Source organism: Chironomus tepperi, unplaced genomic scaffold (genome assembly GCF_022539635.2).
Source record: "Chironomus tepperi strain 1889 unplaced genomic scaffold, CSIRO-AGI_Ctep_v1 contig_129, whole genome shotgun sequence".
Classification (NCBI taxonomy): Eukaryota; Metazoa; Arthropoda; class Insecta; order Diptera; family Chironomidae; genus Chironomus; species Chironomus tepperi.
Genome location: NW_027226251.1, coordinates 89,379 through 233,557, shown reverse-complemented (window position 1 = coordinate 233,557; position 144,179 = coordinate 89,379). Strand labels below are relative to the sequence as shown.

Here is a 144,179-nt window from a genome sequence, read left to right as displayed (position 1 = left end):
CATTATGTAAACTCTAAAACGTCGTTTCATTGCCATGTTGAATGTAAGACATGAAGGTGTCTTGCAATCAATGAAATTGATACTTTCGACCCATTTTACTGATGTAAATTGAATTCTTTTTTCCAACGCACTGTTCAAGTAGCCTTTTACAGTAGGTTGTAATATCCACTATCTAAAGGAGTAAGTATAATGTGGGAGCTATTTCTGAATCAGTTGAGAAGAAAGAAATCACTCGAATCCTTAAAAGCATAAAATGAATGAAATTTTGGAAGAATTGAGTCAACTTTATTTATTTCTTAAACGCTGCCATGGACACTACAACCAAAGAAATAAAGTAATTAATTAAAATAAGGCGTAGGTTCAAACATTAGAATTTCTTAGTCATATTAGGCGTACAACTTCAAGACAATAGATTGAAAGTTCAAATGTTAAGCAGCACTAAGATGAAAAGTCTTTGTCACCAAATTAAAGCAAATTAATAAAATTCTTTAAAAACTCCCACAAAATCTCAAAGAACTTAAAGCTGACTTCCTCAAACAAAATAAAAAAAAAGCGCATATTGAATATATCTATATATAGCAGTGCTTACAGCTCACATTAACGTTCAATGACAAAAATATTCAATATAATTAATTAATACGTATAATTATTTTCATGAATGAATGGAAATCTTAATTGATTACGCATTTAAGGGAGTATAAGAAAAAGTAGCTTTGATGCTGTCAGTGACAACTCAATTATATTTGGATGCTAATACGGAGAATTTCTTTCATTAATTAATTAATTTTTAATTACTTTTTTCGCACGTTAAATTTATTATTAATCGAATACTTTATGCGAATAATTATGAATTTATAATGTGATAAATAGCTTAATTACTTAATTTTTTTAAAAATTTCGTAGATTTAATATGCAAAATATGGATCATAAAAAAATATATACTTTTAATTATTATTCGACCACGATATTATATTCATTCATCATATTATATTTGCTAGTGTAAATAATTAAAATTAAGCTTAATTGCAAAACTCTCAACCGCACAATCATTTTTTATGATGAATTATTTCTCTCTCTCTGGTTCTGATTTTTTTTTTTTGAAATGACCACATCATTATGATATTTACAATTTAGGCTGTTTTCTATTTTTGAGGCTTTCAAATATAATAATTTCTAATTCAACTGTTTGTGACTGAAACTAATGTTTAATTATATTATTTTTTCCTGTAATTATTTGATTATAAAACAAAAATTATGTTGCAATTTGGTGTTGTATTTAATTTTCAATCAACATAATATTATACTTGCTAATTTATACATGCAATTATTGAAAGTGTGCAAGGGATTAGAATTTTGGATGATGGATTTTAAAGTCAATTCAAAGAAAATATTTGAATTTACCTAGCCCATTCGAAACAAATTAATCATGAAAGCCAATTGGTTGCTTTATTGTATCCTAGAGACAAATATCATGTTAATTGCCATAAAAATTGCCATTTGGATGCCATGAAGCCTTTAACTAACATTGTTCGTCATCAGCCATTCGACGATGGAAAGTGTTTTTGACCACTAGCTAATTGTTTTTTCCAATTGTCAGTGATCATTGGTGACTATCGAGGTTAAAATCTTAACCATTTTCAAATAAATTTGTGTTTAAGAAAACTAAAAAATAATCCAATTTTCATGATTTTTTCGGAATTAATGATGATTTTTGATAACTTTATTAGATCCATATCCTTATAGTGGTTTTGTGAGAAACGCTTTACTGTACTTTTTGATCGAAATAGTGGTTTTTGCACCCTTTTTCCATCTTCAATTATAATAATTACACGGTATATATAACTACATGATATTGAGACGAAATATCTCAGTGAAGGGCCCGTGCTAGCTCCTTACTTGATCATGTAATTTTGAACAAACCGAAGTTCTAAATAAAATTGAAAATTTTGACATTTTCTATTCAATTTTTAATCATAAAAATCTAATTGTAAAAATTAATAAATTTGTATGAAAATTACTAAATCCACAAAACCGCAAACCACAGTATAATTTTAGAAAACAAGCCCTAACAAGCAAAGAGCTTGCTCTCAAAAGCACTCAAAAGAGTAAGCTGACAGCAACTCTCACGAGTACACTTATCTAGTAAATTTGAAGTTATCAAACTTTTGAAAGCTTAATTTTAGACAGTTAGGGCGCAAAACTGCGGTTTTAGGAAAAAAACAATAACTATATTTCCAGAGCAACTAAAGCAACATCTTGAAACGACCAAAAACAGGCTTATATATTCCTTAATACTACATTTGGCCTACATATTCCTCTTTATGTCTTTGAAAGACAAGCTCACATCAAAACTTTAAAGACTTTAACTCCACTTTCAAAACCAGAAACTCATTTTTATCCAACAAATGAACAATTTTTCTTAAAACACTGCAATAAAGAGTAATTAAAAATACGCCACAGTCAAGTGATGTTCATGAAACATTGAAACATATATCTGGGAATGAAAGATTCTTATGTGTATTGTGACACAGACAAGAACTAAGTTTGCCACATAGCAAATACTTTTTTATCACATTCTGCAGCATATTTATGCTCGTGAAAATATGTTTATGCTTGCCACGCGCTTGCTAAACTTGTCTATATGATTATAACAATCTCGACGCTTCCATCCACACACAAAAATGCCCGCCCACTGCAAACAACGGTTTTCTGTTGTTCTAATAAATAAAATATCACATATGAATATTTTGGTGGTTACCATAATTATTATAATAATCATGTCATTATTTTTAGCTCTATTATTATCCTAAATTAATTGCATATTTTTGAATTTAAAATGGGTTTTTTATCTTGTAGTTTAGATTGGCTGATGATGTTGTCTCTAAATATTTAACATATTTAATTGCTGTCTGTTTTTAATTGTTTTGAGATGCATTTGAGTTTAATTTGAAATTTCGAGTCTGTTTTTGAGTAATGACTTTAAAAATTATTACCATGAAATCGGTTGAGCGATCAAAAATCCAACTCTAAGCTTGGGTAACTCTGTCTTGGTACAGAATTCGGTTGAAAGCCAGATTAATGTCGACCTTATGCCGGATTTGGCTGAAAACCAGATTTATGCCAATTTTGGGCCAAATTCGGCTGTAAGCCAGATTTATGCCAATTTTGTGCCGAATTTGGCTGAAAGCCAGATTTATGTCGACCTGGTGTCAGATTTAGATCAATCGATCAACTTGTGCTATTCGGACACTCAAGTTGTAGCTTGAGCTTATTTATTAAGGAGATTTTGAGATCAAATCCCTTTATGGTATAGTGGCCATCTGCTGCTGCTGTATTCTTTTCTACTTTGCGCACTTTATGCGCTTTTCTGCAAGTTATTATGAATAATTATACTAAAAATTATCCAAAAGAACTCCAATAGTGCCAAACTAAGAAGTGTCCCGATATTTTCGCGAAAAACCTCTGGCCATCCTACTTTATGGAGACAAAATTTTTCAATTTGCTGTAATTTTTTGATACAAAAAACTCAAAACTTACTTGAAAATTCGGAATGGTCTTCAAACAATTTCAAAATACATTGTCGATTCCAGGCGTTGAACGATAAATTCCATTCAACAGAATCAATTAAAATCTAGTCAATGGTTAGAGTTCAAGGTAAATATACCTGAAATTCATGGTTATTAATTATCACATATTCTCAAACTTAAAATTCATCTTTCCAAAGCTTCCTAGCTCGATTGGCACATCATGACAAAGATGTTCATCGGTACCTTATTTTGATACTGTCCTGACAATTTTTCGTCATAATATGCCCATTTTACTTCCTCAAACTATCACAATGAATGCAATTACAACGTCATTGCCATTGATACGCCAATAATCTAAGGGCCTGTCTATGGAAATCTAATCTTAACAATTCCAATTATCAAATGCTTTAGCAATTATACTCACATCAATCATTTATGTCTAATCACTATCAAAATGAAGATTTAATCAAGATTTAATTCAAACAATTAATTAACCAAGGTTATAAATCTTATTTTATTTTATATAAATTATCGGTATATAGGAAGGTTGTCGAAGGGGTATTTAAGCTGGTGCTCCCCATCGAAAATTCATCACAATCACCAAAATTATCTCAATTATAGCTCTTTGCTGTCGAAAATGTCCATAAAATCTTCGTCCATAAATTAATTCTTAAATGTCTATTAACACAATCATAACCAGCTTATAATCCCCATGTAAAGTAGTTGATAACAACAAATGACGTAATGATAAGATAAAATGACACAAATAAACCATTAGCTGTCAATGTAGTCACTTCATCTAATCTAAAAAAGTCCCTAATATCACCCAAATGTTTCTCTTGCCATTTTAAATTGACATCAATTGCATCTTTAATCTCATCAACTTGCGCTTGTGTCATGATTTTATCATTAAGTGCTTCACTGAGTAATAATTTAAGCTCATCGAATTTCTCTTGTGTATTAATTGCCGCAATAATTTGTGATTTAAATAGAATTATTTTCTCGACATTCCTTTTAATATAATCAAATGCAACATTAAAACTAATTGGGCTTGATGTCAGCATACGATTTGTGATATTGCCACGTTCGTATTCGGTTAAAATATTTTTATCATCCTCAATGGCTGTGATGATTACGCCAAGATAATCTTTATTCAATGTGCAATGAATTGCTTGTGCAATTAAATTTCGATTTTTAAGACTCGAGTTTGTGATTAATTCATTAAGATAGTGATCGTAAATATCCTGTTCGGCAAGACGAAATGCTGTACAGAAATCTGGTGCTGGATTCACATTCTCATTTTCATGATATTTAATTAATTTTGCTAGTTCATGCTGCATGCAATTATCGTCAAATGCATAACAATTTATTGTCCTAACACGCAATCGAAGCTGTGTAATTTCAATTGGATCAGAATCTGTTGCCTCATATCCAATCTCATCGATTATTGGCTTTGTAATTTCACGCAGTAGTTCCATATAATTTTCATACACAACTGTATTCATTAATGTACGATTTAGAAATTGAATATTAACATTTGCGTCATTCCATACTAAATTGCTGCGCTCGTTTTCGAGTGTACTTAATATTTCTAACATTGTTGATGCTGATATGGACTTGCTGACTGTCATACCAATATTTAATTCTTCTTGCAATATTCGACGATTAATCAAATCAATTGTTTTGACATTATGACGTAATCCATCTGCGATTGCATGCCATAAATCATCACTGTAATCAATTCGATAATATCCGACTTGTTGGTTGTTGAAAATTATCCAATCTGTTCCATTAATACCAAAAACATTGACGTCGACTTCCTCTTCCTTCGTTTTAATCCAATAACCTGCTGTTTTTACATCAAATTTTGCATTTGATTTTGTCGCAAATGTAAGTGGAATTGCATAAATTTCTCCATTTCCTGCTGGATATCGCTGTTGGCTAAATTTCAATTTATTTCCACTACGTTCAACATGCAAAATTGGATAACCTGCTTGTGTCGTCCAACTGCTCAATGCTGTGGTTAAATTAAATTGATTTTCGTCACCCAAAGATGATTGAAGAGCAGTAAACAATTTTGTTGGATTTCCGACTCCATAATAATTATCGATTAAATACTTTGTGAGTCCATGATGAAAAATGTCTATCCCGAAGGCTTCTAAGAACATCATAAGCACAGTGCCTGCTTTTTGATATGATACAAAATTAAATCGTCCACGTATAGCCGTTGGCTCCTCAACATAATGAGACATTGGAACGGATGCTGGATTTGTCATCAAGTCATTTCTTAATGATGCTTGAAGACATGCTGTACGAAAATCTTCTCTAAAGTTAAGCTCTGGGTAAAGAATATGTGGTATGAGATATTCATAGAGCGTTGCAAAGCCTTCATTCAGCCATAAATATGTCCACCTGTAATTTGATAACGGTCATGAATTGGACTGTATCTTTAGTAATATTTGATAGAATATATTATTACCATTGCGGGGATACCGTGTTACCAAACCACTGATGAGCAACCTTTATAAATTGGAAAATGCTTAATTAATTTTGCGGCCAGGATCATTTAATGATGTATAAATATTTAAATTATATGAGACAATTTCGCAGATTGTAATGATAGTGATCTATGGTCTATATTCGTGATATTTTAATGAGATTTTTGATGTTTCTGTGAATTAGGGCAAACATTAAGTTTTAATACAATTGTGTTCAATACACAGATGCTTCTTTTATGGACAGATAAAGTGGATTTTGGGCAATGTACCAAATTTTACAATTCTGTGATTCGGTGCAGTTATAAGTTGACCTGATTTAAGGTTGAAATAGAGCATTTAAATGTGAAAATGAATTGCGATCCGAGTAGCTCAATATGACAAGGTTCTGGGATATAGCCAAGGAAGAAGGGGGAAGGATACAGACACTTAATCCGAGAATTCGAGTAAAATTCAAGATTTTCAATGAAAGACGCCCGGGGGTAGAACTGACCCCTCTACAAAAGTTGCTACCTACCAGACTACCTACACCCCTGCCAAGTTCAATGCACGCCATTTGAATTCCGAAAATTGTTTTCCTTTACACAGATTAAACACCCACAGCCATCAAGTAAATATTTATCATGTTTTGTAATACTTACTTCATGAGCAATAAGCCTCGCAATGTACTTCGTATAAGTCAAATTTTGTGCAGGCGTATAGCTTTTCCTAAGCAGCAATGCCGACTCTTGATAGCTTATAAAACCAAAATTTTCCATTGCACCACTTGGAAATTGCGTAATAGCAGCATGATCAAGTTTCGGTAATGGATATTTCACATCAAGCAATTGTTCAAACTTTTTCAATATACCATCCGAAATGCTTGCGGCATAGTCACCCTCACCGTCATCAATTGACTGTGGTTTGGCAAAAATTCGTTGTTCAACGTCTGAGGCATTATTCGAAACATATTTGAAGGCAGATACGAGAAATGCAAGTAAATATGTTTGCATTGGTGGTGTATCCACAAATTCAGATATGACATAATCACTTCCATCAACCACAGTACGATTTTTGAGTGGCATGTTTGCATATGTGTTATAACTCTTATCATGTTGAACTTGTAATCCAATTGGTGCACGAATTGCTGGTTCATCATAACATGGCATTAAGTGACGTGCATGATGTGGTTCAAATTTTGTTGTTGCATACCATATTGTCTCGTTATTAGCTGTGATGTAATATGCTTTATAAAATCCATTATTGCTTGGCTCATGCAATTCACCATGATAAATTATGTCAAGTGTGAATCGTGCATCTGTGTCGACTGGATTAACGAGATGAATTTTCAAAAATTCATGACTCAATGGCTCGAGATATTCAAATGTTAAATTCTCGTCTATTGTCAATCCATTCTCATTCAATAAATCAATTCGGTCTATCACAATGTCTCGATATTGTAATGTTACATAATCTGTCGGTTCCATTGCACGAACTTGAATTTTTACATGTCCTTGAAAATTGAAAATTTGCTTCTCGACATCCGTCTTTACCCAAAGGTCGTAACGTACAGGGAGCGTATTGTTCGGCAGACGATATGTAATGTCATCGTCAGATTTCAATGGAATTTTTCCATCTCCAGTTATGACTCTACCGTCAATAAATTTAAATTCAACTTGGTCTAGCAATTCGTCTGGCAGTTCAGAACTTTCAAACTTTGTGGGCGGAGGAACTGGGCTGGATATTGCTGTGGATATTGTTAGAAGAAAAATTGCAGCTATATGATTACCCTTCATTGTTGAACGGGTTGCTGAATTGAACTAATTTTAAATTGAATTAAATGTTTTAAGATTTTTTGTGAGTTTAATCTTATCAATTGCTTACTAGACTGTGATAATACATAATACCAGAATGTTAATCTCAAGAGCTAAGCTGGCGATTATTTTAAATTTATTGAAGATAATTGGAGTGGTTGTTATTACGATAAGCTGTATTGTTATGATTTTGTTCTTGATTTATGAGGTTTGGACACTTAAGATTCTGAAGCCCTATCAAAAATTGGTTGCAAAATTTTATGTTAAAATAAAGTTAAAAAGCTTTAAACTTCATAACTAAGAGCTCTTTGCATTCCATGGTACAAAAAGATTAGTGATACCTAAAAGCGGTCTCTTTGTCTGTTAGAGATATAGCAATGAATGAGAGAGTTCCAATGCGGATCCTTAAAATCTCCATCTTGAATAGATCTCGAGTAGACAAAAATACGTTATTACTAGTTGATGGCATGATTATGTCCAAGTTAATGAGGCATTCACCGGAAGTCAAACCGCTTGGTATTAATAAATGTATCCATGATAAAGACTTAAAGGATTTAAAGGATCCATGACGGAGTCTTCTCCATTTGTGTTACTATATTAAATAGACGTAAGATCTGTAAATATCAATTAAGCTAAACCCAGTAGTCGTTAAATCTTAGCTAAAAATCATTGAAAACTAACGTAGTTAGCTTTTTAGCATGTAAATAAAAAGTCATGGTTACTGATGTAGCTGTTTAGGGAAACAGAGCTGTTGACTCTTTTGATGTCATCTAGAAATGACTTATCACAGTAGCAATGACAGCAATGGTTTATTACATGAGTAGAATGTTTTGGATGTTCTAAATTAAGCCAATCAACTCGAATAATTGAGTCAACTCGATTTGAGACAAATTCTCCATACAGAATCCAAGTGAACTTAAAGCTCTGGCCAAAACTGACAAACTTATGTGTATCTTCAAAAAACCAATCAAAATCCAGTTCTTGTTAAAGAATTCCTATAAGATTGAGGACATTAAATATTCATTGACCAAAAAACGTTTCTCAATTTTTCATCACAATACTGGTAAGCATGAAAATCTCTTCGGTATTTCAAGCCGATCTTTTCTGAATGATTGAAAAGATTTTCTGTCCAAATGAACTTACCTTTGTTGCTTACCTTTAATACCTCTCAGATAAAAAAAGAGTCTTTTCTTGTTCTTTGAAGCAGGTAAATTTAATACCATTTTGGCTCAATCTAGTTAGGTTGATTTCTGTAAAGATAATTTCTTTTGAGTATCTATAAGATCAAGAACGGTATTTGAATTCAAGAATGAAATAAAGTTGAACCTTTTGTTGAAGGAAAGGACTGCAAAAATACTCAAATGTCCTGAAAACAATCAAAAAGGCAGCAGTCACATCTCAAACAACAAGAATCAATTTATTTTCTATTTACTGAACTGTACAATCACAAACTTTCTTTTAATATGAAAAATTCAATTCATTTGTTCTCAATTTAAAAAAGTTTTTCCTTCATTTTCACTCACATTATTTCTAATTTATAATTCTCTTATCAACAAATAACGATATTGCTTGCTTGTTTCATCAGAATAGAAAGCAAAACGATGATAAATGCAACAATTTTCATGCTCCAATTGACTGTGCCGTTTGCCCGGGAAATAGAAAATAGAGAGAAAAATGAAATCTCAGAAAAATCTCGGAATGAGTCGTTCGGCAATGACGTTCATTATTTATTGGCAAGGGCTTAGTCAATTACATTTTAAGATCGATAAAATGAAGATAAATTGGCTGGGAATTTGCCAAATGGAATTTTATTTGAAAAACCACAAATGAATCCGTGGAAAGCTGAAAAGTGAAAAGCAAGGGATCGTAAGGAATCAGCGGTGGAAGATGGCAAACTGCCGCAGGGTCTATCTTTGGAAGTTGTCGACCTACGAAGAGACCATCCAGTAATTTTTAGAGGTTGACAAGCTGCGAAGGGTCCATCTAGCCATTTGCAGAATTTGTGAATTGCAAAATAGGTCATAAGCGAAAGATGAAGACTTGCGGAAGGGGTCAGTGGAAGTTGACAACTTACAGAGAGGACACTATCTACCTATTTGATGAAGGTGGCAAATTACCAAATGGGTCATCTGGTCATCTAAAAAATGTGACAACTTGGGAAAGAAGTCATCAGAAAAAGGTATCAATCTAAGGTAAAGGTCATGGGTAGAAAATGGTAACTTACGGAAGGGATCATTAGTGGAAGATATTGACCAGTAGAAGCTCTGATTTGGACTCTTTTGGCGATTATTTCTATCTGCATGCCAATTATGAGCTAAATACAATGATGTGGACTAAAATTCATTAGAACTTGGCTCATAATTAGAATTCACTAGATAAATCCACTCGGGGAGCCGACTACTTACTTACTTCGTTGGTCGTACAGATCAATTGTGATCCATGACCTCCCAGGTTGCGATAAGTCGAATTTAACTAGTTAAATCTACTCTGGAAGTAGAACATACTTCGATTGGTCGATTTAATATCCAGCTTTGAACTTGACATTCTATAGAAAGCTCCACAAATGTCAATTTTACTCTTATACATTAGGCCGACTAATCGTAGCCTGTCCCATTCGAGATCATATTTTTATCAACTCTGCCCACGCTGCCCATACCCCACAAATCCATCCTTTCATCCACATCCTCACATTATTTACAAATGACACCAATAAAAACAACTCAAAGTCTTCCTTTCACTTGACTGAGAATTGGAAGAAGAAGAAGCATTTTAAAGCTACTGCTTTGATGGCAAACATTTTTAACAGGAAATTCCATTCTTTATTCCTTTTCGTGTTTGTGCTTTTGTTAAAAAAAATTGACTTTCAGTGCTTCTTCCAAAAAAAAAAAGCTGCTTATGCTTCCTTTTCGATGTACATCTGAGGAAATTCTAGGAAAATAACTTTTTTTTTGTCAAGCACACACAAAAAAGAGCTTTTTGTGCAGAAAAAAAAAGAATCATTGAAAAGACGAAAATTCCATAGCAACAATGACTTTGTGCTTCAAAAGGGAGAATAACATTTTTGTGGGGGTCATTCACTTAGAGTGTAACAGAGGAAATGAGATTTTTGAACTCAATGTCCGTCCATTGAGTAATGCTTGAATTGCAAATAAGCCTTAGAGCTCTTCAAACTTAAATGTAATTGCGATGAATGCGATGAAGATTGCATTGCACTTAGGAATGTTAATTGACAAGTGATTGCCACAGATACAGATGGCTTTGGGTGATGACTAAAGGAGGTCATGACCCTAATAGGCAAAGTGCATCCTTTTATGACACAGAAATATCACTATGGTATCTAAAAGCTTATTGTTTGTTTGTTGAGTAGCAATTGATCTGAACTTACTCACTTCTTTCGCTTTCCGGTGATCCATGACTTCCCTCAGACGTCTCCTAAAGCTGGCTCTTTTGCTGCCAATTACCGATTGCTTCTCTCCATGAAGTATGTGTATAATGCTCTAATTAATGGACGAGCTTTCAGGAAATAGTCACGGTTTTCCTTCATGAAACTGACCGTTTTTTGGCTGTTTTTTGGTCAAATTCTGTCGTTATGCATGCTTGCTCCAATGAACGATGACTACAAAATTCCCGATCGACACAAGCTTTTCATACCAGCCAAGTAGCGGCCACATGACATCTAACTGTCAGTTTTTATGACAGTTAGCATCAAAATTGCCACTTCGACATCATATGGTAGCCACTTAACTGCCATACACAATTTGTGCCGATCGGGATTGAATTTTTGCTTTTTCTTCATATCCTTTTTACTCTATATTAACAGCAAATTGCTCAACACTTCCAAAAAAAATCCTAATTTAATCCTAAATCCTGTATGTCATACACGAACCATCCCAAAGAACATTCAATCTTATTAAATGGTAGCAGCAGCATCAGCATAATTCAAAAAATGCAGCTAAAAATATTTTTTTCCTTTTGCATAACATTGTGCCTTATTCCTGCTTATCTCATATGAATAAAAATTTTCTCGTTCGATATTCGACATCCTTTATAAGTTTATGTACACACAAAAAAAAATGGAAGAGAGAATTGAATGCTTTTTATTATTCATGGAGATGCGAGGCAAGAGCATCAACATGGTAAATAATAAAAAAATAAATTTTAAACTCTCCATAATGTATGCTCGATCGATGCTATTGCCAATGACTAAGCTAAAAAGGATGCGGCATCGATTTTTATGGCTTTCGACTCCATAAATTTATTCTACTATCATACAAACCTTTTTTTTCCTACTCGTTCCTCCCATAGAGCATAATATGTATTAAATACTGCTATCGTTGGACATAAAAAATCATTTTTTTTTCTTTTGCTCTAAACGAGGCACATGCATGTTTACACATGTTGGAATATGTCCATTTCAACATGTGTTGGCACTAAAAAAATATATTTTATAATTTTTTTTTTAAATCTCATCGTGCTCGTCTCATATATGAGTGTGTGATGTCAATTTGCTGCTACCAAACATAATAAAATAAGATACAATCTATCATCCATCGACATGCCAAAAGCTGAATTAGTTTTTTTTTTGCAATGTTCTTGTCTGTATTCTTTTTGTCGAGCAATTTTTTTGAGGTAAATTGGATGTTAGATTTGATAAGATTGGATATTTTGAGTTGTCATTTATGGGTTTTGATGTTGTGGCATAGTCTGACCAATTTTGAATAGGTTGTCAGCTTCAGACATTTGAATATCTCAAAATTATTACAATAACGTCCAATATCTCTGTAGATTGACATATGCGGTGAGACAAAGGAATTAATTGACTTTGATTCTAATTTAAATTTGAATTTTAATCATTCAATTATTTTGCGTTGTAGACTGGAATGACGCATGATTTTGAAGACCTTGTCATCGTATCCAAGTGGACAACTTGATGTAATCCAAATATTAACTACATCTACAGACAATTTATGACATTATCTTCGTAAAGTTCCATAAAACATCTCATAAGTCGACTTTAGGTTTAGTTATTAACTGGACATTATGTCAAATTGACCACTCGGGATGTCTTCCAGAATCAACCGTGTAAACTTTGGTACACAAAAAGGAAGCCGCCTCTATTTGGTTTCCTTACAAAACCGAAAAACAGATGGGGAGGCTGGACACTGAATGCACCAATTAATAAATCAATCCATTGTAAGGTTTTGAAGAATCTATGGCTTAGCCTCCTTCATTTCTGTTATTCGAATTAACATAAATCCATCAAGTCTCCATTTGACCATCATATTGCTAGAAAACAGAGTCGATGACCATTTCACAGCATTTCAGATTCCTATAAGTAACCATGACAAAGACTTTTTAGCCATAGTGATGAACTTTTTATTTTCGACGTGGGATATACAGTCGAACTGCCTACCCTGCTACTTAAAAAGTTTTTCTCGCTTGTTGAAATTTCTTACACAGAAACTTTTTTGATTGTTTGGCTTAAAATCAATTATAGAATATCCAATTAGTACTTTTTAAATTTTGTTTGGCATTCAATGAGATGTCAGTGTAGGCATTACTATGAAATGTTTTTGTAAATTCCATACGGCCCTCAGTTTGGAGTTTTATTGAAGACAAAGCTTGATTTGGCTTGATATTAATGTACAATACTCAAGAAGCCATTGAGTTCTGATTGAAGAAAATTAAAATAAAATTTTAAAATTGTGGAAGAATTCAACAAATGTTCATCTTAGAGTGCCTGGAAAACGTATTTTTTTGTGGAAATTTTAAATTAAAATTGTGGAAAATTGTGAAAAATTGTGAAAAATTTCAAAAAATTGAAAGATTAATCAAGAAGCTATTTTCAAGTAATTCCATGCAGAATACATTAATTCAAGTAAGTAGAATTCAGGTTCATTTGCTTGTCAAGGATACACTGATGTGTCACGTCAAGACCTCAGCCTGGGATTATGGGATAAGTTGAGCTTTGTGGTGTCTGTGCAAAGTAGAATTTGGGGATATTCAGCCATGAAAGGCTTTTCTGTCAAACGGAATTTAGATCTCTTTGGTTGACTGATTAGGTCATATTGAATATCTGTATCATTTTTGTGAGTACATGGGCTTTGATTCCCATTAGTAGCAGATCTCTAAATCATGCAGAATTTCATTGATGGTGACAAAGATTCTCGCAATGCTCACAAATTTACCAATTATGGAAGCCATATTCTTTGTATTCCTGACCTTAAAACAATCCTAATTTTCCACAAAATCCCAATTATTTTTTCACAATCTTCCCCAAAAAATGCGTCCCAATCAAAACAAACAATCCCACCCCCAAATCTCCAAAAATTCTTAAATGATTACGAATAATGGGAATAGGGAAAGTCTTAAAGAGGCCAACAACATCATGATGATGAAAAATGAAAAGCAATAAAATTTTTGTTATATATGCTCATGTTTCACTCACTCATACACTTTATAACATCTCTCATCTACTCCCACCATTTCCTTTCATGTTATGCCTTTGAAAATTTATTTCTTGTTGAGATATTTATTTATATGCTATTTCCAACAGAGTAAAAAATGTATAGCAAACATTCAGTTTTGAATATCGAATAAGGCTGTTAAGGGAGGGAGTTGTTTGTGGCTGATGTCTATTTTTTGGGTCGATGGCTCTTCAAAAGGGAAGTTCAAAGTGGTATTAAATACAATAAAATGCAACTTTGTGGCTTAAAAGGCATAATTAGGGGGTATATTGGGGTTTGGGAGATAGTGTTGGCCAAGCCGTCATTTTTGGACATGATTCTTCAATTTTCTGGGGTTTTTCGACATGAAAAATCAAGGAATCCATCAAAATATGTCTGTCTATGAACATGGGCACAGTTCAATGCATCATGTTTCCTAGGTGCGATTTGAGGGAACATTTTGGGGATCTTAGCACTTTCAACTTTCATATCGCATGGAGCATGGCAGTATCGCACATGGTTTTGGCAACTGATAAGCAGCAGCTAGTGATAAAGCCTACTTCAGTTGGCTTTTATTGGATGTCATGTAGATAAAGCTTCACAACCCCAAAATTTACTTTGAAACCCATTCTTGAACTTAAAATCATCAAATTTCAACTCAATTCTTTAAATCCATTAGCCACACATCATTTCTAAATTGACCCCTAAGTGAAATAACTCGAATAAGAGAAAGAGAATATTGGTGAGAGAGACAGACAATATTTATTAGCATAATTAAAGTAAAATCAATTTTCCTCCCTTAAAAAAAAATCCTTCATTTTAAATTTATTCTGTTCTTCTAAGCTTATTTCGTGCCTTCATTCAAAATTTATTTGATATTGGAGATAACAAAAAAAGGAGATTGCTGGAAAAAAAATCTTTAGATTAAATTGCTTTGATTAAATCTTCTTTTGTTTTATCTTGGAATAATACTAAATTTTGATAGAAAATAAGAATCAATTCGTCCCGAGCAGCACATGATAAAGGAGGCTTTCTCACGGCGTCCCTATAGATTTTGAAGTCATGTGGACGCAATTTTGAACTATTTTCCATTTGGTGCTATTCAATGACCTTTGGTGGAACTTAAGCAGCTCTTTGACGGACCCAACATCACTTGTGCTGCTCGGGACCTTAAGAAGTTAGACGTACTTAGCATTATTGGCGTGCTTATTGAATTTTTTTCTTAACATTCCGTTTGAAATACCGCTGTAAAAAGTTGTTTTATTTCATTACTATGCATCATAGAGCTTTGATTTATTGGAACTTTCGAGATTTTGTAAATAATGTGGAGGTAGTCGACCGAAAAAGTTTTGATACCTTGTTTACTGAATTTAAGTGGTTTCGTGTTTAGATACAAAACTTTGTGATTCGTTTTTGATTGGTTTTATACGCCATTTTTTATGGTGGAATTGATGGAAAAATGTCTTGTCTTATTTACTTCTGCTTAACACGTTTGATCAGGAACTTAAGTTGTTAAGGAGAACTTGATGTAGTTTTGAATTGAGGATATAAATAGAATTCTATGAAGTCTTGGGGAAGGTTTGGAAATTACGTATCGATGGGAGCTGTTACTTAATTTCCGAAACCAACCTGGTCGATACTTAATTTCCAAACGTCCTAATGCTTAGGGGTGCAGTTACGTAATTTCCGAATCCATCCTAAGTGCCACGTAATTCCTGAACATTTCCTTAGTTGATTATCCTAATCAATATACATTTAGGAGCAACAGAAACTTTACTGCTTACTTTGCCGGTCGTATAGAGCAATTGCTAGTCATAACCTTCCTCAAAAGTCTCCTAAAGCTGGTTCCATTGCTGAGCTGACTTCCGTATGCCTATTACCGATTTGCAATACTGACTGGCTTTACTGGCCTGACTGGCCTGACTGGCCTGATTGACCTGACTAGCCTGTCTGGCCTGACTGGTCTAACTGGCCTGACAGACCAGATAGAAGTTTAACAAACTATAAATTGAGAAATCACAATCCATATCCACTCAAATCAAAGAATCAGACAGCATAACCTCAAAATGCAAAACTGCCTTTTTTAAATCCATCCATCCAATCTAAACATCACCCAAGCATTACACTCCCCAAACGTCACTTACCAATACGACAAATGCCATCTCACATCCTATTCAAGGCATAAATTTAAATTTAATTTCTTATGGGAATTCAAGTGACACATTTTATGTGAAGCCAAACAAGATTTTTGGTCTCATTCCTTCAATTTCACAAATACCTTGCCATGCAATTCTCGAGAAAAAAAAAATTAAATTTGTTATTTTTTTTTTATTGCACAACAATTTAAAAAAAAAGACTCTTGAGCATGCCACAGATCCAAAAAAAGATTCTGTTTCATTTCTTTCGGAATTCAATTTCCTACAAGCTCACCATTTCCTTTTTATTACTTTTTTTGCTTCTTGTGAGTATGTATAGGAATTTTAAAGTATCACAAGATAATAAATGCAAGCAATGCAATTTTATAAATTTTTTTTAACATTTTGTGGTTTTTTGAGTGCATATTTTGGAGGGAATGACGTCAATTAATGCACTTTGTTTGACTGGATGGCTTGCTGGATGACTGGTTAAGCTTGCGGGCAAGATGGCTGGTTCACTGACTGGTTGGCAGTGTAATTGACTGACTAGCTGATTAAATAATTGGCAGTCTGGCTGACTATCTGATTGGTTGACTGGTTGACTGACTGACTGACTGGCTTGACAGGCTTGACTTGACTAATCTGACTGGTCTGACTGACCTAACTGACCTGACTGGCCTGTCTGGACTGACTTGACTAACTAGTCTAACTGACCTGACTGGCCTGACTGATCTGACTGTCTTGACTGGTCTGACTGGTCTGACTGGTCTGACTGGTCTGACTGGTCTGACTGGTCTGATGGGCCTGATTGGGCTGTCAGGCCTTATTAGGCTGACTGATCTGATTGTCTTGACTGACCTGACTAAGCTGACTGATTTGACTGATCTGGTCTGACTGGTCTGACTGGCTTGACTGATCTGACGGGCCTGAATGGTATAACTGGCTGATTCGCTGACAGGATGAGGTTGCGAAATCTCGATATTTAGACATCGTAGACAGCTCTATATACTTTTTCAAATACAGACAGTGGCCACAAAACTGCGCTTCACTCTCACAATAAGTTCAAGTAGTTCTTTAATTCTCTTTTTTTTTATTCCATAAAAGATAAGAGATTTCATGCCACAAACCTAAGTTCCATAGGAAAAGAATAAGAAAATAATGAAAAATGCAACAAAAAGCAAAGCAGACGAAGGAAAGAAATCTTTCATTCCATTATGTTAAGCTATTGCAATATAAAAAATAAGAATGCAACGGGAGGTTGTGAGGTCGGGGGAAGTCTATGAAAAATAACTGTAGCTATATCTTTTGGTAAAGAAAATTATTAAGCATTATATGTGGAGAATATTGTGTGCAATAATGCAATGTGAAGCATATACACACTTTCAGAGATGGTACACAAAAGATTATTCAGCAAATTGTGGAAGGAACAAGCATGAGAGAATTAAATGAAGAGGAAAATAAATAATAAAATAAATTGTCTTCCTTCATCGAGTTGAAAAGGAAAGCAAAGGGGTGAGAAATGATGAGTTTAAGATTGAAAATTATCAGGATATACAACACAATGTTTGTAACAGTTATAAATGGTGTAGATCAACGATGATTTATAGTCTGTCTCTGTTTTCTGTTTAAACTCGCTATAATGTTGGCTGTAGTTCTTGAGATTCTCTTCCTAAGTGCAATATAGTCTGGATTAATTGTCGTTTGATACTAAATTGCTTGACATACATTAGCATTTCATATGAATTTTAGTTGCTAAGTTTATGGATGGTCTAACTTACGTTCAGATAGTTAAAAGTCAAAAGTAACTCCCGAGTGGACAAAAAAGCGTTAGAACTAGTCATTAACCCTCACAGGCGTAGAGGAGGCTTTCATATTACAGAAAAACCGTTACGTTACTTAAACGCGATCTTTTTGCCTGTTAGAGTTACTTAATATTATCTGTAACTTATTATAACGTATTTTTGTACGCTCAGGACTATGGAGATTGTTAACTGTAGTACCTGGAATCTCTATCTGCTTACAATCTAGCTCTTTAGCAGATTATCCCTTTTCAAAGTCTAAATTCATTGAAATTCTATTGACAGCTTCTTGTTATGAACTATTTGATTGTTAAACTGATTCATTGGCATCTATTTAGTCACATTCAAGACCTTGTTTAGTGGAACTTCCACTTGACAGACAAGAAGCATGCTCATGAGGATGCTCACAATTCACACATATTTGGATGAGTATGCTCATTATCTGTTAGGTTTGCCAGGACTTCTAGGATGAATATGTCAACCCATTCAAAGACTGTCCACCTAAATTAGTTCCAATCAATAACCCCAAATTCAAAATTCCTATCCCTTGCATCCAAAATTTTAAAACTGCAACGAAAGAAGCTAAAAATTTTCGAGAGGATAAGGAAGAAATTTTCTGTGAATCTTTTCCTTTCTACTAAAGCTTAAAAATATATAATATTACAATAATACACAACATACATGAAGATAGAATGAGAGAAATGAAATTTATTGATACGATTATGATGATATGAGCATCATCAAATTTATTTTAATTTAATTTTCTTATTTTAAAAATGAATGAATGAAAATTTTTTCGCTTATAACAGCAAATTTTGGTGGAACAATAATGAATATCAAATTTATATTTAATGAATTTTCAAGTAGAATGGCATTTTGATTTGAGAATTATGTGTGACGGTTAGGGGTGTCGATTATTTGGGTTTTCAGGATTTGTACAAGTCCCAAATACCCAAATCCCAGGACCCCAAGTACTTGTACAAATCCCAAATCCCCAATAAGAACAAAATGTCATTATAAATAGGCGTATTTTCTGGGATTTTAGGCCAACTCATCTAGATGCAAGTCAAATTTTAACCATATATTGTTATTTACTATTGTAAATTTTGTTTAAAATCCTTAAAACTGCGATTTTTCACTTAATTGAATTTTCTCAAATAGGTTATAAAACTCTCGAAAACGTGAACCTTTATCTTAATTTTTTTTAATTGCAAAAGATGGCAATTTTGGCGAACAATGTCTTAAAAATTTGACAAATGCTGGAAAGTTGTTGCTTTTCACCTCAAATTTCTTTTATCAAAGTGAAAATTTATGGAAAATTGTAAGTTTTTAACTGGATTTTCCTACACTAAATTGAAAAAGTCTCGTAAATGAAATTTTCACTATGATTTACTTAAAATTAACCAAAACAAATCTTCATTTATAATAAAAATTCACTTGGATTCATATTTAACTACGGGCCGGCAAAAAAATGCCGATCTGTATTTTTTTTTTGGTCAATCCTAGATTTTTCTTACCAAATATTTATAAAAATATTAATGAATAATAAAATTTTGAAGAACTAAAAAATAATAATATGAAAAAATATAATAATATAGGAAAAATTCTATTGTATAAAGATTTGTACAAGTACTTGGGTCCAAAAACCAAGTACTTGGGGTACCCCAAATCCTTACAAAATACCCCAAATCCCAAATACTTGGGATTTGTAATCGACACCCCTAGTGACGGTTTGATAAATTTTGTCAATTTAGAGTTTTTGGAATGGATATTTTAAAATTTTGAAATTTGATGGTTTTGGATTTGTGTAAATTTTTGTGGGGGTTTTGTGGGGGTTTTGTGCTTATTATGTATTTTGAAGGGCACATGGTATAGAATGGTAAAAAAATTGTGGAAATTAGTGTCCTCAGCTCATGACTCTGACAAAAGGCTAGATTTAATCGAATTCAAATTCATGCCTAGGTCATGTCAACTTGACGGCATTGTTCTTCATCTTTTCTTCGCTAGGCGCCTTTACTTTACTTCCTTGGCGAAGGCGCACGGAGCCCATTGCCGCATTTAGAATTCCAGCTTCTTTGGGTCTGATGGTTCAAAGTCCCGAATTACACAAGCCAGTTTATCGATCCAAAATTTCATACTAAGTTGGATTTAAATCGAATCCGGTATCAAGTCGGATGTAACGTTTTTACAGAGTCAGATTTTTGACAAATTGACCAATTTGTGCTTTCTGAGATTGTAATATCTGGATGTAATAATGTGGCAAAGCAAATTTTTCACCGTAAAATCGGTCGAATCAACTATTACGGTGCCATCAGAGCAACTTTGCGTTTTATTTTTGATACGGCGACGTTGCGATGTCTTAGAAAGTAGTAATGTTCTGGATAAATGATTTAAAATGAGAGCAAACATAAATACCAAATGGACAGATTGTTATTTGACTAGTTGAATTTCTTGTTCTTTTGATGTCTGAGTGAAAAAGACTGCAAGTAGTCTCCAGAACGTCTAGTTATAAACTTGACATTTCATGGCGATTTACATAAATTTCAAGTTTAAAATTAGATTTACGGTCGACTTGTCTCAGTCTATTCAACCTGACATGACTATTCTCTATCGTATAGTTAGTGCAATAGCCACTTTTTCTTTCTGTATTAATGCTGTGTGCACAAGGCAGTTGTAAATTTTAAAATTGTGTTTAAGTCACAAGAATTTCTAAAATTTTCAAAAGTTCAAAATCATAAATTCTAAAGCCCGTATAGAATTTGTCAGCAATTCCTAATCAATTTTTCATCCAAATATTGACCCAAAATTCCAAAATCACAATGTAAAAATTTATCATATTTATGCTTCAATAATAATAAAAATTACCTTTTATCATCAACCAACCAGCATATTTTCTCATAACTTCTCATTGTCTTCATAATATCCCATTACCAAAAAATGTTAAACAGCTTCAATCAATCTTAATCAAACTTTTTTTTTGTGTGTGTGTGAATAATTTAGTACTACAAGCTTTTGAATTTGAAATCTTTTCTCATTTTTCATTCAAAACACGAGGCTGACTCAAGCTTAAAAGCTTTAATGTCGACAGAGGAAAAATAAATTTTAAATTCAGCAAAAATGTGAATGAATTTCAAAAAAATTATTATAATCATCCTCATCTAAATTTCTTATTAAAGCATTATTTTCGGTAATCCTTTTCTTGCTTCATATTAAAATCCTCAACATTCCTTCCTTTTCATTCTAACTTTAATTATAATTATAACAACTATACATTTGAAAATTATATACATAAATTATTCGAATATAATCTTTTTTGATTGTGATAAAAACCGGAAAGCAACCGAAATTATTTTCTCTGTCTAATTCTTCCTTTTTTTTCTCTTTTTTGGCTCATCATTCTGGTCCTTTTGAAATGATTTTTTTTTTGTTCTTGTTAAATTATTTGAAGAATGTAGAGTTGGGAATTTGGATTTGGATTTAAGGAAAGTTCTTTTTGTGAATTCAATTATTCATGCAGAGGAATTTGATATGATTAGGGCTGCCATCTGCTGTATTTTTGCTGGGACGCTGTTGTAATATTCTGCTTAGAATCCCTTGTGAATCTATTAGAATCTCTCCTGAGTACTTGGGGTTCGAAAGACGTATAGATGTATAGAAATGAAGACACAATGCCGAATGGCACAAGCCGATTAATCGATCCGAAATCCAATATTAGGCCGACGGTGCCGGATTTTAATAGTGTCCAGCATCAAGTCATAGTCACTCAGGCCTAAGGTCAAATTTTTGATCAATTAACCGATTTGTGCTGTTCATGAATTACTTACTTAGTTCATACTTACTTAGTTGGCCGTATATAGTTATGATTTATGAACTTCAATCGAAATTTTGCAAATTGCCCCTAATTCCCCTCGTCTTTCTCAATATGGAAAGCAGGGCTTATTCAGTAGGGACGTGTCCGTTAATCATGTTCAATCAAAAAGACCAGTCCTGGCAACCAGTGTGCCGCGGGAAACTACTGTGTCTTTTTGGAAAGGCCATGGACCGTATGCTATGTGAGGTTTCGGTTGAAACTGGTGTGCCTTGAAAAATATAAGGCTGCTCACCACTGGAATATACAGAGACACAACACAATGTCATTTATCAAGTTGACGCCAAAATCATGAATATTTAATCATTCCCAGGACGCATTATAATGTTGTCTAAAAGCCATAAATATAATATAATATTACCAGACACATAATAAGCAGCACCATCTCTGCAATTTAAACCCATTTCCAACTTATTCAAACAACAAAAAAAAATCATCATCATTCCCACAAAAGCCCATCCATTAATTTTTATTCAACATTCCGTAGTTATAACTAGATATAAATGTCTATTCTATGCATACAAATGTCTCCTTTATAATTGTGTCCCCAAAAAAAAAAAATATATTCATCTATATAGTATGTCGCATTAATAAAAAAAAAGAGACAGAGACAGAGTCCCTTCGTCAGTGAGTCCCTTTTTTTTCTTCACATAATCATCCGATAATATCATCCATGCATAGGACAGAGCTTTGTTAGAGACAAGAAAGGACAAAATTAAAAAGAATTGAAAGGACACAGAGCAGCACACACAAAAAAAAGAAAGTTTCGAGCAAACAAACCAGAGCAAAAAAAGGAGATTCTTTTGTGGCTTCCATTTTTAAAGTTTGAGTTATAGAGCAAAAGATGTGTGAAATGAAAACCACAATGCATGAGATATATATGTGGATATCCTATCTCTTTATGTTGAGAAGCAACATACACACACACACACAAAAAGAGGTTAAGTTTATGTGATTGTACATTAATGTACATAAGATTTCTATGTGCATACTTGTCTTGTTTATATTATCCTTGTGCTGGATACCAGAGTTGAAAAACAGGCACCTGTGACAGGTCAATACCGTATTAATTCTTGATAATTTGTATGATTTTTCTTGCAAAACCATACAAATTTATACGGTTTTGACCTGTCACAGGTGCCTGTTTTGCAACTCTGCTGAATACTTAAAATGGAAGAAAAAAAAAAGTTGATATAATAAAGTTGACAAGACTGGCAGTTTCAAAAAAAGCAAATTGACATAAAATACATGCATATATGTAGCATGTAGATTGTTTGCTCAAAAGACTATCATGAGAAGTTAATTGAGTGTCATTTTATTTCTTAAGAAATTTCATCAGTTTTTTGAGTATGTTGAGAAAATTATTATGTTTGTGTATTAAGGCAAGAAGTTTATGATTCAAGGTGAAAATATATATTGTTGTTACTGTTTACAGCAGCTGTAATTTATCTATAAAATGTATGACTTGTGTTTGTAATTTTGTTAGTTTTAATGCTGATAAAGTCAATAAAATGATAGTTATTATTGGTCTATGTTGTTTCAAAAACCTGTCCTTACATTTCGATTGAAACCAACAAGGTCCCAATCGAAAAACTAAAGTGTCACTTCTGCGGCGAGAAACATACAGCAATCTCACAAGAATGCAACATCAGGAAACAAATAATCGAGAAGTGGAAAGCTAAATCAATGAACGACAACAACCGAAATCAAAACAGACCATCAGGTGAACAACAAAGGAATTCACGAAATCCTGCTGGACAACAAAGGAATTCACGAAATCCTGCTGGACAACAAAGGAATGCTCCACCAACATCAAAAGCAGGTGAACGATCAGGCGGATCTGATCAACTTACATCACAAAGACCAGCTAGGAGTATCCCAGAACCGGTACCAACAACATCTAGAAAACCAGCTTCTGAAACCTCCGCACCAGTCACCATAAAATCGCAAAATAATCATCCACAACAGAAACCCTCAAATCAGGGAAATCAAAACAAAACACGAAGAAACAGGAGAAGGGGAAGGAATGGAAATAACAACAGGTCAAAGCCAAAGACCAATAACAATCATCAACAGAACTCAACGCAGGTTGTAGAAATTATGGACCTAGACTTCAATTCACTAACCTTGGAAACAAACAAGGTCGATCCTGAACCTTCATCCAGTGGTAATACAAAGGAACAAATTTCACCAGCCCAAGGCACAATCGATGAATGCATGTTCTTCATCAACTCATTCATCGAAATCATCACCAAAAAGCCAGAGTACCTAAAAGAGGAACAGGTACAACAAGCCATCGGCCAAAAAGTTGCCAAAATCTACATGAGTCAACATGGATTGTAGTCACCAAAGAATCAACGTAATTTACTGGAATGCTAACAGCCTTGCAGATAAGATGTTAGCATTTCTCGACTACCTCAGCATGCAAAACGTTGATGTTGCGTGCATATCGGAAACATTCCTAAAACCAAACTCCAAAGTAGACTCGCATCCTGACTACGTAATTCATCGATTTGATCGCATTGATAGACCAAAAGGTGGTGTTGCGATCATTGTCAAAAGAAATCTAAAACATCAGCTTCAACCAAGCTACAACACAAAGCTAATAGAATGCATCGGAATAAAAGTCTTCATCAACGAATCAATAAGCTGCCACATCCTCTCCGTCTATCTTCCAGGAGGAAGCAAAGGAAGGAAATAGACGATCATCTAAGAGATGACATCAACAAAATAACAAACATCAGAGGAAACTACTACATCTGCGGAGACTTCAATGCAAAACATCGAGAGTGGAATTGCAACGTAGCAAACAAAGCCGGGACAATACTACAGGATATGTCCGGGGAGTTCATGATCTACTACCCCGATTCACCAACATATTATCCAGAAGATCCGACGAAATCTGTATCAACAATCGACCTAATGCTCTCAAATTCCAGTCTGAACACTACAGAACTAAAATGCACAGAGGCAATGAGTGACCATTGCGCTGTGTATTTTCAAATCAGGACATCCAAAGTTGACAGAACAGACAACACAGTTTACAGATATGACTACAGAAATGCCAACTGGAAAAAATTCAAATCGTATATAACTCGTCGCATCGAAGACAGCACTCTGGAAAACCCATGCAACACAGTAGAGGAGATAGAACATCATATCAAAGTATTCTCAGAACTCATCATGGATTCCAGAAACAAAACTGTGAAGAAGAAAAAGATCAACTTTGAATCGACAAAGCTCACACCAGAAATCAAAGACTTAATCAGGACGAAAAGAAGTCTTCGACGAAGATGGCAACGTAGCAGAGATAATCAAATCAAAACTGAATTAAACATCCTAGAGAAAGTCATCAAAGACAAAATTAAGGAACTCAAAAATACAAACTGGAATAAGCGGCTTTCAGAAATCCAACCATCAAACCAAACAGTCTGGAGGATTGCAAAGCATTGCAAGAAAGGTTCAAAACCGATGCCACCGTTGATTGATGCAGATAGAACGTTCATCACTAATAAGGAAAAAGCCAGCGTTCTCAGTGACTATTTTCGTAAAGCACACGAAAATCCACTTGAGGACAACAACCCAGTACATACCCAGGAAGTAGACAACGCAGTGAAGGAAACATTGGAAGGAGAAAATAGTGACTGCACAGAACTTACAAATGTAGAGGAAATCTCATACATTGTAAGAAATCTGAAAAATCCTAAAGCACCAGGATTAGACGATGTCAACAACATACTCCTCAAAAATCTTCCACCAAAAGGCTTCGAATATTTGAAGTTCATCATCAACACGTGTCTCAAACTTAACTATTTTCCGAAAGTTTGGAAAAAAGCTAAAGTAATCCCGATCCCAAAACCTGGCAAACCAGCAAACGAAGTGAGCAGCTATAGGCCAATAAGCTTGCTTAGTTCCCTAAGCAAAATATTGGAGAGAGTATTGCTGAATAGAATAAACGAGCATCTGGAGGATAACAACATCATTCCGACTCAACAGTGTGGCTTTCGCACAGGACGATCAACATCTCACCAACTCATCAAAGTAATCAAAACAGCAAAGGAAAACATAAGCAGGAAGAAATCAACAGGAATGATCTTCCTAGATGTGGAGAAAGCATTTGACAGAGTCTGGCATAACGGACTCTTGTTTAAAATGATCAAATTAGGGTTTCCACTACCACTTATAAAAACTGTAAGATCTTTCCTAAGTGAAAGAACTTTCTCAGTTTTTATTAAAGGTCAGTTCTCAGAAACCAATGAAATCAAATTCGGAGTACCACAAGGAGCAGTGCTTTCACCAACTCTCTACAACATCTACACATATGATATTGTAAGAGAAACAACCAACAATATCGCACTCTTCGCAGATGATACTGCATTGTATCATTCTGCAGAAAACTCAGCCGATATTGTAACACATCTACAACACACTGGAAGAAAAGTACAACAATACATGAACAAATGGAAAATAAATCTCAACAAACAGAAGACTCAAGCCTTATTCATCACAAATAGGTACTCCAGGCAACTTCCTAGAGACAACATCAAATTCCTCAACGAAAACATCAAATGGGAAACCGAAGCTAAATATCTGGGAATGATAATCGACAAGAGAGTGACATTAAAGCAGCATGTAGAATATGTGACCAACAGAGCTCACACTGCACTAAGACTACTTTATCCCCTCATCAGCAGGAACTCACATCTCGACGTTCGAAACAAACTTCTCATCTACAAGCTAGCCGTGAGACCCATCTTCACATACGGCTGTCCAGCATTTGAACGGATGGCAAAAACACATCTACAAAAACTACAAGTACTACAAAACAAATTCTTGAGAATTGTTCTCAACAAAACAAGATACGAAAGGATATCAGATCTACATACTGAAGCAAAAATACCCTCAATTGAGGACTACGTCGGAAAGTTGCAAGCGAATTTCAACACTCGTCTTGCGTCGCGAAACACCGAATAAACCACAACATAAATTAAAGCAAAACAATTTCAAAATAAAATCAAAAACTAAGTGATGAATGCGATAAGCCAGAATCCTTTAAAAATTTAAATACAAATAAAATGTATCCAAACTTTGTACATAATTAAGTTAAAAATTTAATGAATAAAAAAGTTTATTTAAAAAAAAAAAAATTGGTCTATGTTGCTTCATGTGGTTACATGTTTAGTCATTTTTGATTAAAATGAGGTGTAGTTATGTTGTAGTATGTTAGTAACAACTTAAACACAACATACATTTTCAATATGGTTTGATTCTATTGCGTATGGACTATACTAATTAAAAGTGAATATCCTAAATGCAAACACCTTAATAGCACATAGTAATGAATAGTTTGTCTCTTAAGGTTAATAAAAGATTGAGAACTGAAGGCATGAATGGTGCTCCATTTTAGACTTAGACCTACAAGTTCATGTTCTTACAGAGCGTTAAATTAGTAATTTTTATTTGACTAGTTGTGTCTAGTTCTTCGACATTATTCATCCTACGAGTTAGACATACTACTAGTCTAGTAATACTAGATCAATGATAGGCAACATTTTTTGGGCCATAACATACCTCTTTGATAAGCCACGACTGAAACTACACACGGCTTGTGGCTCAGAACATTTCCGAAAACATTTGACGACATACTAGGTATGCTTCGGTACATTGGATTGGGCACATGAGAGCCCATTGCCGCGCGTAGGGAATGTCTAAAGACAGCTCTATCCTTCGAAAGCTTCTGCTAGTTCGGGATATTAATGACTCTAGTGTCATCAACACATTCAATCTTCCTAACGAACAAGACACTAAACAAGACAAATTATAGCCTTTCAATTTGTAACAGTGAGGACATTAAAACTTCATATTTGATGATGTTCCTGCTTTTATTCCATAAAATGTATAGCTATGAGATTCGATTCAAGAACACGATATTCCAAAATGCTATATAAAGCTATAAATCTTCCATATTAAGATTTGAATCTATGAGTGATATGTATGTACAGTAATTAAGTCCTTAAACCGATACCATTGAGCACCCGATCCTCAATTTTTAAGATAATTATTTTGAAATTTTAGCACAGTCAAGTAAATTCAATACAGATATCGATTTAATTCTACTTGATTTCCGCAACATAAAATAACGCCAATTTGCCATTTCCATTTTCACAATTTTCCACATATTTATTCATCAACCCCTGACTTGATACATATTATCAATTGATTTCCATATCATTCGAAAAATACAATTTCAAAAATCGGTTAAAATAATTAACATTTATCAACAATTGCCAATAAATATTGAATTATATCAACCTCAATACAGATCAAAAACTGAATATGCTTCATAAAATAAATTAGCTAGTGTCAAAAATCCCAATAGATTATATCGCTTCATTCATGTGAGCATTTTCAACGTACATAAATCGTTGTATACAGCATAACAAAAAAGTTTTTTTTTTCGCAGATGTACAACAAAGATTAACAAAATAGTTTATCATCCCATCATCATCATCATCATGATCATCATCATTGTGTCGAAATGAAATGCAATAATGTTGAAAACTATTGCAAAATTATTATGCATATAGATGAGAAACATTGTGAATGTTGCGATATAGTTTTTTTAGTGAGGTTTCCTAAGGGGATGATTTGGTATTTTTAACACTTTGTCTGTATGCTTGATTGTTTATTAGAGTTGCTTATGTACGTCATTACTCTGTTAATTTAAGTTGGCTCAAAACTATTCTAAATAGCATAAATCGGTTAATTGATCAAAAATCATGCACCTGGCTGGAGTGACTCAAACTTGGTGCTGGATTCGGTTTGAATTTGACTTTTTGCCAAAGTCATGCCGTTTTGATATCGGATTTTAAATCGATTGACCAACTTGTGTTAACCAGGTTTCCATATTACATGTTAGATACCCTAAAGTAAATGGTCATTTTGTTTGGTACAATTTCTCGGCTAAAACTAGATAAAATCTAATGAAACTAAAAAATGAAGTTAGTAATATTAGCATCGCATTAAAATACGAATATTTAATTGCGTAATATAGAATTCTTTGCGAAACCTAATCTTAATAAGTATGAAACAGTGTCAGACTTCAGTAGGACTTCGGGAGTCAGACTTCATTAAAATTGAAATTCCGCTCCAAATGTGGAGTCCGACTTCAAGATTTCTGTTTCAAATTAAGTAATCGAACTTTTAAATAGAGTCTAGTCAGTTCTAAAGAGCTCTTGTCCGAAAAAATCCTGAACTAGAAAACAAAAATTCACTTTTTTCTCGAAAAACTCGATCAAATTGAAGGAGTTATTTCAAAAAAAGGAGCAAAGGCGATGGAAAGATATGCATGGTTTGAACCCAAATCCCCAAACACTTCCTAGATACGTCTCTGACGCTGAAGAGGAGATTGTAGAAGATGCTGCCTAATAAAACTAGAAATCAAAATTTTGACTTCAGTTAATTTTCAAATGATTCTCGTCCGTTACTTTCCAACTTTTATGAAATTTTTAATGGCACTTAAGCTTCAAATTTCCGTAATTCTTCAAACACTTACCTATCATTCATTTTCCAAGTATTTCCTGTCCGTTACATTGTTATTCAATCCTTTTAAGAGTAAAATGCGCATTCATCAAATGACCACATCCACACCCGTTTAGAGATGAGAAAATTTTTGCAAAATGACCTTTATCGCAAAAAAATTTCAGTTCCAGTTTTTTTATTTTTCATTCTCCCTCATGCATTCATTTGTTTGTGGGATGAAAAAGCACCAGAAAATTTTGTATTTTAAGCAAACAACAAAATACGAGCCGAGTTTAGTGAAGCAAAAATTTTTTGTATTTTGAACGCCTTTTTTCTGTGTGTCGGAAATGAAATTAGAAACGCTTTTGGATCTGTTATTATTGGAATAATTATATGTTTTGGGTGGGATCTGTTGATATAAAGTTTTAGGAATCATGTTCAAAACTAATTAAAAATTTTCACTGTCCCTATGCTGAAAAAAAAATGAAGCTTTGTTTAAAGTTCAAAAATACGACATTATGTGCATATAAAATGGATATAAAAAAATTGCATGAAAAATAAATATCCATATTTGAAAATGCATAGAATAAATTTATACATTCCGACAGAAACATGCAGGGTTGGGCATTTGGAGGTGGTAATCGGTGGATGCCCGCTGAATATTATTTACAATCGAAAACCACCCTCGGTAGACAACGACGGACAAACGTCGACTCCTGTCGTCGGTAACCAACGACGACCAATAACAGTGCCGTCGGCAGTCAACGACGTCGTTAATATCTGCCGTCGGTATTCAAATTCAGCATTAACATCTCCCGTGGGAAACTAACGACGACCTTTGCCATCTGCCATCGGCAGTCAACGACGACTGTTGACACTTACCGACGGTAGTCAACGACGACGACCGTTGACATTTGCCATCGTTTGAAGACCGTTGACATTTGCTATTGACAGTCAACTATCGGCCGCCAACGATGGCAGGTGAGACCATCTACTGCAAGCTGGTCAGCGACCATTGAAATTAGCGAACAGCCGTCACTGGTGGCCATTAACATCTACCACTGGCAGTCAACCAATCGGTCATCATTGATTGCCAATTGTAAAAGACAATAAATTGCCGTATCTAGCCGACAGCCTATTCCCAACTCTGTAAAAAAGCAAGGACAGCATCAGAAATACGAAAATAGACATAAAAATAAAATAAAAAAAAAAACTTTTTAATATTGCACATATTTCATTTGCAAATGTTTATTTGTGTAATATGATGACGATGAGTTTTAGAGCTTTTTTTTTGGAAATTTGTAGCACATTTAATAAGCAAATATCATGAAAAATGAAATTTTATTAGTCTAATTGCAAGCTATATAATTTATTTTACCCCCTACTCATATTCATATGCTGTTGTTAGAAGCTGAAATAACTGTTATTAATGTTATTTTTTAGAGTTCTAATTTTGAAAATTTGCATTGAATTTGAATGTATTGTTTAGCTTAAAATTCATTCATTTATGTCTAAAAAAAATTGTGGATATTTTTGTAAAGCTAGTGAAAATCGTGAAATATTCTGTAAAATAAATTTTAATGTGCTTTTATTGATAACATGAGCTGTTATTATTGTATAATTTTAAACAGTTTTTGATGAATAGAATCGGTATTATTATTGTAAAACTATATATAATGAAATATTCATAATTTATTAGAAACTAGACAGAATGTAAAGAGTTGTTACTGCTTGAAACTGAAGCTAGAATTTCATGAGAATTTTATAGAATTTCATTTGAAGTCTAGTTGACTTTTTCATACAAAAGCTTAGTGAAATTTGAGTTTTGATTGAAGTGTTCACCCTTAAGAGTTATTCAGAAAGGTCGGAACCCCTCCTTCTTGAAATTATGTCTCCAATTTTGATGGGACTTCTGTGAAGCACCAATGTTGCAGTTTAAAGTGAATTCTGAATTTATGGGGAAAATATGACCTATATTGCACGACAACCATTTATTAAAACAATTTTTCAACCGAAATTTGTCGTTTTTGCGTCAGAAAATGCTTTTTTACTTTATTCTTTAGCCACCCCGAGTGGAAAAATCTCAAACATACTGATTTACCCAAAAAACCAACCCCTCTTTTAGATAAACCCCTGATTCAACTATATTCCTCAGTGATTTTTAACTTCAAGAGCTTTTTACAACTGCAAGGCTCAAATATGATATACTAATGCATGGCAGTAGCACAGTTCACATCGGTCCGTCAAAGGGAACAGACGTGTTTTTGATTCGCTCCGCAATTAATTCAAAATTCTCAAAAGCTCCAGATAACAACAACAGAGATTAAAGTTTCGAATCTCAGTTCAACTTGTTCAGACGTGTTTTGACTTGTTCGGCAAAATGGTAGAAACAACAACAAATCTCAACAACGAGGAAAGTAACCAAAAACTTACGGAAAAACAACCTGAATCTCAACAACAAGATTCAGCACCCGTGACAACTCTCATCACCGAGGATATAAACAACGAAAAGCAACATGACATTGAGATGGAAAATCTCAAAACAAAACAGACAACAATGGATCAATTCGTCCAACCATTAAGGGCAGAAAAACGTCGCAGCCAACTTGAAATCTTCAGTGCGCCAGCCAAAAAGATATCTAGTGCTAGCAAAAAGAAAGATGACAACAAAAAACAATTTGACTTCTCAAATGCCAGGATGAATCTGTACGATGACAGATTTTTCAACTTCAGCGGAGATAACAGCAATGCACCAGAACAACCAAAACAAAGTGAAATATCATCATCATCGAAAGACAACAACCTAACATCACAGCAGAAACCAAAACCACCACCGATCCATATAACTAGTGGTGGAGGACAGGAGATCAGAAGGTTGATGAACCAGATCAACAACCAACCCAGGAGTTTTATGATCAACGTCAAAAAGGATAAACTCAAAACAAAAGTTGTATCAACGGAGAGTTGGGACGACTACGACAGATTCATCAAACTCCTCAGAGAAAAACAACACCACTTTCACACCTATGCAAACCAGGAACCACAGATGAAATTCGTGCTCTACGGACTTCCAATGATGGAGATCGTAGACTTGGAAAAGGAGTTGAAAACGGAAAACATATCACCAGTTAAAATTGTCAAAATGACAATGAAACAAAGGAGACACGAAAACGACGACGACCAGAACTACCTTCTGTATTTTAATAAAGTACAGGAAGGTAACATTTTGGAAAACCTTCGAAAGGTTAACTGTGTCTACGGCTTCAAAGTAAAATGGGCTAAATACAACAACAGGCGTAACGGACCTTCTTTCTGTTCGAAATGTTTGCAGTTTGGTCATGGACAACGTGGTTGTAACAAACCACTAATCTGTTTCAGATGCTCTGAACAGCATGATTCAAAAACCTGTCCTTACATTTCGATTGAAATCAACAAGGTCCCAATCGAAAAACTAAAGTGTCACTTCTGCGGCGAGAAACATACAGCAATCTCACAAGAATGCAACATCAGGAAACAAATAATCGAGAAGTGGAAAGCTAAATCAATGAACGACAACAACCGAAATCAAAACAGACCATCAGGTGAACAACAAAGGAATTCACGAAATCCTGCTGGACAACAAAGGAATTCACGAAATCCTGCTGGACAACAAAGGAATGCTCCACCAACATCAAAAGCAGGTGAACGATCAGGCGGATCTGATCAACTTACATCACAAAGACCAGCTAGGAGTATCCCAGAACCGGTACCAACAACATCTAGAAAAACAGCTTCTGAAACCTTCGCACCAGTCACCATAAAATCACAAAATAAGCATCCACAGCAGAAACCCTCAAGTCAGGAAATCAAAACAAAAACCGAAGAAATAGGAGAAGGGAAGGAATGGAAATAACAACAGGTCAAAGCCAAAGACCAATAACAATCATCAACAGAACTCAACGCAGGTTGTGGAAATTATGGACCTAGACTTCAATTCACTAACCTTGGAAACAAACAAGGTCGATCCTGAACCTTCATCCAGTGGTAATACAAAGGAACAAATTTCACCAGCCCAAGGCACAATCGATGAAATGAGCACAGAGACAGATTTATCAAATTGCATGTTCTTCATCAACTCATTCATCGAAATCATCACCAAAAAACCAGAGTACCTAAAAGAGGAACAGGTACAACAAGCCATCGGCCAAGAAGTTGCCAAAATCTACATGAGTCAACATGGATTGTAGTCACCAAAGAATCAACGTAATTTACTGGAATGCTAACAGCCTTGCAGATAAGATGTTAGCATTTCTCGACTACCTCAGCATGCAAAACGTTGATGTTGCGTGCATATCGGAAACATTCCTAAAACCAAACTCCAAAGTAGACTCGCATCCTGACTACGTAATTCATCGATTTGATCGCATTGATAGACCAAAAGGTGGTGTTGCGATCATTGTCAAAAGAAATCTAAAACATCAGCTTCAACCAAGTTACAACACAAAGCTAATAGAATGCATCGGAATAAAAGTCTTCATCAACGAATCAATAAGCTGCCACATCCTCTCCGTCTATCTTCCAGGAGGAAGCAAAGGAAGGAAATAGACGATCATCTAAGAGATGACATCAACAAAATAACAAACATCAGAGGAAACTACTACATCTGCGGAGACTTCAATGCAAAACATCGAGAGTGGAATTGCAACGTAGCAAACAAAGCCGGGACAATACTACAGGATATGTCCGGGGAGTTCATGATCTACTACCCCGATTCACCAACGTATTATCCAGAAGATCCGACGAAATCTGTATCAACAATCGACCTGATGCTCTCAAATTCCAGTCTGAACACTACAGAACTAAAATGCACAGAGGCAATGAGTGACCATTGCGCTGTGTATTTTCAAATCAGGACATCCAAAGTTGACAGAACAGACAACACAGTTTACAGATATGACTACAGAAATGCCAACTGGAAAAAATTCAAATCGTATATAACTCGTCGCATCGAAGACAGCACTCTGGAAAACCCATGCAACACAGTAGAGGAGATAGAACATCATATCAAAGTATTCTCAGAACTCATCATGGATTCCAGAAACAAAACTGTGAAGAAGAAAAAGATCAACTTTGAATCGACAAAGCTCACACCAGAAATCAAAGACTTAATCAGGACGAAAAGAAGTCTTCGACGAAGATGGCAACGTAGCAGAGATAATCAAATCAAAACTGAATTAAACATTCTACAGAAAGTCATCAAAGACAAAATTAAGGAACTCAAAAACACAAACTGGAATAAGCGGCTTTCAGAAATCCAACCATCAAACCAAACAGTCTGGAGGATTGCAAAGCATTGCAAGAAAGGTTCAAAATCGATGCCACCGTTGATTGATGCAGATAGAACATTCATCACTAATAAGGAAAAAGCCAGCGTTCTCAGTGACTATTTTCGTAAAGCTCACGAAAATCCACTTGAGGACAACAACCCAGTACATACCCAGGAAGTAGACAACGCAGTGAAGGAAACATTGGAAGGAGAAAATAGTGACTGCACAGAACTTACAAATGTAGAGGAAATCTCATACATTGTAAGAAATCTGAAAAATCCTAAAGCACCAGGATTAGACGATGTCAACAACATACTCCTCAAAAATCTTCCACCAAAAGGCTTCGAATATTTGAAGCTCATCACCAACACGTGTCTCAAACTTAACTATTTTCCGAAAGTTTGGAAAAAAGCTAAAGTAATCCCGATCCCAAAACCTGGCAAACCAGCAAACGAAGTGAGCAGCTATAGGCCAATAAGCTTGCTTAGTTCCCTAAGCAAAATATTGGAGAGAGTATTGCTGAATAGAATAAACGAGCATCTGGAGGATAACAACATCATTCCGACTCAACAGTGTGGCTTTCGCACAGGACGATCAACATCTCACCAACTCATCAAAGTAATCAAAACAGCAAAGGAAAACATAAGCAGGAAGAAATCAACAGGAATGATCTTCCTAGATGTGGAGAAAGCATTTGACAGAGTCTGGCATAACGGACTCTTGTTTAAAATGATCAAATTAGGGTTTCCACTACCACTTATAAAAACTGTAAGATCTTTCCTAAGTGAAAGAACTTTCTCAGTTTTTATTAAAGGTCAGTTCTCAGAAACCAATGAAATCAAATTCGGAGTACCACAAGGAGCAGTGCTTTCACCAACTCTCTACAACATCTACACATATGATATTGTAAGAGAAACAACTAACAATATCGCACTCTTCGCAGATGATACTGCATTGTATCATTCTGCAGAAAACTCAGCCGACATTGTAACACATCTACAACACACTGGAAGAAAAGTACAACAATACATGAACAAATGGAAAATAAATCTCAACAAACAGAAGACTCAAGCCTTATTCATCACAAATAGGTACTCCAGGCAACTTCCTAGAGACAACATCAAATTCCTCAACGAAAACATCAAATGGGAAACCGAAGCTAAATATCTGGGAATGATAATCGACAAGAGAGTGACATTAAAGCAGCATGTAGAATATGTGACCAACAGAGCTCACACTGCACTAAGACTACTTTATCCCCTCATCAGCAGGAACTCACATCTCGACGTTCGAAACAAACTTCTCATCTACAAGCTGGCCGTGAGACCCATCTTCACATACGGCTGTCCAGCATTTGAACGGATGGCAAAAACACATCTACAAAAACTACAAGTACTACAAAACAAATTCTTGAGAATTGTTCTCAACAAAACAAGATATGAAAGGATATCAGATCTACATACTGAAGCAAAAATACCCTCTATTGAGGACTACGTCGGAAAGTTGCAAGCGAATTTCAACACTCGTCTTGCGTCGCGAAACACCGAATAAACCACAACATAAATTAAAGCAAAACAATTTCAAAATAAAATCAAAAACTAAGTGATGAATGCGATAAGCCAGAATCCTTTAAAAATTTAAATACAAATAAAATGTATCCAAACTTTGTACATAATTAAGTTAAAAATTTAATGAATAAAAAGTTTATTTAAAAAAAAAAAAAAAAAAAGCATGGCAGTAGATAAATATCACAAGGTACAATACTTAGACACAATTCGTGTGTCATAATTACACATATCGAGTTGGTTGTGACAAGAAACAGCTAAAAAGCCTACTAGGCTTTCCCTGAGTTTGAACCTGAATCGTTAGAATCAGTTAGCCGACACTCGAACAACTACGCTAATGCTGGATTTTCCTAGCTTTTCAAAAGTTTACAACCTTTCTGCAACTTTTACCATCTATTTTCAACTTTAACACTCAAAACTTCAACCTAAAATGCCTCCAAAAAATCAATAAAATGAAAAATTGACCCAAACACAGCACCAAATTGATCAAACAAGAAGCTACGAGAAGAGATAATGATATTAGAAGGTTAAAACCCATAAGCTCGTTTCCAAAGATTTATCTAGACGCCTACATGTTCAGCACTTAATGTAAAACATCTAGAAGACTCGATCTCAAGAGAGAATTAATGATGAAAGTGAAAATTTCTTGCATTTGATAATCGAATACGTGCAGCTCAGGAGCATCGTTGATCAGAAAAGTTTGCTATAAAATGATTATGTTTATGTAATGTACTGTGTTTACATAATTAGATTAATATTGAAGGATTATGAGATTAATTAAGGATGTATTTACGTACTTTGATGTGAAACTAAACATTTATTGGAAATTATTACTTTGTAATGATGCTGTAAGGTCAGCAATTAAAGATATTATTGGTTCTGAATGCCTTGAAAATTGCATTCTTGCATCCTATAAGATACATGGAGAGCTTTTATACATGAAATATCATAAAAGAGCAGAAAGAAGGGGTTTCTGATCTAGGATCCATGACAGGCGAAGAGTATGCTCATATTATGGTATCTTTGGTACCTAATGGTACAGTAATGCCCTACGATACTTCAGTATGCTCTCCTCATGCTGTATTAGAGACTCTAGTTCGAGTAAACACCTTTATATCAGATTCTATTTTGCTCGGATTATTGTCAAAACAGACATAGAGCATACTCTGAGCATACTCACTTTTGTAAGCATGCTCATTTGAATGAAAAAAAGTATGCATTGGGTATGAAAATTAATGTGAGCATGCTCTATGTACGATAGGGTTGATATTGGTTGACAGTATGATCCTTTAGGAGCAAGAACTTCTTAAATGCCTGTTCACAGGTAAAAACTGTGACAAATCTGTTGTCTATGACAGACATATAGAACAATCACTTGTTTTTACAACTCTGGTAAGAGAAACTATTGGAAAATGATTTCTGTAATGTTTTATGAACGGCATATTATTAGGAGTAAAGTAGTAAGGGGGATGCACTATGACATTAAGTTGAATAACCCTTAAAAGGTCATTGTTAGGAGTTTGTGACAGAAATTCGTAGAAAGTGGGTTCGAGTACCACTCGAGATTGGTTATTCGAAATTATCCAGACTGAAAAGGCAGTATCGTTGGTATTTATATAAAAAATAGCGGTATTTAGCGGTATTTGTATGGATACTGCCTGGAAAATTATGCTTTTGCTATTAGATTAACAAGGACAGGTGCTACAATTCTGATTTATATGATAGCAGGAATGGACATCATTTTCAATAATTCTACAAATTTCCATAAAAATTCCAACAAATAATTATGGATTGATGTTATTTTTTCCCCCTAATCAAACCCCTTTATTTCAAATGCAGACTATAAGGCATACTTAATTAAATTACAAGCTCATAAATTTCATAATTAGATTTGCTGAGAGAAAAGTTTTTTTTTTTCATGATGAAAATCAACTTTATACCATCACCGCAACTTTGAAAATTAAATTTCTCATTTGCCTTCATTGCTCAAAAATAAAACTTTATTTTTTCGTAGCTTTATATAATGTATAACTAACTAACTAGCTAGTTGGATGAAGCAACCATATTTTATAATAATAACTCGCAGACACTTTTCATTAGTCGCATTTTGTTGCTATTATTGTTGATATTTAAGCATCTCATCTTTACTGCTTTTATTGTCAGCATATAGACACACATAAAGTAAACAATATAACTTTTATAATTGATATAAAATAGAAGGTGGATGGGAGGATTCTTATTCTTTAATAACGTCGTGTCTATATGTGCTGAAGGATGTTTATATTTACATATTTAGACTTTTAATGAACACAAGATTCATCATCCCCGTGTTAAATTTCGAAAGATTGTTAATTTCCGTAAGCTGTGCTTATAAATTTGTGCTCGCAATTTTTTTGACATTATTAAATCTCAAGACATGGCAATTTTGGATATGTATTTTTGCAAACTGTATTATTTTTCCTTAAAATTTAATTATATTGAGATTTGAATAAGCTTTAGATGAATTTTTGGCTTACAAGATAACAAGAAACCAGACAGAGGGAGGCCAGACGATACCCAAAAGAAAGTCAGTCCTAAAAGTACGGAATTTAAATTATAATTAAAGAAAATCAACAAAAATTAAAAGAATTAAGAAGAAGTTAAGGGGGTGTAGTTAGGAGTGTAGTCAATCCAGGGATGTAAGGTTTAGGGGATCGTCGAGGCACACCTTAGTTGTGTAGCATAAGCAGTAGCCTAAGGCGTATGCAAATAGGGTGCTCAAGTTTATGTTTCATTTATTCATTCGTTCGATGGCCGTACAGAGCAAATGTGATCCATAGCCTCCCTCAGATGCCTCCTATAACTGGTTCTATCGCCGGCTTCCGCCTGTTAATTGATGTTCCATTTATGCTATTAGGAATTTTAGTTTCCATTAGCTATAGTCATTCCATAGAAAGGATAGTCACTGGTCAGTCATTCTTTTGATACCACAGTCATTGCTTAGATATAGGAAGCATTGCTAAGTCGACGGAGTATCGACATTGAGTTGATCAGATATCGTTTGGACAGTATGGTCAGCGTTCAAGTTCCTACAGTTGTAAGCCTCGACCAAAACCATCACAGGTTGTCCACAACTGATCCAGGGAGTAAGACGGTATCAACCTCGTCCTCTATTTGGGCAAGCTCTATTTGGAAAAGCTCCTACAGTTTTTCATACCAAAAATCCAAAGACCCCCCTTTCAAAAAATCCCTAATTACACCCCCGATTCTTTCAGCTAATGGCTATAATGAAATTCAAAGAAGATCCCCTCTCCTACATAGATAAGATAACATAAATTAAGACCAGTTAGCGAACTTTTTTTTTTTTTTAAAAAAAAGGCCAAAGGTTTGATACTAAAAGATTCTTTTTATGCCTTTTTCCTTTCTCTTTTTCAATGTTTTTGTGCGTTGCTCATTAATCTTTAATGCTGATGGTCGAGATTTATGAATTAACTTGGCTTACATACATCAAAGCAAAAATGGACAGATGTGTAGATGAAAGATCCATCATGCTGTCTGTTTCCATTGGAATATTACATTTGTTGACCTACTTCAATCATTTTACTCGTTACATATTCTCAATAATGGTGTTGGTCAGTAGTGGGGAACCTGTGTGATGCGGTACACTGATGTAGTGCAGGCTGACTCAATTGTGTGCTGCAAAATGTCTCTTTTCTGCTGAACAGTTGTAGCTCAATGGTATGCAACCTGTGTGTCGCGGGACACTGATGTGTTGCGGTCTAACTCAATGATTTGCTGGGTTATAGCTCACTGGTGAGCTACAGACCAAGGTGTCCCATGCCTCAAATAAGGTTGTCCACCCCTGACCTAACTTAACGAGAGAAATTGCTTCAACTTGTGTAATTTCCTTGCAAGATTTATATCTCCCCAGAAACACGAACACATGTATGCTTGGAGGAAAAAATATGAAATTTTCCTTGCAACAATGATGATGCTCGTGATATAAATCAATGATGAAAAATGCGAAAACCATGGTAACATAAAGTAAATTACCATCTTTCCTGCAAAACCATTTTTCCTTCTTATCTCTATTTTATTCGCTATGATATTTTTTGGTGTGTCTATTGCCATTCTATAAACACATGTGCAGAATAGAGAAAGACAACATGAAAAAATTGAACATTAAATATAATAGAGATAGATAGGAATTGTGATACATTTGCCACATTGCCAATCCTCTATATAATGATAGCAAAGACCTCGTTAGTTTGTTTTAATGACACTGGTTATTGCTTGTTATTGACTCATTTCATGAAAAAAAAGCTTCTAAGAAATGGATTTTAATTAGTTTTTTTATGTCATTTTATGTGTTTTTGTGATTGTTTGAATGGATACGGGTTGATTGGGTATTATGTAAAGTTAATGGAGATAAGATGAGAACCTAGCATACCACTATGGGGCAAAATGAAAAAAAAAGGGACATTCACTTTGTTTTTTGGACTTTTTCGAATTACACCTAGTGGGTATTATTTTCTTGTAGTACATATAGCAATAGACTTGCATGCCAAATTTCAGGTCATTTGGTGCTGTTTGGTCGATTCTGGAGCTGTTTAAAGTTGAAAAGTAGTGAAAAAACAGATTTTTTCACATCCTGTTTGACTCGGGAATTTCCATATTTAATTAAAAGATATTGAAAAACGGTTTTCGGTTCCTAATTGTACTATATAAGAGCTTTAATTTCATACTTTGGAAAGTTTATATATACTGGGTTTTAATGGCAGGGCTTTAGAAAATGTATGAAAATACTAGGAAAAAAAGCTTCAAGCGTCCGGAACTAACATTTTTAGGTCGATTTCCCCCATACGGAGCTATACTGGCTTAAAGTACTTACTTACTAGTTTTCAAAACCGTTAAAACCTTTACAATAAGCACTGGGGAGCAAAAGTTATTGCATTTTAAGTTTTGGACGAATTTTTTTCTCAAAACTAATATTTCTCATATAAATTTAGAAAATATCGTTTGAAAAAACTTTTTTTATGTTTTTTTATGCAATTAGTCATTTTAGAACGATTTGTGAAGAAATTTTTCAAAAAAGTTCAAAATTCGCCGAGTTAGAGGTACATATGCTATTTGACGACTTGACCCTTTTTCTCATCACTCAAACTGCTATAACTTTTACATGAGTAAATATTTTTCAGTTCTGTTTCTTGTTTAGTGTAGCTTATTCAAATACCTTTCCAACAATATATAATACTTAATAGTTGGAAGTAGTCTTGGTCGTGAAAACGGACCCTGTTTGTGACTGACCCTTTACAAAGAAATTTTCAAAAAAGTAATTTCAAAAACTACCACTTAGAAATTAAATAATTTAATGTTTTTGTGTGTTTTAGGTCAAATTATGATAGTTTTGAATCTCAAAACTCAAAAAATTTCATTTTGTAAACTTTCTGCAACTTTAGGGGCTTCACAGGTAATACTCAGGTAGTGTCTCAATTCTCAGGTATGAAACATTTTTATTGACTTTTTTTGATTGATATTCAATATTTACACTTACTTTGTGCAAAATATATCAATTTTAAAAAGTGTGGGTCGAAAAAAAGCGATTTTTGACTATATTTTTAAAAACAGGCTTAGGTAGGCCACATTTAAGGCACTCCAGTAACCACTATGATTAAGTTCTATACATGTTTTGTACATATTTTTAAAGGTAATAGTAGCAATTAGTAATAACAGAAAACAGAATGCAAAAATATTGGTTCTAAAAAAAGTTATAGTCATTTGAGTGGCCAAAAAAGTGTCGAGGAAGGCAACCAGCATAGGCAAAAACTCAAAAATTCATAATTTTAATGAAATTCTTGAAGTTTTTTGAATAAAAACTATTTTTAAGTTGTAATAGTTCAAAATATTGCGTTTTTTGTCAAAATAAACGTAAAATTTTAAATTTTTGTGTTTTTGCCTATGCTGGTTGCCTTCCTCGACACTTTTTTGGCCACTCAAATGACTATAACTTTTTTTAGAACCAATATTTTTGCATTCTGTTTTCTGTTATTACTAATTGCTACTATTACCTTTAAAAATATGTACAAAACATGTATAGAACTTAATCATAGTGGTTACTGGAGTGCCTTAAATGTGGCCTACCTAAGCCTGTTTTTAAAAATATAGTCAAAAATCGCTTTTTTTCGACCCACACTTTTTAAAATTGATATATTTTGCACAAAGTAAGTGTAAATATTGAATATCAGTCAAAAAAAGTCAATAAAAAAGTTTCATATCTGAGAATTGAGACACTACCTGAGTATTACCTGTGAAGGCCCCTAAAGTTGCAGCAAGTTTACAAAATGAGATTTTTTGAGTTTTGAGATTCAAAACTATCATATTTTGACCTAAAAAACACAAAAAAATTACATTATTTAATTTCTAAGTGTTAGTTTTTGAAATGACCTTTTTGAAAATTTCTTTGTAAAGGGTCAGTCACAAACAGGGTCCGTTTTCACGACCAAGACTACTTCCAACTATTAAGTATTATATATTGTTGAAAAGGTATTTGAATAAGCTACACTAAACAAGAAACAGAACTGAAAAATATTTACTCATGTAAAAGTTATAGCAGTTTGAGTGATGAGAAAAAGGGTCAAGTCGTCAAATAGCATATGTACCTCTAACTCGGCGAATTTTGAACTTTTTTGAAAAATTTCTTCACAAATCGTTCTAAAATGACTAACTGCATAAAAAAACATAAAAAAAGTTTTTTCAAACGATATTTTCTAAATTTATATGAGAAATATTAGTTTTGAGAAAAAAAATTCGTCCAAAACTTAAAATGCAATAACTTTTGCTCCCCAGTACTTATTGTAAAGGTTTTAACGGTTTTGAAAACTAGTAAGTAAGTACTTTAAGCCAGTATAGCTCCGTATGGGGGAAATCGACCTAAAAATGTTAGTTCCGGACGCTTGAAGCTTTTTTTCCTAGTATTTTCATACATTTTCTAAAGCCCTGCCATTAAAACCCAGTATATATAAACTTTCCAAAGTATGAAATTAAAGCTCTTATATAGTACAATTAGGAACCGAAAACCGTTTTTCAATATCTTTTAATTAAATATGGAAATTCCCGAGTCAAACAGGATGTGAAAAAATCTGTTTTTTCACTACTTTTCAACTTTAAACAGCTCCAGAATCGACCAAACAGCACCAAATGACCTGAAATTTGGCATGCAAGTCTATTGCTATATGTACTACAAGAAAATAATACCCACTAAGTGTAATTCGAAAAAGTCCAAAAAACAAAGTGAATGTCCCTTTTTTTTTCATTTTGCCCCATAGTGCATACCTAGGATGATGATATGACACTCATGTATTTCTTGCATAGATTGACGATTATTTTCATATTTACTTACTTACTTCTTTACCAATTTGCTCCACTGACTGAACAGATCGATTGTGGTCCATGAGAGTATGGTGACTGGGATGGAATGGGTCCATGACCTCCCATAAATGTTATCGAATGTTCTATCGTGATTTATCGTTGGCCGTCGCTTTCTAATTCTCCATTTCAAGTGCAGTACTATTTCTATCAATAGATTCTTTCCATGAGTTCTTTGGTCATCTGCAAAAACATCTAACATAGACCAACAATGGCTCCATGTCACGCTTTTTGACTTCTCAACGTTTTTTGTGATCTGGGTACAAAAGCGAGGGAACAACTTGGAATAACTGGGGTCTATGTCACACAATGGCAATAAAAACCCAAAAGTAGCTAATAAAGAAAGACGAATGAAGGTTTAAGCTTCTAAATTGCTTTAAAGTTCCTCTAATTCTCGTTTAGGGCTTTATTGCTGCCCAAAATAGGTGTCGTTCTGGAATATAGTTTTGTCTACTCGAACGTTTTCCCTACGCGTGGCAATGGGCCCTCGTGTGCCCTAGCCAAGGAAGTAAGTTAGTAAAGTAAGCTATTCGAAAACCATCACGATAGACTTTGAACCCTTCAAAACACAACTACACCATAAAAGCATTGCAATTAAATTTTCAAAATCACTTCTTTAAAACCACAACACTCCAGACGATGATCATCATCAATTTCCATCATATATCGTCGACTATAATAAAAATTTCCCATTATCATACCTGCATTATTTAATTCCAAAAAAACAACAACATGTATTGATGAAAAAATTCAATCAAAATCGGTGATGGAAAATATTATTCAATTTCGCACACCGTCCATAATACAACAGAGTAAATTGAACTGATATTTTCATATTAATGCCAATAATTGGAAATGATTAATTATGATTCCTCTCCTTTTTTGTCTGTGTATGCATATAAAAGTATGATTGATCTTAATTATTTCAATTTTTTTTGTGTCATTACAATGTCTGATATGCAGCTTCGTCAATTTTATATATATTTTCAATTAATACGTACGGGGATATACGTATGTGACCATAAAACATTTTTATCGATTATTGTAAGTGCCTTGAAATATTGACATAATGAAATAGTCGCAATTTATATCAAATAAATATATGTTATGTCGTGTGATCAGACGACAGTCGTTTTTCTTTAGTAAATTGCCTATGATTCTCATAGCTATAACTATTTATATAATTCAAATAGACATTTGGCACCATTTGGTTATTAGCACTAAGACTATAACTTTGTCATTTTCATTTTAATATAATTTCTTATTTTTCTTCTCTTTTCTTTCCATTTATTGCAGCACTTTTATCACAAACTTTACGTACCTATACGAGAACTGGTTGTGAACATGAGCCCATTACATTAAGCTGTCCTCGAGGCACGTCCATTTCAATAGATGTAGCACAATATATGCCAACAACAATTGAGAATGAATGTGTAACAGTGACTGAAAATATCATTCAGGATGGCGTTGTAAATGCTGGTACGGAAATTGAAATTAAAGCACCAGAGAAATGCTCGAGTTGGCAAAATGAATTAAGTGTAAGTAACAAATAGATTTTTTTTCTTTCTTTCTGTGTTTCTTTCCTCATTTTCAACATGTTAACAGTGAAAAAGTACAAAAAAATGGGAATAAGAAAAATTGGTATGAGCTTCATAGAAAAAAGCTTGCAGGGATGAATTGGGATTTAATGTTATAGAATTATAGTAAATTGAATGGAAATTGATGTTATGGGAAGAAAGTTTGCTCTTCTGGAATGATGCAAGGATTGGGAGAATCCTTGTCATATCCACGGAAGGTACACGATGTAGGAATGGTCGATAATCAGGCCCTAGGTCTACGTGACTCTGGGCCAGAAGTCAAAGTCGACTCAAATCGGCTTTTCCATACAAAATCTGAGTCAACTTTGAGCTCTACTCTGGTCTCAAGCCAGATTCGATCAAATAAGACCTCAAGCCAAGGGATCAAGTCAGCATGGTGTCGGATTTTTGGCCATTTCTTAGCCTTATGTCTTCCAGAATCGACAACACTACAAATAATGATTGAGGATACCGGTTTCTGGTGGGAATTGAGCCTAATCATTCATCTACAAAGTCCATTTTATTCTCGCACTGGCAAATTTGCCTATATATGGCTCAATACTGCAGAGTTCTGGTAGGAATCGAACTCTTAAACTCACAAAAGAGTGATTCATATTTCCGGTCTGATGCCTAATCACACGGCCACACTGGCCATACTCTCACAATTGCAGATTTGCCTTTATTTGACTCAATACCCCAAATCTCTAATGGGAATCGAACTCACATTCTTAGACAAAGTGATACACATTTCCGGTCTGTTGCTTAATCACTTGACCACAAAAACCTTACTCATACAATTGAAGATTTGCCTTTATATACCTCGATACTCCAGATTCTATTCTGCTCATACACAAAACCCCCAATAACCCCTTTAGTCATGCTTTCTCCAGGGAAATCCCGAAAACTTCAATCATGATTCCAATAATTTATCAGGACCAGGATTTCGAGAAAGCATACCCATAACTACATCTCTGCATCCATCATACAATAAACTTTTTTTTTCATTCCATCTACAACTGTACAGTACAATGTGTAATGTGAGAACAAAATAACATCAATCATTGCATGAAAAAAAAAAAATTGTCGTTTGAAAACGAGCAAGAATTTTGTTTTGCAAAAATGAAGGGAATGGCAACAGCAAGATGACGCAAATTGCGGTCGATGACAGTTTTAGAAATTATTGACCGTGAAATTTTTCTTCATTGGAAATTTATGGCTTTGAATAATGGCTTTTTTTTTTTTTTTTGTGGCGGAAAGAAAAAACAGACAGTGCTTCACACTTTAAGTTTTAAATGTATGACTTGCCATAAATTTTTATGTGAATATTTTTTGATATGAAATTTTGAAATTAAGTGTCAAAAAGTTTTTCAATATTGAGGTTAGAAATCATATTTTATGATGGGATTTTTGTAGCTTTTTATGTGAAGGCTGGTGGGTGAAAGTGATGGGGATTGTCAATTTTATTTTACAATTCTTTTATGTCATGGGTTAGTTTAATTTTTGGACTAACTTACTCCATATGAAATAAATGAACAATGTTTCATTAAGGAGCTTTTTAAGCTTTGCTAAAGCTTTTTTACTAACACCAAATGCCCTTGACTCGGTAAAAGCTTTGTAACTGAGCCTTAGTTATTACCTTATTGAAGGAACGGTATTTTTAATTCTACGAAGTACTTACTCAATCTTTATATTTCCGATGCATCAATTGCTTAACTCCTCAGATATAGAAGAATGAAATAGGAATTGAACCTTTATTTCAATGAAAAGCAACGATACCCTAGACATAAGTCATTAAACCGCTCAACTTTGCTATTATTGCTGTTATTGCTGTTATTTAAATCCAGCAACACAATTAAAATAGGCACAATAATGACTATTTTAAGGCTCTTTTGTGATTGCTTCTATAAACACTTAACAACAACCACTTCAGTTTGGCAGCGATATTGCCTCCATTTGGTTGTCATGTAGCTTTCAAATTAAGGCTCTATAAAGTTCCGTTTGGTTTCCAAAAATAAGCGGCTTACAATTTTTATTAGTAAAAGAGGTTTAGCAGAGCCTTAAAAACTTTATGGCAAAGGCTTCCACATTTGTGTAGTACTCACTAGAGTGTAGTAGACATAGGCATAACGTCCACTAGAAAATAGGTAACTCCATGACTCAGCACAAACAGAAACTATGTCTACTACATGAGCAGATGGTATTGATCGATTGTGACTTAAAAACGTCCATAAACTTGCTGAACAAATTCAAAAAGCACAAATTTGGGAATTGATCGAAACTACGGCCCAGGACGGGATGACTCTGGCCTATTGCTGGATTCGGTTTGAATGTCCGGTACCATGTCAGAGTCACGCTGATCAAGTGTCGATTTTCGAATCGACTAACCGACTTTACTAATTCGAGTAATTTCAATTCCTATTTAAAAATTAAATTCCAATTAAATTTCAAAAGAACATAAGTCACCAATCCTTTTCATAAAATTTCCTCTACTAATAGCTCTTCCGTAGCTGTACATGCAAAACTTTTCATTTTAAAAAATTTCTTTGCAAACATTCCCATACACGAAAACTTTTTTCCCTTACATAACTCTTCCTTCATACGAAGCTCGAAAAAGTGTTAAAAACTCCTCGTGCATAGGAAAATTGATGTTTACGGCATTTACAAAAGTGAGAGAAAATTTTATTTTTGTACGTACGGAAAAAAAAGTTTTTAAAGGCATAAAGTTTCACATTCAATTGCGTCATTAAGTCTCATTTCTAAGCCTCTCGAAGCCATCTCATTGTGCCACCTCATGAAAATTATTTATCTCATGCTCGTTATTCCCAAAGAATTATTTGACATTAGCTGAAATACAGAAAAAATGCTTGCTTGTCAAGTCTGCAGTCATCAGAGTTAAAAAAATTCTGTTTCAATTTATTTTTTTGAATGAAAAAATTTTTTCATGAAAATGTCACGTATTTGACTGCTGTTGCTAAGCGTTTACTGTTCATCCATACGCACGCTCATCTTTAATAACGGAAAGAATGGGAGACGACTTCCTGGATTTGACATAGTCATCGTTCTTTCTATTTTGTTTAACGACATCTCATGTTGCTTGCTATTCTTTCGTTAAATTCCTTTCAACTGAAAACATCTATCATTTAAATTGGCAAATATGGAAGCGAAATATGGAAGTTGCTTGACAGGTGAAGGAACTAGAAACATTTTTTCAGATAAAATTTAATTATTTTTCTTTAAATCAGCAAATTTTTAAGTTTTGTTTGATGTTTAATATTGAATTATCTAAGAGGAAATTCTGAGAAAATTGTTAAGTAATCCTTAAAAAATTCGAGACAAATTAGGAAGAAATTTTTGTTATAAATTGTAGAAAAAATTCCTTTGATGTTAAAGATGTTAAAGTTTTTGGAAAGAAATTGTCTATAAAACAGTGGAGGGTAACCTGTGTGAACAGTAGTTGTGTGCCTTATGTTGTGTGTTGATAAGGTTTGCCGTTCAATAACTTCAAGGGCTAAGATATGCAGTGGCTAAAAAAGGTTGTTTATCATTATCACTTCTAAGCAAAGACTAAGGACGTATCCAGTGGACACTTTTGAGACAAAAGTCTTAAATTGACTAGGGTTTATCGAAACAAAAATTGAAACAAATTCCACTCCTAATGTTTTGCTTCCCTTACAATTTACTAGCAATAACAAAAAATAAAGCATGCCTTCAAATTATCTACACGTAAATTTGGTGACAAATTTGGTGTCACTAGATATGTTAGCCCCTTCCTTCCAAAAAATTCATATTTTAATGATTAACAACTCCATTTGCTCAAACAGATCCTTTTTTTGAAAACACGAATCTAGTCGTACCCCGAGCGACACTTTTGAATAAAGCTCTGTCACTCTTGACGTGGATGCTATTTAGTAACTATTACCTAACCATATCGCTGATCAGAGGAAGCTGCCTACATGTGGGATTCAAATTGATGCCACATGACATCCATCATTAAGTGTTAATAAGAGAACATTTATGAAACCTTAAAACCTCCACTGCGAATCCTTCTTTATTTATGCCACTCGGGTACATATTTACATTAAAAAAATCATCAAAGCATAATTTTAAAAATTAATCAAATAATTTAATTAAAATTATACACTTCAAAAAAATTAGTTCGCAGTAATTAATAACCTCGTTTGCATGCTTTTGACTGAACATAAACATGCTGTGTTAATTTTATTTACATTTCTTTCATTAGGCTGATTAGCTGTTGATGATCCAAAAAAAAAAGTTGATTTAATTAGGATTTTTTTTGGAATCAGAATCGTGTCAATGTATGGCACATGTCACGTCGGCATGCATATAGGTTCAAAAGTTACACAGTTCACATCCAAAAAACTTTACGTCATCAGCTTTGGTTATTATTTGTATCTAATTTATATAATTTGTATTTTCCCGTAATTATCACATTCTGTCATCAAGGCACACACATCATTCATTATTTATATGTGTGTCACACGTGTCCCCAACTGAAATTTCACTATAATTAGATTAGATTAAAATTAACTAAAGCACAAAAAGTTTTTTTTTTTTTGGGCCATGCTAATGAACATGTAAATGAAGCAAGCAAGATCCTTTTGTCGCATGCCTTCGTCCCTTTTCAGTATTTTATTAACATATTTTGATGACATTATATATGCCAATTAATATAATTTATATACTCGAAGAGGATGTCTGAATTGTATACCGCAATTTAATATGAAATACTGCAAAATATAAACACTTTATTACTGATATAATTTGAATATACTTCATGCCATTTTCATTTAATGTACAAGTGTAATTTTTAAGTTATTCAATGTCCGTAAAACGTGAGGCAACATGTTGATAAGGTAGATTTATTTTTCATTGACTGAATTTTTTTTTTTTTGGGAAAGTTAATTAAATGTCAGAAAAATTGTTTGCTAAAAACTTCAGAATAGCTTAATAGCCAATGAGAATGCTTACGTAAAATGACTCTCTAATGAGTTTTCCCAATCAATAAAATTGAGCATATCCAGGTGCATACTCATAAGCATACTCCTTGTCTAATTGAGATAGATTCTAAATCAATAAGAGTATAGGACTTCAATACTCTCAAATTGATCAAAATTTCATATTCATGATAAATAGAGTGGCGGAATATAGTAGCACCAAATACCAGAAATCGATTAATTAATCGAAAATCTAGTTCCAGACCGGTGTGAGTCTAGCTTGGATAAGTTTGGTTCAGTTTAAATTCAGCACCATTACATAGTCATTACAGACTTATGTCGGATTTTAGATCGATTAATCAACTTATGCTTTTCATGTACGTCGCTGCCTTGACCGCAAGTCGTGGAGATGCCCTATTGGCATCGTAATGGCTGATTTTGATCCTTTATGATAGCGAAATATGAAATTTTTTACAGCACGTCTCAAGGTTATTTAAATACCCGAGTATACAAAGAGCGTGCTCAGTTTTGTGAGCACGCTTCTGAGCATGCTCAAATTCATCGTTTTACGTGCTCACCATAGCATGCTCAACTGAGCACGCTCATGAGCACACTCTGAATGTGCTCTCGAAAAATATAAAATATTTTTAAGCGTGCTCAGGTGAGCACGTTCAACTGAGCATGCTCATGAGCATACTCAAAATCAAAATTTTGATGTGCTCACCTGAGCACACTGCTGAGCATGCTCTTGAGCACATCTTAAGCATGCTCATGCAAAATGGCATTTTAAATATTAGCATGCTTATCTGAGCATACTCTTGAGCATGCTCCTGAGCATATCTTGAGCATGCTCGAGTAGTATGCCATATTTTATTTTAACATGCTCTCCTGAGCACATCGTTGAGCATGCTCATGAGTACATTCTGAGCATGCTCATGTATTATGTCACATTTTATTTTAACATGCTCATCTGAGCACATTGTTCAGCATGCTCAAGAGCACATCCTGAGCACAACGAGAAAATGTGGTTTATGAAATTTCAGCGTGCTCACCTGAGCACATTGTTGAGCATGCTCAAGAGCACACTCTGAGCACAACGAGGAAATGTGATTTATGAAATTTCAGCGTGCTCACCTGAGCACATCGTTGAGCATGCTCAAGAGCACACTCTGAGCACAACGAGGAAATGTGATTTATGAAATTTCAGTGTGCTCACTTGAGCACATCGTTGAGCATGCTCAAGAGCACACTCTGAGCACAACGAGGAAATGTGATTTATGAAATTTCAGCGTGCTCACCTGAGCACATCGTTGAGCATGCTCAAGAGCACACTCTGAGCACAACGGGGAAATGTGATTTATGAAATTTCAGCGTGCTCACCTGAGCACATCGTTGAGCATGCTCAAGAGCACACTCTGAGCACAACGAGGAAATGTGATTTATGAAATTTCAGCGTGCTCACCTGAGCACATCGTTGAGCATGCTCAAGAGCACACTCTGAGCACAACGAGGAAATGTGATTTATGAAATTTCAGTGTGCTCACTTGAGCACATCGTTGAGCATGCTCAAGAGCACACTCTGAGCACAACGAGGAAATGTGATTTATGAAATTTCAGCGTGCTCACCTGAGCACATCGTTGAGCATGCTCAAGAGCACACTCTGAGCACAACGAGGAAATGTGATTTATGAAATTTCAGCGTGCTCACCTGAGCACATCGTTGAGCATGCTCAAGAGCACACTCTGAGCACAACGAGGAAATGTGATTTATGAAATTTCAGCGTGCTCACCTGAGCACATCGTTGAGCATGCTCAAGAGCACACTCTGAGCACAACGAGGAAATGTGATTTATGAAATTTCAGTGTGCTCACTTGAGCACATCGTTGAGCATGCTCAAGAGCACACTCTGAGCACAACGAGGAAATGTGATTTATGAAATTTCAGCGTGCTCACCTGAGCACATCGTTGAGCATGCTCAAGAGCACACTCTGAGCACAACGAGGAAATGTGATTTATGAAATTTCAGTGTGCTCACTTGAGCACATCGTTGAGCATGCTCAAGAGCACACTCTGAGCACAACGAGGAAATGTGATTTATGAAATTTCAGCGTGCTCACCTGAGCACATCGTTGAGCATGCTCAAGAGCACACTCTGAGCACAACGAGGAAATGTGATTTATGAAATTTCAGCGTGCTCACCTGAGCACATCGTTGAGCATGCTCAAGAGCACACTCTGAGCACAACGAGGAAATGTGATTTATGAAATTTCAGTGTGCTCACTTGAGCACATCGTTGAGCATGCTCAAGAGCACACTCTGAGCACAACGAGGAAATGTGATTTATGAAATTTCAGCGTGCTCACCTGAGCACATCGTTGAGCATGCTCAAGAGCACACTCTGAGCACAACGAGGAAATGTGATTTATGAAATTTCAGTGTGCTCACTTGAGCACATCGTTGAGCATGCTCAAGAGCACACTCTGAGCACAACGAGGAAATGTGATTTATGAAATTTCAGCGTGCTCACCTGAGCACATCGTTGAGCATGCTCAAGAGCACACTCTGAGCACAACGAGGAAATGTGATTTATGAAATTTCAGCGTGCTCACCTGAGCACATCGTTGAGCATGCTCAAGAGCACACTCTGAGCACAACAAGAAAATGTGGTTTATGAAATTTCAGCATGCTCACCTGAGCACATCGTTGAGCATGCTCAAGAGCACACTCTGAGCACAACGAGGAAATGTGATTTATGAAATTTCAGTGTGCTCACTTGAGCACATCGTTGAGCATGCTCAAGAGCACACTCTGAGCACAACGAGGAAATGTGATTTATGAAATTTCAGCGTGCTCACCTGAGCACATCGTTGAGCATGCTCAAGAGCACACTCTGAGCACAACGAGGAAATGTGATTTATGAAATTTCAGCATGCTCACCTGAGCACATCGTTAAGCATGCTCAAGAGCACACTCTGAGCACAACGTGGAAATGTGGAAAATCTTAGAAAAATCTATGAAAATTATCCACTTGAAAATACAGTGAAACACCGAAAAAAATAACCAAAAAACTCTTAAAATTAATCAGTAAAAAACATAACATTTATATATGGTTTTTGCCATCTATAAATTATTAGGTTAAATACAGCGGTGGCGTAATGGTTAAGGCGATGGTCTCATATAGCAACGAAGCGGTCTCAGGTTCGAATCCAGGTAAAAGCGAAATTTTCTAACTTTGGTTTTTTCAGATTATTAATTAAACAGGATTTATTACAATAACATTTTCTAATGGTACTAATACTATAGGATTAAAAAAGTACATTCTCTCTCTCTTTCCCTAAGTGAAATTAAATAATTTTTTTTTTAAAATTTTGCATATTTATACATGCTTAGTGAGCACGCTCTAGAGCATACTCAGTGAGCATACTCTTGAGTATGCTCATTGAGCATTCTCCTAAGTATGCTCTGAGCATGCTCAACTTTATGTCACATGACACTTTTCAAAAAATGTCTTATGTCACACCACATTCTAGAGCATGCTCACGATGTGCTCTGAGCACGTTAAAGAGCATGCTCTCTGAGCGTGCTCAGAAGCGTAAAGTAGTGACATCAGGTTTTGTATGAAAGAGCATGCTCACACTAGCGTGCTCAGCGAAAATTTGAGCATGCTCTTAGCGTGCTCTTTGTACACTCGGGATACTTTGGGTTGATTTTGCTAGATTCTCGTACAAATTCTTTTGAACTCTACCAAATACCTTGAAAAATCTTAATTCTGTCCCTCTTAATCCAACATGTTCCCTTCATCATTGCATCACCGTATTAACAGTAAGATAAGAAACTGCCCTGATGGCATCCTAACGGATCTCAAATTCGGATCTCCAGATTATTCTGATTGAGTTTCAAAATTGTTTCCCAAGCTCGGTAACCGCAATCTTCAAAAATCTGGAATAAAAATTCCATTTTAGGTCAAATTCAATCAAAATCAAGCCCCATATGCTACTCACATACACAAAATACATCGAAAGCACACATGTGAATTCATTTACTCTTTCCTGTTCTACAGGCACATATGTGAGATACTAAAGATACTTAATTTAAATTGATAAAAAAAGGCGTGGATCATACGCAGCTCTTCCCTAAAGACAGGAATATTGTGTCAATGCTGCTCTTTTCAGGCATAATATTTTCCAAAAATTAAATTTAAAATTAAATAAAATGGCGTATGCATCACGCATATATACAGCACTTTCCTCTTCACATTCTGTGTCCAATGAACTAGAAAATTTCTGTCATTCACATCCAATTTCCTCCTAGAATATTTTTTTAACGCTTTTTATGTCTTTTTATCACACTTGCTGTTGCCATCAAAACAAATGTTACAAAGGGAATTGATTCGTATAGAAAATTAGAGTTTACACAGCTTGCGTTCCATTTATGATATTATGATTTTTGAGTGCTTTTGTGTTAGCCAAGATTGAATATTTTTTGGGTTTGACACTAACAAGAATCACAGCCGAATAGCATAAGGCAGTAAAGCGATAGAAAATGCGGCACTAGTGCAGTGTGACATTGGCATGGTGACAGGCAAAGCACGATGTTGATTTGAATTTTGTATTAAGTTGAATTGACTCAAATCGACTTTTTCATACAAAATCGGAATCTAGTCCGAGCTTTGGTGGCGGATTTAAATAGTATTCGACATCAAATCACAGTCACCCTAACCTGAGTCGAATTTTTGAACGACTTACGGATTTTATGTCATTCGGAACACAACAGGCAGACTTGACACCTCTTTCCTTCCTGAATACGCCTCCAGGACACAACCACGAATCAAAAATCGTGTTCCAGATCGACGTGACTCTGACTTGATTCTAAATTCTATTTTAATCCTTTTGCAAGCCAGAATCACATCGGCTTAGTGACGAATTTTGGATTGATTACCATGAACAACCCTATGGGCATTTTGGATCGATTAACCCGATTAGAGTAGCATAAGTCGGGTAGTCGATCTAAAATGCAATACCAAACCGGCATGACTCCAGGGATGATGACGGATTGAAATGGAATCCAGCACCAAAAACAGAGTCAAGCCGACCTAATCCCGGATATAAAAAGAATCCATGAACAAGCCAGAGTTGAACGATTAACTTGGATTTTTGAACGATTAACCGACTTGCGCTATTCGGGTGCATACGATTGAATATGTTAGGATCTAATGAGCACAAGATCCGCACACATATATTCGAATTATGTCGAACAAACGATGACATGCTGTAGATTGTGAGTATAAACATTGCTTAGAATTTAATTCTCTAAGCAATTATTGAGAAAATTTATGAGTCATTCTCTTTCTATAGCTTAACAAGACAGACATAAGAGAAATATATCCACATAATAGCAATTCACATTACGATTATTCAGATATATGATAGTAATAAAGATAAAATTTTATAATTGAATTAAAATCATATCAACTTCATTGTTGGGTTAAATGTCAAGTGATGTGTAAAGGAATCAATGTCAATATGAATTTAGATAATTCTCATAGCAATCCTACCCTCGAGAGACATAAAGTGCAAAATGTCTGTATATTTGATACCATTGCCAATATGTGAATCAACATTAAAATTTTCTCAATCTCAATATTAGATTATCATGTCATGAGAGCAGCAGATTGAGAAGCTTTTTTTTTGCAACATGCAATTACATTATTTTTAGTTTTATCTTCATTTTCAATTTAATTTTGATTTTGAGGATTGATGTCTGGGGGTGATGAACTATGGATTAGTTGAACCATTTTTTATAGGAAAGTTTATGAGAATTTTTGACAATTCGATTTATATTTAAGGATTTTGTATGTAGACGTCATATGCTAAAGCTTTTTCACTCAGTGTACGCAATGGTTAATGGACGAGTTCTGCAGCTTTGCAAGTTGATTTCGGGAAAATATAGGAGTTGAGGGTCGAATGAGGCTTTAAATAATCTAATTATTTAGAGCAGTGATTGATATGTTATTGATCTTCAGCATACAAAGCTCTAGTCGTTCCGAGGCAACCTATCCAACAGGTGATGCAATAAGGTAGGGGTAAGGGTTCCCGATACCAAAATTGAGTCTTCCCGATCTTCGAAAATTCTCAATGTGGGTTCCTCTCTTGATATTGATCCTGGTTTTGAAGGTCCTGATCTTTGTTTCGGTTACGGTCTTGGTCTCGGTCCCGATCTTGGTCTGAGTTCCGATTTTGGTCTCTGTCTCGGTTTTGGTCTCAGTCCCGATCTTAGTCTCGGTTCCGGTCTTGATCTCAGTTCCGATCTTGGTCCCGGCCCTTTTTTTGTCTCGGACTGAAACAACTGACCACCCACAACTTATCAAGCCTAATTCCTAATTTTCATTTTGCAACCCCCTTCGAAAAATTCCCAAAACTAAATAATGAATGAATAAAATGGAACTACACAAGTCGTGATGAATTGGAAATTAAATGAAGAAAAAAATTTCGCAATCTGTGAGTTGTTCGTACTTTTTGAAAGCTCAGCATGATTTGATAGAACTTCGCATAACTGTTAATTAAATATTCCATTGAGTGAGCATTTTTGGCAGTCTGGCAAAAGCATTTTATCATGGAATGATTTGATAAAAAAAACTGAAAGCTGGCATTTTGTAGTCAGTTATTCACAGTTAAAATTTGTTCTATTGACTGTACTAAAAGCTGATGACATCAACAAATGTGTTATTGATTGAGGCAAAGAGGAAATGGATGCTGTGATGATGAAGAATTTGAGGGAAAGTAATTGTTTAGTAAGTTTTTAGTGATTCTTGGGCAGCATAAGGTTTTTAAGGAAGATTTAAGGAGTTTAGAATGAATTTTACATGGACTTCTTCGATTGCCCGGAAAGAACTTACCAACTGACTTACTTAGCTAGTCGTGCAGACCAATTGCAATCCATGACCTTCCTTAGACAACTCCTAAAGCTGGATACAAATAAATTGCGGACCATAACCTTCTATAGACAACTCCTAAAGCTGGATCTATCACTGGCTTTCGTTTACCAATTACCGAAGATTAATACAATACTATCTCTATTGACAGCTTCTTTCCATGAGTCGTTAAGTCTTTCTCATGCTATTTTGTCATCAATAATATTTAATTTAAAGAATCTGGAAGTTTCACGGTGCAGAAAAGGCCAAAATGGTCAAAATGAACCAAATTACCGACTTGACTATGCACTGAAGCCGAAATTCATTAAGAAATCTGGTCAAGGGTCAGAATCATGCTGGTCTGAGGTCAAAGGCATGCTGATCTGGGGTCAAAGTTATGCATGTTCAAGGGTCAAAGTCATGATGGTCTGTTATCAGAGTCATGCTGGTCTAGAGTCTGATTTTTGGCTATGTCTACGTAAAGTGCCTTTCGGATTACTTTTTGCTCTTTTGGTACAAACTGGATAAAAATGAAGCAATTGACTAAATAAGCAAAATTTCGGACTTTTGTACGCAAAATGTTACCAAAAATATTAAATTTTAGTGCTCGGGCAGCTAAAGTAAGTATAGGGCGGCCATCTGCTGATTTTTGGCCGGGACGCTGCTGTACTTTTCAACCTTGCTGCTGTTTACCAACAAAGCCTCAAAATGCCTCAATTTTTCAATAAGTCAAAAACTCCATACAAAAATTGGGATTTTTGACAAATTTTGAACATTTTTCTTTTGAATGTCCGGGATCAAACTTTGGGCTTTACCTAGACTTCAAATCCTATCTCCAATCTGAAGTTTTGGACGAACCCTTTTATATTAAAAGCTAATTTTAAGGAAAAAGTCACGACCAAAAACTACAAATCATGCACACAATTTTAAAAAAAAACTTAAAGGATCCATTCACAATCTTTTCGTCATCTTCATCTTCATAATCCTTACAAACAAATGCTATTCACGATTATCTGTCAGATAATTGTATACACATTTTCAGCACAAGGCACTTCAATTTTATTGTGGCAACCCCTCCGCTCATTGATGATGTAACAAATATTTAAACTTCATCTTTATCCGCAAACTTCATTCATATTTTGAGGGTTTGATAAGAGCCCCAAAAAAAAATTCCTTATCATCATTATTGCATCTCGTTCACATTAAAAAAAAAGCTCATAAAGACCTTTCCCAATTCAATCCTTTTCTTTTATATGTATATCATCAGTGCTATAAATTCTTTATATTTCTTTTCTTAACTGTTGGTAGAAAAAAAAGCGATTCCTAAATCGCTCGTAAAAATGGCTTCAAAAGCGAGAATTAAGGATATATCATAAAATTAAAATACAATAAACTGTTCATGTGAAAGGCTATAGCTCAAAATGAGAAGGGTTATAAAGGGCTTTCCTCAAAATGATCGATTTCAGGGCTTTCTCTATTAAATTCCTCCCTTCTTTTGCCGTTCCTTCTTCCTCTATCTTTCATATTTTTTTTCGGATTAATTTAGATAGAGGAATCGTCTCGCTTTTGACATCAACGGAATGTAAATGTAAATGTATACAAATAGTTAAAGTATTTTTTGAATTCTTTTGCTTTTGTGAATGAGATAGGCGCAGTTCTGTGTTCTTTGAGCTTTTTGAATATTCTCCGATTGAAACTTAATTGCTTGTAAGGGATTTATGGAAATTTTTATGGCAATTTATAGTAAAACTTTATTATTATTGAATGTGAACGAATATTTTAATAAATTTAAATTATGCTGAGCAGCACACTGCAGTCGTTAGGTAGTCACTGTGTCGACTTGTTGACGACTAGACACGAAGGTGTCAACCTACAATGACTGGTGATTTGGGGTCATTTTTACGGCGAAAATTGAAAATTCGCGATATTTTTTCATTCGAATTACCTTCAAAACTTGTGTGCCTTTTTAAAAATTGTTTTTCTGATAATTGCTTACTTTCTTCGTTGATCATCCAGATCAATTGTCTGTAGGTCACTTTAAGCTCTCCTAAAACTGGCTCTATTAGTGGCTTCCGTCTTACAATTACCAATACCATTTGAATTATTTTAGCAAGACTTAAAACCTTTAAGTAACAAAACTTTTAGCCTAATGATCAGACACTACAAAAGAACAGTACAGTTCCATGTCCTGTACTTAATGTAACTGTTTATATGAAGGGACTAAACTCACTGTAGTTGGATGAAAATTACAATAAGTACAGTAGGTAGAGCAAAAACAATAAGTACACTGAATATAGTATGTACGTGCAGTTAGTAAAATGAGTACAGTCCTGTACCATGGAGTGTCCCGTCCCGGGTTTGACCAAAAGTCCCCGACGTCTCGAGTTTGGCAACATTTCGAGAATCCCAACATTACAATTCGACAAAATTCATTTTTCGCCGTCAAAATGGTCCAAAACAGACATTATGTTGCCATCAAGGACCGTAATGTCTTACCGTCAACTCTGCGATACAGCAACGTCCTTGCAATTAAATTATGCAGCACAGATATCCCTTGCTGGATATTAGAATCTAAATTCAAGTCAAATTTTACATATAATTAAGAATGGAGACTTGAATCGACTTTATGCATACAAAATCCGAGGAGACTTCAAGCTCTACTAGACATTAACCCAAAGTATACCATTCTAACCATTTCTTCCCATTTTACATGCTAAGCGCTTGTCTAAAAAAAATCAACAAAGAGAGAAAAAAAAAAGGATTGAAAAACATTTAATATTGAGCCCTTCTTGCTACTTGCTGATTACTTCTCTTATATTATAAGCCTCATTTCAATTTAAACAACACACAGCAAAAAAAAACGAGAAAAATAATTAAGCAATAAACATTAAGAGATGAAAGAAATGAGGAGAGAAGGATTTAATTTTCATTCTCAATAAATCCTCAACTCATTCTATTTATATCCAATATGGAACAAAACATTCTTTAAAGCAGTTAGTAGAAGGGATCGATGGATAGATTTTAAGCCCTTTCTTTCAATTGCCTTAGTGGGTCGAGTGAAAAATAGCAGAAGAAAATGGAATTTCAACGCAATAAATTTCCCAAGCTGTCGAATTTTATAAGAAGAAAGGCAAAACTGAGTTTGTAGGATGAAAGGTTTTTTTTTGGCAGTGAAGATGATTCCTTTCATGTATTACGACATTTCCATTAAAGATAATCCACTTCATGAAATACAATACACTTAAAAAGGAATGTTTGTGCATGTACGCGTATGGGATGTAGTCAGGGGGAGGCAAAAGGAGCTTGAACTTCCATTTATGTAGCTCAAGCAGCTTCTAATGAATTTCTATTGAATTTTTGAGTTTGAGGACTGATATAGCAAGTCTACACCTTCTGCAACATCCCTAACTCAACCCTTATAGACGAGAACTTTTACTGAATTTTAAGAAGCTTCTCCCTTCCTCCATTTCCTTTATTGTTTTAACAGCAGTGAAGAGATACCTTATAAATTTAACATTTTATACACATTGACTTGCCGATCACAATCAAAGTCTATGTAAACCTTTCCTGAGGAAGTAAATTTATGTTACCAGGATATGCTAGATGCCTTAATCACACACTTCAAATTTTTTTAATGATTTTTATCTCATGAAACGATTTTCTTAATGAAATATTTAGCTTCATATTAAAATTTGAATGGCATTCTTTTAGGCTGAAAGGTTTAAGTGAGTAGCATAACAACAAAAATTTTGAAGGGGAGGAAATGATAAAATGGATTAAATTTATTTTAATAGGTTTTAAATTTTTGTGTGTCTTTAAATCGCGTAATAAAATGAATATTTAATGTTTTACGAGGAATTTGATTCTTTTGTGATTTTAATTTGAGAGGGGTTGGAAGGGAGGGTGGGATTAATTTATTCAATTGTGTTATTTAATAAAGAAAAAGCTGTTCTAAAGCTTGTTTTAAATTGGCCTTGAACCTTTGCTTTTAATAATTAATATACAAAATTATGAGATAATTATGAGATATAGCATTCAATGAATTATAGAGTGTGTAGCGCTATGCAGATTGTGTACCGCTAGACTGACTTATGACCCAAATTTTGACCCATGACCCAAATTTTGACCCAGGACCCAAACCTCGACTCTTGACGTAAACCTTGATCCATGACTTAAACCTTGACCCATGACCTCAACCTTGACCCATGACTTAAACCTTGACCCATGACCTAAACCTTGGTCCATGATGCAAACCTTGACCCATGACCCAAATCATGAAACAAACCTTCATTCAAATCTCGACCAAAACCTTGATCCAATCCTTGATCCAAATCTTGACCCAATCCTTGATCCAAATCTTGACACAAACCATGACTAGACTGACCCATGACTAGACCGACCCATGACTGGACTGACCCATGACTAGACTGTCCCGTGACTAGATATGTCCCCAGCCATAGCTTCTATGAGCAAGTCTATGCCAAGCTGAATCAACAAACCCCGAACAGTACAACCTGTTCACTAGGTCAACAATACGTCACCGACTTAACTGTAAAACGTGAAATTAGTCTGACACCATAACAGGCCATGACCATACTTATGAGCATACTCCATGTCTTTTTAGGACGACGTTGTTCTCTAATTGACAGGGATCATGTTCCTATGGTACATAAAGACCACTACAGTACCTTAAAGCGGTCCATTTGGCTGTTAATGGATGAAAAGGGTGATTTTGTCCCATTTTTTCAGCAAAAAATGTGGTTTGCATCATTGTTCGGCATAGGGTTTCCAGAATTCCCGTTCCCGTTCCCGAGAATTCCCGGAAAAATTCCGGTTTTTTGAAACCCTAGTTCGGCACAAAAGGTATTAGAAAAGTATGAAATTGCTCAAAAAATTCCCAGAATCAGCTGTTTACTTCACTTTTCAACCAATTATCTTCACACGAAATTCACAGCCTTGTAACTCAAACAGACAAATAACATAAAAGCTACTTAATTTCCTCTAAAAAAATCACCTTTGTGCGAACATTTAATCTTTTATTTATTTCACTTGTAAGAGCTACTTTAAAGAGACTTGTCGACTTTGCATCAAAAAGCAGTAGCACCTGAGACAGCATTGGATTACATTATCACCTACACATTTCATCCTTCTTGGAAGTAATTCAAGATTATCCATTGACATTTACATTCACCTTGTCACTTTTTATCTTTTTTAATCAAATTCTTGAAAATTCACAACTTTATGCTTTTTGAATTTAAATAAGGACAATGTTATATTTGGCGAAAATTAGATTTCCGAGTGATAGAAATGAAGAAGGTGTCGCCGTTGAATTTTAAATACTTTAATAAAGCTTCTTTATTGATAGAAAATGGAAGCCGTCATCATTTGGCGTCTATTTGACTTACTTGTAATAATTCTTGGAAGGAAGCTGTTGATAGATCAGTGTAGTACTTGGAATTAGCAATTGACAAAGGGTAGACAATGATAGAACCAGTTTTAGACGTCAACTGAGAGAGGCTATAGATCTCAGCTGATCCATACGGCCAACGAAGTAAGTAACTAAATGTGGCTTACTTATTTACTTACTTTGCTGGGCGCACAGATCAATTGTGATCCATGACCTCCTTCAAATGGAACTAAAAGCTGGCTGTATCGCTGACTTCCGTCTTCCGAAATTCAATTTCAAATGAGTTCATAGCTTTAAAAGCTTTGACATGGAGTGTTGTTCATTTGCGTCACTCGAACTTAATCAGAGCAGAGTATCAGATAAAGAGTCGCTCTAAGAGGGGGTGAGGGTGAAATGAGGCTTTAATCAAACGGGAGGGATGGGATGAAGTCAAGAAGTCGATTTTTTAATCTACGTAATAAGTGAACGTTCCCAAAGAATTAAGTCTGTCGTGGGTCAAAAATCCATTTTTCGTACTCAAAATCACCATAAAATTCTAAATTGATCACATCTAGATTTAAAGTACAAACCCCAAAAACTCACTTTTAGAGAAATTTTCCATTCATAAAAAATGTAAGCAACCTAATTGAACTTTGATTTCCCCACAGACTTACATCATACGACATCAATTTCAATATTATTTTTTGTCACACCATCAATAAGAAATGAGTTTGAATGAAAAATCGGAAGTCAATCAATCAATTAAAAATAGTTGAAAAACAAAAAATTGACAAATTTCAAATTTGAAATCTGAACTTGAATTTTTTATGGCTGAATTCCCAAAGACTTTTATTTTTTCTGAAAAGCCTTAAATTCATCATCTTGAAAGACATTTTAGTTGAGCTAAAATAAATTGGAAGTAGACATGGGTAGCGACTTTGGAATTATAAAATAATAATTTCGTTATTTTTCCACAAAAAAACTTACCATCGTAAGACATAGACAATCGACCGCAATAATGTCCTGGATATAAGCTGTAAATCCATTAAGCACACAGTCTCTCTTCTTATTCTTTCCATCATTTGCTCTTGAAAGCTTTTTTTCTTTTATTCTTTTTCTTTTTTGGAACGAGTGAATGAAGGCTTCTTATCAGTGTTGTTAGCTTGGTGTGTTAAAGGCTCACAAGAGAAGAGCTGCATCAACGATAATACTGAAAATGTTGTTCAGAGAAGATTAATAGTTTAAGTTGACACGCTGTCAAGATTTAAAGTAACTTTTGACAGCTTAATGGTGAGAGTAAAAGGGAAAGGATGTAGAGGGGCGTGGGTTCGAATCCTATTTGGAATAAGTTGTTGGGAAAGTTAACTATTTCTTCTAAATATTAAGTTACTGCTCAATGTTTAGTCTGAAAAATAGTATCAACATTCTCGAAAAAGACAAGTCAGTTTATCGATCCAAAAACAAGCAGCGGACCACCGAGACTCTAGAATGTTCTCAGATTTAAACCGAGTTTGGCACCAAGCCAGAGTTTAACCGGACTAGGACCAGATTTTTGATAGTTGTCCGATTTGTGATATTCGAGATTAAGCTTTTGTAAGAAGTATCAGCATGTATCACATAAAATTAGTTGATGATGTCCTCTTACTTTTAAATGTTTAGGACTTAAGATTAAAGTCAATCTAAAAGTACCAATTACTGTAAAATTCCAGATTTAATGCCACGTTGTTGTTTGAGCACTTGATCCCCAATTTGTTACCCATTTGGATCAAAGCTAGCTATGAATATACCCAATATAGTTAAACAATGAGTCAAGGGTGTATCCAGAGGCCCTTCTGGACTCCTCTCGAGGGGATCGTTAGGTTTAACCTTTCCTATCTTCTTTAAGGACAAAATTCTTCAATATTTGAGAGTTTTTCGAGAAAATTTCTGATTATATGCCTGTAATGATTAAGCACGGTTCATTGTTTTTGGCTGCATTCTGCAATCCATAATTCTTGTTCAAGCTAGAATTAAGTTAGTGTAATTTTGGAGTAAAAAAGAATAAAATTATATTAAGAATAATACGATCTTGTACAATAAGATGAAGTTAGTCTGTAATTAGGGATCGGTCAATTATTTCCTAGCGTTTTTGGACCCTTATATGATTCATCCTTCCCTAGTCATCTACATTACCAACTCTGCAAACATTTTTCATCTCAAATGTTCCTTCCCTTTTATTTTACTTTACTGTATATCAAAAAAAAAATCCACAACAAGTAAACATCTCATCACATAACAATGCAGTGTCAGTAAGAGATGAGTAAGTGAGAGTCAAAAAAGAGAGAGAGAAAAGCAGTTGGAATCAAATAAGAATTGAGATGAATTTTAGTATGCCAACTTGTGTGTTGTTGATCTTTCATTCATAAAGTTTTCTTCTCTCCTTCCTTTATTTATTTATTGTTATTCATCAACATATTTTCCCATTCTTGTTATTGAATTCAAATAACAATAACAATGGTATTAAAGGAAGGCAGAAAACATTCAACTGTAAGGAGGAGTTTTACATTCACTCTCACCACAATATACTGTACTGATGTTGAGGATTTATGGATTCCTCCCTGTTGTGTTGTTTGGAATTTTAGTAAAAAAAGACTTTTTTACTTCCAATAAAAGTGTATGTTGCTAATTTTTAAGGATTGTTGTGGAAATATTCGATAATTGATGTATATAACCCGAGCAGCATAGTGCTGTCGCTAGTGTGTCTTACTTACTTACTGAATTCTTTGGATGGGGCTCATGAGGGTCCATTGGCGCGTCTAAGGAATGTCTAAAGACAGCTATGGCGCTATACTTACTTATTGCAACCATGCTTCTATATATAGCTTAGGTTACAGCAGAAGGCTTTTCATCTGACTCTGTGACCTAGTTTGACTAGCTCTGTCACCTGAGATGGCATTCTTTCATTACTGTTCTGCGCCAAGTAGCTTTTGGAGCTCCTGGTCGCCTTTTCCCTTGTGGATTCCATCCAAGGGCCTAGTCCGCTATGGCATTGCTATATCGCAGTATTGACATCCACATCTTACTGATCGGGTTAAACTCTATTTTATCGCAAATTGAAAATCATTATAGCAACCAATTGATTGCTAGGATATCAGCTAAATTGTTTGTCTTTATGTCGTTTACATCATTTTCCGCTTAACAAATTTCTTTGACATCAATAACCTAGTTTTTCAAAGAAATTTAATGCATGAGAAATTGAAATAAATTGAAGAAACATTTTGAAAATAATAAAATGTCAAGGGGCCGTCCGCTTATTACGTCACGCATGAAATGAATTTCTTGAACCCCCTTCCCCCACCTCGTTAAAAAATGCTCATACAAAAAAAATTGATTTTTTGGTTTAGCCTGTTACGTAAGTGGACGTAATAATTGAACAACCCCCAAAGTATTTGTGATATTTTTTGAAAATGCCTTCATGCTCCTGAATGAGTATCATTCTCTTCATGATTGAAAGATGTAGGAACGTTTACGGTTGATATAGCTTTTAGGACATCTGTTTTATATTCAAAAGTGTTAATGGATGGAACAGTCTTTTTTGAATATGAAAGTATGCTACTGTAAAGTTGGGTCTATTCAAAATGTTTTCCATTTAATTTTTATGTATCCTATTGCACATCCTTACTGACCTTCATAGTCGATAAATTGTTTCTTATACATTAAGCATCGTAGATTGTTTTTAAAGGCTTTAAAGGTTGAAATAGCAATTTTAAAGCTCTTTCTATGTTTAAATAACTATGATGCTTCAGTGAGTGCTTCAATAGCTCCTACACTACTCCGAGTATGTATTGAATTATTTGACTGGACTGGTTTATATATTTTTAAGGATGAAAACAAGCAAAAGTACCGCTTTGAGTTGCCTGTGGTGGTCTTTCTAGACTGTGAAAGCATGCTCTTTGCTTGTTAGGGAAAGGAATATTTAGATACGAGTTGTCTTCCCACTGGTGTTCATCAACGCTATCATTGCATTTGGGTTATCAACTTCAGTTTTTGTAATGTCGTGAGCATTGAGTTAAATCCTTTGTCTTGTCGATAGAACTCGAAACAAATATTGAGAGGTTGTCTCTCTGATGAGAATCGAACTCACGAACTCACAAAAGAGTGATACAGATATCCGGTTTGTTCTCTAACCACTCGGCTACAGAGGCCTTACTCTCACAATCGCAGATTCGCCTACATATGGCTCGATACTACTACAATCTGCACAGACACCCACAATTTCATAAGAAATCTCGAAATTTCTGAAACTATTAAGTATCGTGTTGTATAATTTTTGTATTCGAATAATACAATGAACTGAATTTCAATTTTCGCTATAAAATTGAGCAACACAAAAACTGACGTCATATTACTGTCAAGGTAATCATATGCCTTGTCATCAACATTTTGACGTAATACTGCACTACGAACTTAACCAATGTTTCTTGGATCTAAAGAGAATTTTTTAATAATGCAGTCCTTTGATGGGATAATGCTGGATTAGCTAATTACTAGATATTGCCAAGCATCATAGTCACGAAAGACACATGGTGTAGAAAAAGTAGAAAATTCAGTCCAGACAGTCTTGACTCTAGCCAATGCTATAACACAATAATGTAAATATCTCATAAAAATTTGAATAAATACATCCTAAAACTAGGACTTCCCCATATATCCTCAACAAAAAATTCCACATTCATCTTCAAAAAAAAAAAGCTCATCTTCATTCCACGAGCATGTATAAAAATGTAGTAATAAGTACAGCAATAGAACATTGTAGAACTGAATAAATTATAAGACATTAAGTAGTAGTTCAACTTACATCCATATATTACCATCATTATTATACAAAACAGTAATAACAATCATGAATGAACATTAAGCACATCCACATTCCACCCTCCTCCTGCCCCGTTAAAGTAGTGCCATTTGTAGAGCTGAATTTTTTAAATAATTTATTAGCATTGCTTCAAGACGTGATTGGAAAGGCACGAAAAGAAGGAATAACTTTTCGACTTGAAAAATATTTCAATTTGTCAAATCAGTTCAGATAAATAATAAAAAATAGAACAGAACTTCCATTACGAATCGATACGACTGTTATTTCCCATTGTGAATGCTTATTTGTTCAGCTGACGAGAACAGAAGTAGAGGAAGAGAGAAGCTGTCGGGACGCTTTAAAAAAAGGCATGACAAGACAGTTTCTAGGCGTACAGAAGTGAAGGCATGGAAAAAAAATCAATAATTTAAATAAAAGAGATGTAAAAGTGGAATTTTATGCTGCAGATGAAGAACAGCGACAGTAAAAAAACTTTGAAAAATCTACATAGATAGTTCTTTATGGGCTTGATGTCTCTTCTTGTGAATATCTCAATGTTTTGGATTTTCATCAAGTCTAGGATTAGTCTAAGCTCGAGCTTACATTGTGGCTTGATATAAGCTTCAAATTAAAATAAATTAGCTTTTTGGTATAAGCCATAAATCAAGAGATTTTCATGCTTTTTAAAAGCTTTTAGGTCGCGGTTTATCTCAAAAAGCTACACATTTTATTCAGCTCTGATTTCCGTACCTTGAAACATTTTTTTATGTCCTCCACATATTTTCTCTCTATCAAGACGTCGACTTATTCAGCATATGTTGCAGACACAATATATAGAGATTTCAAAACATCTTCTTACATTCATTGTATGCCACTTTCTTCACTATGAGACGTTTTATTCAATGGCAAGGGACACAAGCCAAGAATATAAAATTTAAATTTCTCTATTTTTGTTTCACGTTAAGGGGGAATGTGGCTTGGTGTAAGTCCGAACTAGAGGCGGCACCAAAATGGACTAATGGGATCCGTTACGGTGCTATTAGGGTATCTCTATCCTCTTGTACTTCTTTGTTCAGTTACGTTTCAAATATATCAAGTTGTAAATCTAATTTACCTAGCCTATTTGTGGGCCTGGCACCCTACTGACGAGGAGTTTGAATAAGCATTTAATCTATTCTTTAAAATACTTAACCCGGCACAGCTTCGATCGCCCGGGGTGTTCTCAGTGAAAACAGGAAGTACCACGGGAAGTTAAAACACTTGACTTTTGGTCAGTCACCGAGCCAGGTCGACGGCCTCCCCTATTCCCCAAGGGTATCTCTATGTCTTGCTGTAAATGAATCGTTTTTGAGGTGCTCTATCGGATTCAATGTGTTACTCGGATAATCAATCGTGAACAAGAGGAGCTTCTTGACTTTGTAATTTATTGTCAAGATACAAACAATGCAAGATGCACTAAACGAGTGATCCTTGGTTCGAAACTCCAGAATCGAGGTGGAGTGAGGACTTCAAAGTAGAGGCGCCTTAGTTAGAGTCCAAACGATGAGGACCAAACTTTATTGAACTTTTTGAGTCTGGAAACCAATGTTCTACAAATTCTAGTCTAACATATAAGGACACTCGATAGTCTGTCCCCAGAATGCTAATCTGATGGTCTGTAATTACTGGAACTTGGTTCATATCTCACTTACTTAGAGCGACACTTAGTGTCCAACTACGAAAAAATGCTCAAAACCCCCCAAAAAATTCAAAACCTAACCAAACCCAATATTCAACTAAAATGTTCTATCTTAGTTCTACCTGTTCATGTTCCTCCCCTTTTCCAAATTTCTTCAAGTCACATCCTTCAAGTCACTAACCCCCTTTTTCCAGATTTTCACTTCACTTTTATCTTTGCATACTGTAAATTAAAGAGATGCAAACGAAATCCTTTTCTCACTTTACCTTTTTTACTATGTTTATCTGTGAAGTAGAAACATGAATAGAAATGTTATATCCAAGGATATTTTTTGGGGAACTATATGTATTTGAAAAGGAAAAAAGAAGATATGAGGTTAAAGAAACCATTTTCCTGGTTAAATTTACAGTCATCATCTGATAACAAAATAAATAGGTACGAAGAATTTTAAGAGGAATTTTAATGTTGTTTTTACATCTGTTTATTTATGAGCTGTATTTGGATATAGAGGAGAATTTACTTGTGAAGATGAATCAATTTGAATTTATATGAAATATTTCTACGAAATGTTTGAATGTGTTTTTAAGGAACAGCTACTTGGTAGCACTTTTTGAATAGAAATGACGCATCTGAATTTAAATAGCTTTATTTTGAATTTTGAAAAGTCATGTAAAGCTGTGCGAGAATAATTACTTAAAATTATCTGGTCAGGCATCTGACTAAGATAGGAATTGCACTATTTTTATCATGATTGGGTAGATTCAGGCTATAAGTTTGTAGAGTCAGAATATAGTGGAATCTGAAGTATTGAGTCATATATAGTCAATTCTCTCCTGTCAGCAAAGCCATATAGTGTTCCAAGTGGTTAAGCAACAGACCAGCTCATTTACCTTTTTCCATGAGAACGAAATACTAATTGACGATTCTCAATAGTGACAATTCTCTTTTGGACATCAATTAATCCATAAAGTGCTGTCGTATAATCAATCCGAAATTCCGAACCAGGTCGAGGTGACTCTCAGACGATGCCGAATTCTGAATGAATGTGGCATCAAGTCATGTTGATCCTGGGGTTGGACTATTAACTGATTAGAATATTAAAGCTAAGCTTTCACGACACCAGAAACAACATCTGAGTTTTATTTAAATTTTCTGTTCCGCTTTCCGGTCCCATTTTGTGTCTACTACATTTTACGTGACCGGAAAATCGCGCAAGCCTAATTAACAGCACGATTTAATTAGCCATTTGAGAGTCATAGGCAGTCCAAATATCAAGCTCCTTTTGATAATTGCTTAAAGTTCAATTCTATACAACCATTGTTATGTATTCACAGTCCACTCCATAGCTACGTGCTTATTACGTCACAAAATCCAGAAAAGCTTCATTCTCAGAAAAAGCATGAATGAAAAAAGCTGAACAACGCCAAAACTTTTTTTATTTGTTGAAAAATTGTCAATGAATTTCCACGTTAGCATAATGCCTCCATTCAGTTCCCCAACAATGGAAACAAAAATTTCCTCCTTAACAGCAAGAATGTTCCATCAATTCAGCATGTAAATATATTTTATTCATATGTTCAACTCAACTTTCAATCAACAATTCTCGCTTAATATCCTCAAAAAAATTTAAATTTCCTTCTTCAATTCACTAGCTGTCGATCAACACAACAACTTTCCCGTGAATGGAATGAGAAAAAGTTTTTTGCGCTTCTTTACAGACACAAACATCCTTCTTGTTGCTGTATCGAGAAGGGAGGCAACTTCGTCATCATTTTCAACAAACTTGTATATATCTTCCTTTAAATAAGTGTTGAGCATGAATGAATCTTGTGTCAGTTGAAAGCAATAAACAAACTTTTAGATTTAGATGAAGCACAAAAAAAGGGGGAAAAAAATTTCTGTTTCCCACGTCAAAATTTTTATCGAATGAATGAAAGTCAAGGAATCAAGAGACTTGTCAGAAGCTTCTCTCCAGCTGAAGGGATTACCCCTTAATATTCATTTCATTCTCTGTCAGAAATGAGAAATGAATGCACGAAAAAAGCACTGACTTCATTTATTCTTTATCTCAGTCAGTCGAGCTTAATCGAATGCTTCGTTTTGTTAAGATTGTTTTGGTTTTTCTTTTACTTCTTTTTTTTTGGGTCTGACAAAGCTAGACAATAATTTATGAATGCACATTGAGAATGGTGACAGAAGTATTCAGAGACAGAAATTGCAGATTCTTAATGGAGCTTTAGATGTGGGTATCTTGAGCTTTTTTAATTCTCTGTGCATTATCAAGTATTTTTTGTGGATTTTTAAGATTAAAATTGAGTCAAAGGAGTAAAACAAGTGAAGTTATGACGACTTGGTCTGTTGAATAGTATCCCAATTGGATGGTCCGAAACGAACAAGCATAGAAAAATTCAACCCGAGTTGGACACTTGTGTCAAGCCAGATATGATAAAATTAGATTCAGAGTCAAGTCGTCTTGGGATCTAGATTTTTGAACAATTCAATGCCACGATTTCTGTTTTTGGTCGGGTATAAAGTTGATTTTCTACGTAACATAATAAGCGAGCAGTGCCTTACAGTTAATCTTCCGAGTAGTACAAATTGGTCAATCAACCAAAAATCCAGCCATAGACCGACGTGACTCAAACTTGGTTCTGGATTTGATTTAAATTCGGTACTATGCCAAAGTTATTCCATTCTGTTATGCCTCTGCACTTTAAGATACCCCGAAAAGCACACTCCGTAGAATTTTCTGAAAATCCAGCTTCAGATCGACGTTACTCTGTCTTAATGCCTGGATTTCATCTGAATCTGTATGAAAAGTACTTGGACTACTGGAGTCATGCAGGCCTATGTAACTTTGGTGGATTTCATTTATTGGCCATGACCTTACCGGACTCCACTGTGCTTTCCGGGTACCTTCTTTGATTACAACAACTAGATTGAATCTTAAAAAATAAATCCATTCTCAACTGAGCAATCTATGCTGTCAATGCACAAAACTCACGAAGTAAATCCTCCATATATCACATTCATCTTAAAGTGCTTAATCAACCAGAAATAAAAGCTTAGCACTAAAAACATTCATTCAAAATATCGCGAAATTTCATCATATTATCTTTTCAATTCCATATCTACACGTTGCGCGCTGCTTATTTCTCATTTTATCATCCATTTCATTGTATGTACATCTATAATGTCTGCATATCTACATACATTTCAATTCCTTACATTTTGATTCCAATTTTTTATGTTTTTTATTCACAGCAAGAAAAAAATAAAAAAAATTTAAATGTATTTTTAAGTTTCTCGCAATGTTGTTTTCTGCTTGCTTCTGTTGTCTCTGCAAGTGGTGGGTAATCTGTGTGTCACGGTACACTAGAGTGGAGCTAACAATTTTGGAAATTTCATGATCCATATGCCGTGTTTGGGGGGCTAGGCTTGGTTGAAGCTGGGTCGAGACTGGATCGAGATTGAGTCGAGGCTGAGTTGAGGCTGAGTCGAGGCTTAGTCGAGGCTGAGACGAGATTGAGTCGAGGCTGAATCGAGGCTGAGTCGAGGCTGAGTCGAGGCTGAGTTGAGGCTGAGTCGAGGCTTAGTCGAGGCTGAGACGAGATTGAGTCGAGGCTGGGTTAAGGCTGAGTTGAGACTGAGTCGAGACTTAGTCGAGACTGAGTCGATGCTGAGTCGAGGCTGAGTCGAGACTGAGTCGAGGCTGAGTCGAGACTGAGTCGAGGCTGAGTCGAGGCTGAGTCGAGGCTGAGTCGAGACTGAGTCGAGGCTGAGTCGAGGCTGAGTCGAGGCTGAGTTGAGGCTGAGTCGAGGCTTAGTCGAGGCTGAGACGAGATTGAGTCGAGACTGAGTCGAGGCTGAGTCGAGACTGAGTCGAGGCTGAGTCGAGGCTGAGTCGAGGCTGAGTCGAGACTGAGTCGAGGCTGAGTCGAGGCTGAGTCGAAACTTACCATAGATATGTGCCCCGGCACACATGTTGCCCATCCCTGCTCTATTCAATTCGTTATATGATGAAATTTATTCTGTTGTTCAATTCTTCGAAATACACAAAAAAAATCTACATTCCCTTTTTTTCACTCATATATCTCTATTATCGTCGTCATTGCGCTCGAAGGAAATAAATGCTTTCAATCATACATTTTGGAAGGAATTCGAGTGAAAATATTTTTGATATTTTTTTCTGTCTTTTTCTTTACTTAGTCATAAGTTGTTTTCTGAATTGATTTTTCTTTTCTTGCTGTTTTCATCTCCTTTGGCATATTATGGCATATCCACTAATCAGGGGTGTAGTCGGGAATGAGAGGGGGGCCTTCCTGGGGGTTCCTGTAGTGTGATGGTTTTATGAACTCTTTACAGAAAACCATAGCAAATGGAAGCTTTTTCCCAAAATAAGCTTGTGTGACTCCCTACCACCTCTCTTCCTACCCCACTGCCATCAATACTTGTGCTGTTCCAGTTTCTTACATGAATAAATTACAGATTTTTTTCTCATTCATTCATTCGGAATTTTCTTTTTTTTTGTTCACTAATGATTGATGAAAAAATGAAAATGGATCAAAGTTGGATTATAGCTGATACGATGGGGCTTTTGATTCCGTCGCTTCCATCTTTTTTTGTCTCATACAATTTACAATTTATCTCTTAAAAGGATAGAGCTCAACTTTCTTAGAACAAAATTTTTACTATGTAAACATTTTTGTTAAAATGAGAAATTTGTCAAAATGAATTTCATTAGTTGAAGGAACTTGGAATGGCTTAAAAAAAATTCATTGAATGGTAGAATGTTGTCAGCGTACATTTAATAAAATTTGAAAGAATAAGCTTTGTCTGGTATGATGTCTGCTGGGATTTATTACAAATCATGTTGATATTGTCAGCAGAAGCTTTTATGAGAATTTGGGATGGATGTGTGGATTGCTTGATGTTTTAAGGGTTGTATTGGTTAGATTAGATTTGATTAGATAAGACCTGAGGTGGGTCTCTAGGTATTTTTTGAAGATTGTGGCTTAGAAGGGTACATTAGGGAGTACTTAAGCACAACACCAGCTGGATTGTCACTTTGATGTTACTTTGGATCCATTAAACCAGACTAGAGGTAGCTCTTTAAGTATTTTGATGGATGAGGATTGAGATAGTTTACTCAGGTACATCAGCTGAGGTAGTAAATTGAAGTAAATTTAAAATTTTTTGAGGATGGAGACTTAGAAAGGGACTCAGGTGCATCAGCTGGGGTCGCTAGTTGATTGTCTGGTACTTTTGGCTCCGTTAGACCAGACTAGAGATAGTTTATTAAGCTTTTTGAGTATGTGAACTAAGAGAAAGGACTCAGGTGCATCAGCTAAGCTTATCAGCTAAATAATCACATTAATCTCTATGAAAATCACATGTCCAGTTCCAAAAATGATTAAACTTAGATTTATACTAGTCACTAGGTTGCCAGAGACAGAGTTCTCCATAGTGGAGAGGTTTAACCTCAAAACTAATACCCGACTACGTCCTTAATCCAAAACAGAGTTGCCAAGACTCCAATGTGGAGACCATTGAATCCAATATTGTCTCCATTGAAGTCCAAACTCCAGTAAGGCTCCTTTTTTTGACTTTTGGTGTCTGCACCAAGTCTAGACTCCCTAAAGCCCTTCCAACTCTGATTCAAAGTATCTGAAAGCTATATTCTATTTTACTGACCAGTTGCATATTTATAATGTTTGCAGAACATAGTCTTATGAGCTAGATGTACTGCAATTATTAATCAGTTTTACCATATCCAGCTGCATTATCCTCAAGACAATATCTCTAAGCAATTTCTTTATTACCTTGCATCTGCTTATGACATTACCTGGTTAAAGCATTACCTCCATCATCCAATAGAAGCACAACATACCAAGAATTCCAAAGCAAAATCAAGATCAAAAGCATTAAAAAAAAAGTGAGCAATAAGTCTCACAACATCACATATACACGAGATAATAAATCATCTTATGTCCCCCATTTCATGTCTTTAATTGTTTTCTCATCTCATTTTAATATATGTTTTCATGTACAATAGATTACGGAAAAGCATTTTCATGATTATATAAGTATTATATGGAATTGAGGATATGCCAACATCAGCTAAAGCATCGTCAAGCATGAAAAAGAATTTTTTTTTCTGTTCCTTAATCTTTTTTCCATCTTCTTATTCTGTTTTCGCAACTACTCTAAATGGTAATTTCTTGCTGATGCTGGTTGGAATATTCTTTACTTTATTTCATTTTATTAAAGACGATAAAAATTTTTTTTATACTTTTTTATTACAATGTGTGTGGCTGATAATTTCTCAATAGTTTTTACTACGCTTTTTGCTATAAAAATTAGAAGAGCACTCAAATATTTATATTACTTTATATGTATGGGCGGGTTGGATTAGAGGTTATGATAAAAATATTTTATATCTGTGTTTATGGGAGAGATGTGATGGTTAATCTCGAGCAGTAGGCTCGAGTCTTGAGTTTTAAATTTTTTGAGGGTTACAGATAAAGTGCTTGCTGCTAGCTTCTTACTAAAGTGTCAGTAAAACACTAATCTAATTTTAACTGACTGGAGCATGTCCAAATGGCGAAATATCTACGGCATATGGACGCAACAGGATTCATAACACTCATTGAAGAGACTAATTGTGCTAATACTAAACTGTCGGTCCTCAATCTGGCTGAATTTTGAAAAATCTAAGTCGAAGTTCAGCAAAAATTTTCAAATCAGCCATCACGGTGTATTCAGTAAAACATTAAGTCTAAGTGCTAATACGTTAACGTGTTGGGCTCTAGCCTAGTTAACACGTTGTGCTGTTAGCAGGGCTGTTCAGATACAAACCCCTGATAAGTACCTAAAGGCATTCAGCAAGGTATATTAAATCAATCTGACATCCCCCATGTACATTAACTGTATATAATTATTGAAGAATTTAATGCATTTATATTTTGCATAATTTTTTAGTCAAGCATTCCAACATACCATCCATTCTATAGAGTTAACTTCCTGTAAATGAATATTATAAAATTATGTCGCAATCGTCTGCATGGAATAGCTTCTAGCTTTTTTAATAAAAAGTATTAAATTCTTTCTCGATTTACAGAATATGAATAAAATTGGATAGAATATTTTTTTTCCAATTTCCCCTCGAAAGACGAGAATCTCAATATCATTTATGCCCCAAAGATAGAGCATTAAATTAAGTTCTGTGTGAAATTTAAAGGCATTTTTTTTTATTGAAATTTTATTGAAACTATAAAATCCAGAATATACGCAAACATATAATTTCTCATGCTCCACTAGACTGACATTTATGTGCACCGGAAAACCTCTTGACACTGGTTGAAAAATAAGTTTACTTTTTATTCCTCTTGGCTTCTTTTTTATGACACTGAAAAAAAAATTTTATGTATGTCGTCATAAATGCAGAAGCAAAACTTTTATGTAGCCTCAGAAAGGAAGTTGAGAATTTATGAATTTGCCGAACTTGAGATGAACGATTTATAAAAAGATCCACAGGGACTGTCGAAATTCTCACTTGACACAGAAAATAATTCTGCCATTGGGTATAGAATGTAGAACATATGAAGCAGAACATGTCCTTGAACATTTTTCTTTCCTTCTTTTTTTTGTGGTGCCACACAAACTGGATGAAAAATTTCCCTTCATGTTTTTCATGATCCTACGTACTTATCCCAATGACATTTTTTCTTTCTTCCAGTCTGTTCTTTTTTTTGTGTGCTTCCTTTAAAAAACTTTTTCCTGCTTCTGGTACTTTTTTTTATTTTTATCTGCTTTATTATCTTACTTTTTCTTTGCTTTGGTGGCTGTTCGAAAGTTGCGTCTGTAATTGAATTGAATTTTTTGGATTATTACATGCTAACTCGGCTGGCCATATAGATGAATTGTAATCCATGGCTTCCCTTAGATGGCCTTAAATCTGGGTCTATTGATGAAAGTGACATATATTGCTATCAGAGACGTCTATCAGAAGCTTTCGTCTCTCAATTTCTAATACTCATTTCTAATGTTCGTTATTTACTTATCAATTGGAACCATGGTCCTGCGTGAAGCCTAGGTTGCTACAAAATTTTTTCCATCTGATTATCTTGCTAAACGATTCACATAGCTTGTACAAATTCTCAGTTTCAACATCTGACTGACATTCGTTCATTACCGTCCTACGCCATTTTGCCTTTTGCCATTTTGCTTATCCCTTTACCATCTAAAAACTCAGACTTAATGATCATATTAAAGGAAAGTTCTGGATGGATTTTAATAAATTGCCCAGTTCATCGAAAGCTTTATTGTATTTAACATTGATTTATCTTTTGATATCAGCCTCAAGACATGATGATGATACAATTTTACGGTACTCCTAAACTTATGATTGTTGATTATGTCTTCCTTTATTAGAAAAGGTACAAGGAATTGTCGAAATCTGGACTTCGAAGAATTCCCTTTTAGTCTCGGAATCTGTTCCAAACTCGTAAAGAATTAAGACTCTGGACAATCCAGATTTCCAATTCTCGGAGGGGAGGATCCGTGCTCCCAATGACCTCTTCCTCTGGCTACTTCCCTGGTCCTGGGACTTCAATGGAAATGTTAAATGGGACTAAAGAGGGTCAAATTGTAGCCTCGAACAACGTCATGAAGAGAATCTCATTGAATCAAGCTTTAAATCAACCTAACGTAGGTCTGTTGCCAGAATTTTCATACATTTACCCTTCAGGTTATTGTCTGAGCCTTGGGAATTAAATCCTCTTTTTGCAAGACGTGAAAGACCATGGCTCCAATTTTATACATACCGCTTAGTCGCTGATTAGTTTTAGAACCCAAATGACAGACAAAACAGACAAACAACTCCATGTCTATACTGAAAAAATACTTTCTTTATCCTCCAACATCATTTCACAAGAAAAAAAAAAAAACGAATAATGTACTTATTTTGCCGTTTTGAAATGTTCATATTTTTTGTATTCCACGAGATGAAAACTTTTTAATGAGGGTGAAATGTGAAATTCCTAGAAGTTGAAATTCAATTAAGTAAGGGATAGAAGCTTAACTTTAAGTGCTTTATTTGAGTTATTAAATTTTTTTCCCAATTTAACTTTCTCTTTAAATGCTACAAACAGCTATAAATTTCTCAAACATGCTTAAGTTCAGTTCAATGAACGTAAAAGTCGTATTTTATTGTCGTTAAGAGAATAATTTTTATCTGTATTGGGTACTTTTGTTTATTTGAAGAATATTTTATGGATGAGATGAGTTTTATTTACAGATTGGATGCTAATCATGAAGCTACTGTGAAGAATTGTGGACTGAATCGTCAATTTTTTGGTTGAAACCAATTTTTGGGATATTTTGTCGATTTATGAAATTTTGTAAAATTTTCCGACTTAATTGTGAATTTTTCGACAATTTCTTGACTAAATTCTGAATTTTCGGACAAATTTCTGGCTAAGTTTGGATTTTCGGACAATTTTTTGGCTTAATTGTGAATTTTCGGACAAATTTCTGGCCTAATTGTGAGTTTTCGGACAATTTGTTGTCTTAACTGAGAATTTTTGGGCAATTTTCTGGCCTAATTGTTAATTTTGGAAAAACTTTCTGGTTTAATTTTGAACTTTCGGACAAGTTTTTGGGTTAAATGTGAAATTTCGGACAATTTTCTGGTTTAAATGTGATTTTTCGGACAATATTTTGGCTAAATTGTAAATTTTCGGATAATTTTATAATTGGGGCCACATTTTGGCAGCCATTTCAAAGCCAGACCGAGTACAGAGTTTATTTGGGTACCATACGGGGTCCATCGCTTACTATGTGTCACTCGGGCTTAAAACATGAATCAAATATCACTAAACATCCAAATTATTCTGATTAAATTCTCAAATGAGATCAAATATCATCAAATTTAATCAATCAGCACAGCTTTTAGTGTGCAATTTCACAGTCTAATTTTGCCGAAAATCACGATTTAATTTCGAAAACTTAATTGATCCCCCTCATCGACTAGGGTTGTCAATTACAAATACCAATATTTGGGTATTTGGTCCATTTTGAAACTATTTGGGTCACCAAATAATTTGTAATTTCAAACCAAATAATTTGTATCTACCAATATAAGAGTTAAATGTAAAGCAAGTATGAAATTTTTCATGAAAATCTTCAAATATAAAATTTTTTTTAAAAAATTTATGTAATTTTTTAGAATTTTTGAGCATTGTTTTGATTAAATTCATAAATTTAACTCATATTGTGCTTTTGAAAGTCAGGACAAAAAGATAGAAAATCGCATTTCATATCCTTCATGATTAGAATGGCTGTATTCATGAATAGACTTAGATCAAGACATTAAATCATTCAAAAATACTAAAAACAGGACTGAGAAGTTAGATGCGCGGTAATTTTCATTGAAGTCCATTCAAGCTACGTTAACATGTGTTGAACGAACCTTCTCTGGATAGAATGTTTTAAGTCGAAATTTCCTAATCATATGACTGAAAATAAGTTAATATTTTAGTTATTTTTCATTATTATTCTTTAAAAAACTATTAATTTCATTACTTTTAAGTTGATTGTTATTACTAATTATACACTAAGTGTGAATATACAGGCAAACTTTTCAAAATTCATATGTTTTTAATATCATATCCATACTTTCGAAAATATTTGGTATTTGTAAAATATTTGGGGGTCTCGATATTTGGGTATTTGGTATTTGTACAAATAGTAAAAACCCAAATAATTGACAACTCTATCATCGACTCAATATAATCGAATCGATTTTAAAATTAAATTTTCAATATAGCTTATATTCAAATATTGAATTACTTGTCAAATGGTACGAAAAACGCTCATAATACACAATATTTATACAATTTAATCTTCCATTCAATCGCAATTAACACTTTTCCATTATCTCAATTGCTCACCTCCTTTTTCCTATTTCAATGCCATTAATTTTCACATCGTATATCCAAATACAATATTCTGTTGAATTTATTGCATTCCAATGTGTATTATCCGAAAATGCTCTCACATCCTCCACCATATGTATAACGTGAACATTAATTTATGTATTTTTAGTTTAAGTATGTTTGAGTGCCTCGACGTTTCTCAAAAAAATTTCGTGTACATTGAGGCAAATAAATATAAAAAAAAAAAATTGATTGCTATTCTGTGGTTTAATACACTTAATGTCTGAATAATGCGCAAAGGCTTATTGCATCCAATTTTCCGACAATGTGCAATAGAATCGGAGGAAATTTCACACTATATTTAAAAAATTCGAATAAAATTAAGGAAAATGAACACAAAAATTCAGAGATAACAGTCGTGGTTTATGTGGAGGAATCCATTAAACATAAAATTCGAGGTTTTTTTTTATATTCAGCTGTAAAAGAACTGAGTGCATATCAATGAACAGGAATAAATGACAGAGTTCAATGCAGAAATAAAAACTGAAAATTTCATATTTTGCTGCCTGTATTTCACTTAAATAAATGGAAATTTTTTTGGGGAACAAGATTAAAAGTCAATATAATACAGACATTTTTAGGATATATTTCAATTGCTATTGAATTGATAAAAAATTTACATGCCATCCGGAAGAGGAAATGGAACTATTTTTTCTAACATTTTAATACTGATACTTGGATCGTTCACTTGGAAGGTAACGTCAAAATTGACTGTTTGAAACCCAATTTCCTCCATATCCTCGATTGAGCACAATCTCTAATATTCCTCATCTCCACCTCTTCTAAGAGTTAATTTAGTTACTTACTGGATTCATCTCTAACAGGCATAAAAATAGCACACTTTCTTAGTACAAATAGACCACATACTTCGCTGGTCGTACAAATCAGTTGTGATCCATGAACTCCTACAGGTGTCGCCTGAAGCTAGCTCTATCGTTGGCTTCTAATTGCCAATTTCCTTTACCAAGTGAAATAGACCACTTTGTTATCTCAATTCAGGCTCTTTGCTTGTTAGGGCATGCTCAGACTTGGCTCCTAAGTTACTACAAAAGCTTTCTAACTGACTCTATTGCTGTTCATATCACAAAGCTTGAACAAATTCTCTGTTTTCACATCTAACTGACAGTCTTGCAAAAGCCTCTCCATTCTCATAAGAGCAATACGTAATAAATGAATGGTTCCTTTAGCTATAAATGAGAGTTAAGGTGAATATTATGAATTTTGCAGTGCTATTAAATATGAAGGGAAATGGGAACAGCATGAAGAGTTGCTCAGTTGCTTTTAGTTGCTTTTTGCAGAGTCTAGACAGGTATTATGATGCCTAGATCGGATGCATAGTCATAAAAGTCCTTTTGTAGATTACTAATGTGTAGTTTGATAATCTTTTATATAAACAAGTGTACATCAAACCTTTCAACAAGCTGCATATTCTTATTCTTATCTAAATATTCTTATCTTGTATCGAGTCATACTAGGACGAGACATACTCATATCACAGATCATAATATAAGTAGCATTGGCATATTTACTTATTTTTTTGGCGAAGACGCACGAGGACCCATTGCTACATTTCGAGTTCGTCGATGGCTGGATTTGTCATTAAAGTATTGGTGTAGCTTCTTTATATAGTCCCTGAAATCGGTTTCTAGATAAACATGCATCCCTACACTATACTCTTCTTGAGTTCACTTTAGACAGAAGCATGGTTTGGTCAAGGGGTAGCTGTATATCCCAATCCCTTCCCCCTTGATATAGATCCTTCATAATTTGTCCTCTATTTATCACCGCATTATCAATTCGTTCAATTAACATGCTCCTGCAACTACACTAAGATCAACACCAGAGAATGCACCTAGTATGAATCCAGAAGTAGGAAAACTGATCTCCTGATACATCTATTTGTAAAATTTGCCATCTATTCACCACACTAGTCTCTATTAGCTCAATTAAATGCAATTTCACTCTATAAAAGAAGTACTAATACCATTGACTCCATAATATCAAATGATAGTGTCACAAAACAATTTAACTTTTAATACTTTTGACCTGTCTACATTCCATTAACAATCCATAAAGTAATTTCAATTGATATCACTTTCAAAAGCTATTATAAAGTGTTGGAATAGCTGCAAACTTACTCCACACATTGCCATTAAATTGTGCTTTTATTTCAACTTTTGCATAAGGTTTCATTTGATTTTGTTATGTCCAATTAAGCACAAAGAAATTAGTGCATGCAGTCCATGTCATACATATAATTGTTTCACTAATTACCATCACATGGAACTCCTCTTTTAATTTTCTTGTCTTTTGAACTTAACGTAATAAAAAATTTTAAGGTATGCCACACAACTTAAGCTTTTAATTGTGAAATTAAATTCACATAACGAACTTTTTTTATGCATTTACTGTTACAATTAAAACTTTATCTTGTATGGACGTTTTATTTTTGCTTTGCTTGCAGGAAATACAATTTATTTTGTTGCTGGGATTGGGAATTTGTTTCAATTTTGTGACTTTTCTTAATGATCACAAAATTTTTTTTTTCGAAAAAGCCCAAATTTGCAGAATTTCTATTTTCAAATAAGCTCAAATTCTAGTTTTGAAAAAGTTTAGAATTTTTATGTTCGAAAAAGTTCAGAATTTTCATGTTCGAAAAAGCTCAGAATTACCATTTTCGAAATATCTCGAATTTCCATTTTCGAAAAAGCTTAAAATTTCAATTTTCGAAAATTTTTAGATTTTCACTTTTGAAAAAGGTTAGAATTTTGATTTTCGAAAATGATTAGATTCTCACTTTCCATAAGCTCTGAATTTCCATCTTCGAAAACGCTTAAATTTTCATTTTCGTAACAGCTAAGAATTTCCATGTTCGAAAGCAAATTCCATGATGCTTACTTTGCAAAAAGGTTTGAATTTTATTTTCGAAAAAGCTCAAATTTCCGTTTTCAAAAAATCTCAGAATTTCATTTTCGAAAAAGCTAAAAATTTTAATTTTTGAAAATAGTAAGATTCTCACATTCCAAAAAGCTCTGAACTTCCATTTTCGAAAAAAGCTCAAATTTCCATTGTCGAAAAAGCTCAAATTTCTATTTTCAAAATGCTCTGATTTTAATTTTCTTTCTCAAAAAGCTAACGTGTGATTTTTGAAAAACCTTAATTATGAATTAGTGATTCCTTAAAAGCTTCCATCCCTCGAAAGCTCGTTAAGGAATCAAAATAATAATAATAATTACATTAATTAACCCAATGCAGTTCCTTCAATTTAACAAAAGAACTCGATCCCTTTTTTTGTTGTATTAAATTTTATTGAAAACTTTCACGTACATTTTTGGCTTCTTTACTTACTTTATGAATGAACAGACACACAAGCTATATGTTAACACATGTGAGAAAGGAAAGACTCAATGAACTCGAAAATTTTCCCAAAAAAGGCAAAGGCAGATTGCATTGTTTAATTATTGAAAACTTAATTTTGGAGTTTGTTTCACCCTCACAATTGATGCGAGAAATGATTTTTTTGTCTACTGCTATATGCTGTATATAAAGTTATCCCTTACTTTCTTTATGCTTGCGACAATGAGAACGATAATAGAAATGAAAATAGTTCGATAACAGTAAGAAGAGATACGAAATGAGAAAATGGATACACAGAAGCATTGAAATGGATAAAGTTTCTCTCCACTTCCACTCTAAGTGCTTTTAAAGCTTTGAAAAATATAAATTTTTTTTTAACAAAATTGAAATTGAGAGCTTCAGAGTGAGAACTAGTAAGAATAGCAATGGAGAATACTAAAAAACAAATGATTCTGCTCTAATTTCTATTTGGTGACAAATTTATGGGAAAGATTTTGATTTTATTTTCAATTTTGTGTATTTCGGTTTTTTTATGCTTTATAGCAGGGGATGCGGATGAGTAGAGTGTAGGGTGACTTGAACTTGGGATGAATCTGAGTCATGATTAGTCTATCTGAGTTTATTTAAGTCAATCGGCGCCTATCTGAGCCTTTCAGGGTCTTTCTTAGTCAATTTAGGTTGATCTAAGTCTGTCTGTGCCTTTCTGAGTCTGCCTTAGTCTATTTTAGTCAATCGGCGCCTTTCTGAGCCTATCAGGGCCTGTCTGAGTTTATTTGAGTCTATCTCAGTATATTTGAGTCTTTTGAGTCTATAAGTGCTTATCTGAGCCTATCTGAGTCTGTCTCTGAGTCTGTGTCTCTCAGTCCGTGTCTCTGAGTCTGTGTCTCTGAGTTTGTGTCTCTGAGTCTGTCACTGAGTCTGTGTCTCTGAGTCTGTGTCTCTTAGTCTGTGTCTCTTAGTCTGTGCCACTGAGTTTGTGCCACTGAGTTTGTGTCTCTGAGTCTGTGTCTCTGAGTCTGTGTCTCTGAGTTTGTGTCCCTGAGTCTGTGTCTCTGAGTCTGTGTCTCTGTGTCTCTTAGTCTGTGTCTCTGAGTCTGTGTTTCTGAGTTTGTGTCCTGAGTCTGTGTCTCTGAGTCTGTGTCTCTGTGTCTCTTAGTCTGTGCCACTGAGTTTGTGTCTCTGTGTCTCTGTGTCTCTGAGTCTGTGTCTCTGAGTCTGTGTCTCTGAGTCTGTGTCTCTGAGTCTGTGTCTCTGAGTCTGTGTCTCTGAGTCTGTGTCTCTGAGTCTGTGTCTCTGAGTCTGTCTCTGAGTCTGTGGCTGAGTCTGTCTCTGAGTCTGTGTTTTGTGAGCTTGTTTCAAATGTTGCTTCATAGTCTCCAAAACATCCTCAAATTGACCCATCACCCACACAATCAGCCACCATCCCTTGAATGTTACCAAATAAACCATAAGAGGAATCACTTTACCCCACTCGAAATGAAAAATTATCTTTTATTTTGGAAAGCTTTCAACTTATGGAATTATTTCAACCTTCCCCAATAGAGCATTTGTCTTTGCATCTAAATGTGTCATTTGCTATTTTATTTTTGTTTGCCTGTAAATACATTTATCGATAGATGATAAAAAGACGAACATGATTCATACTTTATCTATGTACCAAAATGATTGAAAAGCTTCACTCTCAATCTGATCGTAGTTGTTTGTGCATAATGCTATATTTAGACTCGAATACTGAAAGTAGATTGACATTCCCTTCAGACGATTTATTCCCTCATTCCTATCCTCAATTCACTTTAATTTCTTTAGATGCTGTCAATTTACTTCCGGAATATAAATATATTTTTTATATCAAGTAAATTCATTTTGGTGCAGATTTCACATTTATGGATGTGTCATTGAACAGACATGATGAGATAGTTCAAGCAAATTTCAATTGAAGAATTTTTACGATATGCAATGATGAAGTTTCTTTTCGGATATGATATGCTTAGGATATAGAATACAAGGGATGGGAAATGTTTGGAGATGATTGGTATTTTCAGAAGATGTCAACTGTTGTTAGTTTGATTCACTTAGGGATCGTCAGTTTGATTTGCTAATGAAATCTGCAATTCAGGGACACGAGTTGCAAGAAAGCAGAGAGATACAAAGCTCAGGTCCACAGAGCTCAATCTTCTTACACCAATTTTGTGCCAAGCAGTCAAAAACTCCTATTGATATCTTAGAGCCTGTTTTCATGTTCAACAAACACGAATCCTTGTTATATCGACTTCATTATATGCAATGTTTAAGAGATCGGATTCTGGGGGGACGGACTCCCACATATTCACGAAAGAGTGATTCAGAGTGTCTTACTACTCAGACACAGAGGCTTTACTCTAGAACTGGCAGAGCTCTAGCTCGTCTTTGTATGGCTCCATACCTTAAATTCCACTTACTGTTCAGACACCCAATCAGCTCTTGGTTCAATTATTCATGATCCTCTGTTCATGACCCGTTCGGTTCTTACATCAAACGTTGCCAAGTTCTTAGTTTGGTCATTCAACTGCTGTAATAAGAATTTGAAGTACCAAAAACTTCAGAAAAATCACTAAATCAATGGTGGGATTCAAATTCAGGAGTTCAAATTTAGCTTCAACCAAGCTCCAACTTTAGTGAACCTCATCTTGACAACTGAGTCATCACAACACATTTTAGCTCCATAAACATGGGTTTGACTTACTTAAATAAGGATGTGCATGACTCTAGAGTAGTCTTACTACTAGTTCTAATCCCTTGAATTTTCCCAATTCGCAAAGCTTTTCAAAACATTTCGTCCTCTCTTCGATAATAAAAAATTTCACATGCTCAATGTCCGTAACATATTGGAAGTAAGTAATCAAGCGAATCCAAATGAAAGTTCGACAAAATTGAAGATTGGCAAAAAAAGAAGAATCTTTACTGTCTATGCTATATATAGCTAAGGATAAATAAGAAAATAGAACTTGCAAAAACTATTTTTATTTTCTGTGCTGTCCTGCAGGTTGTAATTTTGTTTCTTTATGTGTCAAGAGTCAGCACAAAACTATGGAATGTATACTCTGCAATGTACAGCATTATGGTCTTTTGTGGGCATTGATTAGAAAAGCATAAAAGGATGAAAATGAAGATTGAAAGTGAAAAAAAAAAACAGAATTCCAATAGGAAATGGAAGCAACTGCAAATTACAGGATTAAGATAAAATGACAGAAATATCTGGAATTTTATTTAATTTTGAAAATATTTTGTAGGATTTGAGTTCCTTTGTTAAATTTATTGGATATATTGGAGAATTTATTTTATTTATTATGTGCAAAATTGTTAGAATTTTAATAATCCTGATTCTGATTGACTATCAATTCATGCACAGCATTCAGTGTTGTTTTATATGAAGTTGATTACCCAAGAGGCACAATGCGGCGAACTGCAATTTTTCGCCGCAATAAAGGAATTGAAATCAACTGTTTCGATGCAGTCAATGCAACTTCCTGTCTTACCTTTAATACGGCGACATAGCTGTGCCCTAGCAATCATGTTGTGCTATTCGGATTACTTTATTTTTATTTGTTGCTTGGATAGAACAATAAGAGCTGTGCAATGAGCACTGCATAGAGATAAAAGGCTTAAATGAGCATTGTGTCAGGTTTCCTAGTAACCTTCCGGTAGCTCCGCAGATAAAAGCACTTGACATTTAATCGAAAAACGTAGGTTCAAATCCGACTCTTGCTTATTATTTCTCGAATATTCCTTTAATATAACGCACGTTAGACTGTTGTCGTAGGGATCTTAATCCTTTTGTAAAGTGATGTGTTTGCTTATTTTTGAAGAATTTAAGAGTTATTGAAGTTTTAATTCTCAACTTGAACTGTATGCATTGAAATATTGTCGCTAAGACGTGAGACGTTACTCATATAAAGCTAATTGGCGGCAAATTGGCGATAAGACTAAATTTGCCAATTTGCCTGTCACCGGCTCTACATTCATATACTGCTGTTTTAGCACCATGGTAACACTAATTGATTATTTTTCGATCTTAAATGCATTAAACTGAAGCTTAAATTGAACTTACCACAAGCAGACAATGAGCGTACTCTCGGGAACAGGGTAAACTGAGAACAACGCTCACAAACATGCTCATCTAGTGAACTTAAGGTGAGCAAGCTCTCTCGAAAGCATACTTTTTGTCTGTTAAATTAAATTATCAAGAACTCTCAAATAAATCAGATCCTGCGGCAAAATTTAGTCTTACTCTACAATAATCATTCCTAAACTCCAAGTTTACTGTCGTCTCGATGCTGTGTTGACAACAATATTGAGTATATGCTGATCGGAATTGTTTCACATTTTGTAAAAGTACTCTAACATTGTCAAAACCAAAGATTTAACTTTAGACATAGAGTACCATTAGGCTAAATATCTACAAACTTCGTAGCTATCCAGTTGTCTCAGATATGTCTGCGTATCAGGTGTCAAGTTTAATCGTCGTCTCAAGTATTTTTGCGTCTGTTTCCGTATTACATAGAACTTGAATTTTACCTCAAATTTTGTATGCAAAAGTCGTCTCGGCTCTATATAAAATCTGATTTGACTTCGAACTCTAGTATGTTGTCGTCTTGTAATAGTCTAATAGTATGGCATAGTGCATAGCATGAAAGCGTAATATAGCATAGAGCGTGCTACACTAAATTTTGTTAGTTTTTTGGGGAAACTTTAAAAAGCTTTTTAACAAAATTGTATTTTTTTTATTTCAACCAAAAAACACAACACTGAATAAATAAAATTGAATTTTATCAAAGTTCAATTAAAATAAATTTCTGTAAATCCTTTATGTACATCAATATTGATAAGAACATTCCATTTGCATGAAAAAATTTTGATAAAATAGAATTTATTTCATTTTCATTACTCAACAAAAAAATCAAAAATATTTTCAGTCATCAAATAAAATTGATTCAATCAAGTTACGACATATATATGCATATAAAAAATGTTTGATGAATGTAATTGCCTTTTATGGTCTCTCGAGAAAATATTGAAACAAAAAAAAATTTTTGTAGGCGTTCCATGAGTGATGAAGAAATACACAAAAAATATAAAGTCACAACTTTGACTTCATGTCACGATAAAGCATAAAGAAAATTGAATCAATTTTAATTTTCCAACATTCATTTTATAAATATTTGATTTAAATGAAATATAAAAAGAGCGTGCATACACATGAGTAGCTGTTGCCAATGGTTGTGTTTCGTACATGCCACATGTAAATATGACTTTTTTTTTTGCACGAATATAACCAATAAAATAAAACTTTGATATCAATTCGTATATTGGCTTTATATGCTACATACATTACTAGCATGCATCAAGCTTAGGTTATTGAAATATATTGGTAATATGCATCCTCGTCTGCAAATGTGAAATATTTTTTCGAAATAAATTTTTGATTTCTCACAACTCGAAATGGGAAATTTTTTGTAATGTCCTAGATTCATATGACACGTTTCTAGATATGAATAGATGTAGAATTAGAGTACATGACATTTCCATTCAAAAATTTTAGTTTATTTTAATCTAGTGACTAGTCAATTGCTTTTTGGTCCAATTAAAACTACATCACAAAATTGGGATTCATAATTATTAACTCAATGCTTTTAATTAAATTTCGAGATTTATAAGCTTTTGATAATGTATAGAGTGTTTGTGGAGGTTTGACATCGATGTATTGGTAAGGTAGTTGAAGCTAGGAAGAGTATGTGCCACAAGGGAAGAGGAGAGTTCGATATAGAGTTCAAATGAACTCTGAACTCTGTCTTTAATGGCAATAATACAATAGAAATGCCCAAGCTGTTTAATCAGTCAAAAATCCAGCATCAAACCGACGTGGGACTGGCATTTAAATCGAATCCGGCGCCAAGTCAAAGTCACGCTGACCTAGTGCTAGTCGAGACCTTCGAACTAGATATTAACTGAATATTAAGTTATCATAAATTAATCATAACGTATTTTAGTCTGCATGGGTTTGTGGCTTCCAAATGGAGCCTCATGCCGCATATTATGTCGATAACGAAGGACTACAAATGTTTGATTATAATGGCTTGAACCGCGGTCACTTTATTATGTATGTAAGATCCAGAGATTTACGTTATATTCGTCTTATTGTAGGGTGGCCAGACGATTTTTGCAAAATATCGCGACACTTGTGGAAAAAATTGGAACGTTTCTAAGTTTAGCACTATTGGGATTCTTTTGGACTATTTTGAGTCTTAATATTCAATGAACTAGTTAAATTGGGTTAGAAAATTGCAAAAAAGGTCTAGTTTGACGATTGAGGGCACTTTTAGCAAATTGCAGGAAAATTGCTACAGTTCGCCACTGTAACCTACAAAGGGAAGCTGTGAACAGTGTTTCCAGTGCATACGATCCGTAAAAAGGTATGGAAAAACGTATCCATTTCGAGTTTCAAAACTCATGATCACTGGATCGGTGTGCAATTATATTTATCCCCGAACTCCAAAACCACTAAGCCACCGAGTCAATTCAACTCAAATCCAACATAATGGTTATAATACATTAAAAGAGTACTTAAACAGTTCTATTTCACAATCCATAAACAACCTTTATAGTACAGCAATTCAACATTTTGATAATGCTACAGCTAACTACAGCGAATATCAAATCAAAAGCTATACAAATCAATCAACTGCACAAGTATTCCCATTTTTTGTACTACAAAGTCAAATCCCATCATTGAATTCTTTATTATTAATTCAAATATTTTTATACCAAAATCAAAGCAACCTTTTCCACGACCAAAAAAAAAAATATTAATTAAAACATTTCCAATTTTCATTTAATTTATTTACAGTATTCACTGCTTCAAACGGTCGTTGAAGCATGCCAAAAGAAGCGTCATTGTAAATTCATTGCATCACAAAAGTCATTACAAGTAGATCCATGTCCAGCAGTTAGAAAATTTGTTGAAGTATCATACAAATGTAGACCATGTGAGTATATATACATAATATATGTTGTGACACACTAAAAACATTTTCGTCATTCCAATGCGAGCATGTTCATCAATGTGTAAATGAAAATTACATAAAAATTGTATAAAGAGGAAATAATGTGAACAAGCAATTAAAATGTAGCAGTAGCTGAATCATTGGCAGAAAAATTAATGAAATGAAGCACAATATTGAACAGTAAAGAACTTGATTTGCTTCCAATTTTCCTTTATATTCAATTTTATGTCACTGTTCAGTGAACACATTGCCTTTATAAAAAAAAGTTGCCACTATGCATTCATGCTGTATGTATACACATGAGAATAATATGAATGACACTGTAGAGTGCGAGTTTATTGACATTTGGAGATAACAAAATAATTATATTGAGGATGTAACAAGACATTAGAGATTCAGATTTATTAAAGGAACAATTTGAGCAGAACAATGCTTGTAAATGATTTAATGCTCAATTTCCGTTATATTTTGCATTAAAATTAAATTGAATTTTGGATATAAATGCAAATGTCTGAATAGCACGTAGTTAGTTGGTTTGATGGGGCGGGCAGATCAATTGTGATCCTCTATCGCTCTCTATCCCTCTGTTATTCTTCTATATCCCACCTTATCCTTCTATATCCCTCTAGAACCCACTATATCCCTCTATATCCCTTTATATCCCTCTATATCCTTCTCTATCCTTCTATATCCCTCTATATCCCTTTATATCCCTCTATATCCTTCTCTATCCTTCTATATCCCTCTATATCCCCCTTTATCCCCCTCTATCCGACTCTATCCCCCTCTATCCAACTCTATCCAACTCTATTCCTCTCTATCCTTCTATATCCCTCTATATCCCCCTCTATCTCACTTTTGTTGGCTACCCTTTGCTTTAAAATCGACTATAAACTCTAAAATTTTCCAAAAAGTCACGACAAATGACTAATGACAAACCCCTAATATCCACTTCCAACTCATCCAACCATTAATATTATAACCAAAACCAAACTATACAAAAAGGCTTTATATGAAGATATACAGACAGATATAGGATGATGCATTTGAAGTGGCATTAAATGGCCATTCACACATTCTGTGCTAATTGATTATTCTCTTTTGTAAATAACCATAGTCAACTCGTACTGGATATAACATGCTTCATGAGATTATTGAAACATAAATTGTTGATTTTAATCCTATTGCAGTTATGCTGTTTGTTGTTTTAGTTACGGGATCTTTAAATATTCATATTCACACCAAATTTTCAATTTGGGTGAATATATTGTTTTTGGTCTATCACTGAAACCACTTTTTTTGATTTGCTGGATTACCCTAGGGGAATTGCCCCATATAGTTGCTAGCCAAAAGTCTGTGCCTGGAAATACCAATCCAACAGTAAAAACCGCATCTCATTTGGTGCTTCCAGTGCCGAGAAATCGCAAAAAAACACTTTCTGTCATTAAGTTAGCAAGTTAGCAAGTTAGCAAGTTAGCAAGTTAGCAAGTTAGCAAGTTAGCAAGTTAATCGGTGCGATAACTCGTTTCAAACTCAATATTAAGACTTCGGGTTTTTTGCATCTGATAGATATCGGTTATGGCAAGAGCTGTATTGTTTTTGGAGCCATAAGATGCTTCCACTGAGGCACACGATGCAAAAATCTGTCATTTTTTTGCAAAATTATAGCCGATTATTCCAAAACATGTGTCAAAAAAATCATATTTTTGGATAATTTTTTCGATGTTACACTGTGTAATAGTGAAAAAATGACCGAAAAATTACTTTTTCAGCACTCGTTACATACTGTAACATCGAAAAAATCACAAAAAAACACTGATTTTTTTGATGTTACACTGTGTAACAGTGAAAAATTTACCAAAAAAATACGTTTTCAGCACCGGTTACATCGTATAAGATCAAAAAAATCACCAACAAACACTTTCATATTCACACCAAATTTTCAATTTCGGCACGATAACTCGCTTCAAACTCAATATTAAGACTTCGGGTTTTTTGCATCTGATAGACATTGGTTATAGCAAGAACTGGTTAGATTTTGGAACTATAAGATGCTTCCAGTGAGGCACATGATGCAAATAACTATCATTTTTTGCAAATTTATACCCGATTATTCCAAAACACATTTTAATTTCTTTATAAAACTGAGAGTTTTCGGTTTTTTTGAATAATTCCGAAAACGTCTAGAGATATTAGCACATAGTTTATGTATGCAAAATTTCAACTCATAATAGTGAAACCACTGACCACCAGAGCCAATTGAATGCTTTTGTTCGATTCTCCTATTGGTGCACATATAATGAAATTTTTTCTGCATAGGTAATCTTCTATAGCCTATAAAAATCCAACTGCAAAATTTTTAAGGTCTAACTCACTTTATCATATTCACACCAAATTTTCAATTTGGGTGAATATATTGTTTTTGGTCTATCACTGAAACCACTTTTTTTGATTTGCTGGATTACCCTAGGGGAATTGCCCCATATAGTTGCTAGCCAAAAGTCTGTGCCTGGAAATACCAATCCAACAGTAAAAACCGCATCTCATTTGGTGCTTCCAGTGCCGAGAAATCGCAAAAAAACACTTTCTGTCATTAAGTTAGCAAGTTAGCAAGTTAGCAAGTTAGCAAGTTAGCAAGTTAGCAAGTTAGCAAGTTAATCGGTGCGATAACTCGTTTCAAACTCAATATTAAGACTTCGGGTTTTTTGCATCTGATAGATATCGGTTATGGCAAGAGCTGTATTGTTTTTGGAGCCATAAGATGCTTCCACTGAGGCACACGATGCAAAAATCTGTCATTTTTTTGCAAAATTATAGCCGATTATTCCAAAACACGTGTCAAAAAAATCGCGGCCTCGCTTCGCTCGGCCGCACACTATTAAAGTTTTTTTCTTATCTTGATTTTAATTAAGTAAAAATTAAGCATTTATAAATGTGTTTTATCCACAATATTAATATAAGTATTTAAAACGATTTGGCGTAATGCAATCGTAGCAATGTATTGATATTCTATCTTTATCATGTCGTGTGTTCAAGTCCTACTATTTTTTTTTATTTTTTAATTTTTTGAGTTGTTTTTTTAGCGCATTTTTGAAATTTTTTTCAAAAAGGTAGCTTAATAAATCACTTTGTTCGGTCGTTCGGGCGTTCGGCTGACGCTAAAAACTTTTTAATTAGACATCGTAGAGAGCTCGGAATGGTTTTAAAAGATCAATTCCATAAAGTTATTGCGGCGCCGGCCATTTAAAACTTCCAAATCAAAGCATAAATACTATAATTAACAGTTTTTCATTTTCATATACAACAACAACAAAAACAACAACACGTTTTTTCATTGTTTTACAGTGTTTTTCAATGTTCTTCGATGTTTTAACAGTGTTTACTGATCAATGTTTAAATTTTTTTTGACCGTTATATGGTTTAAATTATGAAAATCTGTTAAATTATGAAATTCTTAAATTTCTAGTATGGTGACCTGTAATTAACTAGATCTTGTTTTGTGGGTCTGGAAGTGACCTGGATCCTACTGGATCTTGTTTTGTGGGTCTAGAAGTGAACTGGATCTAGTTTTGTAGATCGAGAACTGATTTATTAATCAATTACTGATCGCTGGGACAAAAATGCGCTTAAGTCCCTCGATCAATAACACGAGGACTTTTGTAATTTTTTTGGAACCCTTATACTTTACCATAAATATAAATATTAAATAAGATTAATTTATCATAAATATTGCAAAACAGACACCTGTGACAGGCAAAAACCATACAATTCCTTGATAATTTGTATGGATTTGTAAGAAATTCTATACAAATTGGTTTTTGTCTGTCACAGGTGCCTGTTTTGCAACTCTATATTAAATGTATTCATTAGAGATATCTTTCGATCAATGCCTATTTTTTAGAAAACAAAAACATGTGATAAAATAGAATCTGCGCTGGCTCCTATAGTGATCTATATAAGGACTGTAATCTACCCAAGTCGGGCGAGCGAAGCTCAGCCCGGCTCCTATAGTGATCTATATTAGTACTGTAATCTACCCAAGTCGGGCGAGCGAAGCTCAGCCCGGCTCCTATAGTGATCTATATTAGTACTGTAATCTACCCAAGTCGGGCGAGCGAAGCTCATCCCGGCTCCTATAGTGATCTATATTAGTACTGTAATCTACCCAAGTCGGGCGAGCGAAGCTCAGCCAGGCTCCTATAGTGATCTATATTAGTACTGTAATCTACCCAAGTCGGGCGAGCGAAGCTCAGCCCGGCTCCTATAGTGATCTATATTAGTACTGTAATCTACCCAAGTCGGGCGAGCGAAGCTCATCCCGGCTCCTATAGTGATCTATATTAGTACTGTAATCTACCCAAGTCGGGCGAGCGAAGCTCAGCCCGGCTCGTATAGTGATCTATATAAGTACTGTAATCTACAGTGTGAGTAGAAAAATAGTTCGAGCGAAGCTCGAACATTAATAGTTCGAACGCAGTTCGGACTTGGTTGAGCGAAGCTCACAAATTTTTGCGTCCTGAACGAAGCGAAGCGAGTGAAGGCGTGAAAATTTTCCCAAGCAGTACAAACTGCATTTATATCAAAAAATGTTGCCGTGTCGAGAAAAAAAGTTCGAGCGAAGCTCGAACATTAACAGTTCGAACGCAGTTCGGACTTGGTTGAGCGAAGCTCACAAATTTTTGCGCCCTGAACGGAGCGAAGCGAGTGAAGGCGTGAAAATTTTCCCAAACAGCACAAACTGCATTTATATCAAAAAATGTTGCCGTGTGGAAAAAAATAGTTCGAGCGAAGCTCGAACATCAACAGTTCGAACGCAGTTCGGACTTGGTTGAGCGAAGCTCACAAATTTTTGCGCCCTGAACGGAGCGAAGCGAGTGAAAGGCGTGAAAATTTTCCCAAACAACACAAACTGCATTTATATCAAAAAATGTTGCCGTGTGGAAAAAAAATAGTTCGAGCGAAGCTCGAACATTAACAGTTCGAACGTAGTTCGGACTTGGTTGAGCGAAGCTCACAAATTTTGCGGCCTGAACGGAGCGAAGCGAGTGAAGGCGTGAAAATTTTCCCAAACAACACAAACTGCATTTATATCAAAAAATGTTCCGTGTGGAAAAAAATAGTTCGAGCGAAGCTCGAACATTAATGGTTCGAATGCATACTTGATTTGAATAATTTTAGTTACTATGTAAGTAATCATTATTTATCACATTTATTTGATGAATCTTTTATTTTGTTCAAGTTGTTTTTTTAATTCTAACTTTTCTGAACAGTTTTCTGATCTGTGTATGGTGTGAATATTCCATGAAGCGTGATCCGCTTCATTACTAGTTTTCTGATAGAAAAAATAGGTTTGACTGTCAAATGAAGTTGTAAATATTTAAATAAGCTGGACGGTTGACTTGTGTTGGATGTAGTTGAATTGCAGTTCATTTGAATTGATGCTAATTAAAAAAGTCAAAACCAACAAGATTCCCGAGCAGCACAATGTGTTCGCTAGGACATGGCTAGGTAGCCGTGGTAACATTAAGACTATTTTATGTTGACCTGAGGGAACCGTAACAGCTGATCTCGATCCATTGTTACGGTAACAAATAGGGCAAGAGGCAACGCCGGATTGTTCGGCTCGGGATTCCATTGTTCCTAAAACAATAATCAAATCCTTTTGAAGCTGAATGAAATTTTGAAAACAAAAGCGGAATGTACTCTTTAAAAAGCAATTTGAATTCTATTACGAGATGCAGCATCTACTCATACTTGCCGGAAAGCGTTGTAAAAAATGTAATTTCCACGTTGTTGTGGTCTTCATTGAGTACGTCAGAGATATCCGAGCAAGACAATAAAGTCGACAGAACGCTGTTTAGTCACTGCATTGATTGCAAGATATGAAGCTACCCTGATGAGTAATTAGGGGTTAATTTAAGGCTGTTTCTCCCATATAGAGTACAAGCCAGTAATCGATCAAAAATCCGATACCAGACCGGTGTGTCTCTGACATTCGATGCCAGACTGGCGTGTCTCTGGTGTCTCTACATTCAATTTAATCCAGCACCATGACAGAATCACATTGGTCTGGTGTCGGATTGACTCAATCGATGAACTGCTCCTAATAGGCGTGCTCTTAAGAGCAGAGTAAGCTAAGACAATGCTCACGAGCATGACCATCTACAATAGAATACTTAAGGTGAGCAAGATCTCGAGGACATGCTTATTTCCGTTAAGGATGGACACGAAAAATCAAATTTGCTTTCTCACACTGTTCGGGTTTATTGTGAGCATTTTGGGTAAAAGAAGATATTGAGTTTCATAGTCAACATATTTGAATGCTTCAGGCAATATATATATGCTTGCATATGCTGAATATCTAGGTACATCTAATTTCCATATTATAAAGGATTTTCTGTTAAACTGAATAGAAATCTCAATTTATGCAAATTGTTGTTTATGAAATTTTGCTGTTTATTTTTGTGGCATAATGGATATTAAATTACACCTGGAAGTGCTCTCTCGTCCATGTCCCCAAAAATTATATTCATCAAATTGACCCTTTTTTTCTTCTATTTTTCAGACGAATTTCGTAGTAAAGTGGCTTGTGAAAACGATGTGATTCAATTAATGTGCAATCCATATTCAAGAATTGCCATTTATGGTGCAAGCTATGGTAAAACTGAATATGAAAGTCTTCAGTGTGCTCAGCCATCACAAGCATCAAAAGACGAGAGTAAGTTTTGTCAAAATTATTATTTTTGGGTTGTTCATAAGTGACGTCAATCATGAAATTGGGTATTTTGGACTAATTTGACCTCTTTGTCTCGTATCTGAATGTCCAGCAGATCCCGAGAATCGTTAAATAATTGGACGTAACTTATGAACAACTCCTAATCCTCTTTAATTTTTGGGGTTGTTCATAAGTGATGTCAATCAAGAAATTGGGTGTTTTTTACTCATTTACCCTCTCTGTTATGTATCGAATTTCCAGCAGATCCACAGAAAAATGAGGATCCTTAAAAAATTGGACGTAACTTATGAATAACTTCTAAATCCCCTTTAATTTTCCAAACTTGGTTTTTGTGGCTTTTTTTAATTTGCATTTTTATTCCATCCTTCTTCATCCTTACACCCAACAGTATGTCCAGCAACATACACAACCGAGACTGTAATGAAAATTTGTCATGGACAGAGGAAGTGCTTATTAACAGCTGACAGTGCCACATTTGGTAAGCCTTGTAAGCCCGAAGTGAGAATGACTCTCAAAGTGGTTTACACTTGTGGTAAGTTGAATAATCAATCATGTCCTGTTGTGCTGTATGTCCAAGAAAATTATATTTTTTCCCATCTCCTTATTTACATGCACAGTACCGAAGAAAGTTCTCAAAGATCGATTTGATACGCCACCTGAACCCGATGAGCCACAACAAAATGACATGGACCATGACCATGATGAATTGTATGATGACGATCAATTTTATAAAGAACCAGAGGCAGTTCCACCTGAGCCAAAACTACAAGGTGATTTAGCTAAGGATCGTTTACCGGACAATCCACAAATTATTTCATTTCAACCATCGTCTGTTCGACCACCGATGAGAAATCGTGACGATTCATCACTTGAAGGTAAGTTCCTTTTTTTGTACTCAATAAATTTTTGCTTGCTGAACTATTGAAAAATGATAAAAAATGATGGTGATGATGATGATGTACACATACATAGGAACGTAAATATAAAGCTTACACAGAAGTGTAACTAGATAATCTTCTATTGTAGTTGGTTTTTGAATTGTCATGATTTAAAATTTTTAAGGGAAAATTCAAATATTTTGTCATTTAAATTGCGATTCTGAAAAAATATGAGCCAGTGAACTTTGGTAACATATGCATACCTTTGACAATATGAGTCGATGGCCAAACTAGTCTCCATGATAAATTGAATCTTACAAATTGAGCTCACTTCTAAACATACCCTAACATGCATAAACACATTGATTTTCTTACGTTATCATAGAATCTTACCAATGAACATAACTAGGTATGTTAAGATGCTCATTGAGAATATGCTTGTGTGCCAGGGATATTCTAAAATTAAAACGATTGAGTATACTCGCTTAGATGAGCATGCTCATTGTCGGTTAGGGTTCACGACAGCATTTGACTTTGCTGAGGCATCACATTGACCTTGGCATGTTTGTCGGAAAGAACATGACGTAACAAAGTCATGATTTGAGGTCAGTTTTCACTGAATCAGTCTGCAGTTCAGAGTCATGCCGGTCAGGCACATGATTACTTCGATATTTCTGCGTCACCTGCTTCTGGGTCTGCTTATGGTCAACTATAGCCATGTCTTAAATACCAGTGACTGGTTTATGATTTTTGAGAAAAAAACCAATATTAAGCAAATTGGGTAATAGACAAAAATCTGAAGGCTGACTTTATTCTGACTTAGTACAGGGATCGGTTTAAATCCAGTGCCATGCCAGAGTCAAGGTCTTTAAACTCCGGAATAAAGGGAATATTTCATACAAATTTGGAAATATTTCTAAAAATCGAGAATATATTCCGGAGTTTTCAGGCTTTGACCAGAGTCATACCGGCCTGGTGCCAGATTTTGAATCGATCAACCATCTTGTGCAACTCAGTTTAAATCTATTATTAGGCTACACGTGCCTAGAGCAAGCCAGTCTATGAATAAATTATTCATAGGAAATTGAAAGGTAAAAAAACATGCAAGAATCATTCATACATCCCTCAAAAAAAAAAAAATAAATCACGCTAAATTCTATATTTTCTAAAAATAGAGATAGAAAAAGCGTCTCTACCTAAAAATCACTGCATCATGATAAGCACAAAAGAAGGAAAGAAATCACTTAAACATTTTTCTTCTTCTTCCATCCTAAAACTGTTAAATCGCAAAATAATTCCCAACAAAAGAATATAAAAAAAGGAGAATCTCTTAACAACAGACGCACACACAACAAAAAAGGAACTGAAATCCTTCGTCAAAAAAAAAGAAAGGGGGAAGTATGGAAAGTAGAGAGATAAAAAAAAAGTATTTCCTCTATCAAAATCACAAAAGCTCACATACATCATGTTCACATATTTTTTACTACAAATACAAACGTAACTGCTGTAAAAATCATGAAATGTATATTTTTTAAGAATTTTCTCAAGAGTCATGCCTTAAATCCCATCCAGAGAGATTTCTACATTTACAAACTCATGATGTGGCCCTTTTCAGCTGCTAGGCACCTCTCGCTCATATCTTTATATTTTTTTTTTATTTGATGTGGGAAGTAAAATTAAAGGAAGTATTTCATTCAAAATGTGAGATGAAAAGAAATTCTTTTAGGAGAATTATAATCTTCAGATGTGATGCATGGCATTAAAGTTGAAGGTACTTCTGTGGATAATTTCTGCTTTTCCTTTACACTTTTGTGAATGTTAATTTCATTTGGTGCCTGCTTTATTTGATTTATTTTGTGACTTTTGATCGTTGATGACTTGTATTTCTTGGATTTAAGACAGAAGAGACAGAAGAGACAGAAGAGACAGCAGAGACAGAAGAGACAGAAGAGACAGAAGAGACAAAAGAGACAAAAAAGACAGAAGAGACAGAAGAGACAGAAATGAGACAGAAGAGACAGAAATGACCAGAAATGACAGAAAAGGTCAAAAATGACAGAAATGACCAAAAACGACATAAATGGCCAGAAATGACAGAAAAGGTCAAAAATGACAGAAATGACCAAAAGCGACATAAATGGCCAGAAATGACAGAAAAAGTCAAAAATTACGGAAATGACCAAAACGACATGAATGGCCAGAAATGACTGAAAAGGCCAGAAAAGACAGGAAATTCCAAAAAAAGACAGAAAATGCCAAAAACGACAGAAATGGCTAGAAAAGTCACAAATGACCAGAAATGACAAAAATGGCCAGAAAAGACAGAAAAGACAGAAATTGTCAGAAAAGTCCACCTGATCCTCATGGGGCCTCACGTCCTACGATTCCCACTAAACACAAAGTCACAAAGTCTTATGCTACTAAACACTTGAGCTACTTAGGTGACTTACACGAACTATACATAGTGCCTGTATATCCCTTGCAACTGCACTCCCAATGACACACCATTCAAAGCCCATTCCAGCAAATCCCATTCCAACAAAACCTCAAAAAAAAAACGTCCTTGAAAATCACAGACAACGACAATGACACTTAGTCGTCTACACAAAAGGGACGTCAGATCAATTGTCCAATTCTCATGGCGCTTCAAATTGTCCCGTACACTTTTGGTTCAATTTAAAAGCTTTACATAAATTTCAAATGTTTCTTAGTAACAGTAATCGTCAAGCAAAAGAGCGATGCCAAATGACATCCGAGAATACAAAAAGGAATGAAATGGGACCAAAAAAAAGGAACATCAAGAAAATCCATCAAAATCCATCTTAAAAAAGGGTTTTTAGTTCTTCTTCTTCTGCCTGCTCTATTTGGAAATTGTTTTTTTCTTCTTTCCTATGCTGTTAACCACTCAATGCTGTTGTACTGATGGCTTATAATTGAATAATTTCATTTTTCATTTTAAGGACATAGACTGAGTCCGAAATGAAAAGTTGGTCGACGCCACAATCTTTCTTCTACCTTTTTTTACCATTTTAAAATGTATGAAATATTTTTGCATATCAAACCGATTTATTTCTGATGCTCTATGCTGTGTGGGAAAAAGATCTCAGCTCATATTTTCTTGTTGAGGATGAAAAAAAATATGCAAATAATTTGAAAAAAGGGATAGAATTCATTGGTTAAATTGTTAATTCCTTGTGCTGCATATGCTTCATAGTTCTGAAAATATATTCTTTTTACTTTGAAGTATGTCTGTCGATTGAAAGTGGTTTCTCAGGATACTATTCAGTTTTTTTTTTTTTGTTGCTGTTAAGCCAATGCTATGGTGACGTCAGAGACATCCTTATGCTACTTTGTCACCACTTATGTATTTTACTACCTTAAGCATAATCTAAGGTATAGACATCAAGGATGATTTTTACTATACTTTTTATACTAGGTGTGCCACAACAGTGGCGTAGCTATACTGTACAGTACCATTCCATACCTATTTGAATTAGATTCCTCATATAATTTAATAAGCTCTTTGGACAGCATTGGCTTCATCAAGGACACTTTATAGCATGACACTTAACAGACCTACTTACTTATACACTTACTTACTTCCTTGGCTTGGGCGCACGATGGCTCATTGTCGTGCGCATGGAATTTCTAAAGACATCTCTATCCTTCGAAACCTTGCCAGTTCGGGATATTAAGGATTCTAGCGTCTTTTCAACACATCCAAACCTTAACAGACCTACATATAGTTTATACTGGAATCAGAACCACTCTTTTGATGACGCTATTATCAGCTTATTGTCTTTAGTCTACAAAATGGGGCTGTGAGCTGCGTTTACACTACATTTGGATCGGTATTGCAATAATTATGTACCGAACTACAAAACCATTCCTTCACCGAGCTACTTCGATTCACTTTATATTCAAATCTATTCTTCATTCCCGTGTTGGTCTGTCAATGTTACATTAATGGAAGTACAGTAGAAAAAGGGATACAGAATGTGTATGATTTATATATAGCACCTTGCCATATAGTCGAATATCCCTCGATACCTCAGTGGTAAGAGCATGTAAACGAAAATTGATGGATGTTGGTTCCAGTTGGTTCGAATCTCAATTGGGAGCCGTTATTCGGAATTATAATCTATCTGATAGATTCCCCGAATCGCACAATGTGATGAATTTCATTACTTGCTGTAAAATTAGGTTGCAATCTGCCATAACCTAGCCTTGTAAGGGGCTTGTCGAGTTCTATATTATCCAATAATGTCAATACTAGAAAAATCAGCCCAAGGAGTATACAACAATCTCAAATTCACAGGAAAGACTGTTCAAGTTATCATTTAAAGCTCTCTTGTTTCCTGATAAATCAATTTGTTTTGTAATTTTAAACAGAAAATGCTGTAGTTGATTTTGTGGTATGATTTCAAGTTGTTGATATTGTTACTGCTGCGGTTAGATTTGTGGATGTTGATTCAGTTATTGTTGTTGTAATCTGTGCTATTATTGCATCTTGGGACTTTATGTTGACGAATTTTGTGACACATTATTCCCAGTAATTCGCGGTTTTGATGATGCTGATCTAGCGGTTTTATGGGAGCTGTTAGCTGTTAAATGTTGTTGGTTCTGAAAATCGCATTAAAATACAATTGAATTTCCCAGAAACTTATTTCGCAGTCAAATGTCAAGAACAGCTTTTTGTCAGATTTCGTTCCAACTTTTTTAAGAAGTAAAAGCAGTAAAAAGCACCAAAATCGAAATGATTCCAAGAAAAAAATAATAAGTAGCAACAAAATGCACACAAAAAGACTGTTCACCACGTGTCTAAGACGGTCTTTCGGTTCCACAAAAAAACAACACCAAATGGAGCTAATGGAATGTTAAAATGGATTTAAAGTTGTTTACAATAGAATAAATTCCTCATCTTTATTGCATTATGTACATTCATTCTAAAGCTTTACAAGAAAAGGAGAGGAGAGGAAAAAAAAATTGAGGAAATTATTCAAAGTGCTTTTAAGGAGGGATTGAATTTTTTTTTTATCTTTTTTTCCTTTCTCGTTTGTCCATTGAACAAACTTCATCATCATAAATTATAAGGCCAAACTCTCGGTTGTGAAAAAATATAGGGGGCGTTTGGAAATGACGTAAATCATTGATGGGAAAATTGTAATTTAGTGATGGCATTTGTGATTTAAGAGCTGCAGAAGAGATGCACTAAGGAGCTTTAGTGGTAAATAAAAGGATGTCATGTGTTAAGTTTTAGTACTCAAACTTAGTAATTCAATGATAATCACGGGGATAATCATCAGAGTTGTTTTGGCAGGTGTACAAAGGCCAATTTACATTTTATGCTCTAAATCTTCTCTTTTGTGCCTATCAAAACAACTCTAATAAGAGGCTCAAAAACAATTTACCTTGAAATTTTAGGAACTGAACAATGAGATATAAATTTTCAGAATTTAGAGATCTGATTCCGAGAAAAAATGAATGAAAATGGGTAAGATACAGCTTCATTTAAGCCAAATAGGCCGCATTCATTTGTTATTGATTACCTTGTTTGACTCTCTTGATCCAGAGATCTTAAATATTCGTAACAGGCATATATTGTGCTCTCAAAAGCAGAGTAAGCTGAGAGTAACGCTAACGAGCTTTGCATCATTAACTATAATTAAGGCTGAGCCCTTCAAGCATTATATATGTTCACCTTGCAAGCTTTCGAAAAGTGACCACAAAACATTTTTGGATCTATATTCATTAAGTCAAACTATCAGGGCCGTAATCATTGTCAGTATAAACAGGATGAATCCTCTAAAAATTCCCCAATTGGATACGACCTAGAAGTCAGGGGTCAGGAGCTAAACTAGAAAGTTTTATATGAATTGCAAAAAATTTAAGGTTTTTTGGGGATTCTTCTCACAAAAAGCTCTAGCAAATTGAAGAATTTATCCAAAAAACTTGGGATACCGTGTCTAATACGTAGACAGAAAATAGAGTCAGGTCAAGGGTAGAGACAGGTCAATGGTAGAGATAGGTCAACAGAGTAGAGTCAGGTCAAGAGAGAAATCAGGTCAAGTGGAGAGTCAGATCAAGTGAAGTGTTTAAGGACTTGGACCCTGCTAAAATTAAAGATGCAATCATTCTCGGCCCTTTCTCATTTGAAAAGTCCTAACTACACTCCTGTCTTGGAGTTTACAATACCCTATTTCAAATGACCGTCATCTCCAAACAACCCCAAAATAAGAAAAACATTTTGATTATCATTTATTCGGCTGCTTTAAATTTCAAAGCAAAAAAGCTTGATTTTTTTAGGCACTAAAACATTGATATACTTCAATTTAAATGATTTCAAATCATCCCTCTGAGAATTTATTTTGTTTTTTATTTCGTTTTTTGAATACAGAAGTTTAATAAGTTCTGTCCGCTTCTATTGCTTCAAGAATATTTTTTTTAAGCTTCAGTTTCATAAGGAACAAAAAAAAAGTTTTTTATTTCTTTTGCATTTCTTTCGCCATCCATTTTGCTTTATATTTTTTATTAATTCATTCAGCATTCAGTGGTATCTGAAAAGTGGAATAAGATGAAAGAATAATCTTCTGGCTCTGTGCCACACGCGAAAGTGAAGAGAAATAAAAAAAAAATTAGTCCCAGATTTCAAATAAAAATTATGAAATTTGTTTTTGATAAGATTTGTGAGGATGTCTTTTTTATGGCTGAGAACTTTTTTTTGTGTTGGTTTTTTTACCGACCACAAGCTATTTGAATGAGAAAGAAATTATTGAAAGACATTATTTTGAGTTGGGGGCTGGACAGCGCTGGTGGCATAGAAATAAAGTTTTGAGATCAAATAAAGCTCATATTCTGTTAAAGTATGAAGTTTAAAAACTTAAAACTTAAAGTTTAAAACATTTAGTTTTTTTTCTGTTTATTCAGTTACAACTATCTTTCTGTAGTCTTACATAACTTCTTATTGTTTGACTCAGGAATGAATTCAAAAATTTTTTTTGAGATTTTTCGGAAATTGCCTCAAAACTTCTAGAAATTTGAAGAGTTTGATCAAATAAGTTGAGAAAAAGGAGTTGAACATTGAAATCATGACAACATCCTCTGAACGAGAACAAGCAACACAAAAGACGACTGCTCTGCTAAAGCTCTTATTTAACAATATGGAACAAATAAGCACAACTGGTGTTAACAAACGAGCTTTAATGGAGTCATAAGATATTTGTAGTAGAACCTTACTTTCTCACTGGAACCATGCTCAGAATTGGAGGTAGCAGGACCTTGTTCATTTGAATCGTAGAATATACTGTCTTGAAGTTATGAAATAATCGGCACTGCGATTATAAACCATCCCAAATTGTATACATAATGCCTATGTTTTTGATAAAACTAACATGTCAACACAGAGCCGTTTGAGTAAACACTCGGAATTCCATACAATTTGTATCACGGGCCATTTCCGTAGAATTTGTATGGAACTGTTCCTTCTTATGTAAAAGCAATGACTAAAGCTTTAATGATAAATAAAATGTTTAAGCTTTAATTTTTTCATCACACCTTAGAAGTATGTCTCGACCAAAACCCCACAAATCATACGATTCATAACATTTTCAATATTGTCCGCACACAGATTACCCACCATTGTGTTAAAGTTTAGCAAACTTTTGTCAAAAATGAACAATGAAATTCTCGGAATTTTAATTGTTCAATTCCAATTACTCCCTCTCCTCTCATGTACGTGTAATAAGCTTACCAATTTAATGACACCACATAATATTACAATGACGTGTTTATGTAAACACTTTAATATTATAAAGGTTGTTTTCCTTAAAATACATTGTTGCAATTAGTATTTAAATTCTTAATTGAAAATACCTAAAACATTTGTTTTTTCTGTCATTCAACTTTTGGCTCAGTTTCTTAAGAAAACTTTTTGTACCAGAATCAGTATTGTAAATCTTTTTTCAGCTTTCTTAAGAAGCATAAATTTTGGGTCGAGTGTTTTTTTACAGTAGGAACGTGTTACGGGGTCACCCACGCTAGTATTAGCATTTTAAGTATTTTCTGGGTGTTCCTTATGAGTCGCACTAGGGAGATATTTAAGAGAAGAGGAGTAGGGCTTGGGTGTCAACCAGAGATCGAGTCGAAATCGACCTGGTTTGAGTCGAGTCTAGTGGCTCTTATTTTAGCCACAATTCTTCAATTTGCTTGAGATTTTTGAAGCAAAAATCCCTAAAATTCCTTCAAAAATTGGGATTTTGAAGGATTTTTGAAGAAAAAGTCCGAACCCCCTTCTGTTCACCTATTAAATTTTGTTATATGAAACCCCCCACTCAAAAATGATCCTGACTCCACCTCTAAGTCCCATCCAAAAATCCACCCAATTAAAACAACAAAGCCCGCTCAAAAAAAAAACAAAAAAGCTCCTTAAAATTCTCATAATAAATAAAGAAAATGAAAACATATTTCTATAATATTATGCTGGAATTCTGTTTTAATGAATTCTTACGAATTATTTTTTTTCTTCTTTTTCCATTAATTTTAAATTTATACAACAACAACATCTTCATTGTATTTCAATTAGGAACATAATTTGCATTCAGATATTTTTTTTGTAATGTAAGCTCACTTAATGCTACTAAATTTTTTTTTGGAATCACAATAATTTGCATACAATTTTGTAATGTTATACCTTTTTTTTGTTGGAAATAATAAATAATATTGTAGAGAGGCATTAGGAGGGGTCTTCAGGATGTGGGCTCAAAGAAATAAGAAAAATTATGTGGCGAGAATTTTTTGGTACGGGTTGCAAAAGCTATACAAAATTGAAGAATATTTGTCAACAAAAAAAGGATAATGACCCCTAGGTTGACCCCAATACCTTCACTCACTTTTACTTACTTATTTCGCTGTTCGTAAAGATCAGTTGTATCGCTGGTTATATCACTGGCTTCTACTGTATTATACCAATCCGATACCAAAGCGCATGACTTTCTCTATTGACAGCTTCCTCTTATACCGTCCAGAAAGTCAGCTTTGTCATTCTCTCCTAATCTCTCAAAATCAGATCTCAAGATTAATTCTTATGTATTTATCTACATAAGCATGAATGATCGTGCTTACGAGGACTCCCCTATTCTGATACACTCTTTTAAGGGTTCTGGATGGCAAGACCCTGCCCCAACCTTTAAACAACTCTTAGAAATTTCTGGAGACATTCTTGTGAATCATTCAAGCAGAGTATGCAGGACTTTTTATTTGAGTTCGAACTTCTGTGGAGTCCCGAGGAGTCCGGACCCCCAAAAAAGATAAAGTTGACTTAACTTTAGTGTCCAGCCAACTCTGCATTCAATACCGAGATTTCAAAAAACTCTACAACAATCCTTCTAAAAACTGCTTGAATTTCACAACAATCATCCTTGATAAACATCCTTGAGTAACTTGATGAACAATAAATTGTCTAAAAAATCAGTTCCATCATCAAACATTGAAAATTGTCATTATTAGAGACCATTTCATTATCAAAAAAAAAGGTCCACGTCTAAACATTTAATTTGTTGTCTTCTGCACACTTTTGCTTTAAGGCATTTCAAGCCTCCGAATAAAAAAATGTCTCTGCACACAAAAACTGCTAAAAACAAACACAAAGCAAAAGGGAACAAAATCAGAGCTGAAATTAATTAATTTTAATTCATTCAATTTTTTATGTGCACATCGTCCTTAAGTGTCAACCGCTTTTTTTTTGTAACAATGTTAACTGTCGGAGTCATTTTTTTGGGTTTTTTACTTTTATTTTAAATGCGTGCTCATGATGTGCTTTTAAGATTCTTAAATGAAATAATGGATTGGTGAATGAAGCAAGGGGTGAATCAGGTAAGGGTTTTTGAGACCGAGACGAAGACTTCGCTGGACTTGAGACCTTAGCCAAGACAATCTAGTCGATATTTGTCGAGAATGAAACTTTGAAGAATTTCCCTGTAATCTCTGTCTCGGTCTCTGTCTCGGTCTCTGTCTCGGTCTCTGTCTCGGTCTCAATCTTGTACTCTGTCTCGGTCTCTGTCTTGGTCTGGGTCTCGATCCTAGTCGCAGACTCGACCCTGATCTGGATCTCGGTCCCGGTCTCTGTTTCGACTCCGACCTTGGTCTCAATCTCGGTCTCAGTCTCGGTCACGATCTCAATCATTTGTCAAAACCGAAACTTCAGAAAATTCTTATATCAAGAGCAGAGGGTTTGGGAGTCAACCATGAGGAAACGTAATACATCATCGAGACTCATACCAGTACTTGCACAAGTGTCAAAAATCCGTACCTTAAAGTTGCAACTGATCAAATTGATAATTTAGTATTAAATCAGTCTACGTCTCGGATAGACACACGGCGTAGCATGACCGAAAATCCAGCCTTCAGCCAGCGTGACTAAGTAAGATTCTATGAAATCTGGCTTCAAGCTTGAGGCAATTTGGTCTAGTGCCAGGACTGGTGCCTGATTTTCGGTTATTTCTACGCCGTGTGTCTCACAAGTCGAATGCTTTCCGGACTAGCTTCTATAAAGCATATCCCCTTTAAATAATATTAATGAGAACCTTAATTCCTTAACCTCATACTAATTGAATCAATCAAATGAATCCTTACTGTCTGTATCACATTTAATCTAATTTGTCACGTATTTTAAAAAACAATTATAAGTCATGACACTTTATAAAGTCATCATTAACAAATCATAAAGTCAGTGCCAAGGATTATTCTTCATCATATCTTCATATTCCAACAATACTGAATAACTTTACAGTTCATTAAATTGAGATATTTATCTGCAAAATGCATGACTTATGAGAATTTTTTTTATTCAAGCATGCAGAATAAAGGAAGCAGCATATCATATGAATACTGTACGTTAACAATTGTCAGCATAGACTGCTCATAAATCACAGTACAAAATATAGAACGTTGAGTTACGAAAATGACACTAATTAAAACGATTTGTATAACTTTCCATTCTATTTGTTCTTAATGTCCATTCATTACTCAACACTTGGGTTGAATGTACTCGAAATTGAAGTATGTTCTGTGTTTGAATCTGAGATTTATGACGGAAACTTTCTTTTGAGTTTTGTTTATAGACGATCATTTTAGAGAAATTAATTTAAATTACTAAATGGAGTTCCCTTTGAAGAAAAAAATGCTACAAAGACTGTCATGAACAGTCTCCCCCTTTTTTGTCGTCGTCGTCGACGTCCATTTTAATTTTAAGTTACAATTTTCAACTCACTTATATAGAGCTGGAAAATGTTGCAATTAAAAAATGCTTTAATTACAAATTCAATTGAGATAAAATTGCGATGGAGGAAAAGATGCAGGAAAGGAAGTTCTCAGTGCATTGCCTGGTAGATGTATGAGGCAGAGATTGGGGTCATTTGCTGGTGATGTCTGTGAATTTTAAGATGCTTTTAGATGTACCCCTGAAAAGCATAGATTGTGCTTTCATGATACAGAAATACAATTCTGGTACCTAAAATCGGGATATTTAGCCTGTTCAGGACCTTGATTGGCACAATACGACGAATCGCATTTTTTGCCTTAATAATTGATCAAAATCCGCCTTTATGAAACAGTCAGGACACTATCGCGTCTTACCTTTGATACGATAACGTAGTGGTAACCTTGCGAACACGTTGTGCTGCTCTGGATCGTCTCTACGAGTGACGCATTATAGTCGATAGGCCATCACACCCTCATGAATCAAAAATTTAAAGTGAACCCGAAAAATCTCACATGAACCATATAGTTGCCATTCTCACAATACTTCATCTTAGGGACGTGCCGATAGTTGAAAGTGTTGCTGCCAAATGCCCTATCATCCGTAAGCAGCTCACAATTCAAAATCAACGCATATTAAAGTCACTGATCGAGATCATCAGGCTGAATTATGAACGGAAATTATTCGAATAACACAAATCAGTCAATTGAGCGAAATTCCAGCTTCTAGTCAGCGCTGCTCTTGGCTTGGTACCAGATTTGGTTTAAATCCAATTCCTAGCTGACATGACTCTGACTTGATGCCAGATTCGATTCAAACCAAACTCCTAGATGTCATGACTCTACCTTGAGAAAGCCAGACTCCGTTCAAATCCAATTTCTAACTAACATGACTCTGACTTGATGTTAAACTCGGTCAAATCCTATTCCTAGCCATGAATCTGACTCTAACATAGTGCAGGACTCAGTTTAAATCCGACACTCAGTCAGAGTCCTGCCGGTCTGATTTCAGATTTAAGAACGATCAACTGACATGTGTTACTGGAGTTAGGTCTAAAGTTCCCATAATGATAAGTAACAGACATCATTTATTAACAACCCATTTGAAGGATACAGAAGTGAAATTTTAATGAATCGCTACGACGGCGACGATACTGCTTCGCTCGTTTCAACTTCCACTTACTTTTTGCCTTGGCTGTGATTGAGAGTCATTACGGGAACAATTTTCTTTACGTTCGTATTTTTTTTTATTCATTTTTTAATACTCAATGCCACGATGATAAATTGGAAAGGAAAGGCAAAAGGGAAACGAATAAAAATTTTCTTCAGGTGTTTTGGGATTTTCGTTGCTGCATGAATTATTTTGTCAAACATTTTGAATAATTTGATGTGAATTTTTTCTTCCTTTTCTTCCTCCGTACGTGAAATTGAAGGATTAAAAAAGTTTTTTTATTGATGAAAGGAACTGAAATTTTTAGAAGCTTGCATGCATGCTAGGTATGTGAAATATGTTCATGTAGATTAAATGAAGTCAATATGTGAAATTTTTCAAATGCATTAGATTATTTTGAGTTTTTTTTTGGGGATTTACGTCATTCAGTAAATGTTCATAGACGTCATGGCAGCATTAAGCTTGATTATATAATTACTCATGCATGCATAGCCAAAGTTATGCATTTGAATATGGATTTGGTTTATTCAGGTCATGTAATTTGGCAATTTTTCTATGTCAGACGTCATTTGGAAGGGCTGGTGTCTGTCCAGAGATTGAGAGAGAGCCATGAGACACTGTGACACTGATACACTGAGATCCTGCGACACTGAGACACTTAGACACTGTGACACTGAGACGCTGAGGCACTGAGACACTGTGACAATGATACATTGAGACACTGTGAAACTGAGACACTGAGACGCTGAGACACTGAGACACTGAGACACTGAGACACTGAGACGCTGAGACACTGAGACTGATATGCCTTGGTTCTCGGTCTGGAGAAGCCTTAAGTGCTGCCTTCATACATTTTTAAATTAAATTACATTAAAAAAATCAACGTGAAGCTTAAAATGATTGATTCAATTGCAGGCATCCATTAAATAATAAAAATACATTGACAAAAAAGTGTCACTGATTGTCATTTTTCATCGCGATATTGTGTGACATCAATTATGACTTCTTTTTTTTATTCAGCACAAATTTTGTGCAATTCAATGTGGAGGATGAATCAACAAATATAAAAAAAAATTGGAATCATTGATGCTACATAAATGACATGACATATTGATTTTGATTGAATTTTTTTAAAAAAATATGAAGAATCAGGCACACTGATGTGTGTCGTTAAAATGTATTTTATTCATAAAAATTTGTGTCTTTATGTCATTGCTGATTCAAAATTGAAACACTGGATGTATGTAGATATGGGGGAGAATGTTTGATGTGTTATACACTTTGTATGCATAAATGTGGGTTGAAATTTGAATGAATGAAACTTTAAAATGTTGAAATGTCCTTTAAAGGATGAATCCACACATGTTGGTTGACATTTGATCAAATGAGACTGAATTCTGAACAGCACAAAGAGGTTAATCGATCTTAAACTCGGCAATAGGTCGGCGTGGCTCTGAATTTGAGCCGAATCAGAATTTAAACCGAATCTAGAGCTAACTTAGTGCCAAATCCAGATTTAAACCGAATCTAGCTCTGAGTTGTTGCCTGATCCTTTTTTAAACCGAATCCAGCTCTGACTTATTGATGAATTCAGTTTAAATCCGGAAAGGGGACACCAATTTAGATTCACTTTGGTCTGATTAGTTCCCTAGATTCTTACTTCTGACATGTTCAGCTCATTTGAGCCTATATACTTTGATTTGTTTTACGATATCAGCTTTTGTACAAATTTGACAAAGCCATGCGTTCCTCTTACAATTAGAGTTAGTTTTGCATGTCTTGAGATTCTCCTTTATGCAAGTAGACGTCACAAGCTACACGATGCAGCGAATCGTAATGAAAAATAACTCGAAATCAGTCATAATGGTGTCACTTTCCATATATGCACGTCGCAGCGTGTGCCTTAGCGAACAAGTTGTAATATTCGAATACCTTACTGAGTAATGTGTCCGCCGAACTGCCAATATCCACCGCTAACTTCTTCAATCCCCATCATTCTACTAGCTCAGCTCACTCTTTCCTCATCCAATAAATAAAAATACCGGATTGAGTGACACTCATAATAGCCCTATGAACATAATATTTTGTATTCAAACATCGCATATGCTTAAAAAGACACTCACTTCCTAAATAATTGTCTCGTTCATGACACAAAATTCCTTCCGATTCACCATCCGATGCCTTAACTTATTTTGTCTCCTATTTTATGTTCACCGACATACGATGAATTTAATATGGGCTGGATTGCATTAAGAAAATTCAATCGTCGTTTGAGGCAAGGCATATAGAATAGACTGTATGTATGTAAAAAGGAGGAGGGAGGGGAATTAGATTACACAACATAAACATAAACATGGTATAAATTTAAGCGTAAATTCCATAACAATATGAGCGGTTTTTGCGGTTATAATGCTCGATGTCGTACATTAGAATTCGAAATCTGTAAACTTATTGGCAATTTATGAACATCACGTGATGAATTGAAACTTCTATCGCGGAAATGGAATGAGGGGGAATTTATATGACATGAATTAGGCGACAAATTTCGAGACAATACTTAAATTAATGATAATGAATATCTTAAATTATTGTTATTATCATTTATAGCTTTGCACTATGAATATATATTGGCCTTTTAACAGATAGTTTTAATGCATGAATGCAATTAGAATTCGATGATGCCTATTTTTTTAAGGCTTAAATTGTTTTGACCTAATTTAATAAAATTTAGCTATTAAAAGCTAATAAATGATCTTTATTATCTGACGCAACTTGAGGCTGTTAGTGTGGATAGAATTTTTTTAGGATGTAGCTGCACATTTTAGTTCAATTTTAGTGAATTCTAGTTGACAGTTTTAGATGATATCTGACTGATGTGATTAGAATTTGGCTTTTGAATGTCGACTCGATTTCAAATAATAATGAAGAAGAATCTCAGTTTTGAAAAAGCTTAGGATAAACCAACTAATAAGGAACATCTTAAGGGCTGTTCACTTATTACGTTCGATTTTTAGGGGCGGCCCCTTAATGCCAAGTTGAAATTAAATGAAGACTAAAAGCCTTAAAGGTCATGAAACCTTATTTACCCAATCTTCAAGCGAAAACATGTGCGTCACTATCCAAACTTGTCAAATTTGGCTAAATAAACCTTCAGCTATTCAGATCCTTAAGATACAGAGGTACTGCTAGGGACAATTCGCGGCTTAATTAATCATTAACGAGTGAGGATTCTAAAGACCATCGCACTCAGTGACAACATTCAGTTTATAGTGAGTCAAAATCACTTCATTTATGCCATTACTGCTTGTAGCCTACAAATTAGGCTGTGAGTTTCGTTTCTACTAGGATCCGTTAACTTATTACATGCGGTCTTATAAGAGAGGAGGGAGTTGAGATTTAGTAACTGAGAAGGAAAAAGTCAAAAATGGGGAAATGAGTAGACCCCTACAAATGATTCGAAAAAGAACCATTTAAAAATTTCTCCAGCCGAGTCTCGAACTCATGGTCGCGGGGTCTGTATTGCTATAATTTTATACCGAAGCAATAAACCATTCAGCCGCCGAGCCCCTTCGACTCATTAAATGAAACCAGGTTTTTTGATATTCTTACTATTTCACTAATTTAAACTTTTAAAACCAAAATTGCATCACTTTTTGTGATAAAACCAACATTAAAAGCTCATTATCCTTTGCATGAACCAAACAACGTCATCTAAGTATCCTTCAAGTATACTAATTAGTTATCAAAAATTTGTAATAATTCAACATTTCAAGATAATTTATCACTAATGGAAAAATAAAAAGCAACAAAATCCGCTTAGTTTATGCTAATGCATTGCAACATTCCATTTGCTCCAGTTCCATCTACAAAGAAGATTAAAAAAAAATTTTAAACTCTTCAATTTTATCCTCTACCAACTATAAAATATAAAACTTCTCCTGTAAAATAGATAAAATGTATTCAGATTTTTTTTAAAAGCCATATTTACTGACTAAAAGCACTTTTATTCATTTAACGTTGAAGCATCCTCAACTGAGATTTCATAAAGTAAAAGGAAAACATTAATTCTAATTACTAAAGTTATGCAAACATGTGAATGAATGAAGTTAAAGGAAATAGTGTTGTGAGATAAGGGTAGATGCGCATTTGGTGGTTATCAGCAATTAACAGAAGATCTTTTAGTATTAGACATCCAGTAACCACAGTTAAAGGTCGTTGGATTTGAACTGTGGTCTAATAAATTGATAAGAGCTATGTAATGAACACTAATGACAGAGAAAGAAGGTTTATGTGTACTTTGTGCCACGTTCTCTTACATACCCTCGGTGGTTCAGTGGTAGAGGTATGCTACAGGAAATCATAGAACGTGGGTTCGAGTCCTACTCAGGCTATGTTGTAGAAAAGTGGTTTTTTTCTTTGTAAGCTTAGAAAAGAGACTGCAGAACCTTAAAAGTAGAAAAGCTTTTGAACCTCAAAAAGGAATAACACTCTAGAACTTTAAATCTAGTAGGGCTTCAATTACCTTAGAAGTAGTAAGGCTCTTTAGAACTTTAAAAGCAGTACAGCTCTTAGAACTTTAGAAGTAGTTAGGTATTGCATTAGTGAAATTACTAAAATTGAAATTTGTGACTTGAGAGCATAAGAGTAGCAATGGAATTAAGGTATTTTCAAAAAATTATCCAATGCCTTCAGTATAGGATGCCATTTCCTCACAATAATTTGGATTGATTTTGGCAAGAATTTATGATGAAAATCGCTGCCTATGATTCCGCTATGTAATGCAATTTGACACGAATTTCGGACCTGTTTTCTCACAAATTCCTGTACAATTCGTGCCGAATTACTGAAAGAGATAATCGGAGCAATACAATGTGTTCGATAAGTACCAGTTTGTTGCCGTTAATAGTAAGACGCGAAGTTGCTTTGACGGTATCTTGTCAGCTGATTTCGACCCATTTTTGTTGCGAAAAATGTGATTTTTGAATTGTGCAGCTCGGAATTAACAGCTTAACATTACGACCCAAAATTCAAAGTGAGACGTCATTTGTGAACAAATCCATTAATAAACTTTCTATACACTCTTTCAATCTCTTTAACCTCATTTTCATCACATTAAACTGACAAAGTACAAGAATTAATTTCATATCCCGCGAAAAAAAAATGCCGCAAATAAATGAAAAATTCTGGGTAAAAAATGCAATGCATCAAGCTGCACATTTTCCTATCTATGCAATTTTCAGCATTATTTTTTTCATATTTTCATTATATTAACCACACGAGAGTTTTTTTTTTTTGCTCTCCTTCTGTGCGCTTCATAATTAATATTTATTTTTTCAAACAGGAAGCTAACGTAGAGGTTGAAAGGAATAAAAAAATAATAATATTATGAACAAAAATAACTGAGAATAAAAAAAAAATAAAATATTAAAACGTGGCTCTGCGATGTAATGTAATGAAATGAATATTGAATTTACACTAGGATCTGTGGGGGCATGAATTATTGTACATAATGTAAAGTGCATGTTTCAATCATTTGATCTTTACCACTTCAATTTTTTTCTTTGATGCTGGCATTAAAAAAATGCTTTATATATTCTAACGAGAATTTAATATTTTTAATAGGATAAGGGTGGATTATGAGGAGAGGACATTTGGGTGGGTTGGGAATTTTGCTGGGGGGTGATTTTCAGTGATTATTTAGCAATTGAAAGGATTTTGTGAATTTTGTTTGAATTATTTTCATTGATGATGAATGGAGAGGATATTTACTGGTTTCTATGGTTTATGGTCTATGGTCTTGGTCTCAGTCCTTTGTGTTTCTGATTTGGTGACTCTGTCTTGGTGTCTCGGTCTTAATGTCTCTGTCTCAGTCTCAGTCTCGAGGTTTCTGCCTCGGAGTCTCTGTTTTGGTGTCTCTGACTCTGTCACGTTGTCTCTGTCATGGTGTCTTTGTCTCGGTGTTTGTGACTAAGTGGCTCGATCTCAATGCATCTGTTTTGGTGTTTCTGTCTTAGTGCCTCGGTGTCTTTGTCTCGGTTTTTCTGTTTATGCGTCTCGGTCTCAGTGTCTCTTTTTCGGTTTCTCTGTCTCAGTGTCTTGGTCTCGGTGTATTTGCTTCAGTCGCGGGGTCTCTGTCTCGATGTATCGTTCTCGGTGTCTCAATCGCAGTAAATCAGTCTCGTATCTTTTAATGTCTTGATGTCTCTGACTCGGTGTCTCTCTCTGTCTCAATGGTGTCTAGTATCGTTGTCTTTGTCTTAGTGTCTCTGTCTCGGTGCCTCAGTCTCGGTTTCTTGTCTCGGTTTCTCTGACTTGGTGACTTCGTGTCTCAGTCTCAGTGTCTCTGAGACTTCGTGTCTCAGTGTTTCGGTTTTAGTGTCCCTGTCTCGTTGTCTTGTAATCGTTGTCTCTGTCTCACTATCTCTGTCACAGTGTCTCTGTCACAGTGTCTCTATTTTAGTGTCTTTATATCTGTATCTTTATCTCAGTGTCTCTGTTTCGGTGCCTTTTTTTCGGACTCTATCTCGGTATCTCGATCTCGCTCTCGGTCTCGATCTAGTCGAATTTGAGACTATGAAACACTCTCCCAACTCCTTTTATTCTCTGCAAACCCCTAATGTGTTAAATATTTCAAATAAATTAAATCATTCATTCACAGCTCTGTCAATTAATCTCTTTTAAACTTCAAAATCCATTAATATTTAAATATACAAATGAAAATTCATCTATGATTGACATTTATTTCCATAATCAAACAGAACTAAATCAATTTTTTATTCCATCCCTTTTGGCAACATTTTATATTCCACGCTAAAAAACTCGGTTCAATTAATCCTTGAAAATTCAATTAAAATAGAATTGAATATTTTGAGGCAAATTAATTAATTGAGTGATTTTTCTTCGAAATTTGGTTATTTTTTAGCTTGAATTAATTAAGGAATTACTTCGATGTGATTTCTCTGTAGAATTCGAAGAATGTATTAGTTTGATTGATTTTTCATAGAAGCGTAACTATTTTGGTATGGAAAATATTTGAAATTCTCAACTCAAGTGACATTGAGTTGTTGAACTTTGCTAATATTTTTGGGGTTTATTCATGTATGATGGGTTATAGTTAGGAGGGTTATGTGTCAGATGAGTTCTATCTATGATTGAGGGAAAATTCAGAAATTAATCAATGCGTTGAGTCTGTTCACTAGTTACGTAACGCGAAAACTTGACTTTTTGACCCACATCTCAGGGTGAGGGAGTCATATGGAGTTAGAGACTCCCTCTTAGAGCATCAGAGATAGTCAGAGGGAGTCAGAGATAGTCAGAGGGAGTCAGAGAACATCAGAGCGAGGCAGAGAGAGTCAGAGGCAGTTAGAGGCAGTCAAAGGCAGTCAGAGGGATTCAGGAGAAGTCAGAGGGATTCAGATAGAGTCAAACGGAGTCAGAGGGAGTCAGAGAGAGTCATAGGGAGTCAGAGAGAGTCAGAGGAAGTCAGAGAGAGTCAGAGGGAGTCCAAAGGGAGTTAGAGGGAGTCAGAAGGAGTCAGAGGGAGTCAGAGGAAGCCAGAGAGAGTCAGAGAGAGTCAGAGGGAGTCAGAGAATGTCAGAAGGAGTCAGAGGGAGCCAGAGAGAGTCAGAGGGAGTCAGAGAGAGTCAGAGGAAGTCAGAGAGAGGTAGAGAGAGTCAGAGAGAGTCAGAAGAAGTCTGAGTGAGTCGGAGTGAGTCGGAGATTCAAGGATTGAAGAAGTGACGGTGTTTAGCGTTACGTAATTTCCTCACATTCCCTTATTATAAATATATAGCAAATTATTCAATTCATTCAACGACAATGTCCATTGACCTAAAGAGTCAAAAGACTCAAATTATCCACAACAAGCAGTATTACATCAAAAGAAAATTGGATAAAGGAAAAGCCCACTTCTGCAATTTTCCACCAAATTAATCCTAAGTACTCTTAGCCCCTCAATAATTTTATCATTGCTTGCCTTAAAAATTTCTTTCGACATTTTTCTCATAATAATGCTTATACTTTTCAGTGACTGAATGAGGTGGTGAGTGAGAAGGAAAGATAAGAAAGGAACGTAAAAAAGAATTTTCTTCAATATTTATTTAGCTAAAGAAGGAAGAGGTTTCGCTGTTTAAATCATCGTAAAAAAAAAAAAAAAATATTTTACTGTCGCCGTGAAGCCTCCTTGAAGGAATTTTGATTCTCATGAATGTAAAAGACACTTTTTGTGCTGTATTTTTATAATTCAAAATATGTGAGGCCATAAAAAACTAAAATAAAGCTTATGTGGGAGAGGGGACTTGAGATTCAATAAAGTGGTCGTTATTAAAATGACGTCAAAGGTTTGAGGACGATATGGTGATTTATGTTGGTCGAATCAATGACCCTTTTGAAGTCAGTTGATATTTTGATGCTGACAAATGCCCTTAGGCACCTCAAGCTACTCTTAGATGTATATTTACCAGAGATCGAAGTCACTTAGGTCGGCGGCTAAAAATCGGCTTAACTAAGCCGATAACCTAAGCCTAACTTTTTCGCTTAGCTAAGCCGATTATTAGCCGCCGCCGACTAAAAAGTCAGCGGCTTCGATCTCTGATATTTACTAACTGTACCCATGTTTCTATGAATGAGAAGCTCAGGCTGCAATAAAGCAATTTTAGTCTGACTTTGTTGCTGGCTCAGTAACCTGGTTGGTACAAATTGTCTATCCACATATTGAGCTGACAGTCATTCATGACTATTCTACACCAAGAAGCTTTTGGACCCCTATGAGGCCGTTATATTTGATTATTTTGCGGTTTTATCTACCATTTGGCGTCAAATGAATACCAAATGACTACCTACTGGAAGACAAATAACAAAGGAAGGTCCAAAAATGTGATTCTGAATTCTGAACCAGCGTGACACTAGCAATAGCCATGATATCACCGAATCCATTTATTAGAGTCACCCTCAGCTTTAAGTCACATTAATTGCTATAAATTGACCTAAAATCCAATGAAAAGATCATTAATAATTCTGTATGCTACCAACACACAGAAGGTACAAAAATTCGACTGCGGTACCTAAAATCGGTCTCTTTGTCTATTAGGGATGTACACGTTTTCCACGAAAGGGTACGATTCTCAATATTTCAATGTTAACCCATACTATTCAACTATCTTCTCTATAATCACATCACTTATGAACAACCCCTCATTTTACATCCCATTCGGGATTGGATCATGACAAACATGCCATTCTTGGAATCTATAAAATAATAATAAAGAATATTTTGTCTTAAATTCCTTTCCATCAAATTGATTTACTTTTTCTTCTTTACTGTCCTAAATACACAAAATTTTGAATTTTTATTCGTGCTTTTTTTGTCGATTCCCTTTAACTCCTTTCCTTCTTACTGCGGGGCTGTTGTGATACACAAAAAATCAATTCAACATGTTTATTTTGTTGCTTGTTTTTTTATGTCCAATTTTTTTGAAATGATTTCATTTAAAATTCCTGGACGGGACATGTTTTATGCATCTGATGGGATATATATTGAATTTATTACAAAATACAATAGTATTGGACTTTATGTGATTTAATCAACAGCTTTTGTGAATTATTGATTTTGGTGGATCAATTGAGAGTTGAAATTGGAATGAAGGTTGTATGATTAGTTATGTGGAAGTGACGGAATTGAATTATAGGTTGCAATATAGTAGAATAACTGTCGATGGGTCAATGGAGTGCTCAGTGCTGTCACAGGAGTGTGAGACTGGAAATCGTAGGATTTGGGGTTCGAATCTCTTGAATCTGGTCAGTGATTCCGCAGGAGCATGTGATCTAAAATCATAGGACGTTGGTTCGAATCCCACGAATCTCACACTTTTCTACCAGATCAACAGGGACCGGCTGAGGGTTCTGATACCCTAAAGTCTAAAACTGGCCATTGCTGAGGTTAAAGACCATTCAGTCATCACCTCAGTCACAAGACTTCCTCTAATTATACAATCAATACCTCCAAGCATTCCATTCAAATCTCTACAAATCAAAATCATGTAAGCACACCAACTTCCACGAACAATTGTTGACCAAATCAAATAATACATCACTTCCACAGCTCTTAACAAAAATTCTAAAAATATTAATGATTTGCTGATTGTAATTTCCATTTCATGAACGCCCTGCCAGTCATTCCATCAATTCGTAGACTGAAACTTCATCTTCATAATTCCAATCAAAAATTCTGAAAATAGAAATAGAATCAACATTCATGAGATGACTGGCTCACAGGCCAAAAAGAAACGAGCCTTAATAAAATTGTCAAACGTGATGATGCTCAAGACGAGTTTTGTCAACAGCGAATAATATTAGAGCTTCATCTTATTAGTTCATAAAAATTTACATTTGAGTTAAATAAGAATGAGAATGTGATGAGTACGCTGATGGGGGGATGTGAATGAATGATGTTGAGGATGACATGCAGTTAGGCTGGATTAGTTGTATGTAACTGGAAGGCACATAAAGTATAATTGGTTGAAAATTCAGCCTCAAGCCAATGTGACTTCGGTTTCAGGCCTTCTTGCACTGTGGGTAACCTGGGGTTGACCTGCGGTAAAATTAATCCGGAATAATTGTCCGGAAATCAGGCTTTAAGTCGAATTGTCTCTGCCTGAGGTTGAATTACAGCGAACTTTGTTTGGGGTCAGAGTAACGCTAGGCTGTGGTTGGAGTAACACTGGTCTAAGGTCAGAGTTACTCTGGTCTGGGGTCAGAGTTACTCTGGTCTTGGGTCAGAGTTACTCTGGTCTTGGGTCAGAGTTACTCTGGTCTGGGGTCAGAGTTACTCAGGTCTGGGGTCAGAGTAACACTGGTCTGGATTTTAGGACATTTCTATGCCATGTGCTTTCCGGATTTGCTTTTCTTGTACAAAATGATTAAGGTAATGGCCGATTGTAATCCTTACCATCTCTAGCCTGACTATGGGACTGCTATCCTTTAGGCTAGATCCTTTAAATTGGCATTTAATCTAGTCTTTGATTTTCTTATCTCTGTACATAGTTTGAACTACATCGGCGTATTAAGAGGATATCACGAAAAGGCAGGCATCTGTGATTTGGTCAGTCATCAACTTTCCCAATTCCCAGAATCAGAATACTTTACTGTACATCTCAAAACTCCCCCTGCAGCAACTCACCCGTAAATCCCAAACATCCCCCTCACCATGCTCTGTTAAAGATATCAAGTTAACAGACAGCAAAAGCTTTGTGAAGCATGTAAAAGGTCAAAAAATATGGTACAAAGTTATTCACAGAATGTTCATCGTAGCACTTTGATGTTTCATATTCCTTACAGCTCAACTTTATCTTCCTCTTTCGTCCTTTTTTTGCTTAATATTTTGTTCATTCTTTCTCATCTAGCATGCCAATCCCTCACAGTTTTCATACGACTTCTTCCTTTATATTCTCGGAATAAATGAAATAATAATAATAACAATAATAGAAGTAGTAATAATATCATCACAAGATGATGATGAAGATGATATGCTGTAAGCTAGAAATTATTATTGTTGCTGCTTCTTACTTTTTTGATAATTTTTTGTGTTCTTTGGCGTTATTACAAGGACTATGCATTCAGCAGGGGTTTTGGAATAGAAATGAACTCATTAATGTAGATGAATTTTGTCTGAATTTGTCTTTATCTTATTTCTTAGGAAATTTAGAAGTAGATGCATATTGCTGTGGGAAGGTTGAATGACTTTGTTAAAGAAATTATTATGAAAGGTCGGCTTACAAATTGAGCAGCTGTCATTAGGTGGAGATGAATAAGCTTTTAGTATTTGAGGTTAAAGTTCAAGATTGTGAAGTTGTAAAGGCAGAAGTTTTCAAAGTCAAAGGCTTTCATAAAGGAATTTCAGAGTCAAAAGAAGCTTAAATAAGAATGGTTATTCCTGCTCTACGGCAATTACTTTAAAAGCTCCTCGACGGAGACGTCTTGATTTGAGTAGCTCAGGATATAATCTTTGTAGAGCCCAGTTTCATGAACTAGAGGCACTTCGGTTAATAATCTATTGTACTACATCTTTTAAATCTACATTTTATATTGGGATCCGAGCCACTTGAAAGCTCTGCATATTGCGAGGACACGATTACGTTATAATACCTGATGTACCCTGCAATGTACCCAATTACAATTCGTGTGCTCAAGACTTTGCAAAGAAAATCATCAACATACTTTTATATTCTTATATGCCTAGCAAAAGGGGCGCATTAAATGACAAAGACTTGAAACTGGATCTAACACATGAAACGAGCAGATCTTGATGTCGGCCCGAATTTTATATGAAATCGAGTCGACTTTTCCACACAAAATCTGAGTTGACTCGGAAGTCTGGAATCGAACTTCGTAATTAGAATAATGAAATGGAGAAAAAGCTTTGAAAATTAGGCATGAGCTGGGATTGAACCCAGGACCTTTGACACGTAAGGACAACGCTCTACCATTTATGCCTTATTCTTTCTTATTCTGAAATTCTTCAGGCCTGTTAATTTTAAAAATCCTGTCATTTTTCCTACAATTAAGCGTGGGTTCGGTCTGTTGTCTGCTTAAATTCCAGAAAAATGTATTCCCAATAACTGCGTGGGTAGTGTCTGACTGTATGAACTTTTAATACCTCAATATAAATACCCATCCTGACACCCACTGACGAATTAACATTTAAATCAAACACTATCGCTGCATTAAAAATATTTATATCCAGGATTGACATTCAAATCGATACTTTATATATGTGAAAATAATTAATGCACAATCACACCGTCATCAATATTATTATGCTACTCACATTTATTAAATTTATGAAAGAACTTCTCTTTTTTTCGGGTACTAATTAATGAATGATTAAGCATAAATTTTATTGCAAACTCATTTAATGAATTATTATAAAAAAAGGCGAAAAAGTTGCGGTCAAAAAGCTACTAAGCAACTGATGTGCTGTAGTCATTCTCATCAGCGCATAACCACAATATTGTTTTTATATTCAGACTTCATTAAAGTTTATAATTTAATTGTGGAATTTCATGATCTGCGGCACTCAATTTTCTATCATAAAAATAATAATCCAAATGAAGATGAGGAGGAACTTTGGAATTAAAAGAAATAATTAAGCAAGAAAATGAAGACACACAAAAAAAAATCTTGAATTATGACAGGCAAAAACGGCTGCAAGAGAAATCTCTGTGGAAGTAAAGTTTTTTTTGTCTTCCTCTGCTTCTGCTCTGACCTTTTGTGTTGTGATGAGAAATTCAGCTCATCTCTCACGATACTTATTATGGATGTCATACAACTCGTTGTAACTTGCTCGTGATTCTCGACAAGGTTTTGCTTTCTTCTACTTTTACTTTTTATGGATTAGATGCAGTGTTGGTGATTTGATGTAAAATATGTATAACAAGATGTAGTAATGTCTAAGATACTTTGTATACAGTAGAAGAAGATCCAGTAAAATCTAGGATACTTTGATACAGTATACAACATGATCCAATATCATTTAAGACCTTTTATTCATAATATAACAAGACCTAATAACATCTAGGACACTCTGTACACAGTATAACAAGATTCAGTAGCATCCAGAACCTTCACACTCTAACATACAAAGAATATGCTCTTGATAGCCTGTTCACCTTAAATATACTAAATTCGAATGCTCGTTAGCGTGACTTACCTCAATATTAAGTTAGCATCCATAACCTCAATATGCAATATAATAAAATCAAGTAAGAACGTCAGTTGTGAATCGAGGTGACTCAGCGACGAAATGGTTTGGTTCATCGGGACTTAATAATTGCACACCGACTCGGCGATCATGATTTGAGACTAGCCATAAGTAATCATACAATTGTCCTTTTTCGGATCTTAAGTACTGGTAACTTAGGAATCATGGTTTATAGGACCGTCTGAAAAATTCCTTCCTTTGAAGACAACAGACAGTAATGTCGTCAAAGGAGTGGTTCTAGATTACACTATAAACTGTAGTCTACTGAATACACAGTTCAGACAAACCCTTTTCCTTAAGTTGTCATTAACCCTAATACGCACATAACGCGAAGCTCTGGATCTTTCAAATCTGAGTATCTAAAATTAATTTTTTCTTAGAATAAAGGTCGTAAATTTTTGAAAAGTTTTCCAACATCGGCAATAAGCCTCAAAGGGGACATCTTCTGCAGGATCTCTAAATTTCTGTAGGAGGCGTCTTATGACAGGTGACAACTTGTAGAACGAGCTAGAGGCAGAAGAGAGAAAGGGTCAATCTGTGGAACGGGTTACAGGTAAAAAGGAAAAGAAGTCATCCGCGGAAGATGGCAACCTAAGGCGAAAAGCCATCGGCGGATGGCGGCAGCTTTCAGAAGGGGTAACCTTCGGAAGGTGAACTAATGAGCATCAAAACCCGGTTATAATAGGAACTCAATATTCAAATAATACAGACAGCAATGAAGGAACTCACTTCTTAAATGTAGAAGACAGCTATGTAGGAATTTACTGTTCAAATGCAGCTAAATTAACAACACTGCTTTCTCACTCACATTCAATGATTATTTTTTAAAAGGAATGCTTCATTCGAGCTCTTTTCTTTTCATAGATGTAATTTATTTGTACACCTTTAGTATCTGTACATAACTTAATACTATACTAAACTTTCATCCTCAAACAAGCAAACATGGGCTAGAATAGACAGTAAAGAGATGAATAATGTGATGAAAATATACAAAAAAAATGATGATAAAGTAAGGTGATATATGTATGTCATCCGCATAAATACACACACAGTCACGCGCTCATTGTGTACACAATAATTTAACAGGAAATGTACAGGCTGAGTAAATTTATTCATACAATTCATTCAATTATTTTTTGCATAATTTTCTGTTCCTCATCTTTCCCTTATTTTTTGTGTGAGAAAAAGAAGTGGGAATTGAAGGAGGAAAAAGGCACGAAAATTTTTTGCTATCACTGAGGTGTTCCTGTTTTGGAAGGATTATGAGATTTATGGGAGGTTTTAAAGCATTATTGAAATTAATGAGGAAAAGCTTTTAAATTTTTTTTTAGGGTCCTTTTGGGATTTCCTTTGCTTTTTGTAGAAATGAATTTTGAAGGTTTAATAAATGGATAGGTGAGAATGTAAAGTTGGTGGAATTACTAGAATAATAATTGCTAGCAGAATAGTTGGCTGTAACGTTAAGCATGCAAGTAATTGTCGATTGACAGCTTTAAAACATCGTTAGATTATTCTCATTTCATTTTGAGCTTTGACATGACAGTAACTAAATGAGCTCAATTTTGTTAGCATGCTCTTGAACATGTCTGTTTGGATTTTGACCATCTCCTGCCACCATTTACGCTTTGTAACAGTACAACCCCTCCTAAACGTTTCTTAATTTCCGAAAGGCCCTCTATTTTGAATCGAGTATTGGTTTAGTCATGATTTTGTCAAGATAAATGGCTCAGATACAGAGACAATAGGATAGGAGGTAGAGGGTGAGAGTTAGACCACCAAATTATCTACCTATACCCCTATCCCAGAACGCCCCTGCTTGCTCAGCTCTGCATTTGTGCTGAGTTTTACAATAGTAGAAGACAGACTAAGATATTTATTTTGGAATAAAAAGCTAGTTAATTTGGCATCATGGGAGTTAATGGATCACAACTGATCTGGACGGCCAGCGAAGTAAGGAAGTAAGTAACCTGACATCTGATCATAATTTGAGAATCACTGGCTTAGAGCAGAGTTGCCAAGACTCCATAATTGAGGCGCTATTTTGGGACTATTAGAATGCGAACTCGAAAAATCCTTACAAATATGGCTTAGAGCATGTAATCCAATGCAATTTAATTCAAAGTCAACAGCTTATCAACTTTTAACAAAAATAAATTCTATTTTAAGAATTTAGATGACATTCCACAGACCATATGCTGCCTAACATTATCCGCATTACACAGTTGCCCAATTCACAGTTTTTCAAAATATTTTGATTAAATCCTCAATAATTCAACAAGTACAACAAGTCCTATTTGTCTAAGAAAAAATAACGTCACTAAATTATTCAAAATAATCGAATTTTAATACAGTAAAGATTCACATCAATGCATGAAGTACGTAAAGCGAATACAAAAAGATTCTTAACTTTATTTTTTAAGTGAGGTATAAAAGATTCACTCTCGAGAACGATGAAATTTAATTCGTTTTGGGTATACGATGAACGCATGCATGGAAGCAATAAAAGGAAAAAACATATACGATGAGCAAATAAAAATGTTATGTATCGTGGTATGCTGCTTACCTCTCCAAATAATAAGAGAGAGAAATGTTTATATACTTTACATCATTTTATTTTCCACAAATTGAATGAAATTGATTGAATAGTGATGCGGAAAACAAGAAAGGAATTGAGATTTGATTTCAATACCAAAAAGGAAAAGGTTAAAAATTTTAAAATTTCAGTTGAGTGAATTTGGTGTCAATAGATGCTGTAAGTCAAATGTATTATGTTACTTCTGTGTTTTTACTCTTAGCTGCATTGGCTGAACATAACAAAAATGATTGGGGTTCATCAAAAAATTGAAGACTAAGGGCGGAACCGGCAAGTTATTTAAATTTTTTTTTCACGAAAAACTCTTGAAAATTGTAGATTTTTACCGAAAAGAGAGATCTACAACCCCTCCCTCAGAATGCGCTCTTGTTGAAGACCTGTGAATATAAAATGTAGGAAATAAATTCCTGAATCCTATCAGACAATGCGCATATTTTCATGTGATAATAACATTACGGCAAGCGAATGCCAGTGATAGCGCTATTTTCAGACGACATCTGATGGAGGTTCTCGATAGCAATTGATCTATACGTCCAGCGAAGTAAGAAAGTATTTAATACCATTACGGTATTTAAGGCATAATTCAGGAACGTTGTCATTTAACCTTTAATCCCTCCCTCCTCCTTTCCCTCGGCCTCCATTCCTAAATACGCTCCTGATCATGCTCGCGTCTTGATCTTTGTCTGTTAAGGTCAATTTTTGTCAATTTTTGAGCGAAATCTCAATATTCTTACTTAGATGACGCTTGAAGTTGTTTTAATAGCTGAATAATATACTTTTTTGCTTCAATGACCGTACAGATCAACTGTGATCCTTGGTCTCCTGTTATATTTGACTACAGGTTGTCAAATTCAATACTGTCCCCATCAACAGCATCCTTTTAAAAAGCTCAAAGTCAACTCGAGTTGAATCAACTCCATATAAAACCATAATAATTGAATATGTAGAGTTCCAGTTACACAGTACACTGCAAATCAAAGTGATAAGCCGGAGGTATTGTGTTCTGATTGTCGTTAGTCTCTATTATAAAAATCATACGAATGTCCGATAGTATAATCCTTAGATTTACTAGAGCTAATTGAGAAGCTTAGTTTTAGGGAGCGTTCACTTATTACGTAATAAATGAATGAATGAATTTATTAGCCCTCACGGGTAGTAAGACTCAAAGTGTACACAAAATTATTAAAAAAACATTAAGACGTAATGTTAAGGACCGATTTTTGGAACCTCCCTCTTCCTATTTATTACTTACTCGAGGGTAATCCCAATCCTTAGGGAAGTTAATCTCCTCTGTATGTAAAAATTGAATGACACCTGAGCCTTCCCATGAGACTGTATAGTTCGATGTACTCATGTCAATGTCTGTCGGCTTACTTACTTCTTTACTTCCTTGGCGGGGGCGCACGAGGGCCCATTGCCGCGCGTAGGGAATGTCTGAAGACAGCTTTAATGTCCGTCGGCTTACTTGCTTTCATCCTAATTGTACAATTATGAACTTACAACATGATTCCAAATTCCATAAAATAAAACAACAAAAAAAAAACTGAATTTTCTCTTCTTCCGTTAATCTTCATCATATTGAAATATCCGCATCAATCAATCAAATATCCATAGTAGCATATAATGGAATCATTCATACGAGCAATAACATTTAATAGATGTAATAAACTTTATTTTTATACCGCAATCCATGTGCTATTTATACAACATGAGGCAAAATTTATTGCAAGCTTATTATCGGATAACGATTTAATGTAACATTGAAATTATTTTTATCAGATTTCCTCATTTTTTTTGGATGTACATTTTGCTGTCTTCATGTGCATGAATCAGGATAGAAATAATGTCATGATCAAAGGATTTGAAATTCTTGTTACTTTGATAATGTTAGCTCTTTTTTATGTTCAAATCCTAAAGGAATGATTATATATGAATTCATAGAAAATTGCTGAATATTCAGCATGTGTAAGAGTCAAAAGAGGGATTTATGTTGTTCTGAATATTTATGAATCAACGTTACGAGAATATTGAGAATTATTTGCTGTACCTTTGATATTATTTTTGGGTTGTTTTTAGATCCAGTGGTGGGCAACCGTCTAGTTTTTGCGGCACACTTTAGTAGTAAGCTTCAACTGAAACCGTGCACGGCATACGGTTCACGCAATTTCTAGAATTTTTTGCGGCATACTATTGTGCCGCGGAACGCATATAAATGCGCAGCTTTCGACCTTAAGGTCTGAAAAGGTAATTTTTATTATTTTCATTGTGCCGCGACACATAGGTTGCCCATCACTGTCTTAAAGGTTGATATTTCCTATGTACTCCTATGTATTCCTTCTCTTCATTCTTACTCTATTAAGGAGAATTTCTTCGATATTAATAGACATGTATGTATGCCATATAAGAATGTTAATAAATGAACAGAACGAATAAATTACTGTTGCTAATCAGGATTTCCAGATTATTGCTGATTAAAGAAGTGCATGCGAGAAAATCAAATCGAAATCATGTATAGTTGACATTCGATGCAAGCTGAGTAGTCGAGGGGTTGAGCATGCTCAAATTAGAAAGCGTACTCATGAGCATGTTTCTTGTCTGTTCAGGTCCAGAGTAAACGAAGAGAAAAACTGACAGTTAATTTTGTACGGTTTTGTAAGAATTTGTACGGTTTTCAGCACCGGAAATATATGTTCTAAACTGAAGAACAAATCAAATTTTTATGATAACTTCTAACAGTTCTTCAAAATTCAAACATAAGCGCTAAATACGTAATAAGTTAACGGTCCCTAAGTATGACAAGAAAATGGTATTTAAGTCCAGATTACCAAATTCCACATGAATTTGCTAATATACATAAAATAAAATAAAATAACATATGCAGACACCAATCGAATAGGTTTCCTAGAATTTCCATTCGCATCAGATGTTGAAAATCGAGAACGGAACGGAAGTTCTCGGAAACTGGGTTATTAAAATATATATTCTATTTTGCAGAATGTATACTCATTTTCAAAATATTTTTCATGTGCACAGGAGAATCCAGACATTTTCCACACATATCGACCCATTTTCAAAACACATCCGATTCTGTGAATTCCCTTTTTTAGAAACTCTACACCCGAATAGCACAAGTTGCTTTAATGATCCAAAATGTGCCGACATGACGCTGACATTGGTTTCTAAAATTCAAACCAAATTCGACACCAAGTCAGAGTCACGCCGGTCTATGAGAGTTGAATTTTTGATCGATTAATCTAGTGGTGGGCAACCTGTGAATCGAGGCACATTAGTACGCCGTAAAAATTTTGAGAAAATGTCATGATGCACTTTATGTTTCAGAAAATTTCACGAATGCTGTGTGCAATTTCGATCAAGACTTTATATCAAGTCTGCCGCAAAAAATAAAGGATTGCGTACCACTGGATTACTTACTTTCTTCTTACTTCCTTGGCTGGGGCGCAAGAGGGTCCATTGCCGCACGTAGGGAATGTCTGAAGAGAACTCTATCCTTCGAAGCTACTGGATTAACCATTTAACTATTGAAAATTATAGAAAATTCAATAAATTAAGATTTATTTGCTGCTTTTAAACTTCAAAAATCACTTTAATATTACCATAGGCAACCAACATCTGGGTCGCTAGACAACAACACCAAATGAAACCTTAGAATACACATCAAAAATGTTTTTCCTTTAAAGTTTCATTAAATTTCCTTTCAAAAAATTTTCCTTTCAAAGAGAATTTTTTTTCTCATCACAAAATTTTCTCCATTGGCCGAAAAAAATGAAAAACTTTTACCATAAAGATACTTTTGGTCTTTCTACAAAAAAAAGCCATCATCATCAACATCATCGTCGTGTTATTACGCATTGACTTTCAATAAGGCAGAAATAAGAATGTCTCCTTAAAAATTCATTCATGCATAAAATATTAATTTTTTTTTTCTGTTCCTTTACATTCTATTCAATTTTATCCACAGAACATCACGAACGTTACTATTTGTATCTCATCATCTCAGTGACGGTCGGTGTGCTGTTATGTCTGATAATAATCACCGGTCGAATTATAATACAGAAGCAACGTGATGAGGTTGAAGATCGTGGCAAAGATGAGCCAAAATTTCATAAATCAAGTACAGGTGAGACGACAATAACCAAGGGCTTTTCCGGCGATAATATATCAGAGGTTGAGGGTGGTGATATTGATCTAACAACACCAATTGCCATCTCTAATTTGCCAATGAAAAATGAGGTGAGTAACTTCCTTTTTTTTCGTACATAACTGTCATCTGATACTTTTTATTCCACATCCTCCACCTAGAAATCATCATTCAACACGTACACACCACCACTAGCGCCGTATGTCAGTATCGTACCGACAAGCTCATCATCGAGTGGATTATTAATAAGACCGCCACATCAGCAAGTTGCTATGGGTGTTGTGCCACCACCATCATCAATTTTAATAGGCTCTGGTGGATTAAATAGCAACAATCCATCAATATTAGCTCAATCACCATCCAATTTAGGTAAGAGACTCTCATACTACACTTTTAAGTTATTGGGTGACGGGCTAAATTCAAGAAGTGGAAAATAAATGAGAAACGGAAGTTTTAAAGATCGAAGAATCTACTCATTATTAATAATAATCGAATTAATATTCATTAAGCCCTCTGGCATGTCGTTTCATCTATCCATTCTTCCATGTTGCCTTTTTTTTTCTTCCTCATCATTTTAACGGAAAACTTTGCCATCGTCCTCGTCATCATGATTGTTACCCGCAACCCTTGAAAAAAGTGAAAATTGTGAAATGAAGAAGAAGGGAGCTGGAAAAAAAGGCACGGAAGTGAATTTTAAATGAATGGAAAATTTTTAATTAAAGTTTTTTTTTTGGCTTTTTTTAATTGCAACATTTTTTGTTGTTTTTTTATTTTTTTATTTTTGGAAGTCATTTGAGAAATTAAATGGAAATTGAGAATGCAAACTTATTTTTGGAAGTGAAACTTGTGGGGAAGTTTTGTCTCAAATTAATTTTTATTTTTGGTGTAAAAATTGGAAAAGTTTTTTGTGACTTTTTTTTTATGTAAGTTTGGAATAGTTTTGATGATTAAGAGTTGGAGTTGATTTTGTAGAGCAGTTGTGGGCAACCTTTTATTTTTTGGCACACCAGTGAGCTGTCGTACACTGGCTGCTCATCACTGTTCTAAAGAGAGATTCTTTTTTAGTAGGGGACCAGCCTGAGGGACTTCTGAGATATGACTATGAACAGAACAAAATGCAAGATTTCAAAACATACTCGGTCAGTCCCCCATCCCTTCTCCGTAACAAAATTGTCTTGCCAAGTCCATGTATCCAGGGTTAGTTGAGATCTGAATTCAGGCAAAAATAAGGCTGACTTTTCTCTTCGATAAGGTCGATTCCTTTTTTTAAACAAAACTCGAAGTCTACACACTTGAAGTCGACTTGAGTAGACTCAAATCAACTTCGACCTCTGTTCATGAATACTGTGTGACTCTAGTGAGAAGAAATGTAATCGGTTTCAGCGAATTTTCGAGACCGAAACTGAGACCAGATATATTGACCTAATCTGAAATCAGAATTGTCAGATAGATGTCTTTAAGAAGGCGCATATCTATATTATAGTAGAATTTATCATTGACTTGAGTACACTTACAACAAGGAAATGAGCAGAAATGTTTGGGGAGAGGTTTAGATATTTTTTATGAATCACCGGAATTTTAGGGAATTTTTGGATTTTTTTTTTTTCAGAAAACCAATAGAAATTCGAAGAAGTTCCCCAAAATTTGATGGCTTTGACCCCCTATACTCCTCCCTGAATATGCCCTTGTTTAACACCTTGTTATGATTAGTCATTCTCTAAGAGTCAAAGGTCATGTTCTCGAGAGTTTATTCTACTCAAATATACTGGTTGAGTATGGTTGAGAGCAGAGTTGCTTTCAGCTTACTCTCCTCTTGGAAGCACGCTCTTTGCTAAAGATTGATAAAAATGTCTGCTTATAACCACTACCCATGTCTAGGACATTGACCTTTGATATTTTGATCAAATACCTGATGATATTCCTTATCTTCTCTAATATTCCCATAACATCCCCCAAGCTTTCCACAAAAAATTCTTTAACTTCCAACAATCATCTACAGGACAAATTTAAACTTTATTAAAAATAAAATATTACATTTTTCAGCATATGCTTCATAAAAAATCACAGTCAATTTTGTATTTCACAAGAAAAAAAAAGAGAAAAAATCAAATCAAAATGAAAGTAAATTCTTTTTTTTATTTCGCGGATATACGACCTTTCTTTGTCAGCGATTATGGGGTGACTCGTAAAGTTATGCTGAATATTTTTTAATCTTAAAAAATTATGTTTCTTTTGTGGGTGAAAAATTCATTTTTTATATTTTTCATTTTATGATTTATTGAAGGTAATATTTAAAGAATAAATTTTTGGAATGAACATGAACGAGCGGAATTCTTTGAAAAAAAAAGGAATTTTAATCAGCCTAATGATTCCACACATTTTTGAATTTTTCATGTCGCTTCAGTATCAGGCACAGTCCTGGGGGGTGGACAGAATTTTTGTAAGAAAATTTGGAAAATTTTAGGGAATTTTTTTGGATTTTTTTTTTTATTTTTTGAGCAAATTTGAGGATTTTTTCAAAATGGGGGAGGGTGATCGACCCCCAATACCCCCATAAACCCCCTAAATACACCCCACCCATCAACCATCAAGAACTCATTTCTGATATATTTTTAGAATTATTTCAAGGCTGATTTTTTCCACATATTTGCCATTTTTTTAAGCCAAAGCTTTTCTTCCTACCTCAATTTTTCTTTTTTAACATGTAAAATTTTTTGACTTTTCTTTTCCACGGGAATTCTCTTTTTTTCTTGTAATTCATGTAATTTTTCATCTTTTTCCTCCATTTCTTCTTTATTATGCTACACGAATTCCATATCCATTCTTCATATTTCCACCATCATATTTATGAAAATTCTATTTTATTCTTACTCTAAGCTGTTGTGCTTACAGCAACAGAGAAATTCTCACCATTTACCACAAGTGTACTTAGTAGAAGTAAAAAGAAGAAGGTTGAGATGTTATGAAGGTAGCATAAGTAGGATGATGTTTTGGAATGAAGCTAGTTAGGAGATATTCATAATTAGATGAGATTGTATTTCCTTCCTTTACTGGCCGTATAGCTCAATTTCGATCCATGGCCTCCATGAGAGGTCGCTTGAAACTGGTCTAAGGCTTCCTCCTATTAATTCTATTGATGGGTGTGATCTTTTGAAATCTACAAAATTTCATTTGAAGACCTTATTTAGATGAGCTTCTACAGGCCTTCTTACAACCTATTCAATCCATCGTACTCTTACTTACTTACTTACTTCTTTGGCGAAGACGCATGAGGGCCCATTGCCGCATAAAGAATCCGTCAAAAACTGGATCTGTCATTAGATAACTTCTGCCAGTTTCTAATGTCCAGCACTTTTGCATCGTTGCTCACACCAGAGTTGCAAAACAGATGCCTTTTTCTTTCAGAGATGTTTCGCAACTCTGGCTCACACAGCAATCGTACTCTGTTCATTTTAATTCGTCTTCTGATGTCATCCTTTATGTATAGCTGATAAATTTCTGGATTGCTCCTAGATTTGCAAAAAGTCCCCTTTTCTTCTTTGACACAAAGATAATTATCGGGGGTAAATGGTAGGCACAAAAAGAATGGAATGTTTTAGTTAAGAACGAAATTTTGAATTTTTAGCTCGAACATCATAACATGTTGGCTATGGTACCGCTACGTCAGCGTATTAACGAAACGATATTAAGTTGCCCTGACGGAGCAGTCACATTGAGTGTTTTCCTAATCATGGGTAACATCTGTTGAACCTGCCAAGATTTGAAAATTCTTCTAAATACATAAAGAACGTAGATGAAAAATTCTTAAATAGACATCCACATAGCATTCCAAAATCGACATTAAAAAATGTCAAGCATTCTTAAGCAATCCCCAAAGAAAATCCTCCTCCTTCCCCTCAAATCCCTCCCGATTCCCAATAAAACACGCTAAAAAAAGTATTAAAGAAGAAAAAAGTTCTTTTTTTTTTATTTGTATGTTGAGATTTTCCAGGCATTAAAAAGAAGACATAGAAAAAAAAGCACAAACAAGCCAATAAATATGAAAATTAATGATTGGAGATGATTTGCGGTTTTTTTATGTTTTTGCCAAAAGCACTTTTCTTCTTTACATCCTGTATCATTCAATGATGAATCTGCTGAATTTTCCACTTCTTTTTTTCTATCGAATTGTTTTTGGCATTGAACAATGGATTATCAATTAAGCATTTATGGATGATTAAATAACCTAAAAAAAATAATTTTTTTTTTCTTTTAATTTCCATAGCAAATTTACAATTTCGTACATTGCCACGTCAGCCACCGACACAACATATAAATGTAAATAGAAATGACAGTAGTGCCCTAGTTAGTGTTATCCCATCACCATCAACATTCATGAGTGGCTCCATAATGGGTCATCATACAATACGCCGTTCAACACAATCTGGTCTAGTTGAGGCAATTCCAACAAGCATGGCTGGTAGCTTTTATCCATCATTACGTCAAACACAACAACAACAACAACAACAATCGCCAGCATTGTCAATCAATACATCACAGCATCAACAATATTTTTACGGATGACAAACAATGAGTCCAATGTCGTCCGCCTTGCCGTCACCCGTTGTGCCACCATCAATCTTAAAACAATCAATAAATTATCAAAAGCCACCGACGGTGCAAGAACAATGTGACGAGAATGGATGCAAAGAGAGACGTGACGTGACAACATGAGTGTCATTTGATCTTGATGATGTTTGTCTATAAATACTTTCGAGTATAAGTGATTATTATAGAATATTAAATGGAATGAAGACATGAAGTTTGTTTATAGTTTACGAAAAAAATATAAAGACACACACATTGAGGATTGAAAGTGAAACTGTAATTGTAACGCCTTAAAAATAGTAAAAATATGAAGTATAGAATTTATAAAATTTTAAGTGTAAGGTTTTAGGACATAAAAGTTTAAATTTAGAATAATTTTGTATAGAATTAAGAAACAACCAATATGTCATAAGAATGTTAAAAAAAACTATAAAATTTAAGGAATCGGAAATGGAAAAAAGTTATTTTTCCCATAAAAAAATAGTCAGCATGAACAAAAGTCATGTGCTGTGTAAAAAAAATATTAATTGAAAATTATGACAAATGCTGGCAGCTATTGCCAATTTCAAACAATTTGTCATTTTCAATTTAAACAATGACAAACTTTTACGAGTATTTCTGCAAATTCAAATAATGTCTGATGATGGAAATGAAAAAATCATTCATTTTATGAAATCAGGGGTGTAACTAGAGAGAGTGGGTTTGGGATTGTAAAACCTCAATAGACTCGAGTGGACAAGAATACGTTATAACTAGTTGATGGCAAATTAATGTCCAGTTGATGACTAGTGCTAACATATTTTTGTTAACTGGGGAGATTGAAGAGTTTTGCCCAAAAATGAAAGGATGGGTTAACACTCGGCACCCTACCCTCTAACCCTTCCTGAATATGCCGCTGTCAGAAACACTTTGAGAATCTATATGATTAAATTGACTTCTGGAAATTAAAAAAATCTGAATGGATTGCAAATGAAAAAGGTTCGTTCAAGAGTTGCAGGACTGTATATCCTACATTTTACCCTAACAGGTAAAAAGAACGCATTTAGATTCCGTAAAATATGTAAGCAAGCTCTTTGTCTATTACGGTGAGATGCACAGATCTTCAATTTTTGGCTGTACTCTGCAATTCGTTCAAAGTTGAAAGCCTGCGTCATTTGTCTGCAGACCTGCAATTTTGAACAGACCCTTAAAAAAATCCTAAAAAACTTTGAAAATCAAGCCAAAAGACACCACTACGTAGCTACGTGTAGCACCGTTAATGGTAATCCCGAATGGCACATCTTGACGATGATCTTATAAAAGCATCCGACTAAATGTCGTATTGATGGTCAATGCCAAAAAATTGATTTTTGAACATCATCGGCAGAAGTTGATAAACTAACCGGTTAACTAGCCGGTTATCTATCCTAGCCTAGAAGAACTAGCCGGTTACCGCTATGGAGTTGCTATTTCAAATCAATTAAATTTGCAAATTTATACTGGACCAGTCTGCATTGAATCATTCTACACTGGCACATCCATGCGAATATATGCAAAATCTCCTGCATCCATAAACATGTCACATGATGTTACAAAAGTCAATAATCAAATATATTCACCCGAATTGAAAATTTGGTGTGAATATGATATTTAGCAAATAATATCAAGTTTTGTCGCCTATTCAGCATAAAACTAAATAAAAATTGTCTCAAAAGTTACCCAACACTCCCCATGTGCTTATGAAAAGCTTTAAAATTGAATTACAAAACTCAAAATTTGTACTAAAACTTTACTGTCTTCATGAGATGTCGAATATGGATAATCAGATTTATTTGAGGTTCACACATGATATCCTCTTCTGAATACATTGACTTAACCTATAAATAACATTTGGAATTGGATATATTCAGCATCTAAGTTAATTATAGTTGAGGTTATAGTACAATAGACTTGATTTAAAGTCAATTTGAAGCATCATATTTGGTCATGTTCAATTTTGTGGATGCAAAATTCAATTTCCATCCTTAACATCCCTTTTGTGTACATCGACATCAAGTCAAGACGACGATAAATTTCCGTCTTTAAATAAAATTTCCTTCATGCCATTATCACAGCCATTGTCTATTTTTACTCAAAGCACTCGACCTTGTTCTCGTTACATGATTAAGACTTGCACTCGACAATGTCATTGGATATGAACAGAAAATTATAAATTCAAATGATATTGATGCTCAAGATTGCTGAAGTAATTGAGGAAAAAAATATCAAAAGGATTCTGAAATGTAAATTTTATCTCGCCTCGAGCGGAATCCAAGCAGCATAGAAAATTGAAAGGACAAATTTGACAAAGACAAATTGAAAGGGCAATTTTGGAAATGACATTTTATGGCTTACGAGAACAATGCAATATGATAAAAACTTTTGCAAATGTTAACCCTAACATAAAGCTTTATTTTAGTTGTTCATTACCTTATCTTTATCATAAAGATACAATCATATTTTTGGATAGATTCAGATTCATTGCTAGCGGGGCTTTATCTTTGCTTTTTGGTTACTGCAAAATGACTTTTAATGCTTTTGTTGTTATTTTTAATATCATTAACATTAAAAGTTGTAATGAAGTAATAAGATCGGTGAAGATGGTGTAATTAGGCGCATATTGCTGTCAAGATAATGTGTCTGACTTACGATCAGTTAAGGGGTATATTTGTGATTTTTGTGTCAAAAAGCACTTGAAAATGGAAGAATTTAGACAGGGACTAGATAAGGATCTTGAAATTTCTATAATCCCTCCAAAGCATCTGTCACGAACACAAATTTTTAATCGAATTTTTGTTGATTTAGATGAATTTGAGAATATTTTTTCGAAAAACCCCTACAAATTGCAAAATGCTTTATTTAATAATTGCACCTCGGACCTGTTCGGAAATGGATCCAGCACTTATGTTGCTTTCTTTGAACAACATGATTTCGAAGATGATTATTCTAAATCTTACCACTCCTTGTCTGCTTGTGCGACTGACAACCTACAGACGACATGTTTTGAATAGGCTTTTACTATCCTATCCTCTAACGTACTTATCCTGAAACATTGCTCGGTCGTCATTGATGTCATTTGCAGTATCAACAAACATTATGAGAAAGTATACACTTGACAGCTTGTGTGCTTCAGAGTAAGACCTTAGTTTCAATTCTTCAACATCGGACACTTATGCTACTTCATACGAACCCCAAAAGTACCAAACTTAGAAATGTCCCGATTTTTTCCAAAAGTGTCCCAATTAGGGTTCGACAATTGCATGAAAGCATGCGCATACAGATACAAGTCTTGCACACAAGTGCAACAATCTCATGCAAATTCTAGCACTTGTATGCAAGACTTGCAAACTGTATGCGCTTACTTGTATGAGATTGTGGAACCTTAGTCCCGATATTTTGCGAAAATCTTATGGTCATCCTAAGCTTAGGAGACTAGAGTAGCGTAAATTCGAACAATTGAATTGAAAACTCTAGTCTAATTGAAAAGAGGTAGAATAAGCTGTGTTTATAAGAAGTTACTAGAGTTGCCACCTAGTTTCCCAGAATAGAAGGAGATTAATATCAATAAAAGTGGTAGAGTTTTGGTATTTTTAGTCCATTCTTCGATTTTATTATCAGTTAGGCTAATGAATCAGTCATAAAATTTAAATCTTGTGGGTCTATAATCAAGTCTTTTGAACATAATGTCCATAATTCTTAAGAATCAACAGAATTAAAACGCAATAAATACACAAACATTCAGATACTCCTAACTTAGTTCATATCTTTGCCAAATATTCTCCAAACAATGACTAGTTCTTTTTCTGACTTATACACAGACTATGTGAAGCAAACTTCCACCCACTGTACTCAAATACGGCAACAATTGAAAAAAAAGAAAATAACGATTTGATTATAAAGAACAAGTAAATAAAAATAACCTCAGGTTGTTTGGGATTATTTTCGGAATAATCAATGCGATTGCTTCCATTTTTTGTTTTGTTTATCCCTAAAGCTCTTTCCACATTTTTTTTTTTTTGTGTATTAAAAGTTTTGCTTTTGAATTTATGAGGAAAAAATTTTAATCTTAGATTTTTCAATAAGTTATGATTTCGAGATCATGACTAACTTCCAGCACTATGGAGTCTCTGTGACATTAAAAGCTTTTGATCATCTAATGAATAGAAAAGCCAGACAATAACCTAAATCTGGTCTATTCCTGGAAATAATCTACAATTCACAAAAGTTTCATTCATCTGATTTCATTTCTGGGTCAGTGCTGACTCTAAATTCTATCCAAACAAAATGTGTTTTACAAAATCGAAAAAGGAAAATAAATCTATTGAAAATTTACTTAATGTTTAGTTATCAATCAGGATGGATGCAGAGAGTTAGAGCTATGAAAGGAGAGATGAATAGATGTTGGTTTATGGGATGGTTTGTGGATGATGTTTAGGAATAGGCTGAATTGGCCGAGATGAGTCGACTTTTTGTTGAATTTCGTGATTTGGCTAAATAAGAGCTGTACAATGAGCAAGGCATAGAAAAAACCCTTTAAGTGAAGATTGTGCCATACTCTACAGGTTCGAGTCCCACTCGGGTTATGTTATGGAGATTTGCACTTTCTTCTTTAGTATCTTAGCTTTAACAAGGGTCTGAACCTTCTTCATACGAAATCTGAATTGATTTTGGAACTTTAATACATATTAGAAGATTTTGGAAATGGTCGAAAACATGTCCAATTTGGCATTTTTCCAATTGACATCATTGCCAAATGACACCCAATAGACTAAAAAACTATAATAAAACAACAAGTGAATGAATGAAAAATGGAACAACAGTGATTGGGGAGGAAATAAAGACAAATATAGAAGGAGGACTCAACATGTTCGTAAAAAAAAAGAGGAAGCATAGACCAATTTGCATACATAAAGGAGAAACTCAAATTGCAGTCGATAAATCGATAGATTGAAATGCACACAAATTGAAAAGTTTCAAAGCTTTTTTTTATTCTGAGATGAATAAAAAAATATTATTTCAGGAAATTCAAAAGTTGATTTTTGCTCAATTGAACCTATATTAGATTGCGTTGAGCATAGGAAATGAAGGAATAGTTTTGCGTTCTAAATTTCAAAATTTATACAGGACAATTCTGAATCATATCAGCTATTCCTAAGGCACACGCAGTACAAAGGGAGGCAAATCCTTCACCAGATGAGCGTGAGTCTGGTTTGGGATCGGATTTCATTGACCACGAGGATTGAAACGCAGCATACCTTCTGGACTTAATACCTAAACACCAAAATATGCCGAATTTCATTCTTCTTTATAGAAAAGTGACCGAATGCGGTATCTGTCATGATGATCTGTCATCATGGTATCTGTGATGTGAGTGATGACAGTATCTGTCATGGCACTCTCATCAAGACATTGAAACCGATTTTCATCGAGATGAATTTTCTTTTGTTCTGGATGATAGCTCGTCTTTGTATCGGATAAAATAATTTTGAGAGTCAATGCCTCAACTCTCATGTCGTGTCGTCAACGCAGCGACTGTATAGCAATTGCATCGTGCTGCTCGGATTTATAGCTATTTACAATAGCATGTGAATCTCAAAAAATTTAGAAGAGGATGAGGGCTTCTTTTGGATTTTTCAAGAAATTGCCTAGCAATATAAAAATTATTTCCATAACAAGCTTGGGGTGGGATGACCACAAAACCCCAACCCCCTACTCTCTTAATATGCCCTTGGCAACTTTATAACCCAAAATCTGATTCCATAGTTATTTATTTAAAAATGAGCAACAATATTTCAATAAACAAAACTTCAAGGATATATTTATTAAACCTTAACAACCTACCAACTGTGAGAATTGACAGATTATAGTGAAATTGTATATTTTTAAAAAATTATTGCTGAGTAAAATTTTATTAAATATTGTTTAATTCTAAAAGTAAATACAGATGAATACATCCTATATTTATAGTCCAATTAAAACTTATTGATCTGATTGTTTATTTAATTAATTAATAAATAAAGCAATTATTTAAATAAATATTGTAGTAAGTCAAGGATTTATTATTTTGGGATGGTAACAATGTTGTCAGGCAGCAATTTTGGAAAAGATTTGAATTTTAAGAATCAAAATTAAATTAATTAAAAATTATTTTAAAATTATAAAAATTATTGGAAAATTTTTATTAACAATTTTGAATTTTTAAATCAAAAAATTTTGATATTTGAAATTTTAACGATTGTTTGAAGAGTTTTTGACTAAGCTTTAAGCTTTTTATTGACAAATCCATAAAATTTCAATTTTTATTGACGAAAATTTTACCAAAAAACTTCTCAATTCTCTCATTTTCCCAACACTTTCTTAAAGCAGCATAACTAATTTGAACAAAACTTCTTTCAAAACTTTATCAACAAGTTATTATGCTTGTTTTTTCATGCAGCAGCAATAAAACAGCAACAAAGTACCGAAAATATTACACATATAATGATTTACCTTGGGGAGAAAAAAAATAAGTTAAGAAGTAAAACTTTCTTACTACATGAAAAACTTTTCATATTTGTGAGTTTTAAATAACAGGAAAACTTATTTTAAATAAATAAATTTTCAACAAATGAAAAAGTTTTTCGCAAAGAATTGAGAGAAAATTATTTATTAATTGTGTCTAGAAAGGAAATATAATTTTACTATTTTTTTTTCTTGTTTTAATTTAGTTTAAGAAAGGAGAGTTTGAAGTTGACTTGAAGTTTTTGGATAAAAAAGTTGATTTTGATAAATTTAATTTTGATTTGAAATTTGAAAAAGTTACTGTAAAAATGTCTCAATTAAAGGTCAAAAATTGTAAAAATCATAAAAATAGCAAATTTGAAGACTTTTTAAAATTTTTAAATCATAAAAAATTTGATTTTAAAGATTTTTAAATCATAAAAAATTTGATTTTAAAGACTTTTAAAATCTAAAAGTTGTGATTTTGAAGAATTTTCGAAATCAAAAATTTTAAAAATTGCGATTTGAACGATTTTTAAAATTTCAAAATTTTGATATTAAGGATTTTTCAAAAAATTGCAATTTTGAAGATTTTTCAGAATTTAAAAAAAAATGCGTTTTGAAAGATTTTTAAGAATTAAAAATTCCAAATTTTCTGATTCTAGAAATTTCAAAAATTAAAAATTACAAAAATTTGGATTTTAAAGATTTTTAAAATTCTAAAAGTTTTGATTTTGAAGAATTTTCGATAGCAAAAATTTTGAAAATTTCCGATTTAAAAATTTTGAAAATTTCCTATTTGAAAAATTTTAAAAAAAAATCTAAAGAATTGTAATTTGAAAGAATTTTAAAAATCAAAAAATCTCAACAATTATTGATTAAAATTTTTTCAAAATTAAAAATTCTTAAAAATTACAATTTTGAAAATTAAAAATTGAAAATTTATAAATTTTTAAAAATCAAAAATTGTCATTTCAAAGATTTTCAATTTTCACAACGTAAAAACACCATTGGGAATACAAAACATCAAAAATAAGAATAATTTTAAAAATTAACATTCAGTAGTAATTGCTGATGCAGGCCAGAAGAGATTTTAAGAGCGTCTAAATGTTGGATTTCCCATCAACAGACAAAGTCTTTTGAAAAAATTCAATTATTTTCACACGAAAACCGAAAAAGTTTCAATAAAAAATCCATCTGAAAGTTATTGGCTCATATAAAACAAAATTGAACCATAAAAAAAAAGTTCCAGGTCACACCCTTGACTTCAAACTTTATTTCCATTATCAAAATTAACTGTGCAATCTCACAAAGGATTTCTCATGTCATAAATAAATTTATGTAAATATTTTTAAAAATTGCAAAGTTATGTAAACACTACAAACTGCAACAAAGTTACTCATTACACCAGAACTGCACAGTCAAAAATGGAACAAATATTATATTCATCAATTCTCGAAGGACATCAAATGATAAAGTAAAATTTAAATGCACAGCAAATTTCAAATAGAATGAAAAGTTTTGAGTGATAAAAATTTGCACTGAAAAAATTTAAATGTAAATTATTGAAAATTAAATGATAATTGTGCAGCAGAGCTTTAATTCGACTTGAATTTTATATGGAGTTGAGTCGTCTTTTCCTTACAAAATTTAAGTCGACTATGAGAGCATTGCTGTGCAGAGATGATACAGCAGTAAATTGACTCATAGACGCAAATGGTGCAGATTTTTTGCTATCTGAAAGCACATAAAATAGAAATAGTCGAAAATCTAATCTGAGCAGAAGCCGAATTTCATCGAATCTAGTCAGATTTTAGAGTCACTAAGGCAATTTCTATGATGTGAGCTTTACGGGAGTGTAGGTACTGTTTTAACACTAAACTCTAGTTGATAATGAGTCTGTAATTTTTGTAGGGATATTCCAAAATGCACATGACGTGAAAAAGTCGGAAAA

At 34.4% G+C, this 144,179-nt stretch overlaps 2 protein-coding genes across 2 annotated transcripts; one reads left to right on the top strand and one right to left on the bottom strand.

The window, feature by feature from the left end:
* Positions 1-4,017: 4,017 nt before the first annotated feature.
* LOC139087692 (aminopeptidase N-like) lies at positions 4,018-7,835 on the bottom strand. The gene is made up of 3 exons (XM_070636581.1): positions 6,664-7,835; positions 6,007-6,047; positions 4,018-5,939 (listed from the first exon to the last, which is right to left on the bottom strand). The coding sequence occupies exons 1-3, from the start codon at positions 7,795-7,797 to the stop codon at positions 4,229-4,231; spliced, it is 2,886 nt and encodes a 961-aa protein (XP_070492682.1). The 5' UTR covers positions 7,798-7,835; the 3' UTR covers positions 4,018-4,228.
* A 22,723-nt stretch (positions 7,836-30,558) lies between these two features.
* Positions 30,559-139,588, top strand: LOC139087693 (protein eva-1 homolog C-like). Its single transcript, XM_070636583.1, has 9 exons — positions 30,559-30,565; positions 45,156-45,397; positions 90,438-90,576; positions 97,160-97,312; positions 97,719-97,862; positions 97,948-98,205; positions 130,961-131,232; positions 131,302-131,509; positions 135,405-139,588. The coding sequence occupies exons 1-9, from the start codon at positions 30,559-30,561 to the stop codon at positions 135,701-135,703; spliced, it is 1,722 nt and encodes a 573-aa protein (XP_070492684.1). The 3' UTR covers positions 135,704-139,588.
* The last annotated feature ends 4,591 nt before the right edge of the window (positions 139,589-144,179 follow it).

Excerpts from the sequence above, each read along its gene's own strand:
- LOC139087692 (XM_070636581.1), bottom strand. The coding sequence starts at position 7,797 with ATGAAGGGTAATCATATAGCTGCAATTTTTCTTCTAACAATATCCACA. Across the intron at positions 6,048-6,663 it reads CGAGGCTTATTGCTCATGAA|GTTGCTCATCAGTGGTTTGG; the intron begins GTAAGTATTACA and ends CAATTTATAAAG. Across the intron at positions 5,940-6,006 it reads AACACGGTATCCCCGCAATG|GTGGACATATTTATGGCTGA; the intron begins GTAATAATATAT and ends ATCAAATTACAG.
- LOC139087693 (XM_070636583.1), top strand. Across the intron at positions 90,577-97,159 it reads ATCATACAAATGTAGACCAT|ACGAATTTCGTAGTAAAGTG; the intron begins GTGAGTATATAT and ends TCTATTTTTCAG. Across the intron at positions 131,233-131,301 it reads ATTTGCCAATGAAAAATGAG|AAATCATCATTCAACACGTA; the intron begins GTGAGTAACTTC and ends TCCTCCACCTAG.